Source organism: Camelus bactrianus, chromosome 31 (genome assembly GCF_048773025.1).
Source record: "Camelus bactrianus isolate YW-2024 breed Bactrian camel chromosome 31, ASM4877302v1, whole genome shotgun sequence".
In the NCBI taxonomy this organism is placed as follows: domain Eukaryota; kingdom Metazoa; phylum Chordata; class Mammalia; order Artiodactyla; family Camelidae; genus Camelus; species Camelus bactrianus.
In genome coordinates this window covers 4,583,781-4,727,959 of record NC_133569.1, presented here as the reverse complement: position 1 = coordinate 4,727,959, position 144,179 = coordinate 4,583,781, and positions in this window count along the sequence as shown.

Sequence of the window (144,179 nt, the reverse complement as noted above, 5' to 3'; positions counted from 1 at the left end):
TGAGCATGTGGAGAGTCGTTCGTTCATCTAGCACAAAAGAAACGGGTTGCAGGAGAAACTTTTACTCTGGTTTCTCAGTCTGTTTCCTAGTGCCGGTTTGAATTTCCTGCAGTTTTCACTGTAAAACCGAGTTGGAGCTAGTACCTCCCCATATATTTATATCGAGTGGAGTTTGCAACTGAAGAGAAACTTTGTGTTCCCAACAAGCTATGTGAAGGATGGCATTCACACACAATTATCTCTCAGAACTGAGCATGTAGAGAGACTTTCGTTCATCTAGCACAAAGGGAACGGGTTGCAGGAGAACCTTTTACTCTGGTTTCTAAGTCTGTTTCCTAGTGCTGGTTTGAAGTTCCTGCAGTTTTCACTGTAAAACCGAGTTGGAGCTAGTACCTCCCCATGTATATGTATGGAGTGGAGTTTTCAACTGAAGAGAAACTTTGTGTTCACAACAAGCTATGTGAAGGACGGCTTTCACACACACTTATCTCTCAGAACTGAGCATGTGGAGAGACGTTCGTTCATCTAGCACAAAGGGAACGGGTTGCAGGAGAAACTTTTCTCTGGTTTCTCAGTCTGTTTCCTAGTGCCGGTTTGAAGTTCCTGTAGTTTTCACTATAAAACCGAGTTGGGGCTAATACCTCCGCATATATATGTATGGAGTGGAGTTTGCAACTGAAGAGAAACTTTGTATTCCTAACAAGCTAGGTGAAGGACGGCTTTCACAGACACTTATCTCTCAGAACTGAGCATGTGGAGAGACGTTCGTTCATCTAGCACAAAGGGAACGGGTGGCAGGAGAAATTTTACTCTGGTTTCTCAGTCTGATTCCTAGTGCCGGTTTGAAGTTCCTGCAGTTTTCACTGTAAAACCGAGTTGGAGCCAATACCTCCCCATATATATGTATTTAGTGGAGTTTGCAACTGAAGAAAAACTTTGTGTTCCCAACAAGCTAGGTTAAGGACGGCTTTCACACACACTTATCTCTCAGTACTGAGCAAGTGCAGAGACGTTCGTTCATCTAGCACAAAGGGAACGGGTTGCAGAAGAAACTTTTACTCTGGTTTCTCAGTCTGTTTCCTAGTGCCTGTTTGAAGTTCCTGCAGTTTTCACTGTAAAACCGAGTTGGAGCTAGTAAAAAGCCATATATATGTATGGAGTGGAGATTGCAACTGAAGAGAAACTTTGTATTCCCAACAACCTAGGTGAAGGACGGCTTTCACACACGCTTATCTCTCAGAACTGAGCATGTGGAGAGACGTTCGTTCATCTAGCACAAAGGGAACGGGTTGCAGGAGAAACTTTTACTCTGGTTTCTCAGTCTGTTTCCTAGTGCCGGTTTGAAGTTCCTGCAGTTTTCACTGTAAAACCGAGTTGGAGCTTGTACCTCCCCATAAATAAGTATCGAGTGGAGTTTGCAACTGAAGAGAAACTTTGTGTTCCCAACAAGCTAGGTGAAGGACGGCTTTCACACACACTTATCTCTCTGAACTGAGCATGTGGAGAGACGTTCGTTCATCTAGCACAAAGGGAACGGGTTGCAGGAGAAACTTTTACTCTGGTTTCTCAGTCTGTTTCCTAGTGCCGGTTTGAAGTTCCTGCAGTTTTCAATGTAAAACCGTGTTGGAGCTAGTTCATCCCCATATATATGTATGGAGTGGAGTTTGCAACTGAAGAGAACTTTGTGTTCCAAACATGCTAGGTGAAGGACGGCTTTCACACACACTTATCTCTCAGAACTGAGCATGTGGAGAGACGTTCGTTCATCTAGCACAAAGGGAACGGGTTGCAGGAAAAACTTTTACTCTGGTTTCTCAGTCTGTTTCCTAGTGCCGGTTTGATGTTCCTGCAGTTTTCACTGTAAACCGAGTTGGAGCTAGTACCTACCCATATATATGTATCGAGTGGAGTTTGCAACTGAAGAGAAACTTTGTGTTCCCAACAAGCTAGGTGAAGGACGGCTTTCACACACACTTACCTCTCAGAACTGAGCATGTGGTGAGACGTTCGTTCATCAATCACAAAGGGAACGGGTTGCAGGAGAAACTTTTACTCTGGTTTCTCTGTCTGTTTCCTAGTGCCGGTTTGATGTTCCTGATGTTTTCACTGTAAAACAGAGTTGGAGCTAGAAACTAGCCATATATATGGATGGAGTGGAGTTTGCAACTGAAGAGAAACTTTGTATTCCCAACAAGCTAGGTGAAGGACGGCTTTCACACACACTTATCTCTCAGAACTGAGCATGTGGAGAGACGTTCGTTCATCTAGCACAAATGGAACGGGTTGCAGGAGAAACTTTTCTCTGGTTTCTCAGTCTGTTTCCAAGTGCCGGTTTGAAGTTCCTGCACTTTTCACTGTAAAACCGAGTTGGAGCTAGTACCTCCGCATATATATGTATGGAGTGGAGTTTGCAACTGAAGAGAAACTTTGTGTTCCCAACAAGCTAGGTGAAGGACGGCTTTCACACAAAATTTTCTCTCAGAACTGAGCATGTGGAGAGACGTTCGTTCATCTAGCACAAAGGGAACGGTTTGCAGGAGAAACTTTTACTCTGGTTTCTCAGTCTGTTTCCTAGTGCCGGTTTGAAGTTCCTGCAGTTTCCACTGTAAAACCGAGTTGGAGCTAGTTCCTCCCCATATATAAGTATGGAGTGGAGTTTGCAACTGAAGAGAAACTTTGTGTTCCCAACAAGCTAGGTGAAGGACGGCTTTCACACACACTTATCTCTCAGAACTGAGCATGAGGAGAGACGTTCGTTCATCTAGCACAAAGGGAACGGGTTGCAGGGGAAACTTTTACTCTGGTTTCTCAGTCTGTTTCCTAGTGCCGGTTTGAAGTTCCTGCAGTTTTCACTGTAAAACCGAGTTGGAGCTAGTACCTCCCCATAAATATGTATGGAGTGGAGTTTGCAACTGAAGAGAAACTTTGTGTTCCCAACATGCTAGCTGAAGTGCGGCATTCACACACACTTATCTCTCAGAACTTAGCATGTGGTGAGACGTTCGTTCATCTAGCACAAAGGGAACGGGTTGCAGGAGAAAATTTTACTCTGGTTTCTCTGTCTGTTTCCTAGTGCCGGTTTGAAGTTCCTGCAGTTTTCACTATAAAACCGATTTGGAGCTAGTACCTCCGCATATATATTTATGGAGTGGAGTTTGCAACTGAAGAGAAACTTTGTGTTCCCAACAAGCTAGGTGAAGGACGGCTTTCACACACACTTATCTCACAGAATTGAGCATGTGGAGAGTCGTTCGTTCATCTAGCACAAAAGAAACGGGTTGCAGGAGAAACTTTTACTCTGGTTTCTCAGTCTGTTTCCTAGTGCCGGTTTGAATTTCCTGCAGTTTTCACTGTAAAACCGAGTTGGAGCTAGTCCCTCCCCATATATATATATCGAGTGGAGTTTGCAACTGAAGAGAAACTTTGTGTTCCCAACAAGCTAGGTGAAGGACGGCTTTCACACACACTTATCTCTCAGAACTGAGCATGTGGAGAGACGTTCGTTCATCTAGCACAAAGGGAACGGGTGGCAGGAGAATCTTTTACTTTGGTTTGTCAGTCTGTTTCCTAGTGCCGGTTTGAAGTTCCTGCAGTTTTCACTGTAAAACCGAGTTGGAGCTAGTTCCTCCCCATATATATGTAAGGAGTGGAGTTTGCAACTGAAGAGAACTTTGTGTTCCCAACATGCTAGGTGAAGTACGGCATTCACACACACTTATCTCTCAGAACTGAGCATGTGGAGAGACGTTCGTTCATCTAGCACAAAGGGAACGGGTTGCAGGAGAAACTTTAACTCTGGTTTCTCAGTCTGTTTCCTAGTGTCGGTTTGAAGTTCCTGCAGTTTTCACTGTAAAACCAAGTTGGAGCTACTACCTCCTCATATATATGTATGGAGTGGAGTTTGCAACCTAAGAGAAACTTTGTGTTCTCAACAAGCTAGGTGAAGGACGGCTTTCACACACACTTATCTCTCAGAACTGAGCATGTGGAGAGACGTTCGTTCATCTAGCACAAAGGGAACGGTTTTCAGAAGAAGCTTTTTCTCTGGTTTCTCAGTGTGTTTCATAGTGCCGGTTTGAAGTTCCTGCAGTTTTCACTGTAAAACCGAGTTGGAGCTAGTACCTCCCCATATATATGTATCGAGTGGAGTTTGCAACTGAAGAGAAACTTTGTGTTCCCAACAAGCTAGGTGAAGGACGGCTTTCACACACACTTATCTCTCAGAACTTAGCATGCGGAGAGACATTCGTTCGTCTAGCACAAAGGGAACGTGTTGCAGGAGAAACTTTTACTCTGGTTTCTCAGTCTGTTTCCTAGTGCCGGTTTGAAGTTCCTGCAGTTTTCACTGTAAAACCGAGTTGGAGCTAGTAACTCCCCATATATATATGTATGGAGTGGAGTTTGCAAATGAAGAGAAACTTTGTGTTCCCAACAAGCTAGGTGAAGGACTGCTTTCACACACACTTATCTCTCAGAACTGAGCATGTGGAGAGACGTTCGTTCATCTAGCACAAGTGGAACGGGTTGCAGGATAAACTTTAACTCTGTTTTCTCAGTCTGTTTCCTAGTGCCGGTTTGAAGTTCCTGCAGTTTTCACTGTAAAACCGAGTTGGAGCTAGTACTTCCCCATATATATGTATGGATTGGAGTTTGCAACTGAAGAGAAACTTTGTGTTCCCAACAAGCTAGGTTAAGGACGGCTTTCACACTCACTTATCTCTCAGAACTGAGCATGTGGAGAGACGTTCGTTCATCTAGCACAAAGGGAACGGGTTGCTGTAGAAACTTTTACTCTGGTTTCTCAGTCTGTTTCCTAGTGCCTGTTTGAAGTTCCTGCAGTTTTCACTGTAAAACCGAGTTGAAGCTAGTACCTCCCCATATATATGTATGGAGTGGAGTTTGCAACTGAAAAAAACTTTGTGTTCCCTTCAAGCAGGTTGAAGGACGGCTTTCACACACACTTATCTCTCAGAACTGAGCATGTGGAGAGACGTTCGTTCATCTAGCACCAAGGGAGCGGGTTGCAGGAGAAACTTTTACTCTGGTTTCTTAATCTGTATCCTAGTGCCGGTTTGAAGTTCCTGCATTTTTCACTTTAAAACCGAGTTGGAGCTAGTACTTCCCCGTATATATGTATGGAGTGGAGTTTGCAACTGATAAGAATTTTTGGGTTCCCTTCAAGCTAGCTGCAGGACGGCTTTCACACACACTTATCTCTCAGAACTGAGCATGTGGAGAGACTTTCGTTCATCTAGCACAAAGGGAACGAGTTGCAGGAGGAACTTTTACTCTGGTTTCTCAGTCTGTTTCCAAGTGCCTGTTTGAAGTTCCTGCAGTTTTCACTGTAAAACCGAGTTGGATCTAGTAACTACCCATATATATGTATGGAGTGGAGTTTGCAACTGAAGAGAAACTTTGTATTCCCAACAAGCTATGTGAAGGAGAGCTTTCACACACACTTGTCTCTCAGAACTGAGCATGTGGAGAGACGTTCGTTCATACATCACCAAAGGAACGGGTTGCAGGAGAAACTTTTACTATGGTTTCTCAGTCTGTTTCCTAGTGCCGGTTGGAAGTTCATGCAGTTTTCACTGTAAAACCGAGTTGGAACTAGTACCTCCACATATATATGTGTGGAGTGGAGATTGCACCTGAAAAGAAACTTTGTGTTCCCAAAAAGCTAGGTGAAGTACGGCTTTCACACACACTTGTCTCTCAGAACTGAGCATGTGGAGAGACCTTCATTCATATAGCACCAAGGGAACGGGTTGCAGGAGAAACTTTTACTATGGTTTCTCAGTCTTTTTCCTAGTGCCGGTTGGAAGTTCATGCAGTTTTATCTGTAAAACCGAGTTGGAACTAGTACTTCCCCATATATATGTATGGAGTGGGGTTTGCAACTGAAAGGAAACTTTGTGTTCCAAACAAGCTTGCTGAAGGACGGCTTTCACACACACTTATCTCTCAGAACTGAGCATTTGGAGAGACGTTCGTTCATCTAGCACCAAGGGAACGGGTTGCAGGGGAAACTTATACTCTGGTTTCTCAGTCTGTTTCCTAGTGCCGGTTATGAGTTTATGCAGTTTTCACTGTAAAACCGAGTTGGAACTAGTTACCTCCCCATGTATATGTATGGAGTGGAGTTTGAACCTGAAAATATACTTTGTATTCCCAACAAGCTAGCTGAAGGACGGCTTTCACACACAATTATCAATCAGAACTGAGCATGTGGAGAGATGTTCGTTCATCTAGCACCAAGGGAACGGGTTGCAGGAGATACTTTTACTCTGGTTTCTCAGCCTGTTTCCTAGTGCCAGTTTGAAGTTCCTGCATTTTTCACTGTAAAACCTAGTTGGAACAAGTACTTCCCCATATATATGTATGGAGTGGAGTTTGCAAGTTAAAAGAAACTTTGTGTTCCAAACAAGCTAGCTGAAGGACGGCTTTCACACACACTTATCTCTCTGAACTGAGCATGTGGAGAGACGTTCGTTCATCTAGCACCAAGGACACGTGATGCAGGAGAAACTTTTACTCTGGTTTCTCAGTCTGTTTCCTACTGCCGGTTTGAAGATCCTGCAGTTTTCACTGTGTAAACGAGTTTCAGCTAGTAACTCCCCTTATATATGTATGGAGTGGAGATTGCACCTGAAAAGAAACTTTGTATTCCCAACAAGCTAGGTGAACGAGGGCTTTCACACACACTTGTCTCTCAGAACTGAGCATGGGGAGAGACTTTCGTTCATCTAGCACAAAGGGAACGGGTTGCATGGGAAACTTTAACTCTGGTTTCTCAGTCTGTTTCCTAGTGTCGGTTTGAAGTTCCTGCAGTTTTCACTGTAAAACCGTGTTGGAGCTAGTACCTCCCCATATATATGTTTCGAGTGGAGTTTGCAACTGAAGAGAATCTTTGTTTTCTCAACAAGCTAGGTGAAGGACGGCTTTCACACACACTTATCTCTCAGAACTGAGCATGTGGAGAGACGTTCGTTCATCTAGCACAAAGGGAACGGGTTGCAGAAGAAACTTTTACTCTGGTTTCTCAGTCTGTTTCCTAGTGCCGGTTTGAAGTTCCTGCAGTTTTCACTGTAAAACAGAGTTGGAGCTAGTACCTCCCCATATATATGTATCGAGTGGAGTTTGCAACTGAAGAGAAACTTTGTGTTCCCAGCAAGCTAGGTGAAGGACGGCTTTCACACACACTTATCTCTCAGAACTGAGCATGTGGAGAGACGTTCGTTCATCTAGCACAAAGGGAACGGGTGGCAGGAGAATCTTTTACTTTGGTTTGTCAGTCTGTTTCCTAGTGCCGGTTTGAAGTTCCTGCAGTTTTCACTGTAAAACCGAGTTGGAGCTAGTTCCTCCCCATATATATGTAAGGAGTGGAGTTTGCAACTGAAGAGAACTTTGTGTTCCCAACATGCTAGGTGAAGTACGGCATTCACACACACTTATCTCTCAGAACTGAGCATGTGGAGAGACGTTCGTTCATCTAGCACAAAGGGAACGGGTTGCAGGAGAAACTTTAACTCTGGTTTCTCAGTCTGTTTCCTAGTGTCGGTTTGAAGTTCCTGCAGTTTTCACTGTAAAACCAAGTTGGAGCTACTACCTCCCCATATATATGTATGGATTGGAGTTTGCAACCTAAGAGAAACTTTGTGTTCTCAACAAGCTAGGTGAAGGACGGCTTTCACACACACTTATCTCTCAGAACTGAGCATGTGGAGAGACGTTCGTTCATCTAGCACAAAGGGAACGGTTTTCAGAAGAAACTTTTACTCTGGTTTCTCAGTCTGTTTCCTAGTGCCGGTTTGAAGTTCCTGCAGTTTTCACTGTAAAACAGAGTTGGAGCTAGTACCTCCCCATATATATGTATCGAGTGGAGTTTGCAACTGAAGAGAAACTTTGTGTTCCCAGCAAGCTAGGTGAAGGACGGCTTTCACACACACTTATCTCTCAGAACTGAGCATGTGGAGAGACGTTCGTTCATCTAGCACAAAGGGAACGGGTGGCAGGAGAATCTTTTACTTTGGTTTGTCAGTCTGTTTCCTAGTGCCGGTTTGAAGTTCCTGCAGTTTTCACTGTAAAACCGAGTTGGAGCTAGTTCCTCCCCATATATATGTAAGGAGTGGAGTTTGCAACTGAAGAGAACTTTGTGTTCCCAACATGCTAGGTGAAGTACGGCATTCACACACACTTATCTCTCAGAACTGAGCATGTGGAGAGACGTTCGTTCATCTAGCACAAAGGGAACGGGTTGCAGGAGAAACTTTAACTCTGGTTTCTCAGTCTGTTTCCTAGTGTCGGTTTGAAGTTCCTGCAGTTTTCACTGTAAAACCAAGTTGGAGCTACTACCTCCCCATATATATGTATGGATTGGAGTTTGCAACCTAAGAGAAACTTTGTGTTCTCAACAAGCTAGGTGAAGGACGGCTTTCACACACACTTATCTCTCAGAACTGAGCATGTGGAGAGACGTTCGTTCATCTAGCACAAAGGGAACGGTTTTCAGAAGAAGCTTTTACTCTGGTTTCTCAGTCTGTTTCCTAGTGCCGGTTTGAAGTTCCTGCAGTTTTCACTGTAAAACCGAGTTGGAGCTAGTACCTCCCCATATATATGTATCGAGTGGAGTTTGCAACTGAAGAGAATCTTTGTGTTCCCAACAAGCTAGGTGAAGGACGGCTTTCACACACACTTATCTCTCAGAACTGAGCATGTGGAGAGACGTTCGTTCATCTAGCACAAAGGGAACGGTTGGCAGGAGAAACTTTTACTCTGGTTTCTCAGTCTGTTTCCTAGTGCCGGTTTGAAGTTCCTGTAGTTTTCACTGTAAAACCGAGTTGGAGCTAGTTCCTCCCCATATATATGTATGGAGTGGAGTTTGCAACTGAAGAGAACTTTGTTTTCCCAACATGCTAGGTGAAGGACGGCATTCACACACACTTATCTCTCAGAACTGAGCATGTGGAGAGACGTTCGTTCATCTAGCAAAAAGGGAACGGTTTGCAGGAAAAACTTTTACTCTGGTTCCCAGTCTGTTTCCTAGTGCCGGTATGATGTTCCTGCACTTTTCACTGTAAAACTGAGTTGGAGCTGGTACCTCCCCATAAATATGTATGGAGTGGATTTTGCAACAGAAAAAACTTTGTGTTCCCAACAAGCTAGGTGAAGGAAGGCTTTCACACACACATATCTCTCAGAACTGAGCATGTGGAGAGACGTTCGTTCATCTAGCACAAAGGGAAGGGGTTGCAGGAGAAACTTTTACTCTGGTTTCTCGGTCTGTTTCCTAGTGCCGGTTTGAAGTTCCTGCAGTTTTCACTGTAAAACCGAGTTGGAGCTAGTACCTACCCATATATATGTATCGAGTGGAGTTTGCAACTGAAGAGAAACTTTGTGTTCCCAACAAGCTAGGTGAAGGACGGCTTTCACACACACTTATCTCTCAGAACTGAGCATGCGGAGAGACATTCGTTCGTCTAGCACAAAGGGAACGAGTTGCAGGAGAAACTTTTACTCAGGTTTCTCAGTCTGTTTCCTAGTGCCGGTTTGAAGTTCCTGCAGTTTTCACTGTAAAACCGATTTGGAGTTAGTACCTCCCCATATATATGTATGGAGTGGAGTTTGCAACTGAAGAGAAACTTTTTGTTCCCAACAAGCTGGGTGAAGGACGGCTTTCACACTCACTTATCTCTCAGAACTGAGCATGTGGAGAGACGTTCGTTCATCTAGCACAAAGGGAACGGGTGGCAGGAGAAACTTTTACTCTGGTTTCTCAGTCTGTTTCCTAGTGCCGGTTTGAAGTTCCTGCAGTTTTCACTGTAAAACCGAGTTGGAGCTAGTACCTCCCCATATAAATGTATCGAGTGGAGTTTGCAACTGAAGAGAAACTTTGTGTTCCCAACAAGCTAGGTGAAGGACGGCTTTCACACACACTTATCTCTCAGAACTGAGCATGTGGAGAGACGTTCGTTCATCTAGCACAAAGGGAACGGGTGGCAGGAGAAACTTTTACTCTGTTTTCTCAGTCTGTTTCCTAGTGCCGGTTTGAAGTTCCTGCAGTTTTCACTGTAAAACCGAGTTGGAGATTGTTCCTCCCCATATATATGTATGGAGTGGAGTTTGCAACTGAAGAGAATTTTGTGTTCCCAACATGCTAGGTGAAGGACGGCATTCACACACACTTATCTCTCAGAACTGAGCATGTGGAGAGACGTTCGTTCATCTAGCAAAAAGGGAACGGGTTGCAGGAAAAACTTTTACTCTGGTTCCCAGTCTGTTTCCTAGTGCCGGTATGATGTTCCTGCACTTTTCACTGTAAAACCGAGTTGGAACTGGTACCTCCCCATAAATATGTATGGAGTGGATTTTGCAACTGAAGAAAAACTTTGTGTTCCCAACAAGCTAGGTGAAGGAAGGCTTTCACACACACATATCTCTCAGAACTGAGCATGTGGAGAGACGTTCGTTCATCTAGCACAAAGGGAACGGGTTGCAGGAGAAACTTTTACTCTGGTTTCTCGGTCTGTTTCCTAGTGCCGGTTTGAAGTTCCTGCAGTTTTCACTGTAAAACCGAGTTGGAGCTAGTACCTCCCCATATATATGTATCGAGTGGGGTTTGCAACTGAAGAGAAACTTTGTGTTCCCAACAAGCTAGGTGAAGGACGGCTTTCACACACACTTATCTCTCAGAACTGAGCATGCGGAGAGACATTCGTTCGTCTAGCACAAAGGGAACGAGTTGCAGGAGAAACTTTTACTCTGGTTTCTCAGTCTGTTTCCTAGTGCCGGTTTGAAGTTCCTGCAGTTTTCACTGTAAAACCGAGTTGGAGTTAGTACCTCCCCATATATATGTATGGAGTGGAGTTTGCAACTGAAGAGAAACTTTTTGTTCCCAACAAGCTAGGTGAAGGACGGCTTTCACACTCACTTATCTCTCAGAACTGAGCATGTGGAGAGACGTTCGTTCATCTAGCACAAATGGAACGAGTTGCAGGAGAAACTTTTACTCTGGTTTCTCGGTTTGTTTCCTAGTGCCTGTTTGAAGTTCCTGCAGTTTTCACTGTAAAACCGAGTTGGAGCTAGTAACTCCCCATATATATATGTATGGAGTGGAGTTTGCAACTGAAGAGAAACTTTGTGTTCCCAACAAGCTAGGTGAAGGACGGCTTTCACACACACTTATCTCTCAGAACTGAGCATGTGGAGAGTCGTTCGTTCATCTAGCACAAAGGGATCGGGTTGCAGGAGAAACATTTACTCTGGTTTCTCAGTCTGTTTCGTAGTGCCGGTTTGAAGTTCCTACAGTTTTCACTGTAAAACCGAGTTGGAACTAGTACCTCCCCATATATATGTATGGAGTGCAGTTTGCAACTGAAGAGAAACTTTGTGTTCCCAACAAGCTAGGTGAAGGACGGCTTTCACACACACTTATCTCTCAGAACTGCGCATGTGGAGAGACGTTCTTTCATCTAGCACAATGGGATCGGGTTGCAGAAGAAACTTTTACTCTGGTTTCTCGGTCTGTTTCCTAGTGCCGGTTTGAAGTTCCTGCAGTTTTCACTGTAAAACCGAGTTGGAGCTAGTACCAAGCCATATATATGTATCGAGTGGAGTTTGCAACTGAAGAGAAACTTTGTGTTCCCAACAAGCTAGGTGAAGGAAAGCATTCACACTCACTTATCTCTCAGAACTGAGCATGTGGAGAGACGTTCGTTCATCTAGCACAAAGGGAACGAGTTGCAGTAGAAACTTTTACTCTGGTTTCTCAGTCTGTTTCCTAGTGCCGGTTTGATGTTCCTGCATTTTTCACTGTAAAACCGAGTTGGAGCTAGTAACTCCCCATATATATGTATGGAGTGGAGTTTGCAACTGAAGAGAATCTTTGTGTTCCCAACAAGCTAGGTGAAGGACGGCTTTCACACACACTTATATCTCAGAACTGAGCATTTGGAGAGACGTTCGTTCATCTTGCACAAAGGGAACGGGTTGCAGGGGAAACTTTTACTCTGGATTCTCAGTCTGTTTCCTAGTGCAGGTTTGAATTTCCTGCAGTTTTCACTGTAAAACCGATTTGGAGTTAGTACCTCCCCATAAATATGTATGGAGTGGAGTTTGCAACTGAAGAGAAACTTTGTGTTCCCAACAAGCTAGGTGAAGGACGGCTTTCACACTTACTTATCTCTCAGAACTGAGCATGTGGAGAGACGTTCGTTCATCTAGCACAAATGGAACTTGTTGCAGGAGAAACTTTTACTCTTGTTTCTCGGTTTGTTTCCTAGTGCCTGTTTCAAGTTCCTGCAGTTTTCACTGAAAAACCCTGTTGGAGCTAGTAACTAGCCATATATATGTATGGAGTGGAGTTTGCAACTGAAGAGAAACTTTGTGTTCCCAACCAGCTAGGTGAAGGACGGCTTTCACACACACATATCTCTCAGAACTGAGCATGTGGAGAGACGTTCGTTCATCTAGCACAAAGGGAACGGGTTGCAGGAGAAACTTTAACTCTGGTTTCTCAGTCTGTTTCCTAGTGCCGGTTTGAAGTTCCTGCAGTTTTCACTGTAAAACCGAGTTGGAGCTAGTACCTACCCATATATATGTATGGAGTGGAGTTTGCAACTGAAGAGAAACTTAGTGTTCCCAACAAGCTAGGTGAAGGACGGCTTTCACACACAATTATCTCTCTGAACTGAGCATGTGGAGAGACGTTCGTTCATCTAGCACAAAGGGAACGGGTTGCAGGAGAACCATTTACTCTGGTTTCTCAGTCTGTTTCCTAGTGCCGGTTTGAAGTTCCTGCAGTTTTCACTGTAAAACCGTGTTGGAGCTAGTACCTCCCCATATATATATATCTAGTGGAGTTTGCAACTGAAGAGAAAATTTGTGTTCCCAACAAGCTAGGTGAAGGACGGCTTTCTCACACACACTTATCTCTCAGAACTGAGCATGTGGAGAGACGTTCGTTCATCTAGCAGAAAAGGAACGGGTTGCAGGAGAAAATTTAACTCTGTTTTCTCAGTCTGTTTCCAAGTGCCGGTTTGAAGTTCCTGCAGTTTTCACTGTAAAACCGAGTTGGAGCTAGTACCTCCCCATATATATGTAGGGAGTGGAGTTTGCAACTGAAGAGAAAGTTTGTGTTCCCAACAAGCTAGGTGAAGAACGGCTTTCACACACACTTATCTCTCAGAACTGAGCATGTGGAGAGACGTTCGTTCATCTAGCACAAATGGAACGGGTTGCAGGAGAAAATTTACTCTGGTTTCTCAGTCTGTTTCCTAGTGCCGGTTTGAAGTTCCTGCAGTTTTCACTGTAAAACCGAGTTGGAGCTAGTACCTCCCCATATATATGTATCGAGTGGTGTTGGCAACTGAAGAAAAACTTTGTGTTCCCAACAAGCTAGGTGAAGGACGGCTTTCACACACACATATCTCTCAGAACTGAGCATGTGGAGAGACGTTCGTTCATCTAGGACAAACGGAACGGGTTGCAGGAGAAACTTTTACCCTGGTTTCTCAGTCTGTTTCCTAGTGCCGGTTTGATGTTCCTGCAGTTTTCACTGTAAAACCGAGTTGGAGCTAGTTCCTCCCCATATATATGTATGGAGTGGAGTTTGCAACTGAAGAGAAACTTTGTGTTTCCAACAAGCTAGGTGAAGGACGGCTTTCACACACACTTATCTCTCAGAACTGAGCATGAGGAGAGACGTTCGTTCATCTAGCACAAAGGGAACGGGTTGCAGGGGAAACTTTTACTCTGGTTTCTCAGTCTGTTTCCTAGTGCCGGTTTGAAGTTCCTGCAGTTTTCACTGTAAAACCGAGTTGGAGCTAGTACCTCCCCATATATATGTATCGAGTGGAGTTTGCAACTGAAGAGAAACTTTGTGTTCCCAATAAGCTAGGTGAAGGACGGCTTTTACACACACTTATCTCTCAGAACTGAGCATGTGGAGAGACGTTCGTTCATCTAGCACAAAGGGAACGGGTTGCAGGAGAAAATTTTACTCCGGTTTCTCAGTCGGTTTCCTTGTGCTTTTTTGAAGTTCCTACCGTTTTCACTGTAAAACCGAGTTGGAGCTAGTTCCTCCCCATATATATGTATTTAGTGGAGTTTGCAACTGAAGAAAACTTTGTGTTCCCAACAAGCTAGGTTAAGGACGGCTTTCACACACACTTATCTCTCAGAACTGAGCATGTGGAGAGACGTTCGTTCATCTAGCACAAAGGGAACGGGTTGCAGGAAAAACTTTAACTCTGGTTTCTCAGTCTGTTTCCTAGTGCAGGTTTGATGTTCCTGCAGTTTTCACTGTAAAACCGAGTTGGAGCTAGTACCTCCCCATAAATATGTATGGAGTGGAGTTTGCAACTGAAGAGAAACTTTGTGTTCCCAACCTGCTAGCTGAAGGGCGGCATTCACACACACTTATCTCTCAGAACTTAGCATGTGGTGAGACTTTCGTTCATCTAGCACAAAGGGAACGGTTTGCAGGAGAAAATTTTACTCTGGTTTCTCTGTCTGTTTCCTAGTGCCGGTTTGAAGTTCCTGCAGTTTTCACTATAAAACCGATTTGGAGCTAGTACCTCCGCATATATATTTATGGAGTGGAGTTTGCAACTGAAGAGAAACTTTGTGTTCCCAACAAGCTAGGTGAAGGACGGCTTTCACACACACTTATCTCACAGAATTGAGCATGTGGAGAGTCGTTCGTTCATCTAGCACAAAAGAAACGGGTTGCAGGAGAAACTTTTACTCTGGTTTCTCAGTCTGTTTCCTAGTGCCGGTTTGAATTTCCTGCAGTTTTCACTGTAAAACCGAGTTGGAGCTAGTACCTCCCCATATATATATATCGAGTGGAGTTTGCAACTGAAGAGAAACTTTGTGTTCCCAACAAGCTATGTGAAGGATGGCATTCACACACAATTATCTCTCAGAACTGAGCATGTAGAGAGACTTTCGTTCATCTAGCACAAAGGGAACGGGTTGCAGGAGAACCTTTTACTCTGGTTTCTAAGTCTGTTTCCTAGTGCTGGTTTGAAGTTCCTGCAGTTTTCACTGTAAAACCGAGTTGGAGCTAGTACCTCCCCATGTATATGTATGGAGTGGAGTTTTCAACTGAAGAGAAACTTTGTGTTCCCAACAAGCTATGTGAAGGACGGCTTTCTCACACACTTATCTCTCAGAACTGAGCATGTGGAGAGACGTTCGTTCATCTAGCACAAAGGGAACGGGTTGCAGGAGAAACTTTTCTCTGGTTTCTCAGTCTGTTTCCTAGTGCCGTTTTGAAGTTCCTGTAGTTTTCACTATAAAACCGAGTTGGGGCTAATACCTCCGCATATATATGTATGGAGTGGAGTTTGCAACTGAAGAGAAACTTTGTATTCCTAACAAGCTAGGTGAAGGACGGCTTTCACAGACACTTATCTCTCAGAACTGAGCATGTGGAGAGACGTTCGTTCATCTAGCACAAAGGGAACGGGTGGCAGGAGAAATTTTACTCTGGTTTCTCAGTCTGATTCCTAGTGCCGGTTTGAAGTTCCTGCAGTTTTCACTGTAAAACCGAGTTGGAGCCAATACCTCCCCATATATATGTATTTAGTGGAGTTTGCAACTGAAGAAAAACTTTGTGTTCCCAACAAGCTAGGTTAAGGACGGCTTTCACACACACTTATCTCTCAGTACTGAGCAAGTGCAGAGACGTTCGTTCATCTAGCACAAAGGGAACGGGTTGCAGAAGAAACTTTTACTCTGGTTTCTCAGTCTGTTTCCTAGTGCCTGTTTGAAGTTCCTGCAGTTTTCACTGTAAAACCGAGTTGGAGCTAGTAAATAGCCATATATATGTATGGAGTGGAGATTGCAACTGAAGAGAAACTTTGTATTCCCAACAACCTAGGTGAAGGACGGCTTTCACACACGCTTATCTCTCAGAACTGAGCATGTGGAGAGACGTTCGTTCATCTAGCACAAAGGGAACGGGTTGCAGGAGAAACTTTTACTCTGGTTTCTCAGTCTGTTTCCTAGTGCCGGTTTGAAGTTCCTGCAGTTTTCACTGTAAAACCGAGTTGGAGCTTGTACCTCCCCATAAATAAGTATCGAGTGGAGTTTGCAACTGAAGAGAAACTTTGTGTTCCCAACAAGCTAGGTGAAGGACGGCTTTCACACACACTTATCTCTCTGAACTGAGCATGTGGAGAGACGTTCGTTCATCTAGCACAAAGGGAACGGGTTGCAGGAGAAACTTTTACTCTGGTTTCTCAGTCTGTTTCCTAGTGCCGGTTTGAAGTTCCTGCAGTTTTCAATGTAAAACCGTGTTGGAGCTAGTTCATCCCCATATATATGTATGGAGTGGAGTTTGCAACTGAAGAGAACTTTGTGTTCCAAACATGCTAGGTGAAGGACGGCTTTCACACACACTTATCTCTCAGAACTGAGCATGTGGAGAGACGTTCGTTCATCTAGCACAAAGGGAACGGGTTGCAGGAAAAACTTTTACTCTGGTTTCTCAGTCTGTTTCCTAGTGCCGGTTTGATGTTCCTGCAGTTTTCACTGTAAACCGAGTTGGAGCTAGTACCTACCCATATATATGTATCGAGTGGAGTTTGCAACTGAAGAGAAACTTTGTGTTCCCAACAAGCTAGGTGAAGGACGGCTTTCACACACACTTACCTCTCAGAACTGAGCATGTGGTGAGACGTTCATTCATCAATCACAAAGGGAACGGGTTGCAGGAGAAACTTTTACTCTGGTTTCTCTGTCTGTTTCCTAGGGCCGGTTTGATGTTCCTGATGTTTTCACTGTAAAACAGAGTTGGAGCTAGAAACTAGCCATATATATGGATGGAGTGGAGTTTGCAACTGAAGAGAAACTTTGTATTCCCAACAAGCTAGGTGAAGGACGGCTTTCACACACACTTATCTCTCAGAACTGAGCATGTGGAGAGACGTTCGTTCATCTAGCACAAATGGAACGGGTTGCAGGAGAAACTTTTCTCTGGTTTCTCAGTCTGTTTCCAAGTGCCGGTTTGAAGTTCCTGCACTTTTCACTGTAAAACCGAGTTGGAGCTAGTACCTCCGCATATATATGTATGGAGTGGAGTTTGCAACTGAAGAGAAACTTTGTGTTCCCAACAAGCTAGGTGAAGGACGGCTTTCACACAAAATTTTCTCTCAGAACTGAGCATGTGGAGAGACGTTCGTTCATCTAGCACAAAGGGAACGGTTTGCAGGAGAAACTTTTACTCTGGTTTCTCAGTCTGTTTCCTAGTGCCGGTTTGAAGTTCCTGCAGTTTTCACTGTAAAACCGAGTTGGAGCTAGTTCCTCCCCATATATAAGTATGGAGTGGAGTTTGCAACTGAAGAGAAACTTTGTGTTCCCAACAAGCTAGGTGAAGGACGGCTTTCACACACACTTATCTCTCAGAACTGAGCATGAGGAGAGACGTTCGTTCATCTAGCACAAAGGGAACGGGTTGCAGGGGAAACTTTTACTCTGGTTTCTCAGTCTGTTTCCTAGTGCCGGTTTGAAGTTCCTGCAGTTTTCACTGTAAAACCGAGTTGGAGCTAGTACCTCCCCATAAATATGTATGGAGTGGAGTTTGCAACTGAAGAGAAACTTTGTGTTCCCAACATGCTAGCTGAAGGGCGGCATTCACACACACTTATCTCTCAGAACTTAGCATGTGATGAGACGTTCGTTCATCTAGCACAAAGGGAACGGGTTGCAGGAGAAAATTTTACTCTGGTTTCTCTGTCTGTTTCCTAGTGCCGGTTTGAAGTTCCTGCAGTTTTCACTATAAAACCGATTTGGAGCTAGTACCTCTGCATATATATTTATGGAGTGGAGTTTGCAACTGAAGAGAAACTTTGTGTTCCCAACAAGCTAGGTGAAGGACGGCTTTCACACACACTTATCTCACAGAATTGAGCATGTGGAGAGTCGTTCGTTCATCTAGCACAAAAGAAACGGGTTGCAGGAGAAACTTTTACTCTGGTTTCTCAGTCTGTTTCCTAGTGCCGGTTTGAATTTCCTGCAGTTTTCACTGTAAAACCGAGTTGGAGCTAGTCCCTCCCCATATATATATATCGAGTGGAGTTTGCAACTAAAGAGAAACTTTGTGTTCCCAACAAGCTATGTGAAGGATGGCATTCACACACAATTATCTCTCAGAACTGAGCATGTAGAGAGACTTTCGTTCATCTAGCACAAAGGGAACGGGTTGCAGGAGAACCTTTTACTCTGGTTTCTCAGTCTGTTTCCTAGTGCCGGTTTGAAGTTCCTGCAGTTTTCACTGTAAAACCGAGTTGGAGCTAGTACCTCCCCATATATATGTATGGAGTGGAGTTTGCAACTGAAGAGAAACTTTGTGTTCCCAACAAGCTATGTGAAGGACGGCTTTCACACACACTTATCTCTCAGAACTGAGCATGTGGAGAGACGTTCGTTCATCTAGCACAAAGGGATCGGGTGGCAGGAGAAACTTTTACTCTGGTTTCTCAGTCTGATTCCTAGTGCCGGTTTGAAGTTCCTGCAGTTTTCACTGTAAAACCGAGTTGGAGCCAATACCTCCCCATATATATGTATTTAGTGGAGTTTGCAACTGAAGAAAAACTTTGTGTTCCCAACAAGCTAGGTTAAGGACGGCTTTCACACACACTTATCTCTCAGAACTGAGCAAGTGCAGAGACGTTCGTTCATCTAGCACAAAGGGAACGGGTTGCAGAAGAAACTTTTACTCTGGTTTCTCAGTCTGTTTCCTAGTGCCTGTTTGAAGTTCCTGCAGTTTTCACTGTAAAACCGAGTTGGAGCTAGTAAATAGCCTTATATATGTATGGAGTGGAGATTGCAACTGAAGAGAAACTTTGTATTCCCAACAACCTAGGTGAAGGACGGCTTTCACACACACTTATCTCTCAGAACTGAGCATGTGGAGAGACGTTCGTTCATCTAGCACAAAGGGAACGGGTTGCAGGGGAAACTTTTACTCTGATTTCTCAATCTGTTTCCTAGTGCCGGTTTGAAGTTCCTGCAGTTTTCACTGTAAAACCGAGTTGGAGCTTGTACCTCCCCATAAATATGTATCGAGTGGAGTTTGCAACTGAAGAGAAACTTTGTGTTCCCAACAAGCTAGGTGAAGGACGGCTTTCACACACACTTATCTCTCTGAACTGAGCATGTGGAGAGACGTTCGTTCATCTAGCACAAAGGGAACGGGTTGCAGGAGAAACTTTTACTCTGGTTTCTCAATCTGTTTCCTAGTGCCGGTTTGAAGTTCCTGCAGTTTTCAATGTAAAACCGAGTTGGAGCTAGTACATCCCCATATATATGTATGGAGTGGAGTTTGCAACTGAAGAGAACTTTGTGTTCCAAACATGCTAGGTGAAGGACGGCTTTCACACACACTTATCTCTCAGAACTGAGCATGTGGAGAGACGTTCGTTCATCTAGCACAAATGGAACGGGTTGCAGGAAAAACTTTTACTCTGGTTTCTCAGTCTGTTTCCTAGTGCCGGTTTGATGTTCCTGCAGTTTTCACTGTAAACCGAGTTGGAGCTAGTACCTACCCATATATATGTATCGAGTGGAGTTTGCAACTGAAGAGAAACTTTGTGTTCCCAACAAGCTAGGTGAAGGACGGCTTTCACACACACTTACCTCTCAGAACTGAGCATGTGGAGAGACGTTCGTTCATCAATCACAAAGGGAACGGGTTGCAGGAGAAACTTTTACTCTGGTTTCTCTGTCTGTTTCCTAGTGCCGGTTTGATGTTCCTGATGTTTTCACTGTAAAACAGAGTTGGAGCTAGTAACTAGCCATATATATGTATGGGTGGAGTTTGCAACTGAAGAGAAACTTTGTATTCCAAACAAGCTAGGTGAAGGACGGCTTTCACACACACTTATCTCTCAGAACTGAGCATGTGGAGAGACGTTCGTTCATCTAGCACAAATGGAACGGGTTGCAGGAGAAACTTTTCTCTGGTTTCTCAGTCTGTTTCCTAGTGCCGGTTTGAAGTTCCTGCACTTTTCACTGTAAAACCGAGTTGGAGCTAGTACCTCCGCATATATATGTATTGAATGGAGTTTGCAACTGAAGAGAAACTTTGTGTTCCCAAGAAGCTAGGTGAAGGACGGCTTTCACACACACTTATCTCTCAGAACTGAGCATTTGGAAAGACGTTCGTTCATCTGGCACAAAGGGAACGAGTTGCAGGAGAAACTTTTACTCTGGTTTCTCAGTCTTTTTCCTAGTGCTTGTATGAATTCCTGCAGTTTTCATTGTAAAACCGAGTTGGAGCTAGTAACTAGCCACATATATGTATGGAGTGGAGTTTGCAACTGAAGAGAAACTTTGTATTCCCAACAAGCTAGGTGAAGGACGGCTTTCACACACACTTATCTCTCAGAACTGAGCATGTGGAGAGACGTTCGTTCATCTAGCACAAAGGGAAAGATTTGCAGGAGAAACTTTTACTCAGGTTTCTCAGTCTGTTTCCTAGTGCCGGTTTGAAGTTCCTGCAGTTTTCACTGTAAAACCGAGTTGGAGCTAGTACCACCCCATATATATGTATCGAGTGGAGTTTGCAACTGAAGAGAAACTTTGTGTTCCCAACAAGCTAGGTGAAGGACGGCTTTCACACACACTTATCTCTCAGAACTGAGCATGTGGAGAGACGTTCGTTCATCTAGCACAAAGGGAACGGTTTGCAGGGGAAACTTTTACTCTGGTTTCTCAGTCTGTTTCCTAGTGCCGGTTTTAAGTTCCTGCAGTTTTCACTGTAAAACCGAGTTGGAGGTAGTTCATCCCCATACATATGTATGGATTGGAGTTTGCAACTGAAGAGAACTTTGTGTTCCCAACATGCTAGGTGAAGGACGGCTTTCACACACACTTTTCTCTCAGAACTTAGCATGTGGAGAGACGTTCGTTCATCTAGCACAATGGGAACGGGTTGCAGGAGAAACTTTTACTCTGGTTTCTCAGTCTGTTTCCTAGTGCCGGTTTGATGTTCCTGCAGTTTTCACTGTAAAATCGAGTTGGAGCTAGTACCTCCCCATATATATGTATGGAGTGGAGTTTTCAACTGAAGAGAAACTTTGTATTCCCAACAAGCTAGGTGAAGGACGGCTTTCACACACACTTATCTCTCAGAACTGAGCATGTGGAGAGACGTTCGTTCATCTAGCACAAATGGAACGGGTTGCAGGAGAAACTTTTCTCTGGTTTCTCAGTCTGTTTCCTTGTGCCGGTTTGAAGTTCCTGCAATTTTCACTGTAAAACCGAGTTGGAGCTAGTACCTCCGCATATATATGTATGGAGTGGAGTTTGCAACTGAAGAGAAACTTTGTGTTCCCAACAAGCTAGGTGAAGGACGGCTTTCACACAAAATTTTCTCTCAGAACTGAGCATGTGGAGAGACGTTCATTCATCAATCACAAAGGGAACGGGTTGCAGGAGAAACTTTTACTCTGGTTTCTCTGTCTGTTTCCTAGTGCCGGTTTGATGTTCCTGATGTTTTCACTGTAAAACAGAGTTGGAGCTAGAAACTAGCCATATATATGGATGGAGTGGAGTTTGCAACTGAAGAGAAACTTTGTATTCCCAACAAGCTAGGTGAAGGACGGCTTTCACACACACTTATCTCTCAGAACTGAGCATGTGGAGAGACGTTCGTTCATCTAGCACAAATGGAACGGGTTGCAGGAGAAACTTTTCTCTGGTTTCTCAGTCTGTTTCCAAGTGCCGGTTTGAAGTTCCTGCACTTTTCACTGTAAAACCGAGTTGGAGCTAGTACCTCCGCATATATATGTATGGAGTGGAGTTTGCAACTGAAGAGAAACTTTGTGTTCCCAACAAGCTAGGTGAAGGACGGCTTTCACACAAAATTTTCTCTCAGAACTGAGCATGTGGAGAGACGTTCGTTCATCTAGCACAAAGGGAACGGTTTGCAGGAGAAACTTTTACTCTGGTTTCTCAGTCTGTTTCCTAGTGCCGGTTTGAAGTTCCTGCAGTTTTCACTGTAAAACCGAGTTGGAGCTAGTTCCTCCCCATATATAAGTATGGAGTGGAGTTTGCAACTGAAGAGAAACTTTGTGTTCCCAACAAGCTAGGTGAAGGACGGCTTTCACACACACTTATCTCTCAGAACTGAGCATGAGGAGAGACGTTCGTTCATCTAGCACAAAGGGAACGGGTTGCAGGGGAAACTTTTACTCTGGTTTCTCAGTCTGTTTCCTAGTGCCGGTTTGAAGTTCCTGCAGTTTTCACTGTAAAACCGAGTTGGAGCTAGTACCTCCCCATAAATATGTATGGAGTGGAGTTTGCAACTGAAGAGAAACTTTGTGTTCCCAACATGCTAGCTGAAGGGCGGCATTCACACACACTTATCTCTCAGAACTTAGCATGTGATGAGACGTTCGTTCATCTAGCACAAAGGGAACGGGTTGCAGGAGAAAATTTTACTCTGGTTTCTCTGTCTGTTTCCTAGTGCCGGTTTGAAGTTCCTGCAGTTTTCACTATAAAACCGATTTGGAGCTAGTACCTCTGCATATATATTTATGGAGTGGAGTTTGCAACTGAAGAGAAACTTTGTGTTCCCAACAAGCTAGGTGAAGGACGGCTTTCACACACACTTATCTCACAGAATTGAGCATGTGGAGAGTCGTTCGTTCATCTAGCACAAAAGAAACGGGTTGCAGGAGAAACTTTTACTCTGGTTTCTCAGTCTGTTTCCTAGTGCCGGTTTGAATTTCCTGCAGTTTTCACTGTAAAACCGAGTTGGAGCTAGTCCCTCCCCATATATATATATCGAGTGGAGTTTGCAACTAAAGAGAAACTTTGTGTTCCCAACAAGCTATGTGAAGGATGGCATTCACACACAATTATCTCTCAGAACTGAGCATGTAGAGAGACTTTCGTTCATCTAGCACAAAGGGAACGGGTTGCAGGAGAACCTTTTACTCTGGTTTCTCAGTCTGTTTCCTAGTGCCGGTTTGAAGTTCCTGCAGTTTTCACTGTAAAACCGAGTTGGAGCTAGTACCTCCCCATATATATGTATGGAGTGGAGTTTGCAACTGAAGAGAAACTTTGTGTTCCCAACAAGCTATGTGAAGGACGGCTTTCACACACACTTATCTCTCAGAACTGAGCATGTGGAGAGACGTTCGTTCATCTAGCACAAAGGGATCGGGTGGCAGGAGAAACTTTTACTCTGGTTTCTCAGTCTGATTCCTAGTGCCGGTTTGAAGTTCCTGCAGTTTTCACTGTAAAACCGAGTTGGAGCCAATACCTCCCCATATATATGTATTTAGTGGAGTTTGCAACTGAAGAAAAACTTTGTGTTCCCAACAAGCTAGGTTAAGGACGGCTTTCACACACACTTATCTCTCAGAACTGAGCAAGTGCAGAGACGTTCGTTCATCTAGCACAAAGGGAACGGGTTGCAGAAGAAACTTTTACTCTGGTTTCTCAGTCTGTTTCCTAGTGCCTGTTTGAAGTTCCTGCAGTTTTCACTGTAAAACCGAGTTGGAGCTAGTAAATAGCCTTATATATGTATGGAGTGGAGATTGCAACTGAAGAGAAACTTTGTATTCCCAACAACCTAGGTGAAGGACGGCTTTCACACACACTTATCTCTCAGAACTGAGCATGTGGAGAGACGTTCGTTCATCTAGCACAAAGGGAACGGGTTGCAGGGGAAACTTTTACTCTGATTTCTCAATCTGTTTCCTAGTGCCGGTTTGAAGTTCCTGCAGTTTTCACTGTAAAACCGAGTTGGAGCTTGTACCTCCCCATAAATATGTATCGAGTGGAGTTTGCAACTGAAGAGAAACTTTGTGTTCCCAACAAGCTAGGTGAAGGACGGCTTTCACACACACTTATCTCTCTGAACTGAGCATGTGGAGAGACGTTCGTTCATCTAGCACAAAGGGAACGGGTTGCAGGAGAAACTTTTACTCTGGTTTCTCAATCTGTTTCCTAGTGCCGGTTTGAAGTTCCTGCAGTTTTCAATGTAAAACCGAGTTGGAGCTAGTACATCCCCATATATATGTATGGAGTGGAGTTTGCAACTGAAGAGAACTTTGTGTTCCAAACATGCTAGGTGAAGGACGGCTTTCACACACACTTATCTCTCAGAACTGAGCATGTGGAGAGACGTTCGTTCATCTAGCACAAATGGAACGGGTTGCAGGAAAAACTTTTACTCTGGTTTCTCAGTCTGTTTCCTAGTGCCGGTTTGATGTTCCTGCAGTTTTCACTGTAAACCGAGTTGGAGCTAGTACCTACCCATATATATGTATCGAGTGGAGTTTGCAACTGAAGAGAAACTTTGTGTTCCCAACAAGCTAGGTGAAGGACGGCTTTCACACACACTTACCTCTCAGAACTGAGCATGTGGAGAGACGTTCGTTCATCAATCACAAAGGGAACGGGTTGCAGGAGAAACTTTTACTCTGGTTTCTCTGTCTGTTTCCTAGTGCCGGTTTGATGTTCCTGATGTTTTCACTGTAAAACAGAGTTGGAGCTAGTAACTAGCCATATATATGTATGGGTGGAGTTTGCAACTGAAGAGAAACTTTGTATTCCAAACAAGCTAGGTGAAGGACGGCTTTCACACACACTTATCTCTCAGAACTGAGCATGTGGAGAGACGTTCGTTCATCTAGCACAAATGGAACGGGTTGCAGGAGAAACTTTTCTCTGGTTTCTCAGTCTGTTTCCTAGTGCCGGTTTGAAGTTCCTGCACTTTTCACTGTAAAACCGAGTTGGAGCTAGTACCTCCGCATATATATGTATTGAATGGAGTTTGCAACTGAAGAGAAACTTTGTGTTCCCAAGAAGCTAGGTGAAGGACGGCTTTCACACACACTTATCTCTCAGAACTGAGCATTTGGAAAGACGTTCGTTCATCTGGCACAAAGGGAACGAGTTGCAGGAGAAACTTTTACTCTGGTTTCTCAGTCTTTTTCCTAGTGCCTGTATGAATTCCTGCAGTTTTCATTGTAAAACCGAGTTGGAGCTAGTAACTAGCCACATATATGTATGGAGTGGAGTTTGCAACTGAAGAGAAACTTTGTATTCCAAACAAGCTAGGTGAAGGACGGCTTTCACACACACTTATCTCTCAGAACTGAGCATGTGGAGAGACGTTCGTTCATCTAGCACAAAGGGAACGGGTTGCAGGGGAAACTTTTACTCTGATTTCTCAATCTGTTTCCTAGTGCCGGTTTGAAGTTCCTGCAGTTTTCACTGTAAAACCGAGTTGGAGCTTGTACCTCCCCATAAATATGTATCGAGTGGAGTTTGCAACTGAAGAGAAACTTTGTGTTCCCAACAAGCTAGGTGAAGGACGGCTTTCACACACACTTATCTCTCTGAACTGAGCATGTGGAGAGACGTTCGTTCATCTAGCACAAAGGGAACGGGTTGCAGAAGAAACTTTTACTCTGGTTTCTCAGTCTGTTTCCTAGTGCCTGTTTGAAGTTCCTGCAGTTTTCACTGTAAAACCGAGTTGGAGCTAGTAAATAGCCTTATATATGTATGGAGTGGAGTTTGCAACTGAAGAGAAACTTTGTATTCCTAACAAGCTAGGTGAAGGACGGCTTTCACAGACACTTATCTCTCAGAACTGAGCATGTGGAGAGACGTTCGTTCATCTAGCACAAAGGGATCGGGTGGCAGGAGAAACTTTTACTCTGGTTTCTCAGTCTGATTCCTAGTGCCGGTTTGAAGTTCCTGCAGTTTTCACTGTAAAACCGAGTTGGAGCCAATACCTCCCCATATATATGTATTTAGTGGAGTTTGCAACTGAAGAAAAACTTTGTGTTCCCAACAAGCTAGGTTAAGGACGGCTTTCACACACACTTATCTCTCAGAACTGAGCAAGTGCAGAGACGTTCGTTCATCTAGCACAAAGGGAACGGGTTGCAGAAGAAACTTTTACTCTGGTTTCTCAGTCTGTTTCCTAGTGCCTGTTTGAAGTTCCTGCAGTTTTCACTGTAAAACCGAGTTGGAGCTAGTAAATAGCCTTATATATGTATGGAGTGGAGATTGCAACTGAAGAGAAACTTTGTATTCCCAACAACCTAGGTGAAGGACGGCTTTCACACACACTTATCTCTCAGAACTGAGCATGTGGAGAGACGTTCGTTCATCTAGCACAAAGGGAACGGGTTGCAGGGGAAACTTTTACTCTGATTTCTCAATCTGTTTCCTAGTGCCGGTTTGAAGTTCCTGCAGTTTTCACTGTAAAACCGAGTTGGAGCTTGTACCTCCCCATAAATATGTATCGAGTGGAGTTTGCAACTGAAGAGAAACTTTGTGTTCCCAACAAGCTAGGTGAAGGACGGCTTTCACACACACTTATCTCTCTGAACTGAGCATGTGGAGAGACGTTCGTTCATCTAGCACAAAGGGAACGGGTTGCAGGAGAAACTTTTACTCTGGTTTCTCAATCTGTTTCCTAGTGCCGGTTTGAAGTTCCTGCAGTTTTCAATGTAAAACCGAGTTGGAGCTAGTACATCCCCATATATATGTATGGAGTGGAGTTTGCAACTGAAGAGAACTTTGTGTTCCAAACATGCTAGGTGAAGGACGGCTTTCACACACACTTATCTCTCAGAACTGAGCATGTGGAGAGACGTTCGTTCATCTAGCACAAATGGAACGGGTTGCAGGAAAAACTTTTACTCTGGTTTCTCAGTCTGTTTCCTAGTGCCGGTTTGATGTTCCTGCAGTTTTCACTGTAAACCGAGTTGGAGCTAGTACCTACCCATATATATGTATCGAGTGGAGTTTGCAACTGAAGAGAAACTTTGTGTTCCCAACAAGCTAGGTGAAGGACGGCTTTCACACACACTTACCTCTCAGAACTGAGCATGTGGAGAGACGTTCGTTCATCAATCACAAAGGGAACGGGTTGCAGGAGAAACTTTTACTCTGGTTTCTCTGTCTGTTTCCTAGTGCCGGTTTGATGTTCCTGATGTTTTCACTGTAAAACAGAGTTGGAGCTAGTAACTAGCCATATATATGTATGGGTGGAGTTTGCAACTGAAGAGAAACTTTGTATTCCAAACAAGCTAGGTGAAGGACGGCTTTCACACACACTTATCTCTCAGAACTGAGCATGTGGAGAGACGTTCGTTCATCTAGCACAAATGGAACGGGTTGCAGGAGAAACTTTTCTCTGGTTTCTCAGTCTGTTTCCTAGTGCCGGTTTGAAGTTCCTGCACTTTTCACTGTAAAACCGAGTTGGAGCTAGTACCTCCGCATATATATGTATTGAATGGAGTTTGCAACTGAAGAGAAACTTTGTGTTCCCAAGAAGCTAGGTGAAGGACGGCTTTCACACACACTTATCTCTCAGAACTGAGCATTTGGAAAGACGTTCGTTCATCTGGCACAAAGGGAACGAGTTGCAGGAGAAACTTTTACTCTGGTTTCTCAGTCTTTTTCCTAGTGCCTGTATGAATTCCTGCAGTTTTCATTGTAAAACCGAGTTGGAGCTAGTAACTAGCCACATATATGTATGGAGTGGAGTTTGCAACTGAAGAGAAACTTTGTATTCCCAACAAGCTAGGTGAAGGACGGCTTTCACACACACTTATCTCTCAGAACTGAGCATGTGGAGAGACGTTCGTTCATCTAGCACAAATGGAACGGGTTGCAGGAGAAACTTTTCTCTGGTTTCTCAGTCTGTTTCCTAGTGCCGGTTTGAAGTTCCTGCACTTTTCACTGTAAAACCGAGTTGGAGCTAGTACCTCCGCATATATATGTATTGAATGGAGTTTGCAACTGAAGAGAAACTTTGTGTTCCCAAGAAGCTAGGTGAAGGACGGCTTTCACACACACTTATCTCTCAGAACTGAGCATTTGGAAAGACGTTCGTTCATCTGGCACAAAGGGAACGAGTTGCAGGAGAAACTTTTACTCTGGTTTCTCAGTCTTTTTCCTAGTGCTTGTATGAATTCCTGCAGTTTTCATTGTAAAACCGAGTTGGAGCTAGTAACTAGCCACATATATGTATGGAGTGGAGTTTGCAACTGAAGAGAAACTTTGTATTCCCAACAAGCTAGGTGAAGGACGGCTTTCACACACACTTATCTCTCAGAACTGAGCATGTGGAGAGACGTTCGTTCATCTAGCACAAAGGGAAAGATTTGCAGGAGAAACTTTTACTCAGGTTTCTCAGTCTGTTTCCTAGTGCCGGTTTGAAGTTCCTGCAGTTTTCACTGTAAAACCGAGTTGGAGCTAGTACCACCCCATATATATGTATCGAGTGGAGTTTGCAACTGAAGAGAAACTTTGTGTTCCCAACAAGCTAGGTGAAGGACGGCTTTCACACACACTTATCTCTCAGAACTGAGCATGTGGAGAGACGTTCGTTCATCTAGCACAAAGGGAACGGTTTGCAGGGGAAACTTTTACTCTGGTTTCTCAGTCTGTTTCCTAGTGCCGGTTTTAAGTTCCTGCAGTTTTCACTGTAAAACCGAGTTGGAGGTAGTTCATCCCCATACATATGTATGGATTGGAGTTTGCAACTGAAGAGAACTTTGTGTTCCCAACATGCTAGGTGAAGGACGGCTTTCACACACACTTTTCTCTCAGAACTTAGCATGTGGAGATACGTTCGTTCATCTAGCACAATGGGAACGGGTTGCAGGAGAAACTTTTACTCTGGTTTCTCAGTCTGTTTCCTAGTGCCGGTTTGATGTTCCTGCAGTTTTCACTGTAAAATCGAGTTGGAGCTAGTACCTCCCCATATATATGTATGGAGTGGAGTTTTCAACTGAAGAGAAACTTTGTATTCCCAACAAGCTAGGTGAAGGACGGCTTTCACACACACTTATCTCTCAGAACTGAGCATGTGGAGAGACGTTCGTTCATCTAGCACAAATGGAACGGGTTGCAGGAGAAACTTTTCTCTGGTTTCTCAGTCTGTTTCCTAGTGCCGGTTTGAAGTTCCTGCAATTTTCACTGTAAAACCGAGTTGGAGCTAGTACCTCCGCATATATATGTATGGAGTGGAGTTTGCAACTGAAGAGAAACTTTGTGTTCCCAACAAGCTCGGTGAAGGACGGCTTTCACACAAAATTTTCTCTCAGAACTGAGCATGTGGAGAGACGTTCGTTCATCTAGCACAAAGGGAACGGTTTGCAGGAGAAACTTTTACTCTGGTTTCTCAGTCTGTTTCCTAGTGCCGGTTTGAAGTTCCTGCAGTTTTCACTGTAAAACCGAGTTGGAGCTAGTTCCTCCCCATATATATGTATGGAGTGGAGTTTGCAACTGAAGAGAAACTTTGTGTTCCCAACAAGCTAGGTGAAGGACGGCTTTCACACACACTTATCTCTCAGAACTGAGCATGTGGAGAGACGATCGTTCATCTAGCACAAAGGGAACGGGTTGCAGGAGAAACATTTACTCTTTTTTCTCATTCTGTTTCCTAGTGCCGGTTTGAAGTTCCTGCAGTTTTCACTGCAAAACCGAGTTGGAGCTAGTACCTCCCCATATATATGTATCGAATGGAGTTTGCAACTGAAGAGAAACTTTGTGTTCCCAACAAGCTAGGTGAAGGACGGCTTTCACACCCACTTTTCTCTCAGAACTGAGCATGTGGAGAGTCGTTCGATCATCTAGCACAAATGGAACGACTTGCAGGAGAAACTTTTCCTCTGGTTTCTCAGTCTGTTTCCTAGTGCCAGTTTGAAGTTCCTGCAGTTTTCACTGCAAAACCGAGTTGGAGCTAGTACCTCCCCATATATATGTATGGAGTGGAGTTTTCAACTGAAGAGAAACTTTGTGTTCCCAACAAGCTAGGTGAAGGACGGCTTTCACACACACTTATCTCTCAGAACTGAGCATGTGGAGAGACGTTCGTTCATCTAGCACAAAGGGAACGGGTTGCAGGGGAAACTTTTACTCTGGTTTCTCAGTCTGTTTCCTAGTGCCGGTTTTAAGTTCCTGCAGTTTTCACTGTAAAATCGAGTTGGAACTAGTTCATCCCCATATATATGTATGGATTGGAGTTTGCAACTGAAGAGAACTTTGTGTTCCCAACATGCTAGGTGAAGGACGGCTTTCACACACACTTATCTCTCAGAACTTAGCATGTGGAGAGACGTTCGTTCATCTAGCACAAAGGGAACGGGTTGCAGGAGAAACTTTTACTCTGGTTTCTCAGTCTGTTTCCTAGTGCCGGTTTGATGTTCCTGCAGTTTTCACTGTAAAATCGAGTTGGAGCTAGTACCTCCCCATATATATGTATGGAGTGGAGTTTGCAACTGAAGAGAAACTTTGTGTTCCCAACAAGCTAGGTGAAGGATGGCTTTCACAAACACTTATCTCTCAGAACTGAGCATGTGGAGAGACGTTCGTTCATCTAGCACAAAGGGAACGGGTTGCAGGGGAAACTTTTACTCTGGTTTCTCAGTCTGTTTCCTAGTGCCGGTTTGAAGTTCCTGCAGTTTTCACTGTAAAACCGAGTTGGAGCTAGTAACTAGCCATATATATGTATGGAGTGGAGTTTGCAACTGAAGAGAAACTTTGTATTCCCAACAAGCTAGGTGAAGGACGGCTTTCAAACACACTTATCTCTCAGAACTGAGCACGAGGAGAGACGTTCGTTCATCTAGCACAAATGGAACGGGTTGCAGGAGAAAGTTTTCTCTGGTTTCTCAGTCTGTTTCCTAGTGCCGGTTTGAAGTTCCTGCACTTTTCACTGTAAAACCGAGTTGGAGCTAGTACCTCCGCATATATATTTATGGAGTGGAGTTTGCAACTGAAGAGAAAATTTGTGTTCCCAACAAGCTAGGTGAAGGACGGCTTTCACACAAAATTTTCTCTCAGAACTGAACATGTGGAGAGACGTTCGTTCATCTAGCACAAAGGGAACGGTTTGCAGGAGAAACTTTTATTTTGATTTCTCAGTCTGTTTCCTAGTGCCGGTTTGAAGTTCCTGCAGTTTTCACTGTAAAACCGAGTTGGAGCTAGTTACTCCCCATATATATGTATGGAGTGGATTTTGCAACTGAAGAGAAACTTTGTTTTCCAAACAAGCTAAGTGAAGGACGGCTTTCACACACACTTATCTCTCAGAACTGAGCATGTGGGGAGACGTTCGTTCATCTAGCACAAAGGGAACGGTTTGCAGAAGAAACATTTACTCTGGTTTCTCAGTCTGTTTCCTAGTGCCGGTTTGAATTTCCTGTAGTTTTCACTATAAAACCGAGTTGGAGCTAGTACCTCCGCATATATATGTATGGAGTGGAGTTTGCAACTGAAGAGAAACTTTGTATTCCTAACAAGCTAGTTGAAGGAGGGCTTTTACACACACTTATCTCTCAGAACTGAGCTTGTGGAGAGTCGTTCGTTCATCTAGCACAAAGGGAACGGGTTGCAGGAGAAACTTTTACTCTGGTTTCTCTGTCTGTTTCCTAGTGCCGGTATGAAGTTCCTGCAATTTTCACTGTAAAACCGAGTTGGAGCTAGTACCTCCCCAAATATATGTATTGGGTGGAGTTTGCAAATGAAGAGAAACTTTCTGTTCCCAACAAGCTAGATGAAGGACGGCTTTCAAACACACTTATCTCTCAGAACTGAGCATGTGGAGAGACGTTCGTTCATCTAGCACAAATGGAACGACTTGCAGGAGAAACTTTTTCTCTGGTTTCTCAGTCTGTTTCCTAGTGCCGGTTTGAAGTTCCTGCAGTTTTCACTGTAAAACCGAGTTGGAGCTATTTCCTCCCCATATATATGTATGGAATGGAGTTTGCAACTGAAGAGAAACTTTGTGTTCCCAACAAGCTAGATGAAGGACGGCTTTCACACACACTTATCTCTCAGAACTGAGCATGTGGAGAGACGTTCGTTCATCTAGCACAAAGGAAAAGGGTTGAAGGAGAACCTTTTACTCTGGTTTCTCAGTCTGTTTCCTAGTGCCGGTTTGAAGTTCCTGCAGTTTTCACTGTAAAACCGAGTTGGAGCTAGTACCTCCCCATATATATGTATCGAATGGAGTTTGCAACTGAAGAGAATCTTTGTGTTCCCAACAAGCTAGGTGAAGGACGGCTTTCACACCCACTTATCTCTCAGAACTGAGCATGTGGAGAATCGTTCGATCATCTAGCACAAATGGAACGACTTGCAGGAGAAACTTTTTCTCTGGTTTCTCAGTCTGTTTCCTAGTGCCTGTTTGAAGTTCCTGCAGTTTTCACTGCAAAACCGAGTTGGAGCTAGTACCTCCCCATATATATGTATCGAATGGAGTTTGCAACTGAAGAGAAACTTTGTGTTCCCAACAAGCTAGGTGAAGGAAGGCTTTCACACACACTTATCTCTCAGAACTGAGCATTTGGAGAGACGTTCGTTCATCTGGCACAAAGGGAACGAGTTGCACGAGAAACTTTTACTCTGGTTTCTCAGTCTTTTTCCTAGTGCCTGTTAGAAGTTCCTGCAGTTTTCACTGTAAAACCGAGTTGGAGCTAGTAACTAGCCATATATATGTATGGAGTGGAGTTTGCAACTGAAGAGAAACTTTGTATTCCCAACAAGCTAGGTGAAGGACGGCTTTCACACACACTTATCTCTCAGAACTGAGCATGTGGAGAGACGTTCATTCATCAAGCACAAAGGGAACGGGTTGCAGGGGAAACTTTTACTCTCGTTTCTCACTCTGTTTCCTAGTGCCGGTTTGAAGTTCCTGCAGTTTTCACTGTAAAACAGAGTTGGAGCTAGTTATTCCCCATATATATGTATGGAGTGGAGTTTGCAACTGAAGAGAAACTTTGTGTTCCCAACAAGCTAGGTGAAGGACGGATTTCACACACACTTATCTCTCAGAACTGAGCATGTGGAGAGACTTTCGTTCATCTAGCACAAAGGGAACGGGTTGCAGGAGAAACTTTTACTCTGGTTTCTCAGTCTGTTTCCTAGTGCCGGTTTGAAGTTCCTGCAGTTTTCACTGTAAAACCGAGTTGGAGCTAGTTCATCCCCATATATATGTATGGAGTGGAGTTTGCAACTGAAGAGAACTTTGTGTTCCCAACATGCTAGGTGAAGGACGGCTTTCACACACACTTATCTCTCAGAACTGAGCATGTGGAGAGACGTTCGTTCATCTAGCACAAAGGGAACGGGTTGCAGGAAAAACTGTACTCTGGATTCTCAGTCTGTTTCCTAGTGCCGGTTTGAAGTTCCTGCAATTTTCACTGTAAAACCGAGTTGGAGCTAGTACCTACCCATATATATGTATGGAGTGGAGTTTGCAACTGAAGAGAAACTTTGTGTTCCCAACAAGCTAGGTGAAGAACGGCTTTCACACACAATTATCTCTCAGAACTGAGCATGTGTAGAGACGTTCGTTCATCTAGAACAAAGGGAACGGGTTGCAGGGAAACTTTTACTCTGGTTTCTCAGTCTGTTTCCTAGTGCCGGTTTGAAGTTCCTGCAGTTTTCATTGTAAAACCGAGTTGGAGCTAGTACCTCCCCATATATATATATCGAGTGGAGTTTGCAACTGAAGAGAAACTTTGTGTTCCCAACAAGCTAGGTGAAGGACGGCTTTCTCACAAACACTTATCTCTCAGAACTGAGCATGTGGAGAGACGTTCGTTCATGTAGCACAAAGGGAACGGGTTGCAGGAGAAACTTTAACTCTGGTTTCTCAGTCTGTTTCCTAGTGCCGGTTTGAAGTTCCTGCAGTTTTCACTGTAAAACCGAGTTGGAGCTAGTTCCTCCCCATATATATGTATGGAGTGGAGTTTGCAACTGAAGAGAAACTTTGTGTTCCCAACAAGCTAGTTGAAGGACGGCTTTCACACACACATATCTCTCAGAACTGAGTATGTGGAGAGACGTTCGTTCATCTAGCACTAATTTAACGGGTTGCAGGAGAAACATTTACTCTGGTTTCTCAGACTGTTTCCTAGTGCCGGTTTGAAGTTCCTGCAGTTTTCACTGTAAAACCGAGTTGGAGCTAGTAACTCCCCATATATATGTATGGAGTGGAATTTGCAACTGAAGAGAAACTTTGTGTTCCCAACAAGCTAGGTGAAGGACGGCTTTTACACACACTTATCTCTCAGAACTGAGCATGTGGAGAGACGTTCTTTCATCTAGCACAAAGGGAACGGGTTGAAGGAGAAACTTTTACTCTGGTTTCTCAGTCTGTTTCCTAGTGCTGGTTTGAAGTTCCTGCCGTTTTCACTGTAAAACCGAGTTGCAGCTAGTTCCTCCCCATATATATGTATTTAGTGGAGTTTGCAACTGAAGAAAAACTTTGTGTTCCCAACAAGCTAGGTGAAGGACGGCTTTCACACACACTTATCTCTCAGAACTGAGCATGTGGAGAGACGTTCGTTCATCTAGCACAAAGGGAACTGGTTGCAGGAAAAACTTTTACTCTGGTTTCTCAGTCTGTTTCCTAGTGCCGGTTTGATGTTCCTGCAGTTTTCACTGTAAAACAGAGTTTGAGCTAGTACCTCCCCATAAATATGTATGGAGTGGAGTTTGCAACTGAAGAGAAACTTTGTGTTCCCAACATGCTAGGTGAAGGGCGGCTTTCACACACACTTATCTCTCAGAACTTAGCATGTGGTGAGACGTTCGTTCATCTAGCCAAAGGGAACGGGTTGCAGGAGAAACTTTTACTCTGGTTTCTCGGTCTGTTTCCTAGTGCCGGTTTGACGTTCCTGCAGTTTTCACTATAATACCGAGTTGGAGCTAGTACCTCCGCATATATATTTATGGAGTGGAGTTTGCAACTGAAGAGAAACTTTGTGTTCCCAACAAGCTAGGTGAAGGACGGCTTTCACACACACTTATCTCTCAGAACTGAGCATGTGGAGAGTCGTTCGTTCATCTAGCACAAAAGGAACGGGTTGCAGGAGAAACTTTTACTCTGGTTTCTCAGTCTGTTTCCTAGTGCCGGTTTGAAGTTCCTGCAGTTTTCACTGTAAAACCGAGTTGGAGCTAGTACCTCCCCATATATATATATCGAGTGGAGTTTGCAACTGAAGAGAAACTTTGTGTTCCCAACAAGTTATGTGAAGGATGGCTTTCACACACAATTATCTCTCAGAACTGAGCATGTGGAGAGACGTTCGTTCATCTAGCACAAAGGGAACGGGTTGCAGGAGAAACTTTTACTCTGGTTTCTCAGTCTGTTTCCTAGTGCCGGTTTGAAGTTCCTGCATTTTTCACTGTAAAACCGAGTTGGAGCTAGTACCTCCCCATATATATGTATGGAGTGGAGTTTGCAACTGAAGAGAAACTTTGTGTTCCCAACAAGTTATGTGAAGGACGGCTTTCACACACACTTATCTCTCAGAACTGAGCATGTGGAGAGACGTTCGTTCATCTAGCACAAAGGGAACGGGTTGCAGGAGAAACTTTTCTCTGGTTTCTCAGTCTGTTTCCTAGTGCCGGTTTGAAGTTCCTGTAGTTTTCACTATAAAACAGAGTTGGGGCTAGTACCTCCGCATATATATGTACGGAGTGGAGTTTGCAACTGAAGAGAAACTTTGTGTTCCCAACAAGCTAGGTGAAGGACGGCTTTCACAGACACTTATCTCTCAGAACTGAGCATGTGGAGAGGCGTTCGTTCATCTAGCAAAAAGGGAACGGGTTGCAGGAGAAACTTTTACTCTGGTTTCTCAGTCTGTTTCCTAGTGCCGGTATGAAGTTCCTGCAGTTTTCACTGTAAAACCGAGTTGGAGCTTGTTCCTCCCCATATATATATATGGAGTGGAGTTTGCAACTGAAGAGAAACTTTGTGTTCCCAACAAGCTAGGTGAAGGACGGCTTTCACACACAATTATCTCTCTGAACTGAGCATGTGGAGAGACGTTCGTTCATCTTGCACAAAGGGAAAGTGTTGAAGGAGAACCTTTTACTCTGGTTCTCAGTCTGTTTCCTAGTGCCGGTATGAAGTTCCTGCAGTTTTCACTGCAAAACCGAGTTGGAGCTAGTACCTCCCCATATATATGTATCGAATGGAGTTTGCAACTGAAGGGAAACTTTGTGTTCCCAAAAAGCTAGGTGAAGTACGGCTTTCACACACACTTATCTCTCAGAACTGAGCATGTGGAGAGACGTTCGTTCATCTGGCACAAAGGGAACGAGTTGCAGGAGAAACTTTTACTCTGGTTTCTCAGTCTGTTTCCTAGTGCCTGTTTGAATTTCCTGCAGTTTTCACTGTAAAACCGAGTTGGAGCTAGTAACTAGCCATATATATGTATGGAGTGGAGTTTGCAACTGAAGTGAAACTTTGTATTCCCAACAAGCTAGGTGAAGGACGGCTTTCACACACACTTATCTCTCAGAACTGAGCATGTGGAGAGACGTTCGTTCATCTAGCACAAAGGGAACGGGTTGCAGGAGAAACTTTTACTCTGGTTTCTCAGTCTGTTTCCTAGTGCCGGTTTGAAGTTCCTGCAGTTTTCACTGTAAAACCGAGTTGGAGCTAATACCTCCCCATATATATATATCGAGTGGAGTTTGCAACTGAAGAGAAACTTTGTGTTCCCAACAAGCTAGGTGAAGGACGGCTTTCACACACACTTATCTCTCAGTACGGAGCATGTGGAGAGACGTTCGTTCATCTAGCACAAATTGAACGGGTTGCAGGAGAAACTTTTCTCTGGTTTCTCAGTCTGTTTCCTAGTGCCGGTTTGAAGTTCCTGCACTTTTCACTGTAAAACCGAGTTGGAGCTAGTACCTCCGCATATATAAGTATGGAGTGGATTTTGCAACTGAAGAGAAACTTTGTGTTCCCAACAAGCTAGGTGAAGGACGGCTTTCACACAAAAATATTCTCTCAGAACTGAGCATGTGGAGAGACGTTCGTTCATCTAGCACAAAGGGAACGGTTTGCAGGAGAAACTTTACTCTGGTTTCTCAGTCTGTTTCCTAGTGCCGGTTTGAAGTTCCTGCAGTTTTCACTGTAAAACCGAGTTGGAGCTAGTTCATCCCCATATATATGTATGGAGTGGAATTTGCAACTGAAGAGAAACTTTGTGTTCCCAACAAGCTAGTTGAAGGACGGCTTTCACACACACTTATCTCTCAGAACTGAGCATGTGGAGAGACGTTCGTTCATCTAGCACAAAGGGAGCGGGTTGCAGGAGAAACATTTACTCTTTTTTCTCAGTCTGTTTCCTAGTGCCGGTTTGAAGTTCCTGCAGTTTTCACTGCAAAACCGAGTTGGAGCTAGTACCTCCCCATATATATGTATCGAATGGAGTTTGCAACTGAAGAGAAACTTTGTGTTCCCAACAAGCTAGGTGAAGGACGGCTTTCACACCCAATTATCTCTCAGAACTGAGCATGTGGAGAGTCGTTCGATCATCTAGCACAAATGGAACGACTTGCAGGAGAAACTTTTTCTCTGGTTTCTCAGTCTGTTTCCTAGTGCCGGTTTGAAGTTCCTGCAGTTTTCACTGCAAAACCGAGTTGGAGCTAGTACCTCCCCATATATATGTATCGAATGGAGTTTGCAACTGAAGAAAAACTTTGTGTTCCGAACAAGCTAGGTAAAGGACGGATTTCACACACACTTATCTCTCAGAACTGAGCATTTGGAGAGACGTTCGTTCATCTGGCACAAAGGGAACGAGTTGCAGGAGAAACTTATACTCTGGTTTCTCAGTCTTTTTCCTAGTTCTTGTTTGAAGTTCCTGCAGTTTTCACTGTAAAACCGAGTTGGAGCTAGTAACTAGCCATATATATGTATGGATTGGAGTTTGCAACTGAAGAGAAACTTTGTATTCCCAACAAGCTAGGTGAAGGACGGCTTTCATACACACTTATCTCTCAGAACTGAGCATGTGGAGAGACGTTCGTTCATCTAGCAAAAAGTTAACGGTTTGCAGGAGAAACTTTTACTCTGGTTTCTCAGTCTGTTTCCTAGTGCCGGTTTGAAGTTCCTGCAGTTTTCACTGTAAAAAAGAGTTGGAGCTAGTACCTCCCCATATATATGTATCGAGTGGAGTTTGCAACTGAAGAGAAACTTTGTGTTCCCAACAAGCTAGGTGAAGTACGGCTTTCACACACACTTATCTCTCAGAACTGAGCATGTGGAGAGACGTTCGTTCATCTAGCACAAAGGGAACGGGTTGCAGGAGAAACTTTTACTCTGGTTTCTCAGTCTGTTTCCTAGTGCCGGTTTGAAGTTCCTGCAGTTTTCACTGTAAAACCGAGTTGGAGCTAGTTCATCCCCATATATATGTATGGAGTGGAGTTTGCAACTGAAGAGAATTTTGTGTTCCCAACATGCTAGGTGAAGGACGGCTTTCACACACACTTATCTCTCAGAACTTACCATGTGGAGAGACGTTCGTTCATCTAGCACAAAGGGAACGGGTTGCAGGAGAAACTTTTACTCTGGTCTCTCAGTCTGTTTCCTAGTGCCGGTTTGATGTTCCTGCAGTTTTCACTGTAAAACCGAGTTGGAGCTAGTGCCTACCCATATATATGTATCGAGTGGAGTTTGCAACTGAAGAGAAACTTTGTGTTCCCAACAAGCTAGGTGAAGGACGGCTTTCACACACACTTATCTCTCAGAACTGAGCATGTGGTGAGACGTTCGTTCATCTATCACAAAGGGAACGGGTTGCAGGAGAAATTTTACTCTGGTTTCTCTGTCTGTTTCCTAGTGCCGGTTTGATGTTCCTGATGTTTTCACTGTAAAACAGAGTTGGAGCTAGTAACTAGCCATATATATGTATTGAGTGGAGTTTGCAACTGAAGAGAAACTTTGTATTCCCAACAAGCTAGGGGAAGGACGGCTTTCACACACACTTATCTCTCAGAACTGAGCATGTGGAGAGACGTTCGTTCATCTAGCACAAATGGAACGTGTTGCAGGAGAAAATTTTCTCTGGTTTCTCAGTCTGTTTCCTAGTGCCGGTTTGAAGTTCCTGCACTTTTCACTATAAAACCGAGTTGGAGCTAGTACCACCGCAAATATATGTATGGAGTGGAGTTTGCAACTGAAGAGAAACATTGTATTCCTAACAAGCTAGTTGAAGGAGGGCTTTTACACACACTTATCTCTCAGAACTGAGCTTGTGGAGAGTCGTTCGTTCATCTAGCACAAAGGGAACGGTTTGCAGGAGAAACTTTTACTCTGGTTTCTTTGTCTGTTTCCTAGTGCCGGTATGAAGTTCCTGCAGTTTTCACTGCAAAACAGAGTTGGAGCTAGTTCCTCCCCATATATATGTATGGAGTGGAGTTTGCAACTGAATAGAAACTTTGTGTTTTCAACAAGCTAGGTGTAGGACGGCTTTCACACACCCTTATCTCTCAGAAATGAGCATGTGGAGAGACGTTCGTTCATCTAGCACAAAGGGAACGGGTTGCAGAGGAAACTTTTACTCTGGTATCTCAGTCTCTTTCCTAGTGCCGGTTTGAAGTTCCTGCAGTTTTCACTGTAAAACCGATTTGGAGCTAGTACCTCCCCATATATATGTATGGGGTGGAGTTTGCAACTGAAGAGAAACTTTGTGTTCCCAACAAGCTAGATGAAGGACGGCTTTCACACACAATTATCTCTCAGAATTGAGCATGTGGAGAGACTTTCGTTCATCTACCACAAAGGGAACTGGTTGCAGGGGAAAATTTTACTCTGGTTTCTCAGTCTGTTTCCTAGTGCCGGTTTGAAGTTCCTGCAGTTTTCACTGTAAAACCGAGTTGGAGCTTGTACCTCCCCATATATATGTATGGGGTGGAGTTTGCAACTGAAGAGAAACTTTGTGTTCCCAACAAGATAGATGAAGGACGGCTTTCACACACAATTATCTCTCAGAACTGAGCATGTGGAGAGACGTTCGTTCATCTAGCAAAAAGGAACGGGTTGCAGGAGAAACTTTTACTCTGGTTTCTCAGTCTGTTTCCTAGTGCCGTTTTGAATTTCCTGCAGTTTTCACTATAAACCCCAGTTGGAGCTAGTACCTCCGCATATATATGTATGGAGTGGAGTTTGCAACTGAAGAGAAACTTTGTATTCCTAACAAGCTAGTTGAAGGAGGGCTTTTACACACACTTAGCTCTCAGAACTGAGCTTGTGGAGAGTCGTTCGTTCATCTAGCACAAAGGGAACGGGTTGCAGGAGAAACTTTTACTCTGGTTTCTCTGTCTGTTTCCTAGTGCTGGTATGAAGTTCCTGCAGTTTTCACTGTAAAACCGAGTTGGAGCTAGTACCACACCATATATATATATGGGGTGGAGTTTGCAACTGAAGAGAAACTTTGTGTTCCCAGCAAGATAGATGAAGTACGGCTTTCACACACAATTATCTCTCAGAACTGAGCATGTGGAGAGACGTTCGTTCATCTAGCACAAAGGGAACGGGTTGCAGTAGAAACTTTTACTCTGGTTTCTCAGTCTGTTTCCTAGTGCCGGTTTGAAGTTCCTGGAGTTTTCACTATAAAACCGAGTTGGAGCTAGTACTTCCGCATATATATGTATGGAGTGGAGTTTGCAACTGAAGAGAAACTTTGTATTCCTAACAAGCTAATTGAAGGACGGCTTTCACACACACTTATCTCTCAGAACTGAGCATGTGGAGAGACGTTCGTTCATCTAGCTCTAAGGGAACTGGTTGCAGGAGAAACTTTTTCTCTGGTTTCTCAGTCTGTTTCCTAGTGCCGGTTTGAAGTTCCTGCAGTTTTCACTGTAAAACCGAGTTGGAGCTAGTTCCTCCCCATATATATGTATGGATTGGAGTTTGCAACTGAAGAGAAACTTTGTGTTTCCAACAAGCTAGGTGAAGGGAGGCTTTCACACACACTTATCTCTCAGAACTGAGCATGTGGAGAGACGTTCGTTCATCTAGCACAAAGGGAACGGGTTGCATGAGAACCTATTACTCTGGTTTCTCAGTCTGTTTCCTAGTGCCGGTTTGAAGTTCCTGCATTTTTCACAGTAAAACCGGGTTGGAGCTAGTTCCTCCCCATATATATGTATGGAGTGGAGTTTGCAACTGAAGAGAAACTTTGTGTTTTCAACAAGCTAAGTGTAGGACGGCTTTCACACACACTTATCTCTCAGAAATGAGCATGTGGAGAGACGTTCGTTCATCTAGCAAAAGGGAACGGGTTGAAGGAGAAACTTTTACTCTGGTTTCTCAGTCTGTTTCCTAGTGCCGGTTTGAAGTTCCTGCAGTTTTCACTATAAAACCGAGTTGGAGCTAGTACCTCCACATATATATGTATGGAGTGGAGTTTGCAACTGAAGAGAAACTTTGTATTCCTAACAAGCTAGGTGAAGGACGGCTTTCACACACACTTATCCCTCAGAAGTGAGCATGTGTTGAGTCGTTCGTTCATCTAGCAAAAAGGGAACGGGTTGCAGGAGAAAATTTTACTCTGGTTTCTCAGTACATTTCCTAGTGCCGGTAGAAAGTTCCTGCAGTTTTCTCTGAAAAACCGAGTTGGAGCTAGTTCCTCCCCATATATATGTATGGATTGGTGTTTGCAACTGAAGAGAAACTTTGTGTTCCCAACAAGCTAGGTGAAGGACGGCTTTCACACACAATTATCTCTCAGAACTGAGCATGTGGAGAGACGTTCGTTCATCTAGCACAAAGGGAACTGTTTGCAGGAGAAATTTTAACTCTGGTTTCTCAATCTGTTTCCTAGTGCCGGTTTGAAGTTCCTGCAGTTTTCACTGTAAAACCGATTTGGAGCTAGTACCTCCCCATATATATGTATGGAGTGGAGTTTGCAACTGAAGAGAAACTTTGCGTTCCCAACAAGCTAGGTGAAGGACGGTTTTCACACACAATTATCCCTCAGAACTGAGCATGTGGAGAGACGTTCGTTCATCTATCACAAAGGGAACGGGTTGCAGGAGAAACTTTTACTCTGGTTTCTCTGTCTGTTTCCTAGTGCCGGTTTGATGTTCCTGATGTTTTCACTGTAAAACCGAGTTGGAGCTAGTTCCTCCCCATATATATGTATGGATTGGAGTTTGCAACTGAAGAGAAACTTTGTGTTCCCAACAAGCTAGGTGAAGGACGGCTTTCACACACACATATCTCTCAGAACTGAGCATGTGGAGAGACGTTCATTCTTCTAGCACAAAGGGAACGAGTTGCAGGATAAACTTTTACTCTGGTTTCTCAGTCTGTTTCCTAGTGCCGGTTTGAAGTTCCTGCTTTTTTCACTGTAAAACCGAGTTGGAGCTAGTACCTCCGCATATATATGTATGGAGTGGAATTTGCAACTGAAGAGAAACTTTGTATTCCCAACAAGCGAGGTGAAGGACGGCTTTCACACACACTTATCTCTCAGAACTGAGCATGTGGAGAGACGTTCGTTCATCTAGCACAAAGGGAACGGGTTGCAGGAGAACCTTTTACTCTGGATTCTCAGTCTGTTTCCTAGTGCCGGCTTGAAGTTCCTGCAGTTTTCACTGTAAAACCGAGTTGGAGCTAGTACCTCCCCATATATATGTATGGACTTCAGGTTGCAACTGAAGAGAAACTTTGTGTTCCCAACATGCTAGGTGAAGGACGGCTTTAACACGCACTTACGTCTCAGAACTGAGCATGTGGAGAGACGTTCGTTCATCTAGCAAAAAGGGAACGAGTTGCAGGAGAAACTTTTACTCTGGTTTCTCTCTCTGTTTCCTAGTGCCGGTTTGAAGTTCCTGCAGTTTTCACTGTAAAACCGAGTTGGAGCTAGTACCTCCCCATATATATGTATGGAGTGGAGTTTGCAACTGAAGATAAAGTTTGTGTTCCCAACAAGCTAGGTGCAGGAGGGCATTCACACACAATTATCTCTCAGAACTGAGCATGTGGAGAGACGTTCGTTCATCTAGCACAAAGGGAACGGGTTGCAGGAGAAACTTTAACTCTGGTTTCTCAGTCTGTTTCCTAGTGCCGGTTTGAAGTTCCAGCAGTTTTCACTGTAAAACCGATTTGGAGCTAGTACCTCCCCATATATATGTATGGAGTGGAATTTGCAACTGAAGAGAAACTTTGTATTCCTAACAAGCTAGGTGAAGGACGGCTTTCACACACACTTATCTCTCAGAACTGAGCATGTGGAGAGACGTTCGTTCATCTAGCACAAAGGGAAAGGGTTGCAGGAGAAACTTTTACTCTGGTTTCTCAGTCTGTTTCCTAGTGCCGGTATGAAGTTCCTGCAGTTTTCTCTGTAAAACCGAGTTGGAGCTAGTTCCTCCCCATATATATGTATGGAGTGGAGTTTGCAACTGAAGAGAAACTTTGTGTTCCCAACAAGCTAGGTGAAGGACGGCTTTCACACACAATTATCTCTCAGAACTGAGCATGTGGAGAGACGTTCGTTCATCTAGCACAAAGGGAACGGTTTGCATGAGAAACTTTAACTCTGGTTTCTCAGTCTGTTTCCTAGTGCCGGTTTGAAGTTCCTGCAGTTTTCACTGTAAAACCGATTTGGAGCTAGTACCTCCCCATATATATGTATGGAGTGGAGTTTGCAACTGAAGAGAAACTTTGCGTTCCCAACAAGCTAGGTGAAGGACGGCTTTCACACACACTTATCCCTCAGAAATGAGCATGTGGAGAGACGTTCGTTCATCTATCACAAAGGGAACGAGTTGCAGGATAAACTTTTACTCTGGTTCCTCAGTCTGTTTCCTAGTGCCGGTTTGAAGTTCCTGCTTTTTTCACTGTAAAACCGAGTTGGAGCTAGTACCTCTGCATATATATGTATGGAGTGGAGTTTGCAACTGAAGAGAAACTTTGTATTCCCAACAAGCTAGGTGAAGGACGGCTTTCACACACACTTATCTCTCAGAACTGAGCATGTGGAGAGACGTTCGTTCATCTAGCACAAAGGGAACGGGTTGCAGGAGAACCTTTTACTCTGGATTCTCAGTCTGTTTCCTAGTGCCGGCTTGAAGTTCCTGCAGTTTTCACTGTAAAACCGAGTTGGAGCTAGTACCTCCCCATATATATGTATGGACTGGAGTTTGCAACTGAAGAGAAAGTTTGTGTTCCCAACAAGCTAGATGCAGGACGGCATTCACACACAATTATCTCTCAGAACTGAGCATGTGGAGAGACGATCGTTCATCTAGCACAAAGGGAACGGGTTGCAGGAGAAACTTTTACTCTGGTTTCTCAGTCTGTTTCCTAGTGCCGGTTTGAAGTTCCTGCAGTTTTCACTGTAAAACCGAGTTGGAGCTAGTACCTCCCCATATATATGTATGGTGTGGAGTTTGCAACTGAAGAGAAACTTTGTGTTCCCAACAAGTTAGGTGAAGGACGGCTTTCACACACACTTATATCTCAGAACTGAGCATGTGGAGAGACGTTCGTTCATCTAGCACAAAGGGAACGGGTTGCAGGAGAAACTTTTACTGTGGTTCTCAGTCTGTTTCCTAGTGCCGGTTTGAAGTTCCTAAAGTTTTCACTGTAAAATCGAGTTGGAGCTAGTACCTCCCCATATATATGTATGGAGTGGAGTTTGCAACTGAAGAGAAACTTTGTGTTCCCAACAAGCTAGGTGAAGGACGGCATTCACACACACTTGTCTCTCAGAACTGAGCATGTGGAGAGACGTTCGTTCATCTAGCACAAAGGGAACGGGTTGCAGGAAAAACTTTTACTCTGGTTTCTCAGTCTGTTTCCTAGTGTCGGTTTGAAGTACCTGCAGTTTTCACTATAAAACCGAGCTGGAGCTAGTACCTCCGCATATATATATATGGAGAGGAGTTTTCAACTGAAGAGAAACTTTGTATTCCTAACAAGCTAGGTGAAGGACGGCTTTCACACACACTTATCTCTCAGAACTGAGCATGTGGAGAGACGTTCATTCATCTAGCACAAATGGAACGGGTTGCAGATGAAACTTTTAATCTGGTTTCTCGGTCTGTTTCCTAGTGCCGTTTTGAAGTTCCTGCAGTTTTCACTGCAAAACCGAGTTGGAGCTAGTACCTCCCCATATATATGTATGGAGTGGAGTTTGCAACTGAAGAGAAACTTTGTGTTCCCAACAAGCTAGGTGAAGGACGGCTTTCACACACATTTATCTCTCAGAACTGAGCATGTGGAGAGACGTTCGTTCATCTAGCACAAAGGGAACGAGTTGCAGGAGAAACTTTTACTCTGGTTTCTCAGTCTGTTTCCTAGTGCAGGTTGGAAGTTCCTGCAGTTTTCACTATAAACCCGAGTTGGAGCTAGTACCTCCGCATATATATGTATGGAGTGGAGTTTGCAACTGAAGAGAAACTTTGTATTCCCAACAAGCTAGGTGAAGGACGGCTTTAACACACACTTATCTCTCAGAACTGAGCATGTGGAGAGACGTTCGTTCATCTAGCAGAAAGGGAACGGGTTGCAGGAGAAACTTTTACTCTGGTTTCCCAGTCTGTTTCCTAGTGCCGGTTTGAAGTTCCTGCAGTTTTCACTGTAAAACCGAGTTGGAGCTAGTACCTCCCCATATATATGTATCGAGTGGAGTTTGCAACTGTAGAGAAACTTTGTGTTCCCAACAAGCTAGTTGAAGGACGGCTTTCACACACAATTATCTCTCAGAACTGAGCATGTGGAGAGACGTTCGTTCATCTAGCACAAAGGGAACGGGTTGCAGGAGAACCTTTTACTCTGGTTTCTCAGTCTGTTTCCTAGTGCCGGTTTGAATTTCCTGCCGTTTTCACTGTAAAACGGAGTTGGAGCTAGTACCTCCAAATATATATGTATGGATTGGAGTTTGCAACTGAAGAGAAACTTTGTGTTCCCAACAAGCTAGGTGAAGGACGGCTTTCACACACACTTATCTCTCAGAACTGAGCATGTGGAGAGACGTTCGTTCATCTAGCACAAAGGGAACATTTTGCAAGAGAAACTTTTACTGTGGTTTCTCAGTCTTTTTCCTAGTGCCGGTTTGAAGTTCCTGCAGTTTTCACTATAAAACCGAGCTGGAGCTAGTACCTCCGCATATATATGTAAAGAGGGCAGTTTGCAACTGAAGAGAACTTTGTATTCCCAACAAGCTAGGTGAAGGACGGCTTTCACACACACTTATCTCTCAGAACTGAGCATTGGAGAGTCGTTCGTTCATCTAGCACAAAGGGAACGGGTTGCAGGAGAAACTTTTACTCTGGTTTCTCTGTCTGTTTCCTAGTGCCTGTTTGAAGTTCCTGCAGTTTTCACTGTAAAACCGAGTTGGAGCTACTAACTCCCCATATATATGTATGGAGTGGAGTTTGCAACTGAAGAGAAACTTTGTGTTCCCAACAAGCTAGGTGAAGGACGGCTTTCAAACACACTTATCTCTCAGAACTGAGCATGTGGAGAGACGTTCTTTCGTCTAGCACAAAGGGAACGAGTTGCAGGAGAAACTTTTACTCTGGTATCTCAGTTTGTTTCCTAGTGCCCGTTTGAAGTTCCTGCAGTTTTCACTGTAAAACCGAGTTGGAGCTAGTAACTCCCCATATATATGTATCGAGTGTAGTTTGCAACTGAAGAGAAACTTTGTGTTCCCAACAAGCTAGGTGAAAGACGGCTTTCACACACACTTATCTCTCAGATCTGAGCATGTGGAGAGACGTTCGTTCATCTAGCACAAAGGGAACGGTTTGCAGGAGAAACTTTAACACTGGTTTCTCAGTCTGTTTCCTAGTGCCGGTTTGAAGTTCCTGCAGTTTTCACTGTAAAACCGATTTGGAGCTAGTACCTCCCAATATATATGTATGGAGTGGAGTTTGCAACTGAATAGAAACTTTCTATTCCTAACAAGCTAGGTGAAGGACGCCTTTCACACACACTTATCTCTCAGAACTGAGCATGTGGAGAGACGTTCGTTCATCTAGCACAAAGGGAACAGGTTGCAGGAGAAATTTACTCTGGTTTCTCAGTCTGTTTCCTAGTGCCGGTATGAAGTTCCTGCAGTTTTCTCTGTAAAACCGAGTTGGAGCTAGTTCCTTCCCATATATATGTATGGATTGGAGTTTGCAACTGAAGAGAAACTTTGTGTTCCCAACAAGCTAGGTGAAGGACGGCTTTCACACACAATTATCTCTCAGAACTGAGCATGTGGAGAGACGTTCGTTCATCTAGCAAAAAGGGAACGGTTTGCAGGAGAAATTTTAACTCTGGTTTCTCAATCTGTTTCCTAGTGCCGGTTTGAAGTTCCTGCAGTTTTCACTGTAAAACCGATTTGGAGCTAGTACCTCCCCATATATATGTATGGAGTGGAGTTTGCAACTGAAGAGAAACTTTGCGTTCCCAACAAGCTAGGTGAAGGACGGTTTTCACACACAATTATCCCTCAGAACTGAGCATGTGGAGAGACGTTCGTTCATCTATCACAAAGGGAACGGGTTGCAGGAGAATCTTTTACTCTGGTTTCTCTGTCTGTTTCCTAGTGCCGGTTTGATGTTCCTGATGTTTTCACTGTAAAACCGAGTTGGAGCTAGTTCCTCCCCATATATATGTATGGATTGGAGTTTGCAACTGAAGAGAAACTTTGTGTTCCCAACAAGCTAGGTGAAGGACGGCTTTCACACACACATATCTCTCAGAACTGAGCATGTGGAGAGACGTTCATTCTTCTAGCACAAAGGGAACGAGTTGCAGGATAAACTTTTACTCTGGTTTCTCAGTCTGTTTCCTAGTGCCGGTTTGAAGTTCCTGCTTTTTTCACTGTAAAACCGAGTTGGAGCTAGTACCTCCGCATATATATGTATGGAGTGGAGTTTGCAACTGAAGAGAAACTTTGTATTCCCAACAAGCTAGGTGAAGGACGGCTTTCACACACACTTATCTCTCAGAACTGAGCATGTGGAGAGACGTTCGTTCATCTAGCACAAAGGGAACGGGTTGCAGGAGAACCTTTTACTCTGGATTCTCAGTCTGTTTCCTAGTGCCGGCTTGAAGTTCCTGCAGTTTTCACTGTAAAACCGAGTTGGAGCTAGTACCTCCCCATATATATGTATGGACTTGAGGTTGCAACTGAAGAGAAACTTTGTGTTCCCAACATGCTAGGTGAAGGACGGCTTTAACACGCACTTACCTCTCAGAACTGAGCATGTGGAGAGACGTTCGTTCATCTAGCAAAAAGGGAACGAGTTGCAGGAGAAACTTTTACTGTGGTTTCTCTCTCTGTTTCCTAGTGCCGGTTTGAAGTTCCTGCAGTTTTCACTGTAAAACCGAGTTGGAGCTAGTACCTCCCCATATATATGTATGGAGTGGAGTTTGCAACTGAAGATAAAGTTTGTGTTCCCAACAAGCTAGGTGCAGGAGGGCATTCACACACAATTATCTCTCAGAACTGAGCATGTGGAGAGACGTTCGTTCATCTAGCACAAAGGAAACGGGTTGCAGGAGAAACTTTAACTCTGGTTTCTCAGTCTGTTTCCTAGTGCCGGTTTGAAGTTCCAGCAGTTTTCACTGTAAAACCGATTTGGAGCTAGTACCTCCCCATATATATGTATGGAGTGGAATTTGCAACTGAAGAGAAACTTTGTATTCCTAACAAGCTAGGTGAAGGACGGCTTTCACACACACTTATCTCTCAGAACTGAGCATGTGGAGAGACGTTCGTTCATCTAGCACAAAGGGAAAGGGTTGCAGGAGAAACTTTTACTCTGGTTTCTCAGTCTGTTTCCTAGTGCCGGTATGAAGTTCCTGCAGTTTTCTCTGTAAAACCGAGTTGGAGCTAGTACTTCCCCATATATATGTATGGAGTGGAGTTTGCAACTGAAGAGAAACTTTGTGTTCCCAACAAGCTAGGTGAAGGACGGCTTTCACACACAAATATCTCTCAGAACTGAGCATGTGGAGAGACGTTCGTTCATCTAGCACAAAGGGAACGGTTTGCATGAGAAACTTTAACTCTGGTTTCTCAGTCTGTTTCCTAGTGCCGGTTTGAAGTTCCTGCAGTTTTCACTGTAAAACCGATTTGGAGCTAGTACCTCCCCATATATATGTATGGAGTGGAGCTTGCAACTGAAGAGAAACTTTGCGTTCCCAACAAGCTAGGTGAAGGACGGCTTTCACACAAACTTATCCCTCAGAACTGAGCATGTGGAGAGACGTTCGTTCATCTATCACAAAGGGAACGAGTTGCAGGATAAACTTTTACTCTGGTTCCTCAGTCTGTTTCCTAGTGCCGGTTTGAAGTTCCTGCTTTTTTCACTGTAAAACCGAGTTGGAGCTAGTACCTCTGCATATATATGTATGGAGTGGAGTTTGCAACTGAAGAGAAACTTTGTATTCCCAACAAGCTAGGTGAAGGACGGCTTTCACACACACTTATCTCTCAGAACTGAGCATGTGGAGAGACGTTCGTTCATCTAGCACAAAGGGAACGGGTTGCAGGAGAACCTTTTACTCTGGATTCTCAGTCTGTTTCCTAGTGCCGGCTTGAAGTTCCTGCAGTTTTCACTGTAAAACCGAGTTGGAGCTAGTACCTCCCCATATATATGTATGGACTGGAGTTTGCAACTGAAGAGAAACTTTGTGTTCCCAACAAGCTAGGTGCAGGACGGCATTCACACACAATTATCTCTCAGAACTGAGCATGTGGAGAGACGATCGTTCATCTAGCACAAAGGGAACGGGTTGCAGGAGAAACTTTTACTCTGGTTTCTCAGTCTGTTTCCTAGTGCCGGTTTGAAGTTCCTGCAGTTTTCACTGTAAAACCGAGTTGGAGCTAGTACCTCCCCATATATATGTATGGCGTGGAGTTTGCAACTGAAGAGAAACTTTGTGTTCCCAATAAGTTAGGTGAAGGACGGCTTTCACACACACTTATATCTCAGAACTGAGCATGTGGAGAGACGTTCGTTCATCTAGCACAAAGGGAACGGGTTGCAGGAGAAACTTTTACTCTGGTTCTCAGTCTGTTTCCTAGTGCCGGTTTGAAGTTCCTGAAGTTTTCACTGTAAAATCGAGTTGGAGCTAGTACCTCCCCATATATATGTATGGAGTGGAGTTTGCAACTGAAGAGAAACTTTGTGTTCCCAACAAGCTAGGTGAAGGACGGCATTCACACACAATTATCTCTCAGAACTGAGCATGTGGAGAGACGATCGTTCATCTAGCACAAAGGGAACGGGTTGCAGGAGAAACTTTTACTCTGGTTTCTCAGTCTGTTTCCTAGTGCCGGTTTGAAGTTCCTGCAGTTTTCACTGTAAAACCGAGTTGGAGCTAGTACCTCCCCATATATATGTATGGCGTGGAGTTTGCAACTGAAGAGAAACTTTGTGTTCCCAATAAGTTAGGTGAAGGACGGCTTTCACACACACTTATATCTCAGAACTGAGCATGTGGAGAGACGTTCGTTCATCTAGCACAAAGGGAACGGGTTGCAGGAGAAACTTTTACTCTGGTTCTCAGTCTGTTTCCTAGTGCCGGTTTGAAGTTCCTGAAGTTTTCACTGTAAAATCGAGTTGGAGCTAGTACCTCCCCATATATATGTATGGAGTGGAGTTTGCAACTGAAGAGAAACTTTGTGTTCCCAACAAGCTAGGTGAAGGACGGCATTCACACACACTTGTCTCTCAGAACTGAGCATGTGGAGAGACGTTCGTTCATCTAGCACAAAGGGAACGGGTTGCAGGAAAAACTTTTACTCTGGTTTCTCAGTCTGTTTCCTAGTGTCGGTTTGAAGTACCTGCAGTTTTCACTATAAAACCGAGCTGGAGCTAGTACCTCCGCATATATATGTATGGAGAGGAGTTTTCAACTGAAGAGAAACTTTGTATTCCTAACAAGCTAGGTGAAGGACGGCTTTCACACACACTTATCTCTCAGAACTGAGCATGTGGAGAGACGTTCATTCATCTAGCACAAAGGGAACGGGTTGCAGATGAAACTTTTAATCTGGTTTCTCGGTCTGTTTCCTAGTGCCGTTTTGAAGTTCCTGCAGTTTTCACTGCAAAACCGAGTTGGAGCTAGTACCTCCCCATATATATGTATGGAGTGGAGTTTGCAACTGAAGAGAAACTTTGTGTTCCCAACAAGCTAGGTGAAGGACGGCTTTCACACACATTTATCTCTCAGAACTGAGCATGTGGAGAGACGTTCGTTCATCTAGCACAAAGGGAACGAGTTGCAGGAGAAACTTTTACTCTGGTTTCTCAGTCTGTTTCCTAGTGCCGGTTTGAAGTTCCTGCAGTTTTCACTATAAACCCGAGTTGGAGCTAGTACCTCCGCATATATATGTATGGAGTGGAGTTTGCAACTGAAGAGAAACTTTGTATTCCCAACAAGCTAGGTGAAGGACGGCTTTAACACACACTTATCTCTCAGAACTGAGCATGTGGAGAGACGTTCGTTCATCTAGCAGAAAGGGAACGGGTTGCAGGAGAAACTTTTACTCTGGTTTCTCAGTCTGTTTCCTAGTGCCGGTTTGAAGTTCCTGCAGTTTTCACTGTAAAACCGAGTTGGAGCTAGTACCTCCCCATATATATGTATCGAGTGGAGTTTGCATCTGTAGAGAAACTTTGTGTTCCCAACAAGCTAGTTGAAGTACGGCTTTCACACACAATTATCTCTCAGAACTGAGCATGTGGAGAGACGTTCGTTCATCTAGCACAAAGGGAACGGGTTGCAGGAGAACCTTTTACTCTGGTTTCTCAGTCTGTTTCCTAGTGCCGGTTTGAATTTCCTGCCGTTTTCACTGTAAAACGGAGTTGGAGCTAGTACCTCCAAATATATATGTATGGATTGGAGTTTGCAACTGAAGAGAAACTTTGTGTTCCCAACAAGCTAGGTGAAGGACGGCTTTCACACACACTTATCTCTCAGAACTGAGCATGTGGAGAGACGTTCGTTCATCTAGCACAAAGGGAACATTTTGCAAGAGAAACTTTTACTGTGGTTTCTCAGTCTTTTTCCTAGTGCCGGTTTGAAGTTCCTGCAGTTTTCACTATAAAACCGAGCTGGAGCTAGTACCTCCGCATATATATGTAAAGAGGGCAGTTTGCAACTGAAGAGAACTTTGTATTCCCAACAAGCTAGGTGAAGGACGGCTTTCACACACACTTATCTCTCAGAACTGAGCATTGGAGAGTCGTTCGTTCATCTAGCACAAAGGGAACGGGTTGCAGGAGAAACTTTTACTCTGGTTTCTCGGTCTGTTTCCTAGTGCCGGTTTGAAGTTCCTGCAGTTTTCACTGCAAAACCGAGTTGGAGCTTGTACCTTCCCATATATATGTATCGAGTGGAGTTTGCAACTGAAGAGAAACTTTGTGTTCCCAACATGCTAGATGAAGGACGGCTTTCACACACACTTATCTCTCAGAACTGAGCATGTGGAGAGACGTTCGTTCATCTAGCAAAAAGGGAACGGTTTGCAGGAGTAACTTTTACTCTGGTTTCTCTGTCTGTTTCCTAGTGCCTGTTTGAAGTTCCTGCAGTTTTCACTGTAAAACCGAGTTGGAGCTACTAACTCCCCATATATATGTATGGAGTGGAGTTTGCAACTGAAGAGAAACTTTGTGTTCCCAACAAGCTAGGTGAAGGACGGCTTTCACACACACTTATCTCTCAGAACTGAGCATGTGGAGAGACGATCGTTCATCTAGCACAAAGGGAACGGGTTGCAGGAGAAACTTTAACTCTGGTTTCTCAGTCTGTTTCCTAGTGTCGGTTTGAATTTCCTGCAGGTTTCACTATAAAACCGAGCTGGAGCTAGTACCTCCGCATATATATGTATGGAGAGGAGTTTTCAACTGAAGAGAAAATTTGTGTTCCCAACAAGCTAGGTGAAGGACGGCTTTCACACACACTTATCTCTCAGAACTGAGCATGTGGAGAGACGTTCGTTCATCTAGCACAAAGGGAACGTGTTGCAGGAGAAACTTTTTCTCTGGTTTCTCAGTCTGTTTCCTAGTGCCGGTTTGAAGTTCCTGCCGTTTTCACTGTAAAACCGAGTTGGAGCTATTACCACCCCATATATATTTATGGAGTGGAGTTTGCAACTGAAGAGAAACTTTGTGTTCCCAACAAGCTAGGTGAAGGACGGCTTTCACACACATTTATCTCTCAGATCTGAGCATGTGGAGAAACGTTCGTTCATCTAGCACAAAGGGAACGGGTTGCAGTAGAAACTTTTACTCTGGTTTCTCAGTCTGTTTCCTAGTGCCGGTTTGAAGTTCCTGCAGTTTTCACTGTAAAACCGAGTTGGAGCTAGTACCTCCCCATATATATGTATGTTGTGGAATTTTCAACTGAAGAGAAACTTTGTGTTCCCAACAAGTTAGGTGAAGGACGGCTTTCACACACACTTATATCTCAGAACTGAGCATGTGGAGAGACGTTCGTTCATCTAGCACAAAGGGAACGGGTTGCAGGAGAAACTTTTACTCTGGTTCTCAGTCTGTTTCCTAGTGCCGGTTTGAAGTTCCTGAAGTTTTCACTGTAAAATCGAGTTGGAGCTAGTACCTCCCCATATATATGTATGGAGTGGAGTTTGCAACTGAAGAGAAACTTTGTGTTCCCAACAAGCTAGGTGAAGGACGGCATTCACACACACTTGTCTCTCAGAACTGAGCATGTGGAGAGACGTTCGTTCATCTAGCACAAAGGGAACGGGTTGCAGGAGAAACTTTAACTCTGGTTTCTCAGTCTGTTTCCTAGTGTCGGTTTGAATTTCCTGCATGTTTCACTATAAAACCGAGCTGGAGCTAGTACCTCCGCATATATATGTATGGAGAGGAGTTTTCAACTGAAGAGAAAATTTGTGTTCCCAACAAGCTAGGTGAAGGACGGCTTTCACACACACTTATCTCTCAGAACTGAGCATGTGGAGAGACGTTCGTTCATCTAGCACAAAGGGAACGGGTTGCAGGAGAAACTTTTACTCTGGTTTCTCGGTCTGTTTCCTAGTGCCGGTTTGAAGTTCCTGCAGTTTTCACTGCAAAACCGAGTTGGAGCTAGTACCTCCCCATATATATGTATCGATTGGAGTTTGCAAATGAAGAGAAATTTTGTGTTCCCAACAAGCTAGGTGAAGGACGGCTTTCACACACACTTATTTCTCAGAACTGAGCATGTGGATAGACGTTCGTTCATCTAGCACAAAGGGAACGAGATGCAGGAGAAACTTTTACTCTGGTTTCTCTGTCTGTTTCCTAGTGCCGGTTTGAAGTTCCTGCAGTTTTCTCTATAAAACCAAGTTGGAGCTAGTACCTCCGCATATATATGTATGGAGTGGAGTTTGCAACTGAAGAGAAACTTTGTATTCCCAACAAGCTAGGTGAAGGACGGCTTTCATACACACTTATCTCTCAGAACTGAGCATGTGGAGAGACGTTCGTTCATCTAGCACAAAGGGAACGTGTTGCAGGAGAAACTTTTTCTCTGGTTTCTCAGTCTGTTTCCTAGTGCCGGTTTGAAGTTCCTGCCGTTTTCACTGTAAAACCGAGTTGGAGCTAGTACCACCCCATATATATGTATGGAGTGGAGTTTGCAACTGAAGAGAAACTTTGTGTTCCCAACAAGCTAGGTGAAGGACGGCTTTCACACACATTTATCTCTCAGATCTGAGCATGTGGAGAGACGTTCGTTCATCTAGCACAAAGGGAACGGGTTGCAGGGGAAACTTTTACTCTGGTTTCTCAGTCTGTTTCCTAGTGCCGGTTTGAAGTTCCTGCAGTTTTCACTGTAAAACCGAGTTGAAGCTAGTACCTCCCCATATATATGTATGGTGTGGAGTTTGCAACTGAAGAGAAACTTTGTGTTCCCAACAAGTTAGGTGAAGGACGGCTTTCACACACACTTATATCTCAGAACTGAGCATGTGGAGAGACGTTCGTTCATCTAGCACAAAGGGAACGGGTTGCAGGAGAAACTTTTACTCTGGTTCTCAGTCTGTTTCCTAGTGCCTGTTTGAAGTTCCTGAAGTTTTCACTGTAAAATCGAGTTGGAGATAGTACCTCCCCATATATATGTATGGAGTGGAGTTTGCAACTGAAGAGAAACTTTGTGTTCCCAACAAGCAAGGTGAAGGACGGCATTCACACACACTTGTCTCTCAGAATTGAGCATGTGGAGAGACGTTCGTTCATCTAGCACAAAGGGAACGGTTTGCAGGAAAAACTTTTACTCTGGTTTCTCAGTCTGTTTCCTAGTGTCGGTTTGAAGTACCTGCAGTTTTCACTATAAAACCGAGCTGGAGCTAGTACCTCCGCATATATATGTATGGAGAGGAGTTTTCAACAGAAGAGAAACTTTGTATTCCTAACAAGCTAGGTGAAGGACGGCTTTCACACACACTTATCTCTCAGAACTGAGCATGTGGAGAGACGTTCATTCATCTAGCACAAAGGGAACTGGTTGCAGATGAAACTTTTAATCTGGTTTCTTGGTCTGTTTCCTAGTGCCGTTTTGAAGTTCCTGCAGTTTTCACTGCAAAACCGAGTTGGAGCTAGTACCTCCCCATATATATGTATGGAGTGGAGTTTGCAACTGAAGAGAAACTTTGTGTTCCCAACAAGCTAGGTGAAGGACGGCTTTCACACACACTTATCTCTCAGAACTGAGCATGTGGAGAGACGTTCGTTCATCTAGCACAAAGGGAACGAGTTGCAGGAGAAACTTTTACTCTGGTTTCTCAGTCTGTTTCCTAGTGCCGGTTTGAAGTTCCTGCAGTTTTCACTATAAAACCGAGTTGGAGCTAGTACCTCCGCATATATATGTATGGAGTGGAGTTTGCAACTGAAGAGAAACTTTGTATTCCCAACAAGCTAGGTGAAGGACGGCTTTAACACACACTTATCTCTCAGAACTGAGCATGTGGAGAGACGTTCGTTCATCTAGCAGAAAGGGAACGGGTTGCAGGAGAACCTTTTACTCTGGTTTCCCAGTCTGTTTCCTAGTGCCGGTTTGAAGTTCCTGCAGTTTTCACTGTAAAACCGATTTGGAGCTAGTACCTCCCCATATATATGTATCGATTGGAGTTTGCAACTGTAGAGAAACTTTGTGTTCCCAACAAGCTAGTTGAAGGACGGCTTTCACACACAATTATCTCTCAGAACTGAGCATGTGGAGAGACGTTCGTTCATCTAGCACAAAGGGAACGGGTTGCAGGAGAAACTTTTACTCTGGTTCTCAGTCTGTTTCCTAGTGCCTGTTTGAAGTTCCTGAAGTTTTCACTGTAAAATCGAGTTGGAGATAGTACCTCCCCATATATATGTATGGAGTGGAGTTTGCAACTGAAGAGAAACTTTGTGTTCCCAACAAGCAAGGTGAAGGACGGCATTCACACACACTTGTCTCTCAGAATTGAGCATGTGGAGAGACGTTCGTTCATCTAGCACAAAGGGAACGGTTTGCAGGAAAAACTTTTACTCTGGTTTCTCAGTCTGTTTCCTAGTGTCGGTTTGAAGTACCTGCAGTTTTCACTATAAAACCGAGCTGGAGCTAGTACCTCCGCATATATATGTATGGAGAGGAGTTTTCAACAGAAGAGAAACTTTGTATTCCTAACAAGCTAGGTGAAGGACGGCTTTCACACACATTTATCTCTCAGAACTGAGCATGTGGAGAGACGTTCATTCATCTAGCACAAAGGGAACTGGTTGCAGATGAAACTTTTAATCTGGTTTCTTGGTCTGTTTCCTAGTGCCGTTTTGAAGTTCCTGCAGTTTTCACTGCAAAACCGAGTTGGAGCTAGTACCTCCCCATATATATGTATGGAGTGGAGTTTGCAACTGAAGAGAAACTTTGTGTTCCCAACAAGCTAGGTGAAGGACGGCTTTCACACACACTTATCTCTCAGAACTGAGCATGTGGAGAGACGTTCGTTCATCTAGCACAAAGGGAACGAGTTGCAGGAGAAACTTTTACTCTGGTTTCTCAGTCTGTTTCCTAGTGCCGGTTTGAAGTTCCTGCAGTTTTCACTATAAAACCGAGTTGGAGCTAGTACCTCCGCATATATATGTATGGAGTGGAGTTTGCAACTGAAGAGAAACTTTGTATTCCCAACAAGCTAGGTGAAGGACGGCTTTAACACACACTTATCTCTCAGAACTGAGCATGTGGAGAGACGTTCGTTCATCTAGCAGAAAGGGAACGGGTTGCAGGAGAACCTTTTACTCTGGTTTCCCAGTCTGTTTCCTAGTGCCGGTTTGAAGTTCCTGCAGTTTTCACTGTAAAACCGATTTGGAGCTAGTACCTCCCCATATATATGTATCGATTGGAGTTTGCAACTGTAGAGAAACTTTGTGTTCCCAACAAGCTAGTTGAAGGACGGCTTTCACACACAATTATCTCTCAGAACTGAGCATGTGGAGAGACGTTCGTTCATCTAGCACAAAGGGAACGGGTTGCAGGAGAACCTTTTACTCTGGTTTCTCAGTCTGTTTCCTAGTGCCGGTTTGAATTTCCTGCAGTTTTCACTGTAAAACGGAGTTGGAGCTAGTACCTCCCCATATATATGTATGGATTGGAGTTTGCAACTGAAGAGAAACTTTGTGTTCCCAACAAGCTAGGTGAAGGACGGCTTTCACACACACTTATCTCTCAGAACTGAGCATGTGGAGAGACGTTCGTTCATCTAGCACAAAGGGAACATTTTGCAAGAGAAACTTTTACTCTGGTTTCTCAGTCTTTTTCCTAGTGCCGGTTTGAAGTTCCTGCAGTTTTCACTATAAAACCGAGCTGGAGCTAGTACCTCCGCATATATATGTAAAGAGGGCAGTTTGCAACTGAAGAGAACTTTGTATTCCCAACAAGCTAGGTGAAGGACGGCTTTCACACACACTTATCTCTTAGAACTGAGCATTGGAGAGTCGTTCGTTCATCTAGCACAGAGGGAACGGGTTGCAGGAGAAACTTTTACTCTGGTTTCTCGGTCTGTTTCCTAGTGCCGGTTTGAAGTTCCTGCAGTTTTCACTGCAAAACCGAGTTGGAGCTTGTACCTTCCCATATATATGTATCGAGTGGAGTTTGCAACTGAAGAGAAACTTTGTGTTCCCAACATGCTAGATGAAGGACGGCTTTCACACACACTTATCTCTCAGAACTGAGCATGTGGAGAGACGTTCGTTCATCTAGCAAAAAGGGAACGGGTTGCAGGAGAAACTTTTACTCTGGTTTCTCTGTCTGTTTCCTAGTGCCTGTTTGAAGTTCCTGCAGTTTTCACTGTAAAACCGAGTTGGAGCTACAAACTCCCCATATATATGTATGGAGTGGAGTTTGCAACTGAAGAGAAACTTTGTGTTCCCAACAAGCTAGGTGAAGGACGGCTTTCACACACACTTATCTCTCAGAACTGAGCATGTGGAGAGACGTTCGTTCATCTAGCACAAAGGGAACGGGTTGCAGGAGAAACTTTAACTCTGGTTTCTCAGTCTGTTTCCTAGTGTCGGTTTGAATTTCCTGCAGGTTTCACTATAAAACCGAGCTGGAGCTAGTACCTCCGCATATATATGTATGGAGAGGAGTTTTCAACTGAAGAGAAAATTTGTGTTCCCAACAAGCTAGGTGAAGGACGGCTTTCACACACACATATCTCTCAGAACTGAGCATGTGGAGAGACGTTCGTTCATCTAGCACAAAGGGAACGGGTTGCAGGGGAAACTTTTACTCTGGTTTCTCGGTCTGTTTCCTAGTGCCGGTTTGAAGTTCCTGCAGTTTTCACTGCAAAACCGAGTTGGAGCTAGTACCTCCCCATATATATGTATCGAGTGGAGTTTGCAACTGAAGAGAAATTTTGTGATCCCAACAAGCTAGGTGAAGGACGGCTTTCACACACACTTATTTCTCAGAACTGAGCATGTGGATAGACGTTCGTTCATCTAGCACAAAGGGAACGATATGCAGGAGAAACTTTTACTCTGGTTTCTCAGTCTGTTTCCTAGTGCCGGTTTGAAGTTCCTGCAGTTTTCACTATAAAACCTAGTTGGAGCTAGTACCTCCGCATATATTTGTATGGAGTGGAGTTTGCAACTCAAGAGAAACTTTGTATTCCCAACAAGCTAGGTGAAGGACGGCTTTCACACACACTTATCTATCAGAACTGAGCATGTGGAGAGACGTTCGTTCATCTAGCACAAAGGAACGGGTTGCAGGAGAAACTTTTTCTCTGGTTTCTCAGTCTGTTTCCTAGTGCCGGTGTGAAGTTCCTGCAGTTTTCACTGTAAAACCGAGTTGGAGCTAGTACCACCCCATATATATGTATGGAGTGGAGTTTGCAACTGAAGAGAAACTTTGTGTTCCCAACAAGCTAGGTGAAGGACGGCTTTCACACACATTTATCTCTCAGATCTGAGCATGTGGAGAGACGTTCGTTCATCTAGCACAAAGGGAACGGTTTGCAGGAGAACCTTTTACTCTGGTTTCTCAGTATGTTTCCTAGTGCCGGTTTGAAGTTCCTGCAGTTTTCACTGTAAAACCGAGTTGGAGCTAGTACCTCCCCATATATATGTATGGAGTGGAGTTTGCAACTGAAGAGAAACTTTGTGTTCCCAACAAGCTAGGTGAAGGACGGCTTTCACACACACTTATCTCTCAGAACTGAGCATGTGGAGAGACGTTCGTTCATCTAGCACAAAGGGAACGGGTTGCAGGAGAAACTTTTACTGTGGTTTCTCAGTCTGTTTCCTAGTGCCGGTTTGAAGTTCCTGCAGTTTTCACTGTAAATCCGAGTTGGAGCTATTACCTTCACATATATATGTATGGAATGGGGTTTGCAACGGAGGAGAAAGTTTGTGTTCCCAAAAAGCTAGGTGAAGGACGGCTTTCACACACACTTATCTCTCAGAACTGAGCATGTGGAGAGACGTTCGTTCATCTAGCACAAAGGGAACGGGTTGCAGGAGAAACTTTTACTCTGGTATCTCAGTCTGTTTCCTATTGCCGGTTTGAAGTTCCTGTAGTTTTCACTGTAAAACCGAGCTGGAGCTAGAACCTCCCCATATAAATGTATCGAGTGGAGTTTGCAACTGAAGAGAAACTTTGTGTTCCCAAAAAGCTAGTTGAAGGACGGCTTTCACACATACTTATCTCTCAGAACTGAGCATGTGGAGAGACGTTCGTTCATCTAGCACAAAGGGAACGGGTTGCAGGAGAAACTTTTACTCTGGTTTCTCTGTCTGTTTCCTAGGGCTGGTTTGAAGTTCCTGCAGTTTTCACTGTAAAACCGAGTTGGAGCTAGTACCTCCCCATATATATGTATGGAGTGGAGTTGGCAACTGAAGAGAAACTTTGTGTTCCCAACAAGCTAGGTGAAGGACGGCTTTCACACACAATTATCTCTCAGAACTGAGCATGTGGAGAGTCGTTCGTTCATCTAACACAAAGGGAACGGGTTGCAGGAGAAACTTTTACTCTGGTTTCTTGGTCTGTTTCCTAGTGCCGGTTTGAAGTTCCTGCAGTTTTCTCTATAAAACCTAGTTGGAGCTAGTACCTCCGCATATATATGTATGGAGTGGAGTTTGCAACTGAAGAGAAACTTTGTATTCCCAACAAGCTAGGTGAAGGACGGCTTTCATACACACTTATCTCTCAGAACTGAGCATGTGGAGAGACGTTCGTTCATCTAGCACAAAGGGAACGTGTTGCAGGAGAAACTTTTTCTCTGGTTTCTCAGTCTGTTTCCTAGTGCCGGTTTGAAGTTCCTGCCGTTTTCACTGTAAAACCGAGTTGGAGCTAGTACCACCCCATATATATGTATGGAGTGGAGTTTGCAACTGAAGAGAAACTTTGTGTTCCCAACAAGCTAGGTGAAGGACGGCTTTCACACACATTTATCTCTCAGATCTGAGCATGTGGAGAGACGTTCATTCATCTAGCACAAAGGGAACGGGTTGCAGGAGAAACTTTAACTCTGGTTTCTCAGTCTGTTTCCTAGTGCCGGTTTGAAGTTCCTGCAGTTTTCACTGTAAAACCGAGTTGGAGCTAGTACCTCCCCATATATATGTATGGTGTGGAGTTTGCAACTGAAGAGAAACTTTGTGTTCCCAACAAGTTAGGTGAAGGACGGCTTTCACACACACTTATATCTCAGAACTGAGCATGTGGAGAGACGTTCGTTCATCTAGCACAAAGGGAACGGGTTGCAGGAGAAACTTTTACTCTGGTTCTCAGTCTGTTTCCTAGTGCCGGTTTGAAGTTCCTGAAATTTTCACTGTAAAATCGAGTTGGAGCTAGTACCTCCCCATATATATGTATGGAGTGGAGTTTGCAACTGAAGAGAAACTTTGTGTTCCCAACAAGCTAGGTGAAGGACGGCATTCACACACACTTGTCTCTCAGAATTGAGCATGTGGAGAGACGTTCGTTCATCTAGCACAAAGGGAACGGTTTGCAGGAAAAACTTTTACTCTGGTTTCTCAGTCTGTTTCCTAGTGTCGGTTTGAAGTACCTGCAGTTTTCACTATAAAACCGAGCTGGAGCTAGTACCTCCGCATATATATGTATGGAGAGGAGTTTTCAACAGAAGAGAAACTTTGTATTCCTAACAAGCTAGGTGAAGGACGGCTTTCACACACACTTATCTCTCAGAACTGAGCATGTGGAGAGACGTTCATTCATCTAGCACAAAGGGAACTGGTTGCAGATGAAACTTTTAATCTGGTTTCTCGGTCTGTTTCCTAGTGCCGTTTTGAAGTTCCTGCAGTTTTCACTGCAAAACCGAGTTGGAGCTAGTACCTCCCCATATATATGTATGGAGTGGAGTTTGCAACTGAAGAGAAACTTTGTGTTCCCAACAAGCTAGGTGAAGGACGGCTTTCACACACACTTATCTCTCAGAACTGAGCATGTGGAGAGACGTTCGTTCATCTAGCACAAAGGGAACGAGTTGCAGGAGAAACTTTTACTCTGGTTTCTCAGTCTGTTTCCTAGTGCCGGTTTGAAGTTCCTGCAGTTTTCACTATAAAACCGAGTTGGAGCTAGTACCTCCGCATATATATGTATGGAGTGGAGTTTGCAACTGAAGAGAAACTTTGTATTCCCAACAAGCTAGGTGAAGGACGGCTTTAACACACACTTATCTCTCAGAACTGAGCATGTGGAGAGACGTTCGTTCATCTAGCAGAAAGGGAACGGGTTGCAGGAGAACCTTTTACTCTGGTTTCCCAGTCTGTTTCCTAGTGCCGGTTTGAAGTTCCTGCAGTTTTCACTGTAAATCCGATTTGGAGCTAGTACCTCCCCATATATATGTATCGATTGGAGTTTGCAACTGTAGAGAAACTTTGTGATCCCAACAAGCTAGTTGAAGGACGGCTTTCACACACAATTATCTCTCAGAACTGAGCATGTGGAGAGACGTTCGTTCATCTAGCACAAAGGGAACGGGTTGCAGGAGAACCTTTTACTCTGGTTTCTCAGTCTGTTTCCTAGTGCCGGTTTGAATTTCCTGCAGTTTTCACTGTAAAACGGAGTTGGAGCTAGTACCTCCCCATATATATGTATGGATTGGAGTTTGCAACTGAAGAGAAACTTTGTGTTCCCAACAAGCTAGGTGAAGGACGGCTTTCACACACACTTATCTCTCAGAACTGAGCATGTGTAGAGACGTTCGTTCATCTAGCACAAAGGGAACATTTTGCAAGAGAAACTTTTACTCTGGTTTCTCAGTCTTTTTCCTAGTGCCGGTTTGAAGTTCCTGCAGTTTTCACTATAAAACCGAGCTGGAGCTAGTACCTCCGCATATATATGTAAAGAGGGCAGTTTGCAACTGAAGAGAACTTTGTATTCCCAACAAGCTAGGTGAAGGACGGCTTTCACACACACTTATCTCTCAGAACTGAGCATTGGAGAGTCGTTCGTTCATCTAGCACAAAGGGAACGGGTTGCAGGAGAAACTTTTACTCTGGTTTCTCGGTCTGTTTCCTAGTGCCGGTTTGAAGTTCCTGCAGTTTTCACTGCAAAACCGAGTTGGAGCTTGTACCTTCCCATATATATGTATCGAGTGGAGTTTGCAACTGAAGAGAAACTTTGTGTTCCCAACATGCTAGATGAAGGACGGCTTTCACACACACTTATCTCTCAGAACTGAGCATGTGGAGAGACGTTCGTTCATCTAGCAAAAAGGGAACGGGTTGCAGGAGAAACTTTTACTCTGGTTTCTCTGTCTGTTTCCTAGTGCCTGTTTGAAGTTCCTGCAGTTTTCACTGTAAAACCGAGTTGGAGCTACTAACTCCCCATATATATGTATGGAGTGGAGTTTGCAACTGAAGAGAAACTTTGTGTTCCCAACAAGCTAGGTGAAGGACGGCTTTCACACACACTTATCTCTCAGAACTGAGCATGTGGAGAGACGTTCGTTCATCTAGCACAAAGGGAACGGGTTGCAGGAGAAACTTTAACTCTGGTTTCTCAGTCTGTTTCCTAGTGTCGGTTTGAATTTCCTGCAGGTTTCACTATAAAACCGAGCTGGAGCTAGTACCTCCGCATATATATGTATGGAGAGGAGTTTTCAACTGAAGAGAAAATTTGTGTTCCCAACAAGCTAGGTGAAGGACGGCTTTCACACACACTTATCTCTCAGAACTGAGCATGTGGAGAGACGTTCGTTCATCTAGCACAAAGGGAACGGGTTGCAGGGGAAACTTTTACCCTGGTTTCTCGGTCTGTTTCCTAGTGCCGGTTTGAAGTTCCTGCAGTTTTCACTGCAAAACCGAGTTGGAGCTAGTACCTCCCCATATATATGTATCGAGTGGAGTTTGCAACTGAAGAGAAATTTTGTGTTCCCAACAAGCTAGGTGAAGGACGGCTTTCACACACACTTATTTCTCAGAACTGAGCATGTGGATAGACGTTCGTTCATCTAGCACAAAGGGAACGATATGCAGGAGAAACTTTTACTCTGGTTTCTCAGTCTGTTTCCTAGTGCCGGTTTGAAGTTCCTGCAGTTTTCACTATAAAAACTAGTTGGAGCTAGTACCTCCGCATATATTTGTATGGAGTGGAGTTTGCAACTGAAGAGAAACTTTGTATTCCCAACAAGCTAGGTGAAGTACGGCTTTCACACACACTTATCTCTCAGAACTGAGCATGTGGAGAGACGTTCGTTCATCTAGCACAAAGGAACGGGTTGCAGGAGAAACTTTTTCTCTGGTTTCTCAGTCTGTTTCCTAGTGCCGGTGTGAAGTTCCTGCAGTTTTCACTGTAAAACCGAGTTGGAGCTAGTACCACCCCATATATATGTATGGAGTGGAGTTTGCAACTGAAGAGAAACTTTGTGTTCCCAACAAGCTATGTGAAGGACGGCTTTCACACACATTTATCTCTCAGATCTGAGCATGTGGAGAGACGTTCGTTCATCTAGCACAAAGGGAACGGTTTGCAGGAGAACCTTTTACTCTGGTTTCTCAGTATGTTTCCTAGTGCCGGTTTGAAGTTCCTGCAGTTTTCACTGTAAAACCGAGTTGGAGCTAGTACCTCCCCATATATATGTATGGAGTGGAGTTTGCAACTGAAGAGAAACTTTGTGTTCCCAACAAGCTAGGTGAAGGACGGCTTTCACACACACTTATCTCTCAGAACTGAGCATGTGGAGAGACGTTCGTTCATCTAGCACAAAGGGAACGGGTTGCAGGAGAAACTTTTACTGTGGTTTCTCAGTCTGATTCCTAGTGCCGGTTTGAAGTTCATGCAGTTTTCACTGTAAATCCGAGTTGGAGCTATTACCTTCACATATATATATATGGAATGGAGTTTGCAATGGAGGAGAAAGTTTGTGTTCCCAAAAAGCTAGGTGAAGGACGGCTTTCACACACACTTATCTCTCAGAACTGAGCATGTGGAGAGACGTTCGTTCATCTAGCACAAAGGGAACGGGTTGCAGGAGAAACTTTTACTCTGGTATCTCAGTCTGTTTCCTATTGCCGGTTTGAAGTTCCTGCAGTTTTCACTGTAAAACCGAGCTGGAGCTAGAACATTCCCATATAAATGTATCGAGTGTAGTTTGCAACTGAAGAGAAACTTTGTGTTCCCAAAAAGCTAGTTGAAGGACGGCTTTCACACATACTTATCTCTCAGAACTGAGCATGTGGAGAGACGTTCGTTCATCTAGCACAAAGGGAACGGGTTGCAGGAGAAACTTTTACTCTGGTTTCTCTGTCTGTTTCCTAGGGCTGGTTTGAAGTTCCTGCAGTTTTCACTGTAAAACCGAGTTGGAGCTAGTACCTCCCCATATATATGTATGGAGTGGAGTTGGCAACTGAAGAGAAACTTTGTGTTCCCAACAAGCTAGGTGAAGGACGGCTTTCACACACAATTATCTCTCAGAACTTAGCATGTGGAGAGTCGTTCGTTCATCTAACACAAAGGGAACGGGTTGCAGGAGAAACTTTTACTCTGGTTTCTCGGTCTGTTTCCTAGTGCCGGTTTGAAGTTCCTGCAGTTTTCACTGCAAAACCGAGTTGGAGCTAGTACCTCCCCATATATATGTATAGAGTGGAGTTTGCAACTGAAGAGAAACTTTGTGTTCCCAACATGCTAGATGAAGGACGGCTTTCACACAGACTTATCTCTCAGAACTGAGCATGTGGAGAGACGTTCGTTCATCTAGCACAAATGGAACGAGTTGCAGGGGAAACTTTTACTCTGGTTTCTCTGTCTGTTTCCTAGTGCCTGTTTGAAATTCCTGCAGTTTTCACTGTAAAACCGAGTTGGAGCTAGTAACTCCCCATATATATGTATGGAGTGGAGTTTGCAACTGATGAGAATCTTTGTGTTCCCAACAAGCTAGGTGAAGGACGGCTTTCACACACAATTATCTCTCAGAACTGAGCATGTGGAGAGACGTTCGTTCATCTAGCACAAAGGGAACTGGTTGCAGGAGAAACTTTAACTCTGGTTTCTCAGTCTGTTTCCTAGTGCCGTTTTGAAGTTCCTGCAGTTTTCACTATAAAACCTAGTTGGAGCTAGTACCTCCGCATATATATGTATGGAGTGGATTTTGCAACTGAAGAGAAACTTTGTATTCCCAACAAGCTAGGTGAAGGACGGCTTTCACACACACTTATCTCTCAGAACTGAGCATGTGGAGAGACGTTCGTTCATCTAGCACAAAGGGAACGTGTTGCAGGAGAAACATTTACTCTGGTTTCTCAGTCTGTTTCCTAGTGCCGGTTTGAAGTTCCTGCAGTTTTCACTGTAAAAACGAGATGGAGCTAGTACCTCCCCATATATATGTATGGAGTGGAGTTTGCAACTGAAGAGACACTTTGTGTTCCCAACAAGCTAGGTGAAGGACGGCTTTCACACACATTTTTCTCTCAGAACTGAGCATGTGGAGAGACGTTCGTTCATCTAGCACAAAGGGAACGGGTTGCAGGAGAAACTTTTACTCTGGTTTCTCAGTATGTTTACTACTGCCGGTATGAAGTTCCTGCAGTTTTCACTGTAAAACCGAGTTGGAGTTAGTACCTCCGCATATATATATATGTATTGAGTGGAGTTTGCAACTGAAGAGAAACTTTGTGTTCCCAACAAGCTAGGTGAAGTACGGCTTTCACACACACTTATCTCTCAGAACTGAGCATGTGGAGAGACGTTCGTTCATCTAGCACAAAGGGAACGGGTTGCAGGAGAAACTTTTACTCTGGTTTCTCAGTCTGTTTCCTAGTGCCGGTTTGAAGTTCCTGCAGTTTTCACTGTAAAACCGAGTTGGAGCTAGTACCTCCCCATATATATGTATGGAATAGAGTTTGCAACGGAAGAGAAAGTTTGTGTTCCCAACAAGCTAGGTGAAGGACGGCTTTCACACACACTTATCTCTCAGAAATGAGCATGTGGAGAGACGTTCGTTCATCTAGCACAAAGGGAACGGGTTGCATGAGAAACTTTACTCTGGTTTCTCAGTCTGATTACTACTGCCGGTTTGAAGTGCCTGCAGTTTTCACTGTAAAACCGAGCTGGAGCTAGAACCTCCCCATATATATGTATCGAGTGGAGTTTGCAACTGAAGAGAAACTTTGTGTTCCCAACAAGCTAGGTGAAGGACGGCTTTCACACACACTTATCTCTCAGAACTGAGCATGTGGAGAGACTTTCGTTCATATAGCACAAAGGGAACGAGTTGCAGGAGAAACTTTTACTCTGGTTTCTCAGCCTGTTTCCTAGTGCCGGTTTGAAGTTTCTGCAGTTTTCACTATAAAACCGAGTTGGAGCTAGTACCTCCGCATATATATGTATGGAGTGGAGTTTGCAACTGAAGAGAAACTTTGTATTCCCAACAAGCTAGGTGAAGGACGGCTTTCACACACACTTATCTTTCAGAACTGAGCATGTGGAGAGACGTTCGTTCATCTAGCACAAAGGGAACGGGTTGCAGGGGAAACTTTTACTCTGGTTTCTCAGTCTGTTTCCTAGTGCCGGTTTGATGTTCCTGCAGTTTTCACTGTAAAACCGAGTTGGAGCTAGTACCTCCCCATATATATGTATGGATTGGAGTTTGCAACCTAAGAGAAACTTTGTGTTCCCAACAAACTAGGTGAAGGACGGCTTTCACACACAATTATCTCTCAGAACTGAGCATGTGGAGAGACGTTCGTTCATCTAGCACAAAAGGAACGGGTTGCAGGAGAACCTTTTACTCTGGTTTCTCAGTCTGTTTCCTAGTGCCGTTTTGAAGTTCCTGCAGTTTTCACTGTAAAACCGAGTTGGAGCTAGTACCTCCCCATATATATGTATGGAGTGGAGTTTGCAACTGAAGAGAAACTTTGTGTTCCCAACAAGCTAGGTGAAGGACGGCTTTCACACACACTTATCTCTCAGAACTGAGCATGTGGAGAGACGTTCGTTCATCTAGCACAAAGGGAACGGGTTGCAGGGAAACTTTTACTCTGGTTTCTCGGTTTGTTTCCTAGTGCCGGTTTGAAGTTCCTGCAGTTTTCACTGCAAAACAGAGTTGGAGCTAGTACCTCCCCATATATATGTATCGAGTGGAGTTTGCAACTGAAGAGAAACTTTGTGTTCCCAACAAACTAGGTGAAGGACGGCTTTCACACACACATATCTCTCAGAACTGAGCATGTGGAGAGACGTTCGTTCATCTAGCACAAAGGGAACGAGTTGCAGGGGAAACTTTTCCTCTGGTTTCTCTGTCTGTTTCCTAGTGCCTGTTTGAAGTTCCTGCAGTTTTCACTGTAAAACCGAGTTGGAGCTAGTAACTCCCCATATATATGTATGGAGTGGAGTTTTCAACTGAAGTGAAACTTTGTGTTCCCAACAAGCTAGGTGAAGGACGGCTTTCACCCACACTTATCTCTCAGAACTGAGCATGTGGTGAGACGTTCGTTCATCTAGCACAAAGGGAACGGTTTGAAGGAGAACCTTTAACTCTGGTTTCTCAGTCTGTTTCCTAGTGCCGGTTTGAAGTTCCTGCAGTTTTCACTGTAAAACCGAGTTGGAGCTAGTACCTTCACATATATATATATATCGACTGGAGTTTGCAACTGAAGAGAAACTTTGTGTTCCCAACAAGCTAGTTGAAGGACGGCTTTCACACACACTTATCTCTCAGAACTGAGCATGTGGAGAGGCGTTCGTTCATCTAGCACAAATGGAACGGGTTGCAGGAAAAACTTTTACTCTGGTTTCTCAGTCTGTTTCCTAGTGCCGGTTTGAAGTTCCTGCAGTTTTCACTGTAAAACCGAGTTGGAGCTAGTACCTCCCCATTTATATGTATGGAGTGGAGTTTGCAACTGAAGAGAAACTTTGTGTTCCCAACAAGCTAGGTGAAGTACGGCTTCCACACACACTTATCTCTCAGAACTGAGCATGTGGAGAGACGTTCGTTCATCTAGCACAAAGGGAACGGGTTGCAGGAGAACCTTTTACTCTGGTTTCTCAGTCTGTTTCCAAGTGCCGGTTTGTAGTTCCTGCAGTTTTCACTGTAAAACCGAGTTGGAGCTAGTTCCTCCCCATATATATGTATGGAGTGGAGTTTGCAACTGAAGAGAAACTTTGTGTTCCCAACAAGCTAGGTGAAGGACGGCTTTCACACACACTTATCTCTCAGAACTGAGCATGTGGAGAGACTTTCGTTCATCTAGCACACAGGGAACGGGTTGCAGAAGAAACTTTAACTCCGGTTTCTCAGTCTGTTTCCTAGTGCCGGTTTGAAGTTCCTGCAGTTTTCACTATAAAACCGAGTTGGAGCTAGTACCTCCGCATATATGTGTATGGAGTGGAGTTTGCAAATGAAGAGAAACTTTGTGTTCCCAACAAGCTAGGTGAAGGACGGCTTTCACACACACTTATCTCTCAGAACTGAGCATGTGGAGAGTCGTTCGTTCATCTAGCACAAAGGGAACGGGTTGCAGGAGAAACTATTACTCTGGTTTCTCAGTCTGTTTCCTAGTGCCGGTTTGAAGTTCCTGCAGTTTTCACTGTAAAACCGAGTTGGAGCTAGTACCTCCCCATATATATGTATCGAGTGGAGTTTGCAACTGAAGAGAAACTTTGTGTTCCCAACAAGCTAGGTGAAGGACGGCGTTCACACACACTTATCTCTCAGAACTGAGCATGTGGAGAGACTTTCGTTCATCTAGCACAAAGGGAACGGGTTGCAGGAGAACCTTTTACTCTGGTTTCTCGGTCTGTTTCCTAGTGCCGGTTTGAAGTTCCTGCAGTTTTCACTATAAAACCGAGTTGGAGCTAGTACCTCCGCATATATATTTATGGAGTGGAGTTTGCAACTGAAGAGAAACTTTGTATTCCTAACAAGCTAGGTGAAGGACGGCTTTCACACACAATTATATCTCAGAACTGAGCATGTGGAGAGGCTTTCGTTCATCTAGCACAAAGGGAACGGGTTGCAGGAGAAACTTTAACACTGGTTTCTCAGTCTGATTCCTAGTGCCGGTTTGATGTTCCTGCAGTTTTCACTGTAAAACCGAGTTGGAGCTAGTTCCTCCCCATATATATGTATGGAGTGGAGTTTGCAACTGAAGAGAAACTTTGTGTTCCCAACAAGCTAGGTGAAGGACGGCTTTCACACACACTTATCTCTCAGAACTGAGCATGTGGAGAGACTTTCGTTCATCTAGCACACAGGGAACGGGTTGCAGAAGAAACTTTAACTCCGGTTTCTCAGTCTGTTTCCTAGTGCCGGTTTGAAGTTCCTGCAGTTTTCACTATAAAACCGAGTTGGAGCTAGTACCTCCGCATATATGTGTATGGAGTGGAGTTTGCAAATGAAGAGAAACTTTGTGTTCCCAACAAGCTAGGTGAAGGACGGCTTTCACACACACTTATCTCTCAGAACTGAGCATGTGGAGAGTCGTTCGTTCATCTAGCACAAAGGGAACGGGTTGCAGGAGAAACTATTACTCTGGTTTCTCAGTCTGTTTCCTAGTGCCGGTTTGAAGTTCCTGCAGTTTTCACTGTAAAACCGAGTTGGAGCTAGTACCTCCCCATATATATGTATCGAGTGGAGTTTGCAACTGAAGAGAAACTTTGTGTTCCCAACAAGCTAGGTGAAGGACGGCGTTCACACACACTTATCTCTCAGAACTGAGCATGTGGAGAGACTTTCGTTCATCTAGCACAAAGGGAACGGGTTGCAGGAGAACCTTTTACTCTGGTTTCTCGGTCTGTTTCCTAGTGCCGGTTTGAAGTTCCTGCAGTTTTCACTATAAAACCGAGTTGGAGCTAGTACCTCCGCATATATATTTATGGAGTGGAGTTTGCAACTGAAGAGAAACTTTGTATTCCTAACAAGCTAGGTGAAGGACGGCTTTCACACACAATTATATCTCAGAACTGAGCATGTGGAGAGGCTTTCGTTCATCTAGCACAAAGGGAACGTGTTGCAGGAGAAACTTTAACACTGGTTTCTCAGTCTGATTCCTAGTGCCGGTTTGATGTTCCTGCAGTTTTCACTGTAAAACCGAGTTGGAGTTAGTACCTCCCCATATATATGTATGGAGTGGAATTTGCAACTGAAGGGAAACTTTGTGTTCCCAAAAAGCTAGGTGAAGTTCGGCTTTCACACACACTTACCTCTCAGAACTGAGCATGTGGAGAGACGTTCGTTCATCTAGAACAAAGGGAACGGGTTGCAGGAGAAACTTTTACTCCGGTTTCTCAGTCTGTTTCCTAGTGCCGGTTTGAAGTTCCTGCAGTTTTCACTATAATACTGAGCTGGAGCTAGTACCTCCGCATATATTTGTATGGAGTGGAGTTGGCAACTGAAGAGAAACTTTGTATTCCTAACAAGCTAGGTGAAGTACGGCTTTCACACACAATTATCTCTCAGAACTGAGCATGTGGAGAGTCGTTCGTTCATCTAGCACAAAAGGAACGGGTTGTAGGAGAAACTTTTTCGCTGGTTTCTCGGTCTGTTTCCTAGTGCCTGTTTGAAGTTCCTGCAGTTTTCACTGCAAAACCGAGTTGGAGCTCGTACCTCCCCATATATATGTATCGAGTGGAGTTTGCAACTGAATAGAAACTTTGTGTTCCCAACAAGCTAGGTGAAGGACGGCTTTCACACACACTTATCTCTCAGAACTGAGCATGTGGAGAGACGTTCTTTCATCTAGCACAAAGGGAACTAGTTGCAGGAGAAACTTTTACTCTGGTTTCTCGGTCTGTTTCCTAGTGCCGGTTTGAAGTTCCTGCAGTTTTCACTATAAAACCGAGTTGGAGCTAGTACCTCCGCATATATATTTATGGAATGGAGTTTGAAACTGAAGAGAAACTTTGTATTCCTAACAAGCTAGGTGAAGGACGGCTTTCACACACACTTATCTCTCAGAACTGAGCATGTGGAGAGACTTTCGTTCATCTAGCACAAAGGGAACGGTTAGCAGGAGAACCTTTTTCTCTGGTTTCTCAGTCTGTTTCCTAGTGCCGGTTTGCAGTTCCTGCAGTTTTCACCATAAAACCGAGTTGGAGCTAGTACCTCCGCATATATATTTATGGAGTGGAGTTTGCAACTGAAGAGAAACTTTGTATTCCTAACAAGCTAGGTGAAAGACGGCTTTCACACACAATTATCTCTCAGAACTGAGCATGTGGAGAGACGTTCGTTCATCTAGCACAAAGGGAACGGGTTGTAGGAGAAACTTTTTCGCTGGTTTCTCGGTCTGTTTCCTAGTGCCGGTTTCAAGTTCCTGCAGTTTTCACTGCAAAACCGAGTTGGAGCTAGTACCTCCCCATATATATGTATGGAGTGGAGTTGGCATCTGAAGAGAAACTTTGTGTTCCCAACAAGCTAGATGAAGGACGGCTTTCTCACACAATTTTCTCTCAGAACTGAGCATGTGGAGAGACGTTCGTTCATCTAGCACAAAGGGAACGGTTTGCAGGAGAACTTTTACTCTGGTTTCTCGGTCTGTTTCCTAGTGCCGGTTTGAAGTTCCTGCAGTTTTCACTATAAAACCGAGTTGGAGCTAGTACCTCCGCATATATATTTATGGAGTGGAGTTTGAAACTGAAGAGAAACTTTGTATTCCTAACAAGCTATGTGAAAGACGGCTTTCACACACAATTATATCTCAGAACTGAGCATGTGGAGAGACGTTCGTTCATCTAGCAAAAAGGGAACTGTTTGCAGGAGAAACTTTTACTCCGGTTTCTCAGTCTGTTTCCTAGGGCCGGTTTGAAGTTCCTGCAGTTTTCACTATAAAACCGAGCTGGAGCTAGTACCTCCGCATATATTTGTATGGAGTGGAGTTGGCAACTGAAGAGAAACTTTGTATTCCTAACAAGCTAGGTGAAGTACGGCTTTCACACACAATTATCTCTCAGAACTGAGCATGTGGAGAGTCGTTCGTTCATCTAGCACAAAGGGAACTGGTTGTAGGAGAAACTTTTTCGCTGGTTTCTCGGTCTGTTTCCTAGTGCCGGTTTGAAGTTCCTGCAGTTTTCACTGCAAAACCGAGTTGGAGCTAGTACCTCCCCATATAGATGTATCGAGTGGAGTTTGCAACTGAAGAGAAACTTTGTGTTCCCAACAAGCTAGGTGAAGGACGGCTTTCACACACACTTATCTCTCAGAACTGAGCATGTGGAGAGACGTTCTTTCATCTAGCACAAAGGGAACTAGTTGCAGGAGAAACTTTTACTCTGGTTTCTCGGTCTGTTTCCTAGTGCCGGTTTGAAGTTCCTGCAGTTTTCACTGTAAAACCGAGTTGGAGCTAGTACCTCCCCATTTATATGTATCGAGTGGAGTTTGCAACTGAAGAGAATATTTGTGTTCCCAACAAGCTAGGTGAAGGACGGCTTTCACACACACTTATCTCTCAGAACTGAGCATGTGGAGAGACGTTCGTTCATCTAGCACAAAGGGAACGGTTTGCAGGAGAACCTTTTTCTCTGGTTTCTCAGTCTGTTTCCTAGTGCCGGTTTGCAGTTCCTGCAGTTTTCACTGTAAAACCGAGTTCGAGCTAGTACCTCCCCATATATATGTATGGAGTGGAGTTGGCATCTGAAGAGAAACTTTGTGTTCCCAACAAGCTAGATGAAGGACGGCTTTCTCACACATTTTTCTCTCAGAACTGAGCATGTGGAGAGACTTTCGTTCATCTAGCACAAAGGGAACGGGTTGCAGGGGAACCTTTTACTCTGGTTTCTCGGTCTGTTTCCTAGTGCCGGTTTGAAGTTCCTGCAGTTTTCACTATAAAACCGAGTTGGAGCTAGTACCTCCGCATATATATTTATGGAGTGGAGTTTGCATCTGAAGAGAAACTTTGTATTCCTAACAAGATAGGTGAAAGACGGCTTTCACACACAATTATATCTCAGAACTGAGCATGTGGAGAGACTTTCGTTCATCTAGCACAAAGGGAACGGGTTGCAGGAGTAACTTTAACTCTGGTTTCTCAGTCTGTTTCCTAGTGCCGGTTTGAAGTTCCTGCAGTTTTCACTGTAAAACCGAGTTGGAGTTGGTGCCTCCCCATATATATGTATGGAGTGTAGTTTGCAACTGAAGAGACAGTTTGTGTTCCCAACAGGCTAGTTGAAGGACGGCTTTCACAAACACTTATCTCTCAGAACTGAGCATGTGGAGAGACGTTCGTTCATGTAGAACAAAAGGAACGGGTTGCAGGAGAAACTTTTAATCTGGTTTCTCAGTCTGTTTCCTAGTGCCGGTTAGAAGTTCCTGCAGTTTTCACTGTAAAACCGAGTTGGAGTTAGTACCTCCCCATATATATGTATGGAGTGGAATTTGCAACTGAAGGGAAACTTTGTGTTCCCAAAAAGCTAGGTGAAGGTCGGCTTTCACACACACTTACCTCTCAGAACTGAGCATGTGGAGAGACGTTCGTTCATCTAGCACAAAGGGAACGGGTTGCAGGAGAAACTTTTACTCCGGTTTCTCAGTCTGTTTCCTAGTGCCTGTTTGAAGTTCCTGCAGTTTTCACTGTAAAACCGAGTTGGAGATAGTACCTCCCCATATATATGTATGGAGTGGAGTTTTCAACTGAAGAGAAACTTTGTGTTCCCAACAAGCTTGGTGAAGGACGGCTTTCACACACACTTATCTCTCAGAACTGAGCATGTGGAGAGACGTTCGTTCATCTAGCACAAAAGGAACTAGTTGCAGGAGAAACTTTTACTCTGGTTTCTCGGTCTGTTTCCTAGTGCCGGTTTGAAGTTCCTGCAGTTTTCACTGGAAAATCGAGTTGGAGCTAGTACCTCCCCATTTATATGTATCGAGTGGAGTTTGCAACTGAAGAGAAACTTTGTGTTCATAACAAGCTAGGTGAAGGACGGCTTTCACACACACTTATCTCTCAGAACAGAGCATGTGGAGAGGCGTTCGTTCATCTAGCACAAAGGGAACGGGTTGCAGGAGAAACTTTTACTCTGGTTTCTCAGTCTTTTTCCACGTGCCGGTTTGAAGTTCCTGCAGTTTTCACTGTAAAACCGAGTTGGAGCTAGTACCTCCCCATATATATGTATCGAGTGTAGTTTGCAACTGAAGAGAAACTTTGTGTTCCCAACAAGCTAGGTGAAGGACGGCTTCCACACACATTTATCTCTCAGAACTGAGCATGTGGAGAGACTTTCGTTCATCTAGCACAAAGGGAACGGTTTGCAGGAGAACCTTTTTCTCTGGTTTCTCAGCCTGTTTCCTAGTGCCGGTTTGAAGTTCCTGCAGTTTTCACTGTAAAACCGAGTTGGAGCTAGTACCTCCCCATATATATTTATGGAGTGTAGTTGGCATCTGAATAGAAACTTTGTGTTTCCAACAAGCTAGGTGAAGGACGGCTTTCACACACACTTATCTCTCAGAACTGAGCATGTGGAGAGACTTTCGTTCATCTAGCACAAAGGGAACGGGTTGCAGGAGAACCTTTTACTCTGGTTTCTCGGTCTGTTTCCTAGTGCCGGTTTGAAGTTCCTGCAGTTTTCACTATAAAACCGAGTTGGAGCTAGTACCTCCGCATATATATTTATGGTGTGGAGTTTGCAACTGAAGAGAAACTTTGTATTCCTAACAAGATAGGTGAAGGACGACTTTCACACACAAATATATCTCAGAACTGAGCATGTGTAGAGACTTTCGTTCATCTAGCACAAAGGGAACGGGTTGCAGGAGAAACTTTAACTCTGGTTTCTCAGTCTGTTTCCTAGTGCCGGTTTGAAGTTCCTGCAGTTTTCACTGTAAAACCGAGTTGGAGTTGGTGCCACCCCATATATATGTATGGAGTTTAGTTTGCAACTGAAGAGACAGTTTGTGTTCCCAACAAGCTAGTTGAAGGACGGCTTTCACACACACTTATCTCTCAGAACTGAGCATGTGGAGAGACGTTCGTTCATGTAGCACAAAATGAACGGGTTGCAGGAGAAACTTTAATCTGTTTTCTCATTCTGTTTCCTAGTGCCGGTTTGAAGTTCCTGCAGTTTTCACTGTAAAACCGAGTTGGAGTTAGTACCTCCCCATATATATGTATGGAGTGGAATTTGCAACTGAAGGGAAACTTTGTGTTCCCAAAAAGCTAGGTGAAAGTCGGCTTTCACACACACTTATCTCTCAGAACTGAGCATGTGGAGAGACGTTCGTTCATCTAGCACAAAGGGAACGGGTTGCAGGAGAAACTTTTACTCTGGTTTCTCGGTCTGTTTCCTAGTGCCGGTTTGAAGTTCCTGCAGTTTTCACTGGAAAACCTAGTTGGAGCTAGTACCTCCCCATTTATATGTATCGAGTGGAGTTTGCAACTGAAGAGAAACTTTGTGTTCCCAACAAGCTAGGTGAAGGACGGCTTTCACACACACTTATCTCTCAGAACTGAGCATGTGGAGAGACGTTCGTTCATCTAGCACAAAGGGAACGGTTTGCAGGAGAAACTTTTTCTCTGGTTTCTCAGTCTGTTTCCTAGTGCCGGTTTGAAGTTCCTGCAGTTTTCACTGTAAAACCGTGTTGGAGCTAGTTCCTCCCCATATATATGTATGGAGTGGAGTTTGCAACTGAAGAGAAACTTTGTGTTCCCAACAAGCTAGATGAAGGACGGCTTTCTCACACATTATCTCTCAGAACTTAGCATGTGGAGAGACGTTCGTTCATCTAGCACAAAGGGAACGGGTTGCAGGAGAAACAATTACTCTGGTTTCTCAGTCTGTTTCCTAGTGCCGGTTTGAAGTTCCTGCAGTTTTCACTGTAAAACGGAGTTGGAGCTAGTACCTCCGCATATATATGTATGGAGTGGAGTTTGCAACTGAAGAGAAACTTTGTATTCATAACAAGCTAGGTGAAGTACGGCTTTCACACACACTTATCCCTCAGAACAGAGCATGTGGAGAGGCGTTCGTTCATATAGCACAAAGGGAACGGGTTGCAGGAGAAACTTTTACTCTGGTTTCTCAGTCTTTTTCCACGTGCCGGTTTGAAGTTCCTGCAGTTTTCACTGTAAAACCGAGTTGGAGCTAGTACCTCCCCATATATATGTATCGAGTGGAGTTTGCAACTGAAGAGAAACTTTGTGTTCCCAACAAGCTAGGTGAAGGACGGCTTACACACACATTTATCTCTCAGAACTGAGCATGTGGAGAGACGTTCGTTCATCTAGCACAAAGGGAACGTGTTGCAGGAGAAACTTTTACTCTCGTTTCTCAGTCTGTTTCCTAGTGCCGGTTTGATGTTCCTGCAGTTTTCACTGTAAAACCGAGTTGGAGCTAGTACCTCCGCATATATATGTATGGAGTGGAGTTTGCAACTGAAGAGAAACTTTGTGTTCCCAACAAGCTAGGTGAAGGACGGCTTTCACACACACTTATCTCTCAGAAATGAGCTTGCGGAGAGACGTTCGTTCATCTAGCACAAAGGGAACGGGTTGCAGGGGAAAATCTTACTCTGGTTTCTCAGTCTGTTTCCTAGTGCCGGTTTGAAGTTCCTGCAGTTTTCACTGTAAAACCGAGTTGGAGCTAGTTCCTCCCCATATATATGTATGGAGTGGGGTTTGCAACTGAAGAGAAACTATGTGTTCCCAACAAGCTAGGTGAAGGACGGCTTTCACACACACTTATCTCTCAGAACTGAGCATGTGGAGAGGCGTTCGTTCATCTAGCAAAAAGGGAACGGGTTGCAGGAGAAACTATTACTCTGGTTTCTCAGTCTGTCTCCTAGTGCCGGTTTGAAGTTCCTGCAGTTTTCAATGTAAAACCGAGTTGGAGCTAGTTCCTCCCCATATATATGTATCGAGTGGAGTTTGCAACTGAAGAGAAACTTTTTGTTCCCAACAAGCTAGGTGAAGTACGGCTTTCACACACACTTATCTCTCAGATCTGGGCATGTGGAGAGACGTTCGTTTACCTTGCACAAATGCAACGGGTTGCAGGAGAAACTTTTACTCTGGTTTCTCAGTCTGTTTCGTAGTGCTGGTTTGAAGTTCCTACAGTTTCCACTGTAAAACCGAGTTGGAGCTAGTACCTCCCCATATATATATAAGGAGTGGAGTTTGCAACTGAAGAGAATCTTTGTGTTCCCAACAAGCAGGTGAAGGACGGCTTTCACACACATTTATCTCTCAGAACTGCGCATGTGGAGAGACGTTCGTTCATTTAGCACAAATGGAACGGGTTGCAGGAGAATCATGTACTCTGGTTTTTCGGTCTCTTTCCTAGTGCCGGTTTGAAGTTCCTGCAGTTTTCACTGTAAAACCGAGTTGGAGCTAGTACCTCCCCATATATATGTATGGAGTGGAGTTTGCTACTGAAGAGAAACTTTGTGTTCCCAACAAGCTAGGTGAAGGACGGCTTTCACACACACTTATATCTCAGAACTGAGCATGTGGAGAGACGTTCGTTCATCTAGTAAAAAGGGAACGGGTTGCAGGAGAAACATGTACTCTGGTTTCTCGGTCTCTTTCCTAGTGCTGGTTTGAAGTTCCTGCAGTTTTCACTGTAAAAACGAGTTGGAGCTAGTACCTCCCCATATATATGTATGGAGTGGAGTTTGCTACTGAAGAGAAACTTTGTGTTCTCAACAAGCTAGGTGAAGCACGGCTTTCACACACACTTATCTCTCAGAACTGAGCATGTGGAGAGACGTTCGTTCATCTAGCACAAAGGGAACGGTTTGCAGGAGAAACTTTTACTCTGGTTTCTCAGTCTGTTTCCTAGTGCCGGTTTGAAGTTCCTGCAGTTTTCACTATAAAACCGAGTTGGAGCTAGTACCTCCGCATATATATGTATGGAGTGGAGTTTGCAACTGAAGAGAAACTTAGTATTCCTAACAAGCTAGTTGAAGGACGGCTTTCACACACACTTATCTCTCAGAACTGAGCATGTGGAGAGACGTTCGTTCATCTAGCACAAAGGGAACGGGTTGCATGAGAACCTTTTACTCTGGTTTCTCAGTCTGTTTCCTAGTGCCGGTTTGAAATTCCTGCAGTTTTCACAGTAAAACCGTGTTGGAGCTAGTTCCTCCCCATATATATGTATGGATTGGAGTTTGCAACTGAAGAGAAACTTTGTGTTTTCAACAAGCTAGGTGTAGGACGGCTTTCACACACACTTATCTCTCAGAAATGAGCATGTGGAGAGACGTTCGTTCATCTAGCACAAAGGGAAAGGGTTGCAGGAGAAACTTTTACTCTGGTTTCTCAGTCTGTTTAATAGTGCCGGTGTGAAGTTCCTGCAGTTTTCACTATAAAACCGAGTTGGAGCTAGTACCTCCACATATATATGTTTGGAGTGGAGTTTGCAACTGAAGAGAAACTTTGTGTTCCCAACAAGCTAGGTGAAGGACGGCTTTCACATACACTTATCCCTCAGAAATGAGCATTTGTAGAGTCGTTCGTTCATCTAGCACAAAGGGAACGGGTTGCAGGAGAAAATTTTACTCTGGTTTCTCAGTCTGTTTCCTAGTGCCGGTTTGAATTTCCTGCAGTTTTCACTGTAAAACCGAGTTGGAGCTAGTACCTCCCCATATATATGTATCGAGTGGAGTTTGCAACTGAAGAGAAACTTTGTGTTCCCAACAAGCTAGGTGAAGGACGGCTTTCACACACACATATCTCTCAGAACTGATCATGTGGAGAGACGTTCGTTCGTCTAGCACAAAGGGAACGAGTTGCAGGAGAAACTTTTACTCTGGTTTCTCAGTTTGTTTCCTAGTGCCCGTTTGAAGTTCCTGCAGTTTTCACTGTAAAACCGAGTTGGAGCTAGTACCACCCCATATATATGTATCGAGTGTAGTTTGCAACTGAAGAGAAACTTTGCGTTCCCAACAAGCTAGGTGAAGGACGGCTTTCACACACACTTATCCCTCAGAACTGAGCATGTGGAGAGACGTTCGTTCATCTATCACAAAGGGAACGGGTTGCAGGAGAAACTTTTACTCTGGTTTCTCTGTCTGTTTCCTAGTGCCGGTTTGATGTTCCTGATGTTTTCACTGTAAAACCGATTTGGAGCCTGTAAATCCCCATATATATGTATGGAGTGGAATTTGCAACTGAAGAGAAACTTTGTGTTCCCAACAAGCTAGGTGAAGGACGGCTTTCACACACACTTATCTCTCAGAACTGAGCATGTGGAGAGACGTTCATTCATCTAGCACAAAGGGAACGATTTGCAGGATAAACTTTTACTCTGGTTTCTCAGTCTGTTTCCTAGTGCCGGTTTGAAGTTCCTGCTTTTTTCACTGTAAAACCGAGTTGGAGCTAGTACCTCCGCATATATATGTATGGAGTGGAGTTTGCAACTGAAGGGAAACTTTGTATTCCCAACAAGCTAGGTGAAGGACGGCTTTCACACACACTTATCTCTCAGAACTGAGCATGTGGAGAGACGTTCGTTCATCTAGCACAAAGGGAACGGGTTGCAGGAGAAACTTTACTCTGGATTCTCAGTCTGTTTCCTAGTGCCGCCTTGAAGTTCCTGCAGTTTTCACTGTAAAACCGAGTTGGAGCTAGTACCTCCCCATATATATGTATGGAGTGGAGTTTGCAACTGAAAAGAAACTTTGTGTTCCCAACATGCTAGGTGAAGAACGGCTTTCACACGCACTTACCTCTCAGAACTGAGCATGTGGAGAGACGTTCGTTCATCTAGCACAAAGGGAATGAGTTGCAGGAGAAACTTTTACTCTGGTTTCTCTCTCTGTTTCCTAGTGCCGGTTTGAAGTTCCTGCAGTTTTCACTGTAAAACCGAGTTGGAGCTAATACCTCCCCATATATATGTATGGAGTGGATTTTGCAACTGAAGAGAAAGTTTGTGTTCCCAACAAGCTAGGTGCAGGACGGCATTCACACACAATTATCTCTCAGAACTGAGCATGTGGAGAGACGTTCGTTCATCTAGCACAAAGGGAACGGGTTGCAGGAGAAACTTTATCTCTGGTTTCTCAGTCTGTTTCCTAGTGACAGTTTGAAGTTCCTGCAGTTTTCACTGTAAAACCGATTTGGAGCTAGTACCTCCCCATATATATGTATGGAGTGGAGTTTGCAACTGAAGAGAAACTTTGTATTCCTAACAAGCTAGGTGAAGGGCGGCTTTCACACACACTTATCTCTCAGAACTGAGCATGTGGAGAGACGTTCGTTCATCTAGCACAAAGGGAACGGGTTGCAGGAGAAACTTTTACTCTGGTTTCTCAGTCTGTTTCCTAGTGCCGGTATGAAGTTCCTGCAGTTTTCTCTGTAAAACCGAGTTGGAGCTAGTTCCTCCCCATATATATGTATGGAGTGGAGTTAGCAACTGAAGAGAAACTTTGTGTTGCAGCAAGCTAGGTGAAGGACGGCTTTCACACACAATTATCTCTCAGAACTGAGCATGTGGAGAGACGTTCGTTCATCTAGCACAAAGGGAACGGTTTGCAGGATAAACTTTAACTCTGGTTTCTCAGTCTGTTTCCTAGTGCCGGTTTGAAGTTCCTGCAATTTTCACTGTAAAACCGATTTGGAGCTTGTACCTCCCCATATATATGTATGGAGTGGAGTTTGCAACTGAAGAGAAACTTTGCGTTCCCAACAAGCTAGGTGAAGGACGGCTTTCACACACACTTAACCCTCAGAACTGAGCATGTGGAGAGACGTTCGTTCATCTATCACAAAGGGAACAGTTTGCAGGTGAAACTTTTACTCTGGTTTCTCTGTCTGTTTCCTAGTGCCGGTTTGATGTTCCTGATGTTTTCACTGTAAAACCGATTTGGAGCTTGTACCTCCCCATATATATGTATGGAGTGGAGTTTGCAACTGAAGAGAACCTTTGTGTTCCCAACAAGCTAGGTGAAGTACGGCTTTCACACACACTTATCTCTCAGAACTGAGCATGCCGAGAGACGTTCATTCATCTAGCACAAAGGGAACGAGTTGCAGGATAAAATTTTACTCTGGTTTCTCAGTCTGTTTCCTAGTGCCGGTTTGAAGTTCCTGCTTTTTTCACTGTAAAACCGAGTTGGAGCTAGTACCTCCGCATATATATGTATGGAGTGGAGTTTGCAACTGAAGAGAAACTTTGTATTCCCAACAAGCTAGGTGAAGGACGGCTTTCACACACACTTATCTCTCAGAACTGAGCATGTGGAGAGACTTACGTTCATCTAGCACAAAGGGAACGGGTTGCAGGAGAACCTTTTACTCTGGATTCTCAGTCTGTTTCCTAGTGCCGGCTTGAATTTCCTGCAGTTTTCACTGTAAAACCGAGTTGGAGCTAGTACCTCCCCATATATATGTATCGAGTGGAGTTTGCAACTGAAGAGAAACTTTGTGTTCCCAACATGCTAGGTGAAGGACGGCTTTCACACGCACTTACCTCTCAGAACTGAGCATGTGGAGAGACGTTCGTTCATCTATCACAAAGGGAACAGGTTGCAGGTGAAACTTTTACTCTGGTTTCTCTGTCTGTTTCCTAGTGCCGGTTTGATGTTCCTGATGTTTTCACTGTAAAACCGAGTTGGAGCTAGTACCTCCCCATATATATGTATGGACTGGAGTCTGCAAGTGAAGAGAAAGTTTGTGTTCCCAACAGCTAGGTGCAGGACGGCATTCACACACACTTATCTCTCAGAACTGAGCATGTGGAGAGACGTTCGTTCATCTAGCACAAAGGTAACGGGTTGCAGGAGAAACTTTTACTCTGGTTTCTCAGTCTGTTTCCTAGTGCCGGTTTGAAGTTCCTGCAGTTTTCACTGTAAAACCGAGTTGGAGCTAGTACCTCCCCATATATATGTATGGAGTGGAGTTTGCAACTGAAGAGAAACTTTGTGTTCCCAACAAGTTAGGTGAAGGACGGCTTTCACACACACTTATATCTCAGAACTGAGCATGTGGAGAGACGTTCGTTCATCTAGCACAAAGGGAACGTGTTGCAGGAGAAACTTTTACTCTCGTTTCTCAGTCTGTTTCCTAGTGCCGGTTTGATGTTCCTGCAGTTTTCACTGTAAAACCGAGTTGGAGCTAGTACCTCCGCATATATATGTATGGAGTGGAGTTTGCAACTGAAGAGAAACTTTGTGTTCCCAACAAGCTAGGTGAAGGACGGCTTTCACACACACTTATCTCTCAGAAATGAGCTTGCGGAGAGACGTTCGTTCATCTAGCACAAAGGGAACGGGTTGCAGGGGAAAATCTTACTCTGGTTTCTCAGTCTGTTTCCTAGTGCCGGTTTGAAGTTCCTGCAGTTTTCACTGTAAAACCGAGTTGGAGCTAGTTCCTCCCCATATATATGTATGGAGTGGGGTTTGCAACTGAAGAGAAACTATGTGTTCCCAACAAGCTAGGTGAAGGACGGCTTTCACACACACTTATCTCTCAGAACTGAGCATGTGGAGAGGCGTTCGTTCATCTAGCAAAAAGGGAACGGGTTGCAGGAGAAACTATTACTCTGGTTTCTCAGTCTGTCTCCTAGTGCCGGTTTGAAGTTCCTGCAGTTTTCAATGTAAAACCGAGTTGGAGCTAGTTCCTCCCCATATATATGTATCGAGTGGAGTTTGCAACTGAAGAGAAACTTTTTGTTCCCAACAAGCTAGGTGAAGTACGGCTTTCACACACACTTATCTCTCAGATCTGGGCATGTGGAGAGACGTTCGTTTACCTTGCACAAATGCAACGGGTTGCAGGAGAAACTTTTACTCTGGTTTCTCAGTCTGTTTCGTAGTGCTGGTTTGAAGTTCCTACAGTTTCCACTGTAAAACCGAGTTGGAGCTAGTACCTCCCCATATATATATAAGGAGTGGAGTTTGCAACTGAAGAGAATCTTTGTGTTCCCAACAAGCAGGTGAAGGACGGCTTTCACACACATTTATCTCTCAGAACTGCGCATGTGGAGAGACGTTCGTTCATTTAGCACAAATGGAACGGGTTGCAGGAGAATCATGTACTCTGGTTTTTCGGTCTCTTTCCTAGTGCCGGTTTGAAGTTCCTGCAGTTTTCACTGTAAAACCGAGTTGGAGCTAGTACCTCCCCATATATATGTATGGAGTGGAGTTTGCTACTGAAGAGAAACTTTGTGTTCCCAACAAGCTAGGTGAAGGACGGCTTTCACACACACTTATATCTCAGAACTGAGCATGTGGAGAGACGTTCGTTCATCTAGTAAAAAGGGAACGGGTTGCAGGAGAAACATGTACTCTGGTTTCTCGGTCTCTTTCCTAGTGCTGGTTTGAAGTTCCTGCAGTTTTCACTGTAAAAACGAGTTGGAGCTAGTACCTCCCCATATATATGTATGGAGTGGAGTTTGCTACTGAAGAGAAACTTTGTGTTCTCAACAAGCTAGGTGAAGCACGGCTTTCACACACACTTATCTCTCAGAACTGAGCATGTGGAGAGACGTTCGTTCATCTAGCACAAAGGGAACGGTTTGCAGGAGAAACTTTTACTCTGGTTTCTCAGTCTGTTTCCTAGTGCCGGTTTGAAGTTCCTGCAGTTTTCACTATAAAACCGAGTTGGAGCTAGTACCTCCGCATATATATGTATGGAGTGGAGTTTGCAACTGAAGAGAAACTTAGTATTCCTAACAAGCTAGTTGAAGGACGGCTTTCACACACACTTATCTCTCAGAACTGAGCATGTGGAGAGACGTTCGTTCATCTAGCACAAAGGGAACGGGTTGCATGAGAACCTTTTACTCTGGTTTCTCAGTCTGTTTCCTAGTGCCGGTTTGAAATTCCTGCAGTTTTCACAGTAAAACCGTGTTGGAGCTAGTTCCTCCCCATATATATGTATGGATTGGAGTTTGCAACTGAAGAGAAACTTTGTGTTTTCAACAAGCTAGGTGTAGGACGGCTTTCACACACACTTATCTCTCAGAAATGAGCATGTGGAGAGACGTTCGTTCATCTAGCACAAAGGGAAAGGGTTGCAGGAGAAACTTTTACTCTGGTTTCTCAGTCTGTTTAATAGTGCCGGTGTGAAGTTCCTGCAGTTTTCACTATAAAACCGAGTTGGAGCTAGTACCTCCACATATATATGTTTGGAGTGGAGTTTGCAACTGAAGAGAAACTTTGTGTTCCCAACAAGCTAGGTGAAGGACGGCTTTCACATACACTTATCCCTCAGAAATGAGCATTTGTAGAGTCGTTCGTTCATCTAGCACAAAGGGAACGGGTTGCAGGAGAAAATTTTACTCTGGTTTCTCAGTCTGTTTCCTAGTGCCGGTTTGAATTTCCTGCAGTTTTCACTGTAAAACCGAGTTGGAGCTAGTACCTCCCCATATATATGTATCGAGTGGAGTTTGCAACTGAAGAGAAACTTTGTGTTCCCAACAAGCTAGGTGAAGGACGGCTTTCACACACACATATCTCTCAGAACTGATCATGTGGAGAGACGTTCGTTCGTCTAGCACAAAGGGAACGAGTTGCAGGAGAAACTTTTACTCTGGTTTCTCAGTTTGTTTCCTAGTGCCCGTTTGAAGTTCCTGCAGTTTTCACTGTAAAACCGAGTTGGAGCTAGTACCACCCCATATATATGTATCGAGTGTAGTTTGCAACTGAAGAGAAACTTTGCGTTCCCAACAAGCTAGGTGAAGGACGGCTTTCACACACACTTATCCCTCAGAACTGAGCATGTGGAGAGACGTTCGTTCATCTATCACAAAGGGAACGGGTTGCAGGAGAAACTTTTACTCTGGTTTCTCTGTCTGTTTCCTAGTGCCGGTTTGATGTTCCTGATGTTTTCACTGTAAAACCGATTTGGAGCCTGTAAATCCCCATATATATGTATGGAGTGGAATTTGCAACTGAAGAGAAACTTTGTGTTCCCAACAAGCTAGGTGAAGGACGGCTTTCACACACACTTATCTCTCAGAACTGAGCATGTGGAGAGACGTTCATTCATCTAGCACAAAGGGAACGATTTGCAGGATAAACTTTTACTCTGGTTTCTCAGTCTGTTTCCTAGTGCCGGTTTGAAGTTCCTGCTTTTTTCACTGTAAAACCGAGTTGGAGCTAGTACCTCCGCATATATATGTATGGAGTGGAGTTTGCAACTGAAGGGAAACTTTGTATTCCCAACAAGCTAGGTGAAGGACGGCTTTCACACACACTTATCTCTCAGAACTGAGCGTGTGGAGAGACGTTCGTTCATCTAGCACAAAGGGAACGGGTTGCAGGAGAAACTTTACTCTGGATTCTCAGTCTGTTTCCTAGTGCCGCCTTGAAGTTCCTGCAGTTTTCACTGTAAAACCGAGTTGGAGCTAGTACCTCCCCATATATATGTATGGAGTGGAGTTTGCAACTGAAAAGAAACTTTGTGTTCCCAACATGCTAGGTGAAGAACGGCTTTCACACGCACTTACCTCTCAGAACTGAGCATGTGGAGAGACGTTCGTTCATCTAGCACAAAGGGAATGAGTTGCAGGAGAAACTTTTACTCTGGTTTCTCTCTCTGTTTCCTAGTGCCGGTTTGAAGTTCCTGCAGTTTTCACTGTAAAACCGAGTTGGAGCTAATACCTCCCCATATATATGTATGGAGTGGATTTTGCAACTGAAGAGAAAGTTTGTGTTCCCAACAAGCTAGGTGCAGGACGGCATTCACACACAATTATCTCTCAGAACTGAGCATGTGGAGAGACGTTCGTTCATCTAGCACAAAGGGAACGGGTTGCAGGAGAAACTTTATCTCTGGTTTCTCAGTCTGTTTCCTAGTGACAGTTTGAAGTTCCTGCAGTTTTCACTGTAAAACCGATTTGGAGCTAGTACCTCCCCATATATATGTATGGAGTGGAGTTTGCAACTGAAGAGAAACTTTGTATTCCTAACAAGCTAGGTGAAGGGCGGCTTTCACACACACTTATCTCTCAGAACTGAGCATGTGGAGAGACGTTCGTTCATCTAGCACAAAGGGAACGGGTTGCAGGAGAAACTTTTACTCTGGTTTCTCAGTCTGTTTCCTAGTGCCGGTATGAAGTTCCTGCAGTTTTCTCTGTAAAACCGAGTTGGAGCTAGTTCCTCCCCATATATATGTATGGAGTGGAGTTAGCAACTGAAGAGAAACTTTGTGTTGCAGCAAGCTAGGTGAAGGACGGCTTTCACACACAATTATCTCTCAGAACTGAGCATGTGGAGAGACGTTCGTTCATCTAGCACAAAGGGAACGGTTTGCAGGATAAACTTTAACTCTGGTTTCTCAGTCTGTTTCCTAGTGCCGGTTTGAAGTTCCTGCAATTTTCACTGTAAAACCGATTTGGAGCTTGTACCTCCCCATATATATGTATGGAGTGGAGTTTGCAACTGAAGAGAAACTTTGCGTTCCCAACAAGCTAGGTGAAGGACGGCTTTCACACACACTTAACCCTCAGAACTGAGCATGTGGAGAGACGTTCGTTCATCTATCACAAAGGGAACAGTTTGCAGGTGAAACTTTTACTCTGGTTTCTCTGTCTGTTTCCTAGTGCCGGTTTGATGTTCCTGATGTTTTCACTGTAAAACCGATTTGGAGCTTGTACCTCCCCATATATATGTATGGAGTGGAGTTTGCAACTGAAGAGAACCTTTGTGTTCCCAACAAGCTAGGTGAAGTACGGCTTTCACACACACTTATCTCTCAGAACTGAGCATGCGGAGAGACGTTCATTCATCTAGCACAAAGGGAACGAGTTGCAGGATAAAATTTTACTCTGGTTTCTCAGTCTGTTTCCTAGTGCCGGTTTGAAGTTCCTGCTTTTTTCACTGTAAAACCGAGTTGGAGCTAGTACCTCCGCATATATATGTATGGAGTGGAGTTTGCAACTGAAGAGAAACTTTGTATTCCCAACAAGCTAGGTGAAGGACGGCTTTCACACACACTTATCTCTCAGAACTGAGCATGTGGAGAGACTTACGTTCATCTAGCACAAAGGGAACGGGTTGCAGGAGAACCTTTTACTCTGGATTCTCAGTCTGTTTCCTAGTGCCGGCTTGAATTTCCTGCAGTTTTCACTGTAAAACCGAGTTGGAGCTAGTACCTCCCCATATATATGTATCGAGTGGAGTTTGCAACTGAAGAGAAACTTTGTGTTCCCAACATGCTAGGTGAAGGACGGCTTTCACACGCACTTACCTCTCAGAACTGAGCATGTGGAGAGACGTTCGTTCATCTATCACAAAGGGAACAGGTTGCAGGTGAAACTTTTACTCTGGTTTCTCTGTCTGTTTCCTAGTGCCGGTTTGATGTTCCTGATGTTTTCACTGTAAAACCGAGTTGGAGCTAGTACCTCCCCATATATATGTATGGACTGGAGTCTGCAAGTGAAGAGAAAGTTTGTGTTCCCAACAGCTAGGTGCAGGACGGCATTCACACACACTTATCTCTCAGAACTGAGCATGTGGAGAGACGTTCGTTCATCTAGCACAAAGGTAACGGGTTGCAGGAGAAACTTTTACTCTGGTTTCTCAGTCTGTTTCCTAGTGCCGGTTTGAAGTTCCTGCAGTTTTCACTGTAAAACCGAGTTGGAGCTAGTACCTCCCCATATATATGTATGGAGTGGAGTTTGCAACTGAAGAGAAACTTTGTGTTCCCAACAAGTTAGGTGAAGGACGGCTTTCACACACACTTATATCTCAGAACTGAGCATGTGGAGAGACGTTCGTTCATCTAGCACAAAGGGAACGAGTTGCAGGAGAAACTTTTACTCTGGTTCTCAGTCTGTTTCCTAGTGCCGGTTTGAAGTTCCTGCAGTTTTCACTGTAAAACCGAGTTGGAGCTAGTACCTCCCCATATATATGTATGGAGTGGAGTTTGCAACTGAAGAGAAACTTTGTATTCCTAACAAGCTAGGTGAAGGACGGCTTTCACACACACTTATCCCTCAGAAATGAGCATGTGTAGAGTCGTTCGTTCATCTAGCACAAAGGGAACGGGTTGCAGGAGAAACTTTTACTCTGGTTTCTCAGTCTGTTTCCTAGTGCCGGTTTGAAGTTCCTGCAGTTTTTCCTGTAAAACAGAGTTGGAGTTAGTACCTACCCATATATATGTATGGAGTGGAGTTTGCAACTGAAGAGAAACTTTGTATTCCCAACAAGCTAGGGGAAGGACGGCTTTCACACACAATTATCTCTCAGAACTGAGCATGTGGAGAGACGTTCGTTCATCTAGCACAAAGGGAACGGTTTGCAGGATAAACTTTAACTCTGGTTTCTCAGTCTGTTTCCTAGTGCCGGTTTGAAGTTCCTGCAATTTTCACTGTAAAACCGATTTGGAGCTTGTACCTCCCCATATATATGTATGGAGTGGAGTTTGCAACTGAAGAGAAACTTTGCGTTCCCAACAAGCTAGGTGAAGGACGGCTTTCACACACACTTATACCTCAGAACTGAGCATGTGGAGAGACGTTCGTTCATCTATCACAAAGGGAACAGTTTGCAGGTGAAACTTTTACTCTGGTTTCTCTGTCTGTTTCCTAGTGCCGGTTTGATGTTCCTGATGTTTTCACTGTAAAACCGATTTGGAGCTTGTACCTCCCCATATATATGTATGGAGTGGAGTTTGCAACTGAAGAGAACCTTTGTGTTCCCAACAAGCTAGGTGAAGTACGGCTTTCACACACACTTATCTCTCAGAACTGAGCATGCGGAGAGACGTTCATTCATCTAGCACAAAGGGAACGAGTTGCAGGATAAAATTTTACTCTGGTTTCTCAGTCTGTTTCCTAGTGCCGGTTTGAAGTTCCTGCTTTTTTCACTGTAAAACCGAGTTGGAGCTAGTACCTCCGCATATATATGTATGGAGTGGAGTTTGCAACTGAAGAGAAACTTTGTATTCCCAACAAGCTAGGTGAAGGACGGCTTTCACACACACTTATCTCTCAGAACTGAGCATGTGGAGAGACTTTCGTTCATCTAGCACAAAGGGAACGGGTTGCAGGAGAACCTTTTACTCTGGATTCTCAGTCTGTTTCCTAGTGCCGGCTTGAATTTCCTGCAGTTTTCACTGTAAAACCGAGTTGGAGCTAGTACCTCCCCATATATATGTATCGAGTGGAGTTTGCAACTGAAGAGAAACTTTGTGTTCCCAACATGCTAGGTGAAGGACGGCTTTCACACGCACTTACCTCTCAGAACTGAGCATGTGGAGAGACGTTCGTTCATCTATCACAAAGGGAACAGGTTGCAGGTGAAACTTTTACTCTGGTTTCTCTGTCTGTTTCCTAGTGCCGGTTTGATGTTCCTGATGTTTTCACTGTAAAACCGAGTTGGGGCTAGTACCTCCCCATATATATGTATGGACTGGAGTCTGCAACTGAAGAGAAAGTTTGTGTTCCCAACAGCTAGGTGCAGGACGGCATTCACACACAATTATCTCTCAGAACTGAGCATGTGGAGAGACGTTCGTTCATCTAGCACAAAGGTAACGGGTTGCAGGAGAAACTTTTACTCTGGTTTCTCAGTCTGTTTCCTAGTGCCGGTTTGAAGTTCCTGCAGTTTTCACTGTAAAACCGAGTTGGAGCTAGTACCTCCCCATATATATGTATGGAGTGGAGTTTGCAACTGAAGAGAAACTTTGTGTTCCCAACAAGTTAGGTGAAGGACGGCTTTCACACACACTTATATCTCAGAACTGAGCATGTGGAGAGACGTTCGTTCATCTAGCACAAAGGGAATGAGTTGCAGGAGAAACTTTTACTCTGGTTCTCAGTCTGTTTCCTAGTGCCGGTTTGAAGTTCCTGCAGTTTTCACTGTAAAACCGAGTTGGAGCTAGTACCTCCCCATATATATGTATGGAGTGGAGTTTGCAACTGAAGAGAAACTTTGTATTCCTAACAAGCTAGGTGAAGGACGGCTTTCACACACACTTATCCCTCAGAAATGAGCATGTGTAGAGTCGTTCGTTCATCTAGCACAAAGGGAACGGGTTGCAGGAGAAACTTTTACTCTGGTTTCTCAGTCTGTTTCCTAGTGCCGGTTTGAAGTTCCTGCAGTTTTTCCTGTAAAACAGAGTTGGAGTTAGTACCTACCCATATATATGTATGGAGTGGAGTTTGCAACTGAAGAGAAACTTTGTGTTCCCAACAAGCTAGGGGAAGGACGGCTTTCACACACACTTATCTCTCAGAACTGAGCATGTGGAGAGACGTTCATTCATCTAGCACAAAGGGAACGAGTTGCAGGATAAACTTTTACTCTGGTTTCTCAGTCTGTTTCCTAGTGCCGGTTTGAAGTTCCTGCTTTTTTCACTGTAAAACCGAGTTGGAGCTAGTACCTCCGCATATATATGTATGGAGTGGAGTTTGCAACTGAAGAGAAACTTTGTATTCCCAACAAGCTAGGTGAAGGACGGCTTTCACACACACTTATCTCTCAGAAATGAGCATGTGGAGAGACGTTCTTTCATCTAGCACAAAGGGAAAGGGTTGCAGGAGAACCTTTTACTCTGGATTCTCAGTCTGTTTCCTAGTGCCGCCTTGAAGTTCCTGCAGTTTTCACTGTAAAACCGAGTTGAAGCTAGTACCTCCCCATATATATGTATGGAGTGGAGTTTGCAACTGAAGAGAAACTTTGTGTTCCCAACATGCTAGGTGAAGGACGGCTTTCACACGCACTTTCCTCTCAGAACTGAGCATGTGGAGAGACGTTCGTTCATCTAGCACAAAGGGAACGAGTTGCAGGTGAAACTTTTACTCTGGTTTCTCTCTCTGTTTCCTAGTGCCGGTTTGAATTTCCTGCAGTTTTCACTGCAAAACCGAGTTGGAGCTAGTACCTCCCCATATATATGTATGGAGTGGAGTTTGCAACTGAAGAGAAAGTTTGTGTTCCCAACAAGCTAGGTGCAGGACGGCATTCACACACAATTATCTCTCAGAACTGAGCATGTGGAGAGACGTTCGTTCATCTAGCACAAAGGGAACGGGTTGAAGGGGAAACTTTAACTCTGGTTTCTCAGTCTGTTTCCTAGTGACGGTTTGAAGTTCCTGCAGTTTTCACTGTAAAACCGATTTGGAGCTTGTACCTCCCCATATATATGTATGGAGTGGAGTTTGCAACTGAAGAGAACCTTTGTGTTCCCAACAAGCTAGGTGAAGTACGGCTTTCACACACACTTATCTCTCAGAACTGAGCATGTGGAGAGACGTTCATTCATCTAGCACAAACGGAACGAGTTGCAGGATAAAATTTTACTCTGGTTTCTCAGTCTGTTTCCTAGTGCCGGTTTGAAGTTCCTGCTTTTTTCACTGTAAAACCGAGTTGGAGCTAGTACCTCCGCATATATATGTATGGAGTGGAGTTTGCAACTGAAGAGAAACTTTGTATTCCCAACAAGCTAGGTGAAGGACGGCGTTCACACACACTTATCTCTCAGAACTGAGCATATGGAGAGACTTTCGTTCATCTAGCACAAAGGGAACGGGTTGCAGGAGAACCTTTTACTCTGGATTCTCAGTCTGTTTCCTAGTGCCGGCTTGAATTTCCTGCAGTTTTCACTGTAAAACCGAGTTGGATCTAGTACCTCCCCATATATATGTATGGAGTGGAGTTTGCAACTGAAGAGAGACTTTGTGTTCCCAACAAGCTAGGTGAAGGGCGGCATTCACACACACTTGACTCTCAGAACTGAGCATGTGGAGAGACGTTCGTTCATCTAGCACAAATGGAACGGGTTGCAGGAAAAACTTTTACTCTGGTTTCTCAGTCTGTTTCCTAGTGTCGGTTTGAAGTACCTGCAGTTTTCACTATAAAACCGAGCTGGAGCTAGTACATCCGCATATATATGTATGGAGAGGAGTTTTCAACTGAAGAGAAACTTTGTATTCCTAACAAGCTAGGTGAAGGACGGCTTTCACACACACTTATCTCTCAGAACTGAGCATGTGGAGAGACGTTCATTCATCTAGCACAAAGGGAACGGGTTGCAGGAGAAACTTTTACTCTGGTTTCTCGGTCTGTTTCCTAGTGCCGGTTTGAAGTTCCTGCAGTTTTCACTGCAAAACCGAGTTGGAGCTAGTACCTCCCCATATATATGTATGGAGTGGAGTTTGCAACTGAAGAGAAACTTTGTGTTCCCAACAAGCTAGGTGAAGGACGGCTTTCACACACACATATCTCTCAGAACTGAGCATGTGGAGAGACGTTCGTTCATCTAGCACAAAGGGAACGGGTTGCAGGAGAAACATTTACTCTGGTTTCTCGGTCTGTTTCCTAGTGCCGGTTTGAAGTTCCTGCAGTTTTCACTGCAAAACCGAGTTGGAGCTAGTACCTCCCCATATATATGTATCGAGTGGAGTTTGCAACTGAAGAGAAACTTTGTGTTCCCAACATGCTAGATGAAGGACGGCTTTCACACACACTTATCTCTCAGAACTGAGCATGTGGAGAGTCGTTCGTTCATCTAGCACAAAGGGAACGAGTTCCAGGAGAAACTTTTACTCTGGTTTCTCTGTCTGTTTCCTAGTGCCTGTTTGAAGTTCCTGCAGTTTTCACTGTAAAACCGAGTTGGAGCTAGTAACTCCCCATATATATGTATGGAGTGGAGTTTGCAACTGAAGAGAAACTTTGTGTTCCCAACAAGCTAGGTGAAGGACGGCTTTCATACACACTTATCTCTCAGAACTGAGCATGTGGAGAGACGTTCGTTCATCTAGCACAAAGGGAACGGGTTGCAGGAGAAACTTTAACTCTGGTTTCTCAGTCTGTTTCCTAGTGTCGGTTTGAAATTCCTGCAGGATTCACTATAAAACAGAGCTGGAGCTAGTACCTCCGCATATATATGTATGGAGAGGAGTTTTCAACTGAAGAGAAAATTTGTGTTCCCAACAAGCTAGGTGAAGGACGGCTTTCACACACACTTATCTCTCAGAACTGAGCATGTGGAGAGACGTTCGTTCATCTAGCACAAAGGGAACGGGTTGCAGGAGAAACTTTTACTCTGGTTTCTCGGTCTGTTTCCTAGTGCCGGTTTGATGTTCCTGCAGTTTTCACTGCAAAACCGAGTTGGAGCTAGTACCTCCCCATATATATGTATCGAGTGGAGTTTGCAACTGAAGAGAAATTTTGTGTTCCCAACAAGCTAGGTGAAGGACGGCTTTCACACACACTTATTTCTCAGAACTGAGCATGTGGATAGACGTTCGTTCATCCAGCACAAAGGGAACGAGATGCAGGAGAAACTTTTACTCTGGTTTCTCAGTCTGTTTCCTAGTGCCGGTTTGAAGTTCCTGCAGTTTTCACTATAAAACCTAGTTGGAGCTAGTAACTCCGCATATATATGTATTGAGTGGAGTTTGCAACTGAAGAGAAACTTTGTATTCCCAACAAGCTAGGTGAAGGACGGCTTTCACACACACTTATCTCTCAGAACTGAGCATGTGGAGAGACGTTCGTTCATCTAGCACAAAGGGAACGGGTTGCAGGTGAAACTTTTGCTCTGGTTTCTCAGTCTGTTTCCTAGTGCCGGTTTGAAGTTCCTGCAGTTTTCACTGTAAATCCGAGTTGGAGCTAGTACCTCCCCATATATATGTATGGAATGGAGTTTTCAACGGAAGAGAAAGTTTGTGTTCCCAAAAAGCTAGCTGAAGGACGGCTTTCACACACACTTATCTCTCAGAACTGAGCATGTGGAGAGACGTTCGTTCATCTAGAACAAAGGGAACGGGTTGCAGGAGAAACTTTTACTCTGGTATCTCAGTCTGTTTCATATTGCCGGTTTGAAGTTCCTGCAGTTTTCACTGTAAAACCGAGCTGGAGCTAGAACCTCCCCATATATATGTATCGAGTGGAGTTTGCAACTGAAGAGAAACTTTGTGTTCCCAACAAGCTAGTTGAAGGAAGGCTTTCACACACACTTAACTCTCAGAACTGAGCATGTGGATAGACGTTCGTTCATCTAGCACAAAGGGAACGGGTTGCAGGAGAAACTTTTACTCTGGTTTCTCAGTCTGTTTCCTAGGGCTGGTTTGAAGTTCCTGCAGTTTTCACTGCAAAACCGAGTTGGAGCTAGTACCTCCCCATATATATTTATCGAGTGGAGTTTGCAACTGAAGAGAAACTTTGTGTTCCCAACAAGCTAGGTGAAGGACGGCTTTCACACACACTTATCTCTCAGAACTGAGCATGTGGAGAGACGTTCGTTCACCTAGCACAAAGGGAACGAGTTGCAGGAGAAACTTTTACTCTGGTTTCTCTGTCTGTTTCCTAGTGCCTGTTTGAAGTTCCTGCAGTTTTCACTGTAAAACCGAGTTGGAGCTAGTAACTCCCCATATATATGTATGGAGTGGAGTTTTCAACTGAAGAGAAACTTTGTGTTCCCAACAAGCTAGGTGAAGAATGGCTTTCACACACACTTATCTCTCAGAACTGAGCATGTGGTGAGACGTTCGTTCATCTAGCACAAAGGGAACGGTTTGAAGGAGAACCTTTAACTCTGGTTTCTCAGTCTGTTTCCTAGTGCCGGTTTCAACTTCCTGCAGTTTTCACTGTAAAACCGAGTTGGAGCTAGTTCCTCCCCATATATATGTATGGAGTGGAGTTTGCAACTGAAGAGAAACTTTGTGTTCCCAACAAGCTAGATGAAGGAAGGCTTTCACACACACTTACCTCTCAGTACTGAACATGTGGAGAGACGTTCGTTCGTCTAGCACAAATGGAACGAGTTGCAGGAGAAACTTTTACTCTGGTTTCTCAGTTTGTTTCCTAGTGCCCGTTTGAAGTTCCTGCAGTTTTCACTGTAAAACCGAGTTGGAGCTAGTAACTCCCCATATATATGTATCGAGTGTAGTTTGCAACTGAAGAGAAACTTTGCGTTCCCAACAAGCTAGGTGAAGGACGGCTTTCACACACATTTATCCCTCAGAACTGAGCATGTGGAGAGACGTTCGTTCATCTATCACAAAGGGAACGGGTTGCAGGAGAAACTTTTACTCTGGTTTCTCTGTCTGTTTCCTAGTGCCAGTTTGATGTTCCTGATGTTTTCACTGTAAAACCGATTTGGAGCTTGTACCTCCCCATATATATGTATGGAGTGGAGTTTGCAACTGAAGAGAAACTTTGTGTTCCCAACAAGCTAGGTGAAGGACGGCTTTCACACACACTTATCTCTCAGAACTTAGCATGTGGAGAGACGTTCATTCATCTAGCACAAAGGGAACGAGTTGCAGGATAAACTTTTACTCTGGTTTCTCAGTCTGTTTCCTAGTGCCGGTTTGATGTTCCTGCTTTTTTCACTGTAAAACCGAGTTGGAGCTAGTACCTCCGCATATATATGTATGGAGTGGAGTTTGCAACTGAAGAGAAACTTTGTATTCCCAACAAGCTAGGTGAAGGACGGCTTTCACACACACTTATCTCTCAGAACTGAGCATGTGGAGAGACGTTCGTTCATCTAGCACAAAGGGAACGGGTTGCAGGAGAACCTTTTACTCTGGATTCTCAGTCTGTTTCCTAGTGCCCCCTTGAAGTTCCTGCAGTTTTCACTGTAAAACCGAGTTGGAGCTAGTACCTACCCATATATATGTATGGAGTGGAGTTTGCAACTGAAGAGAAACTTTGTGTTCCCAACATGCTAGGTGAAGGACGGCTTTCACACGCACTTACCTCTCAGAACTGAGCATGTGGAGAGACGTTCGTTCATCTAGCACAAAGGGAACGAGTTGCAGGAGAAACTTTAACTCTGGTTTCTCTCTCTGTTTCCTAGTGCCGGTTTGAAGTTCCTGCAGTTTTCACTGCAAAACCGAGTTGGTGCTAGTACCTCCCCATATATATGTATGGAGTGGAGTTTGCAACTGAAGAGAACCTTTGTGTTCCCATCAAGCTAGGTGAAGTACGGGTTTCACACACACTTATCTCTCAGAACTGAGCATGTGGAGAGAAGTTCATTCATCTAGCACAAAGGGAACGAGTTGCAGGATAAAATTTTACTCTGGTTTCTCAGTCTGTTTCCTAGTGCCGGTTTGAAGTTCCTGCTTTTTTCACTGTAAAACCGAGTTGGAGCTTGTACCTCCGCATATATATGTATGGAGTGGAGTTTGCAACTGAAGAGAAACTTTGTATTCCCAACAAGCTAGGTGAAGGACGGCTTTCACACACAATTATCTCTCAGAACTGAGCATGTGGAGAGACTTTCGTTCATCTAGCACAAAGGGAACCGGTTGCAGGAGAACCTTCTACTCTGGATTCTCAGTCTGTTTCCTAGTGCCGGATTGAATTTCCTGCAGTTTTCACTGTAAACCCGAGTTGGAGCTAGTACCTCCCCATATATATGTATGGAGTGGAGTTTGCAACTGAAGAGAAACTTTGTGTTCCCAACATGCTAGGTGAAGGACGGCTTTCACACGCACTTACCTCTCAGAACTGAGCATGTGGAGAGACGTTCGTTCATCTAGCACAAAGGGAACGAGTTGCAGGAGAAACTTTTACTCTGGTTTCTCTCTCTGTTTCCTAGTGCCGGTTTGAATTTCCTGCAGTTTTCACTGTAAAACCGAGTTGGAGCTAGTACCTCCCCATATATATGTATGGACTGGAGTCTGCAACTGAAGAGAAAGTTTGTGTTCCCAACAGCTAGGTGCAGGACGGCATTCACACACAATTATCTCTCAGAACTGAGCATGTGGAGAGACGTTCGTTCATCTAGCACAAAGGTAACGGGTTGCAGGAGAAACTTTTACTCTGGTTTCTCAGTCTGTTTCCTAGTGCCGGTTTGAAGTTCCTGCAGTTTTCACTGTAAAACCGAGTTGGAGCTAGTACCTCCCCATATAAATGTATGGAGTGGAGTTTGCAGCTGAAGAGAACCTTTGTGTTCCCATCAAGCTAGGTGAAGTACGGCTTTCACACACACTTATCTCTCAGAACTGAGCATGTGGAGAGACGTTCATTCATCTAGCACAAAGGGAACGAGTTGCAGGATAAAATTTTACTCTGGTTTCTCAGTCTGTTTCCTAGTGCCGGTTTGAAGTTCCTGCTTTTTTCACTGTAAAACAGATTTGGAGCTAGTACCTACGCATATATATATATGGAGAGGAGTTTTCAACTGAAGAGAAAATTTGTGTTCCCAACAAGCTAGGTGAAGGACGGCTTTCACACACACTTATCTCTCAGATCTGAGCATGTGGAGAGACGTTCGTTCATCTAGCACAAAGGGAACGGGTTGCAGGAGAAACTTTTACTCTGGTTTCTCGGTCTGTTTCCTAGTGCAGGTTTGAAGTTCCTGCAGTTTTCACTGCAAAACCGAGTTGGAGCTAGTACCTCCCCATATATATGTATCGAGTGGAGTTTGCAACTGAAGAGAAATTTTGTGTTCCCAACAAGCTAGGTGAAGGACGGCTTTCACACACACTTATTTCTCAGAACTGAGCATGTGGATAGACGTTCGTTCATCTAGCACAAAGGGAACGAGATGCAGGAGAAACTTTTACTCTGGTTTCTCTGTCTGTTTCCTAGTGCCGGTTTGAAGTTCCTGCAGTTTTCACTATAAAACCTAGTTGGAGCTAGTAACTCCACATATATATGTATGGAGTGGAGTTTGCAACTGAAGAGAAACTTTGTATTCCCAACAAGCTAGGTGAAGGACGGCTTTCACACACACTTATCTCTCAGAACTGAGCATGTGGAGAGACGTTCGTTCATCTAGCACAAAGGGAACGGGTTGCAGGAGAAACTTTTACTCTGGTTTCTCAGTCTGTTTCCTAGTGCCGGTTTGAAGTTCCTGCAGTTTTCACTGTAAATCCGAGTTGGAGCTAGTACCTCCCCATATATATGTATGGAATGGAGTTTGCAACGGAAGAGAAAGTTTGTGTTCCCAAAAAGCTAGCTGAAGGACGGCTTTCACACACACTATCTCTCAGAACTGAGCATGTGGTGAGACGTTCGTTCATCTAGAACAAAGGGAACGGGTTGCAGGAGAAACTTTTACTCTGGTATCTCAGTCTGTTTCCTATTGCCGGTTTGAAGTTCCTGCAGTTTTCACTGTAAAACCGAGCTGGAGCTAGAACCTCCCCATATATATGTATGGAGTGGAGTTTGCAACTGAAGAGAAACTTTGTGTTCCCAAAAAGCTAGTTGAAGGACGGCTTTCACACACACTTATCTCTCAGAACTGAGCATGTGGAGAGACGTTCGTTCATCAAGCACAAAGGGAACGGGTTGCAGGAGAAACTTTTACTCTGGTTTCTCAGTCTGTTTCCTAGGGCTGGTTTGAAGTTCCTGCAGTTTTCACTGTAAAACCGAGTTGGAGCTAGTACATCCCCATATATATGTATGGAGTGGAGTTGGCAACTGAAGAGAAACTTTGTGTTCCCAACAAGCTAGGTGAAGGACGGCTTTCACACACACTTATCTCTCAGAACTGAGCATGTGGAGAGTCGTTCGTTCATCTAGCACAAAAGGAACGGGTTGCAGGAGAAACTTTTACTCTGGTTTCTCGGTCTGTTTCCTAGTGCCTGTTTGAAGTTCCTGCAGTTTTCACTGCAAAACCGAGTTGGAGCTAGTACCTCCCCATATATATTTATCGAGTGAAGTTTGCAACTGAAGAGAAACTTTGTGTTCCCAACAAGCTAGGTGAAGGACGGCTTTCACACACACTTATCTCTCAGAACTGAGCATGTGGAGAGACGTTCGTTCACCTAGCACAAAGGGAAAGAGTTGCAGGATAAACTTTTACTCTGGTTTCTCTGTCTGTTTCCTAGTGCCTGTTTGAAGTTCCTGCAGTTTTCAGTGTAAAACCGAGTTGGAGCTAGTAACTCCCCATATATATGTATGGAGTGGAGTTTTCAACTGAAGAGAAACTTTGTGTTCCCAACAAGCTAGGTGAAGGACGGCTTTCACACACACTTATCTCTCAGAACTGAGCATGTGGTGAGACGTTCGTTCATCTAGCACAAAGGGAACGGTTTGAAGGAGAATCTTTAACTCTGGTTTCTCAGTCTGTTTCCTAGTGCCGGTTTGAAGTTCCTGCAGTTTTCACTGTAAAACCGAGTTGGAGCTAGTTCCTCCCCATATATATGTATGGAGTGGAGTTTGCAACTGAAGAGAAACTTTGTGTTCCCAACAAGCTAGATGAAGGAAGGCTTTCACACACACTTACCTCTCAGAACTGAACATGTGGAGAGACGTTCGTTCATCTAGCACAAAGGGAACGGGTTGCAGGAGCAACTTTTACTCTGGTTTCTCATTCTGTTTCCAAGTTCCGGTTTGAAGTTCCTGCAGTTTTCACTATAAAACCGAGTTGAAGCTTGTACCTCCGCATATATTTGTATGGAATGGAGTTTGCAACTGAAGAGAAACTTTGTATTCATAACAAGCTAGGTGAAGGACGGCTTTCACACACACTTATCTCTCAGAACTGAGCATGTGGAGAGACGTTCGTTCATCTAGCACAAAGGTAACGGGTTGCAGGAGAAACTTTTACTCTGGTTTCTCAGTCTGTTTCCTAGTGCCGGTTTGAATTTCCTGCAGTTTTCACTGTAAAACCGTGTTGGAGCTAGTACCTACCCATATATATGTATGGAGTGGAGTTTGCAACTGAAGAGAAACTTTGTGTTCCCAACAAGCTAGGTGAAGGACGGCTTTCACACACACTTATCTCTCAGAACTGAGCATGTGGAGAGACGTTCGTTCATCTAGCACAAAGGGAACGGGTTGCAGGAGAAACTTTTACTCTGGTTTCTCAGTCTGTTTCCTAGTGCCGGTTTGAAGTTCCTGCAGTATTCACTATAAAACCGAGTTGCAGCTAGTACCTCCCCATATATATGTATGGAGTGGAGTTTGCAACTGAAGAGAAACTTTGTGTTCCCATCAAGCTAGGTGAAGGACGGCTTTCACACCCACTTATGTCTCAGAACTGAGCATGTGGAGAGACGTTCGTTCATCTAGCACAAAGGGAACGGGTTGCAGGAAAAACTTTTACTCTGGTTTCTTAGTCTGTTTCCTAGTGCCGGTTTGAAGTTCCTGCAGTATTCACTATAAAACCGAGTTGGAGCTTGTACCTCCCCATATATATGTATGGAGTGGAGTTTGCAACTGAAGAGAAACTTTGTGTTCCCAACAAGCTAGGTGAAGGACGGCTTTCACACACACTTATCTCTCAGAACTGAGCATGTGGAGAGACGTTCATTCATCTAGCACAAAGGGAACGAGTTGCAGGATAAACTTTTACTCTGGTTTCTCAGTCTGTTTCCTAGTGCCGGTTTGATGTTCCTGCTTTTTTCACTGTAAAACCGAGTTGGAGCTAGTACCTCCGCATATATATGTATGGAGTGGAGTTTGCAACTGAAGAGAAACTTTGTATTCCCAACAAGCTAGGTGAAGGACGGCTTTCACACACACTTATCTCTCAGAACTGAGCATGTGGAGAGACGTTCGTTCATCTAGCACAAAGGGAACGGGTTGCAGGAGAACCTTTTACTCTGGATTCTCAGTCTGTTTCCTAGTGCCCCCTTGAAGTTCCTGCAGTTTTCACTGTAAAACCGAGTTGGAGCTAGTACCTCCCCATATATATGTATGGAGTGGAGTTTGCAACTGAAAAGAAACTTTGTGTTCCCAACATGCTAGGTGAAGGACGGCTTTCACACGCACTTACCTCTCAGAACTGAGCATGTGGAGAGACGTTCGTTCATCTAGCACAAAGGGAACGGGTTGCAGTAGAAACTTTTACTCTGGTTTCTCTCTCTGTTTCCTAGTGCCGGTTTGAAGTTCCTGCAGTTTTCACTGCAAAACCGAGTTGGAGCTAGTACCTCCCCATATATATGTATGGAGTGGAGTTTGCAACTGAAGAGAAAGTTTGTGTTCCCAACAAGCTAGGTGCAGGACGGCATTCACACACAATTATTTCTCAGAACTGAGCATGTGGAGAGACGTTCGTTCATCTAGCACAAAGGGAACGGGTTGAAGAGGAAACTTTAACTCTGGTTTCTCAGTCTGTTTCCTAGTGACGGTTTGAAGTTCCTGCAGTTTTCACTGTAAAACAGATTTGGAGCTAGTACCTCCCCATATATATGTATGGAGTGGAGTTTTCAACTGAAGAGAAACTTTGCGTTCCCAACAAGCTAGGTGAAGGACGGCTTTCACACACAATTATCCCTCAGAACTGAGCATGTGGAGAGACGTTCATTCATCTATCACAAAGGGAACGGGTTGCAGGTTAAACTTTTACTCTGGTTTCTCTGTCTGTTTCCTAGTGCCGGTTTGATGATCCTGATGTTTTCACTGTAAAACCGATTTGGAGCTTGTACCTCCCCATATATATGTATGGAGTGGAGTTTGCAACTGAAGAGAACCTTTGTGTTCCCATCAAGCTAGGTGAAGTACGGGTTTCACACACACTTATCTCTCAGAACTGAGCATGTGGAGAGACGTTCATTCATCTAGCACAAAGGTAACGGGTTGCAGGAGAAACTTTTACTCTGGTTTCTCAGTCTGTTTCCTAGTGCCGGTTTGAAGTTCCTGCAGTTTTCACTGTAAAACCGAGTTGGAGCTAGTACCTCCCCATATATATGTATGGAGTGGAGTTTGCAACTGAAGAGAAACTTTGTGTTCCCAACAAGTTAGGTGAAGGACGGCTTTCACACACACTTATATCTCAGAACTGAGCATGTGGAGAGACGTTCGTTCATCTAGCACAAAGGGAATGGGTTGCAGGAGAAACTTTTACTCTGGTTCTCAGTCTGTTTCCTAGTGCCGGTTTGAAGTTCCTGCAGTTTTCACTGTAAAACCGAGTTGGAGCAAGTACCTCCCCATATATATGTATGGAGTGGAGTTTGCAACTGAAGAGAAACTTTGTGTTCCCAACAAGCTAGGTGAAGGACGGCATTCACACACACTTGTCTCTCAGAACTGAGCATGTGGTGAGACGTTCGTTCATCTAGCACAAAGGGAACGGGTTGCAGGAAAAACTTTTACTCTGGTTTCTCAGTCTGTTTCCTAGTGTCGGTTTGAAGTACCTGCAGTTTTCACTATAAAACCGAGCTGGAGCTAGTACATCCGCATATATATGTATGGAGAGGAGTTTTCAACTGAAGAGAAACTTTGTATTCCTAACAAGCTAGGTGAAGGACGGCTTTCACACACACTTATCTCTCAGAACTGAGCATGTGGAGAGACGTTCATTCATCTAGCACAAAGGGAACGGGTTGCAGATGAAACTTTTACTCTGGATTCTCGGTCTGTTTCCTAGTGCCGGTTTGAAGTACCTGCAGTTTTCACTGCAAAACCGAGTTGGAGCTAGTACCTCCCCATATATATGTATGGAGTGGAGTTTGCAACTGAAGAGAAAGTTTGTGTTCCCAACAAGCTAGGTGCAGGACGGCATTCACACACAATTATCTCTCAGAACTGAGCATGTGGAGAGACGTTCGTTCATCTAGCACAAAGGGAACGGGTTGAAGGGGAAACTTTAACTCTGGTTTCTCAGTCTGTTTCCTAGTGACGGTTTGAAGTTCCTGCAGTTTTCACTGTAAAACAGATTTGGAGCTAGTACCTCCCCATATATATGTATGGAGTGGAGTTTTCAACTGAAGAGAAACTTTGCGTTCCCAACAAGATAGGTGAAGGACGGCTTTCACACACACTTATCCCTCAGAACTGAGCATGTGGAGAGACGTTCATTCATCTATCACAAAGGGAACGGGTTGCAGGTTAAACTTTTACTCTGGTTTCTCTGTCTGTTTCCTAGTGCCGGTTTGATGTTCCTGATGTTTTCACTGTAAAACCGATTTGGAGCTTGTACCTCCCCATATATATGTATGGAGTGGAGTTTGCAGCTGAAGAGAACCTTTGTGTTCCCATCAAGCTAGGTGAAGTACGGCTTTCACACACACTTATCTCTCAGAACTGAGCATGTGGAGAGGCGTTCATTCATCTAGCACAAAGGGAACGAGTTGCAGGATAAAATTTTACTCTGGTTTCTCAGTCTGTTTCCTAGTGCCGGTTTGAAGTTCCTGCTTTTTTCACTGTAAAACAGATTTGGAGCTAGTACCTCCGCATATATATATATGGAGAGGAGTTTTCAACTGAAGAGAAAATTTGTGTTCCCAACAAGCTAGGTGAAGGACGGCTTTCACACACACTTATCTCTAAGAACTGAGCATGTGGAGAGACGTTCGTTCATCTAGCACAAAGGGAACGGGTTGCAGGAGAAACTTTTACTCTGGTTTCTCGGTCTGTTTCCTAGTGCAGGTTTGAAGTTCCTGCAGTTTTCACTGCAAAACCGAGTTGGAGCTAGTACCTCCCCATATATATGTATCGAGTGGAGTTTGCAACTGAAGAGAAATTTTGTGTTCCCAACAAGCTAGGTGAAGGACGGCTTTCACACACACTTATTTCTCAGAACTGAGCATGTGGATAGACGTTCGTTCATCTAGCACAAAGGGAACGAGATGCAGGAGAAACTTTTACTCTGGTTTCTCAGTCTGTTTCCTAGTGCCGGTTTGAAGTTCCTGCAGTTTTCACTATAAAACCTAGTTGGAGCTAGTAACTCCACATATATATGTATGGAGTGGAGTTTGCAACTGAAGAGAAACTTTGTATTCCCAACAAGCTAGGTGAAGGACGGCTTTCACACACACTTATCTCTCAGAACTGAGCATGTGGAGAGACGTTCGTTCATCTAGCACAAAGGGAACGGGTTGCAGGAGAAACTTTTACTCTGGTTTCTCAGTCTGTTTCCTAGTGCCGGTTTGAAGTTCCTGCAGTTTTCACTGTAAATCCGAGTTGGAGCTAGTACCTCCCCATATATATGTATGGAATGGAGTTTGCAACGGAAGAGAAAGTTTGTGTTCCCAAAAAGCTAGCTGAAGGACGGCTTTCACACACACTATCTCTCAGAACTGAGCATGTGGTGAGACGTTCGTTCATCTAGAACAAAGGGAACGGGTTGCAGGAGAAACTTTTACTCTGGTATCTCAGTCTGTTTCCTATTGCCGGTTTGAAGTTCCTGCAGTTTTCACTGTAAAACCGAGCTGGAGCTAGAACCTCCCCATATATATGTATGGAGTGGAGTTTGCAACTGAAGAGAAACTTTGTGTTCCCAAAAAGCTAGTTGAAGGACGGCTTTCACACACACTTATCTCTCAGAACTGAGCATGTGGAGAGACGTTCGTTCATCAAGCACAAAGGGAACGGGTTGCAGGAGAAACTTTTACTCTGGTTTCTCAGTCTGTTTCCTAGGGCTGGTTTGAAGTTCCTGCAGTTTTCACTGTAAAACCGAGTTGGAGCTAGTACATCCCCATATATATGTATGGAGTGGAGTTGGCAACTGAAGAGAAACTTTGTGTTCCCAACAAGCTAGGTGAAGGACGGCTTTCACACACACTTATCTCTCAGAACTGAGCATGTGGAGAGTCGTTCGTTCATCTAGCACAAAAGGAACGGGTTGCAGGAGAAACTTTTACTCTGGTTTCTCGGTCTGTTTCCTAGTGCCTGTTTGAAGTTCCTGCAGTTTTCACTGCAAAACCGAATTGGAGCGAGTACCTCCCCATATATATTTATCGAGTGGAGTTTGCAACTGAAGAGAAACTTTGTGTTCCCAACAAGCTAGGTGAAGGACGGCTTTCACACACACTTATCTCTCAGAACTGAGCATGTGGAGAGACGTTCGTTCACCTAGCACAAAGGGAAAGAGTTGCAGGATAAACTTTTACTCTGGTTTCTCTGTCTGTTTCCTAGTGCCTGTTTGAAGTTCCTGCAGTTTTCACTGTAAAACCGAGTTGGAGCTAGTAACTCCCAATATATATGTATGGAGTGGAGTTTTCAACTGAAGAGAAACTTTGTGTTCCCAACAAGCTAGGTGAAGGACGGCTTTCACACACACTTATCTCTCAGAACTGAGCATGTGGTGAGACGTTCGTTCATCTAGCACAAAGGGAACGGTTTGAAGGAGAATCTTTAACTCTGGTTTCTCAGTCTGTTTCCTAGTGCCGGTTTCAAGTTCCTGCAGTTTTCACTGTAAAACCGAGTTGGAGCTAGTTCCTCCCCATATATATGTATGGAGTGGAGTTTGCAACTGAAGAGAAACTTTGTGTTCCCAACAAGCTAGATGAAGGAAGGCTTTCACACACACTTACCACTCAGAACTGAACATGTGGAGAGACGTTCGTTCATCTAGCACAAAGGGAACGGGTTGCAGGAGCAACTTTTACTCTGGTTTCTCATTCTGTTTCCAAGTTCCGGTTTGAAGTTCCTGCAGTTTTCACTATAAAACCGAGTTGAAGCTTGTACCTCCGCATATATTTGTATGGAATGGAGTTTGCAACTGAAGAGAAACTTTGTATTCATAACAAGCTAGGTGAAGGACGGCTTTCACACACACTTATCTCTCAGAACTGAGCATGTGGAGAGACGTTCGTTCATCTAGCACAAAGGTAACGGGTTGCAGGAGAAACTTTTACTCTGGTTTCTCAGTCTGTTTCCTAGTGCCGGTTTGAATTTCCTGCAGTTTTCACTGTAAAACCGAGTTGGAGCTAGTACCTACCCATATATATGTATGGAGTGGAGTTTGCAACTGAAGAGAAACTTTGTGTTCCCAACAAGCTAGGTGAAGGACGGCTTTCACACACACTTATCTCTCAGAACTGAGCATGTGGAGAGACGTTCGTTCATCTAGCACAAAGGGAACGGGTTGCAGGTGAAACTTTTACTCTGGTTTCTCAGTCTGTTTCCTAGTGCCGGTTTGAAGTTCCTGCAGTATTCACTATAAAAACGAGTTGGAGCTAGTACCTCCCCATATATATGTATGGAGTGGAGTTTGCAACTGAAGAGAAACTTTGTGTTCCCATCAAGCTAGGTGAAGGACGGCTTTCACACACAATTATGTCTCAGAACTGAGCATGTGGAGAGACGTTCGTTCATCTAGCACAAAGGGAACGGGTTGCAGGAAAAACTTTTACTCTGGTTTCTCAGTCTGTTTCCTAGTGCCGGTTTGAAGTTCCTGCAGTTTTCACTATACATCCGAGCTTGAGCTAGTACCTTCGCATATATATGTATGGAGTGGAGTTTGCAACTGAAGAGAAACTTTGCATTCCTAAAAAGCTAGGTGAAGGACGGCTTTCACACACAATTATCTCTCAGAACTGAGCATGTGGAGAGTCGTTCGTTCATCTAGCACAAATGAAACGGGTTGCAGGAGAAACTTTTACTCTGGTTTCTCGGTCTGTTTCCTAGTGCCGGTTTGAAGTTCCTGCAGTTTTCACTGCAAAACCGAGTTGGAGCTAGTACCTCCCCATATATATGTATGTAGTGGAGTTTGCAACTGAAGAGAAACTTTGTGTTCCCAACAAGCTAGGTGAAGGACGGCTTACACACACACTTTTCTCTCAGAACTGAGCATGTGGAGAGAAGTTCTTTCATCTAGCACAAAGGGAACGAGTTGCAGGAGAAACTTTTACTCTGGTTTCTCAGTCTGTTTCCTAGTGCCAGTTTGAATTTCCTGCAGTTTTCACTGTAAAACCGAGTTGGAGCTAGTACCTCCCATATATATGTATGGAGTGGAGTTTGCAACTGAAGAGAAACTTTGTGTTCCCAACAAGCTAGGTGAAGGACGGCTTTCACACACAATTATCTCTCAGAACTGAGCATGTGGAGAGACGTTCGTTCATCTAGCACAAAGGGAACGGGTTGCAGGGAAAACTTTTACTCTGGTTTCTCAGTCTGTTTCCTAGTGCCGGTTTGAATTTCCTGCAGTTTTCACTATAAATCCGAGCTGGAGCTAGTACCTCCCCATATATATGTATGGAGTGGAGTTTGCAAATGAAGAGAAACTTTGTATTCCTAACAAGCTAGGTGAAGGACGGCTTTCACACACACATATCTCTCAGAACTGAGTATGTGTTGAGGCGTTCGTTCATCTAGCACAAAGGGAACGGTTTGCAGGAGAAACTTTTTCTCTGGTTTCTGTGTCTGCTTCCTAGTGCCGGTTTGATGTTCCTGCAGTTTTCACTGTAAAACCGAGTTGGAGCTAGTACTTTCCCATAAATATGTATGGAGTGGAGTTTGCAACTGAAGAGAAACTGTGTGTTCCCAAGAAGCTAGGTGAAGGACGGCTTTCACACACACTTATCTCTCAGAACTGAGCATGTGGAGAGACGTTCGTTCATCTAGCACAAAGGGAACGGGTTGCAGGAGAAACATTTTCTGGTTTCTCAGTCTGTTTCCTAGTGCCGTTTTGAAGTTCCTGAAGTTTTCACTGTAAAACCGAGTTGGAGCTTGTACCTCCCCATATATATGTATCGACTGGAGTTTGCAACTGAAGAGAAACTTTGTGTTCCCAACAAGCTAGGTGAAGGATGGCTTTCACACACACTTATCTCTCAGAACTGAGCATGTGGAGATACGTCCGTTCATCTAGCACAAAGGGAACGGGTTGCAGGAAAAACTTTTACTCTGGTTTCTCAGTCTGTTTCCTAGTGCCGGTTTGAAGTTCCTGCAGTTTTCACTGTAAAACCGAGTTGGAGCTAGTACCTCCCCATATATATGTATGGAGTGGAGTTTGCAACTGAAGAGAAACTTTGTGTTCCCAACAAGATAGGTGAAGTACGGCTTCCACACACACTTACCTCTCAGAACTGAGCATGTGGAGAGACGTTCGTTCATCTAGCACAAAGGGAACGGGTTGCAGGAGAACCTTTTACTCTGGTTTCTCAGTCTGTTTCCTAGTGCCGGTTTGAAGTTCCTGCAGTTTTCACTGCAAAACCGAGTTGGAGCTAGTACCTCCCCATATATATGTATGTAGTGGAGTTTGCAACTGAAGAGAAACTTTGTGTTCCCAACAAGCTAGGTGAAGGACGGCTTACACACACACTTTTCTCTCCGAACTGAGCATGTGGAGAGACGTTCGTTCATCTAGCACAAAGGGAACGGGTTGCAGGAGAACCTTTTACTCTGGATTCTCAGTCTGTTTCCTAGTGCCCCCTTGAAGTTCCTGCAGTTTTCACTGTAAAACCGAGTTGGAGCTAGTACCTCCCCATTTATATGTATGGAGTGGAGTTTGCAACTGAAAAGAAACTTTGTGTTCCCAACATGCTAGGTGAAGGACGGCTTTCACACGCACTTACCTCTCAGAACTGAGCATGTGGAGAGACGTTCGTTCATCTAGCACAAAGGGAACGGGTTGCAGTAGAAACTTTTACTCTGGTTTCTCTCTCTGTTTCCTAGTGCCGGTTTGAAGTTCCTGCAGTTTTCACTGCAAAACCGAGTTGGAGCTAGTACCTCCCCATATATATGTATGGAGTGGAGTTTGCAACTGAAGAGAAAGTTTGTGTTCCCAACAAGCTAGGTGCAGGACGGCATTCACACACAATTATTTCTCAGAACTGAGCATGTGGAGAGACGTTCGTTCATCTAGCACAAAGGGAACGGGTTGAAGGGGAAACTTTAACTCTGGTTTCTCAGTCTGTTTCCTAGTGACGGTTTGAAGTTCCTGCAGTTTTCACTGTAAAACAGATTTGGAGCTAGTACCTCCCCATATATATGTATGGAGTGGAGTTTTCAACTGAAGAGAAACTTTGCGTTCCCAACAAGCTAGGTGAAGGACGGCTTTCACACACAATTATCCCTCAGAACTGAGCATGTGGAGAGACGTTCATTCATCTATCACAAAGGGAACGGGTTGCAGGTTAAACTTTTACTCTGGTTTCTCTGTCTGTTTCCTAGTGCCGGTTTGATGATCCTGATGTTTTCACTGTAAAACCGATTTGGAGCTTGTACCTCCCCATATATATGTATGGAGTGGAGTTTGCAACTGAAGAGAACCTTTGTGTTCCCATCAAGCTAGGTGAAGTACGGGTTTCACACACACTTATCTCTCAGAACTGAGCATGTGGAGAGACGTTCATTCATCTAGCACAAAGGTAACGGGTTGCAGGAGAAACTTTTACTCTGGTTTCTCAGTCTGTTTCCTAGTGCCGGTTTGAAGTTCCTGCAGTTTTCACTGTAAAACCGAGTTGGAGCTAGTACCTCCCCATATATATGTATGGAGTGGAGTTTGCAACTGAAGAGAAACTTTGTGTTCCCAACAAGTTAGGTGAAGGACGGCTTTCACACACACTTATATCTCAGAACTGAGCATGTGGAGAGACGTTCGTTCATCTAGCACAAAGGGAATGGGTTGCAGGAGAAACTTTTACTCTGGTTCTCAGTCTGTTTCCTAGTGCCGGTTTGAAGTTCCTGCAGTTTTCACTGTAAAACCGAGTTGGAGCAAGTACCTCCCCATATATATGTATGGAGTGGAGTTTGCAACTGAAGAGAAACTTTGTGTTCCCAACAAGCTAGGTGAAGGACGGCATTCACACACACTTGTCTCTCAGAACTGAGCATGTGGTGAGACGTTCGTTCATCTAGCACAAAGGGAACGGGTTGCATGAAAAACTTTTACTCTGGTTTCTCAGTCTGTTTCCTAGTGTCGGTTTGAAGTACCTGCAGTTTTCACTATAAAACCGAGCTGGAGCTAGTACATCCGCATATATATGTATGGAGAGGAGTTTTCAACTGAAGAGAAACTTTGTATTCCTAACAAGCTAGGTGAAGGACGGCTTTCACACACACTTATCTCTCAGAACTGAGCATGTGGAGAGACGTTCATTCATCTAGCACAAAGGGAACGGGTTGCAGATGAAACTTTTACTCTGGATTCTCGGTCTGTTTCCTAGTGCCGGTTTGAAGTACCTGCAGTTTTCACTGCAAAACCGAGTTGGAGCTAGTACCTCCCCATATATATGTATGGAGTGGAGTTTGCAACTGAAGAGAAAGTTTGTGTTCCCAACAAGCTAGGTGCAGGACGGCATTCACACACAATTATCTCTCAGAACTGAGCATGTGGAGAGACGTTCGTTCATCTAGCACAAAGGGAACGGGTTGAAGGGGAAACTTTAACTCTGGTTTCTCAGTCTGTTTCCTAGTGACGGTTTGAAGTTCCTGCAGTTTTCACTGTAAAACAGATTTGGAGCTAGTACCTCCCCATATATATGTATGGAGTGGAGTTTTCAACTGAAGAGAAACTTTGCGTTCCCAACAAGATAGGTGAAGGACGGCTTTCACACACACTTATCCCTCAGAACTGAGCATGTGGAGAGACGTTCATTCATCTATCACAAAGGGAACGGGTTGCAGGTTAAACTTTTACTCTGGTTTCTCTGTCTGTTTCCTAGTGCCGGTTTGATGTTCCTGATGTTTTCACTGTAAAACCGATTTGGAGCTTGTACCTCCCCATATATATGTATGGAGTGGAGTTTGCAGCTGAAGAGAACCTTTGTGTTCCCATCAAGCTAGGTGAAGTACGGCTTTCACACACACTTATCTCTCAGAACTGAGCATGTGGAGAGGCGTTCATTCATCTAGCACAAAGGGAACGAGTTGCAGGATAAAATTTTACTCTGGTTTCTCAGTCTGTTTCCTAGTGCCGGTTTGAAGTTCCTGCTTTTTTCACTGTAAAACAGATTTGGAGCTAGTACCTCCGCATATATATATATGGAGAGGAGTTTTCAACTGAAGAGAAAATTTGTGTTCCCAACAAGCTAGGTGAAGGACGGCTTTCACACACACTTATCTCTAAGAACTGAGCATGTGGAGAGACGTTCGTTCATCTAGCACAAAGGGAACGGGTTGCAGGAGAAACTTTTACTCTGGTTTCTCGGTCTGTTTCCTAGTGCAGGTTTGAAGTTCCTGCAGTTTTCACTGCAAAACCGAGTTGGAGCTAGTACCTCCCCATATATATGTATCGAGTGGAGTTTGCAACTGAAGAGAAATTTTGTGTTCCCAACAAGGTAGGTGAAGGACGGCTTTCACACACACTTATTTCTCAGAACTGAGCATGTGGATAGACGTTCGTTCATCTAGCACAAAGGGAACGAGATGCAGGAGAAACTTTTACTCTGGTTTCTCAGTCTGTTTCCTAGTGCCGGTTTGAAGTTCCTGCAGTTTTCACTATAAAACCTAGTTGGAGCTAGTAACTCCACATATATATGTATGGAGTGGAGTTTGCAACTGAAGAGAAACTTTGTATTCCCAACAAGCTAGGTGAAGGACGGCTTTCACACACACTTATCTCTCAGAACTGAGCATGTGGAGAGACGTTCGTTCATCTAGCACAAAGGGAACGGGTTGCAGGAGAAACTTTTACTCTGGTTTCTCAGTCTGTTTCCTAGTGCCGGTTTGAAGTTCCTGCAGTTTTCACTGTAAATCCGAGTTGGAGCTAGTACCTCCCCATATATATGTATGGAATGGAGTTTGCAACGGAAGAGAAAGTTTGTGTTCCCAAAAAGCTAGCTGAAGGACGGCTTTCACACACACTATCTCTCAGAACTGAGCATGTGGTGAGACGTTCGTTCATCTAGAACAAAGGGAACGGGTTGCAGGAGAAACTTTTACTCTGGTATCTCAGTCTGTTTCCTATTGCCGGTTTGAAGTTCCTGCAGTTTTCACTGTAAAACCGAGCTGGAGCTAGAACCTCCCCATATATATGTATGGAGTGGAGTTTGCAACTGAAGAGAAACTTTGTGTTCCCAAAAAGCTAGTTGAAGGACGGCTTTCACACACACTTATCTCTCAGAACTGAGCATGTGGAGAGACGTTCGTTCATCAAGCACAAAGGGAACGGGTTGCAGGAGAAACTTTTACTCTGGTTTCTCAGTCTGTTTCCTAGGGCTGGTTTGAAGTTCCTGCAGTTTTCACTGTAAAACCGAGTTGGAGCTAGTACATCCCCATATATATGTATGGAGTGGAGTTGGCAACTGAAGAGAAACTTTGTGTTCCCAACAAGCTAGGTGAAGGACGGCTTTCACACACACTTATCTCTCAGAACTGAGCATGTGGAGAGTCGTTCGTTCATCTAGCACAAAAGGAACGGGTTGCAGGAGAAACTTTTACTCTGGTTTCTCGGTCTGTTTCCTAGTGCCTGTTTGAAGTTCCTGCAGTTTTCACTGCAAAACCGAATTGGAGCGAGTACCTCCCCATATATATTTATCGAGTGGAGTTTGCAACTGAAGAGAAACTTTGTGTTCCCAACAAGCTAGGTGAAGGACGGCTTTCACACACACTTATCTCTCAGAACTGAGCATGTGGAGAGACGTTCGTTCACCTAGCACAAAGGGAAAGAGTTGCAGGATAAACTTTTACTCTGGTTTCTCTGTCTGTTTCCTAGTGCCTGTTTGAAGTTCCTGCAGTTTTCACTGTAAAACCGAGTTGGAGCTAGTAACTCCCAATATATATGTATGGAGTGGAGTTTTCAACTGAAGAGAAACTTTGTGTTCCCAACAAGCTAGGTGAAGGACGGCTTTCACACACACTTATCTCTCAGAACTGAGCATGTGGTGAGACGTTCGTTCATCTAGCACAAAGGGAACGGTTTGAAGGAGAATCTTTAACTCTGGTTTCTCAGTCTGTTTCCTAGTGCCGGTTTCAAGTTCCTGCAGTTTTCACTGTAAAACCGAGTTGGAGCTAGTTCCTCCCCATATATATGTATGGAGTGGAGTTTGCAACTGAAGAGAAACTTTGTGTTCCCAACAAGCTAGATGAAGGAAGGCTTTCACACACACTTACCACTCAGAACTGAACATGTGGAGAGACGTTCGTTCATCTAGCACAAAGGGAACGGGTTGCAGGAGCAACTTTTACTCTGGTTTCTCATTCTGTTTCCAAGTTCCGGTTTGAAGTTCCTGCAGTTTTCACTATAAAACCGAGTTGAAGCTTGTACCTCCGCATATATTTGTATGGAATGGAGTTTGCAACTGAAGAGAAACTTTGTATTCATAACAAGCTAGGTGAAGGACGGCTTTCACACACACTTATCTCTCAGAACTGAGCATGTGGAGAGACGTTCGTTCATCTAGCACAAAGGTAACGGGTTGCAGGAGAAACTTTTACTCTGGTTTCTCAGTCTGTTTCCTAGTGCCGGTTTGAATTTCCTGCAGTTTTCACTGTAAAACCGAGTTGGAGCTAGTACCTACCCATATATATGTATGGAGTGGAGTTTGCAACTGAAGAGAAACTTTGTGTTCCCAACAAGCTAGGTGAAGGACGGCTTTCACACACACTTATCTCTCAGAACTGAGCATGTGGAGAGACGTTCGTTCATCTAGCACAAAGGGAACGGGTTGCAGGAGAAACTTTTACTCTGGTTTCTCAGTCTGTTTCCTAGTGCCGGTTTGAAGTTCCTGCAGTATTCACTATAAAAACGAGTTGGAGCTAGTACCTCCCCATATATATGTATGGAGTGGAGTTTGCAACTGAAGAGAAACTTTGTGTTCCCATCAAGCTAGGTGAAGGACGGCTTTCACACACAATTATGTCTCAGAACTGAGCATGTGGAGAGACGTTCGTTCATCTAGCACAAAGGGAACGGGTTGCAGGAAAAACTTTACTCTGGTTTCTCAGTCTGTTTCCTAGTGCCGGTTTGAAGTTCCTGCAGTTTTCACTATACATCCGAGCTTGAGCTAGTACCTTCGCATATATATGTATGGAGTGGAGTTTGCAACTGAAGAGAAACTTTGCATTCCTAAAAAGCTAGGTGAAGGACGGCTTTCACACACAATTATCTCTCAGAACTGAGCATGTGGAGAGTCGTTCGTTCATCTAGCACAAATGAAACGGGTTGCAGGAGAAACTTTTACTCTGGTTTCTCGGTCTGTTTCCTAGTGCCGGTTTGAAGTTCCTGCAGTTTTCACTGCAAAACCGAGTTGGAGCTAGTACCTCCCCATATATATGTATGTAGTGGAGTTTGCAACTGAAGAGAAACTTTGTGTTCCCAACAAGCTAGGTGAAGGACGGCTTACACACACACTTTTCTCTCAGAACTGAGCATGTGGAGAGAAGTTCTTTCATCTAGCACAAAGGGAACGAGTTGCAGGAGAAACTTTTACTCTGGTTTCTCAGTCTGTTTCCTAGTGCCAGTTTGAATTTCCTGCAGTTTTCACTGTAAAACCGAGTTGGAGCTAGTACCTCCCATATATATGTATGGAGTGGAGTTTGCAACTGAAGAGAAACTTTGTGTTCCCAACAAGCTAGGTGAAGGACGGCTTTCACACACAATTATCTCTCAGAACTGAGCATGTGGAGAGACGTTCGTTCATCTAGCACAAAGGGAACGGGTTGCAGGGAAAACTTTTACTCTGGTTTCTCAGTCTGTTTCCTAGTGCCGGTCTGAATTTCCTGCAGTTTTCACTATAAATCCGAGCTGGAGCTAGTACCTTCCCATATATATGTATGGAGTGGAGTTTGCAAATGAAGAGAAACTTTGTATTCCTAACAAGCTAGGTGAAGGACGGCTTTCACACACACATATCTCTCAGAACTGAGTATGTGTTGAGGCGTTCGTTCATCTAGCACAAAGGGAACGGTTTGCAGGAGAAACTTTTTCTCTGGTTTCTGTGTCTGCTTCCTAGTGCCGGTTTGATGTTCCTGCAGTTTTCACTGTAAAACCGAGTTGGAGCTAGTACTTTCCCATAAATATGTATGGAGTGGAGTTTGCAACTGAAGAGAAACTGTGTGTTCCCAAGAAGCTAGGTGAAGGACGGCTTTCACACACACTTATCTCTCAGAACTGAGCATGTGGAGAGACGTTCGTTCATCTAGCACAAAGGGAACGGGTTGCAGGAGAAACATTTTCTGGTTTCTCAGTCTGTTTCCTAGTGCCGTTTTGAAGTTCCTGAAGTTTTCACTGTAAAACCGAGTTGGAGCTTGTACCTCCCCATATATATGTATCGACTGGAGTTTGCAACTGAAGAGAAACTTTGTGTTCCCAACAAGCTAGGTGAAGGATGGCTTTCACACACACTTATCTCTCAGAACTGAGCATGTGGAGATACGTCCGTTCATCTAGCACAAAGGGAACGGGTTGCAGGAAAAACTTTTACTCTGGTTTCTCAGTCTGTTTCCTAGTGCCGGTTTGAAGTTCCTGCAGTTTTCACTGTAAAACCGAGTTGGAGCTAGTACCTCCCCATATATATGTATGGAGTGGAGTTTGCAACTGAAGAGAAACTTTGTGTTCCCAACAAGATAGGTGAAGTACGGCTTCCACACACACTTACCTCTCAGAACTGAGCATGTGGAGAGACGTTCGTTCATCTAGCACAAAGGGAACGGGTTGCAGGAGAACCTTTTACTCTGGTTTCTCAGTCTGTTTCCTAGTGCCGGTTTGAAGTTCCTGCAGTTTTCACTGCAAAACCGAGTTGGAGCTAGTACCTCCCCATATATATGTATGTAGTGGAGTTTGCAACTGAAGAGAAACTTTGTGTTCCCAACAAGCTAGGTGAAGGACGGCTTACACACACACTTTTCTCTCCGAACTGAGCATGTGGAGAGAAGTTCTTTCATCTAGCACAAAGGGAACGAGTTGCAGGAGAAACTTTTACTCTGGTTTCTCAGTCTGTTTCCTAGTGCCGGTTTGAATTTCCTGCAGTTTTCACTGTAAAACCGAGTTGGAGCTAGTACCTCCCATATATATGTATGGAGTGGAGTTTGCAACTGAAGAGAAACTTTGTGTTCCCAACAAGCTAGGTGAAGGACGGCTTTCACACACACTTATCTCTCAGAACTGAGCATGTGGAGAGACATTCGTTCATCTAGCACAAAGGGAACGGGTTGCAGGGAAAACTTTTACTCTGGTTTCTCAGTCTGTTTCCTAGTGCCGGTTTGAAGTTCCTGCAGTTTTCACTATAAATCCGAGCTGGAGCTAGTACCTCCCCATATATATGTATGGAGTGGAGTTTGCAACTGAAGAGAAACTTTGTATTCCGAACAAGCTAGGTGAAGGACGGCTTTCACACACACATATCTCTCAGAACTGAGTATGTGTTGAGGCGTTCGTTCATCTAGCACAAAGGGAACGGTTTGCAGGAGAAACTTTTTCTCTGGTTTCTGTGTCTGCTTCCTAGTGCCGGTTTGATGTTCCTGCAGTTTTCACTGTAAAACCGAGTTGGAGCTAGTACTTTCCCATAAATATGTATGGAGTGGAGTTTGCAACTGAAGAGAAACTGTGTGTTCCCAAGAAGCTAGGTGAAGGACGGCTTTCACACACACTTATCTCTCAGAACTGAGCATGTGGAGAGACGTTCGTTCATCTAGCACAAAGGGAACGGGTTGCAGGAGAAACATTTTCTGGTTTCTCAGTCTGTTTCCTAGTGCCGTTTTGAAGTTCCTGAAGTTTTCACTGTAAAACCGAGTTGGAGCTTGTACCTCCCCATATATATGTATCGACTGGAGTTTGCAACTGAAGAGAAACTTTGTGTTCCCAACAAGCTAGGTGAAGGATGGCTTTCACACACACTTATCTCTCAGAACTGAGCATGTGGAGATACGTCCGTTCATCTAGCACAAAGGGAACGGGTTGCAGGAAAAACTTTTACTCTGGTTTCTCAGTCTGTTTCCTAGTGCCGGTTTGAAGTTCCTGCAGTTTTCACTGTAAAACCGAGTTGGAGCTAGTACCTCCCCATATATATGTATGGAGTGGAGTTTGCAACTGAAGAGAAACTTTGTGTTCCCAACAAGATAGGTGAAGTACGGCTTCCACACACACTTACCTCTCAGAACTGAGCATGTGGAGAGACGTTCGTTCATCTAGCACAAAGGGAACGGGTTGCAGGAGAACCTTTTACTCTGGTTTCTCAGTCTGTTTCCAAGTGCCGGTTTGAAGTTCCTGCAGTTTTCACTGTAAAACCGAGTTGGAGCTTGTTCCTCCCCATATATATGTATGGATTGGAGTTTGCAACTGAAGAGAAACTTTGTGTTCCCAACAAGCTAGGTGAAGGACGGCTTTCACACACACGTATCTCTCAGAACTGAGCATGTGGAGAGACTTTCATTCATCTAGCACAAAGGGAACGGGTTGCAGTAGAAACTTTAACTCCGGTTTCTCAGTCTGTTTCCTAGTGCCGGTTTGAAGTTCCTGCAGTTTTCACTATAAAACCGAGTTGGAGCTAGTACCTCCCCATTTATATGTATCGAGTGGAGTTTGCATCTGAAGAGAAACTTTGTGTTCCCAACAAGCTAGGTGAAGGACGGCTTTCACACACACTTATCTCTCAGAACTGAGCATGTGGAGAGACGTTCGTTCATCTAGCACAAAGGGAACGGTTTGCAGGAGAAACTTTTAATCTGGTTTCTCAGTCTGTTTCCTAGTGCCGGTTTGAAGTTCCTGCAGTTTTCACTGCAAAACCGAGTTGGAGCTAGTACCTCCCCATATATATGTATCGAGTGGAGTTTGCAACTGAAGAGAAACTTTGTGTTCCCAACAAGCTAGGTGAAGGATGGCTTTCACACACACTTATCTCTCAGAACTGAGCATGTGGAGAGACGTTCGTTCATCTAGCACAAAGGGAACTATTTGCAGGAGCAACTTTTACTCTGGTTTCTCGGTCTGTTTCCTAGTGCCGGTTTGAAGTTCCTGCAGTTTTCACTGTAAAACCGAGTTGGAGCTAGTACCTCCCCATTTATATGTATCGATTGGATTTTGCAACTGAAGAGAAACTTTGTGTTCCCAACAAGCTAGGTGAAGGACGGCTTTCACACACACTTATCTCTCAGAACTGAGCATGTGGAGAGACGTTCGTTCATCTAGCACAAAGGGAACGGTTTGCAGGAGAACCTTTTTCTCTGGTTTCTCAGTCTGTTTCCCAGTGCCGGTTTGAAGTTCCTGCAGTTTTCACTGTAAAACCGAGTTGGAGCTAGTACCTCCCCATATATATGTATGGAGTGGAGTTGGCATCTGAAGAGAAACTTTGTGTTTCCAACAAGCAAGGTGAAGAACGGCTTTCACACACACTTATCTCTCAGAACTGAGCATGTGGAGAGACTTTCGTTCATCTAGCACAAAGGGAACGGGTTGCAGGGGAACCTTTTACTCTGGTTTCTCGGTCTGTTTCCTAGTGCCTGTTTGAAGTTCCTGCAGTTTTCACTATAAAACCGAGTTGGAGCTAGTACCTCCGCATATATATTTATGGAGTGGAGTTTGCAACTGAAGAGAAACTTTGTATTCCTAACAAGCTAGGTGAAGGACGGCTTTCACACACAATTATATCTCAGAACTGAGCATGTGGAGAGACTTTCGTTCATCTAGCACAAAGGGAACGGGTTGCAGGAGAAATTATAACTCTGGTTTCTCAGTCTGTTTCCTAGTGCCGGTTTGAAGTTCCTGCAGTTTTCACTGTAAAACCGAGTTGGAGTTGGTGCCTCCCCATATATATGTATGGAGTGTAGTTTGCAACTGAAGAGACAGTTTGTGTTCCCAACAAGCTAGTTGAAGGACGGCTTTCACACACACTTATTTCTCAGAACTGAGCATGTGGAGAGACTTTCGTTCATGTAGCACAAATGGAACGGGTTGCAGGAGAAACTTTTAATCTGTTTTCTCAGTCTGTTTCCTAGTGCCGGTTTGAAGTTCCTGCAGTTTTCACTGTAAAACAGAGTTGGAGTTAGTACCTCCCCATATATATGTATGGAGTGGAATTTGCAACTGAAGGGAAACTTTGTGTTCCCAAAAAGCTAGGTGAAAGTCGGCTTTCACACACACTTACCTCTCAGAACTGAGCATGTGGAGAGACGTTCGTTCATCTAGCACAAAGGGAACGGGTTGCAGGACAACCTTTTACTCTGGTTTCTCAGTCTGTTTCCAAGTGCCGGTTTGAAGTTCCTGCAGTTTTCACTGTAAAACCGAGTTGGAGCTAGTTCCTCCCCATATATATGTATGGAGTGGAGTTTGCAACTGAAGAGAAACTTTGTGTTCCCAACAAGCTAGGTGAAGGACGGCTTTCACACACACTTATCTCTCAGAACTGAGCATGTGGAGAGACTTTCATTCATCTAGCACAAAGGGAACGGGTTGCAGGAGAAACTTTAACTCCGGTTTCTCAGTCTGTTTCCTAGTGCCGGTTTGAAGTTCTTGCAGTTTTCACTATAAAACCGAGTTGGAGCTAGTACCTCCCCATTTATATGTATCGAGTGGAGTTTGCATCTGAAGAGAAACTTTGTGTTCCCAACAAGCTAGGTGAAGGACGGCTTTCACACACACTTATCTCTCAGAACTGAGCATGTGGAGAGACGTTCGTTCATCTAGCACAAAGGGAACGGTTTGCAGGAGAACTTTTTCTCTGGTTTCTCAGTCTGTTTCCTAGTGCCGGTTTGCAGTTCTTGCAGTTTTCACTGTAAAACCGAGTTGGAGCTTGTACCTCCCCATATATATGTATGGAGTGGAGTTGGCATCTAAAGAGAAACTTTGTGTTCCCAACAAGCTAGATGAAGGACGGCTTTCTCACACACTTATCTCTCAGAACTGAGCATGTGGAGAGAATTTCGTTCATCTAGCACAAAGGGACCGGATTGCAGGAGAAACTTTTACTCTGGTTTCTCGGTCTGTTTCCTAGTGCCGGTTTGAAGTTCCTGCAGTTTTCACTATAAAACCGAGTTGGAGCTAGTACCTCCGCATATATATTTATGGAGTGGAGTTTGCAACTGAAGAGAAACTTTGTATTCCTAACAAGCTAAGTGAAGGACGGCTTTCACACACAATTATATCTCAGAACTGAGCATGTGGAGAGACTTTCGTTCATCTAGCACAAAGGGAACGGGTTGCAGGAGAAACTTTAACTCTGGTTTCTCAGTCTGTTTCCTAGTGCCGGTTTGATGTTCCTGCAGATTTCACTGTAATACCGAGTTGGAGTTGGTACATCCCCATATATATGTATGGAGTGTAGTTTGCAACTGAAGAGACAGTTTGTGTTCCCAACAAGCTAGTTGAAGGACGGCTTTCACACACACTTATCTCTCAGAACTGAGCATGTGGAGAGACGTTCGTTCATGTAGCACAAAGGGAAAGGGTTGCAGGAGAAACTTTTAATCTGGTTTCTCAGTCTGTTTCCTAGTGCCGGTTTGAAGTTCCTGCAGTTTTCACTGCAAAACCGAGTTGGAGCTAGTACCTCCCCATTTATATGTATCGATTGGATTTTGCAACTGAAAAGAAACTTTGTGTTCCCAACAAGCTAGGTGAAGGACGGCTTTCACACACAATTATCTCTCAGAACTGAGCATGTGGAGAGACGTTCGTTCATCTAGCACAAAGGGAACGGTTTGCAGGAGAACCTTTTTCTCTGGTTTCTCAGTCTGTTTCCTAGTGCCGGTTTGAAGTTCCTGCAGTTTTCACTGTAAAACCGAGTTGGAGCTAGTACCTCCCCATATATATGTATGGAGTGGAGTTGGCATCTGAAGAGAAACTTTGTGTTCCCAACAAGCTAGGTGAAGGACGGCTTTCACACACACTTATCTCTCAGAACTGAGCATGTGGAGAGACTTTCGTTCATCTAGCACAAAGGGAACGGGTTGCAGGAGAACCTTTTACTCTGGTTTCTCAGTCTGTTTCCTAGTGCCGGTTTGAAGTTCCTGCAGTTTTCACTATAAAACCGAGTTGGAGCTAGTACCTCCGCATATATATTTATGGAGTGGAGTTTGCAACTGAAGAGAAACTTTGTATTCCTAACAAGCTAGGTGAAGGACGGCTTTCACACACAATTATATCTCAGAACTGAGCATGTGGAGAGACTTTCGTTCATCTAGCACAAAGGGAACGGGTTGCAGGAGAAAGTATAACTCTGGTTTCTCAGTCTGTTTCCTAGTGCCGGTTTGAAGTTCCTGCAGTTTTCACTGTAAAACCGAGTTGGAGTTGGTGCCTCCCCATATATATGTATGGAGTGTAGTTTGCAACTGAAGAGACAGTTTGTGTTCCCAACAAGCTAGTTGAAGGACGGCTTTCACACACACTTATCTCTCAGAACTGAGCATGTGGAGAGACGTTCGTTCATGTAGCACAAATGGAACGGGTTGCAGGAGAAACTTTTAATCTGTTTTCTCAGTCTGTTTCCTAGTGCCGGTTTGAAGTTCCTGCAGTTTTCACTGTAAAACAGAGTTGGAGTTAGTACCTCCCCATATATATGTATGGAGTGGAATTTGCAACTGAAGGGAAACTTTGTGTTCCCAAAAAGCTAGGTGAAAATCGGGTTTCACACACACTTACCTCTCAGAACTGAGCATGTGGAGAGACGTTCGTTCATCTAGCACAAAGGGAACGGGTTGTAGGAGAAACTTTTTCGCTGGTTTCTCGGTCTGTTTCCTAGTGCCGTTTTGAAGTTCCTGCAGTTTTCACTGCAAAACCGAGTTGGAGCTAGTACCTCCCCATATATATGTATCGAGTGGAGTTTGCAACTGAAGAGAAACTTTGTGTTCCCAACAAGCTAGGTGAAGGACGGCTTTCACACACAATATCTCTCAGAACTGAGCATGTGGAGAGACGTTCGTTCATGTAGCACAAAGGGAAAGGGTTGCAGGAGAAACTTTTAATCTGGTTTCTCAGTCTGTTTCCTAGTGCCGGTTTGAAGTTCCTGCAGTTTTCACTGTAAAACCGAGTTGGAGTTAGTACCTCCCCATATATATGTATGGAGTGGAATTTGCAACTGAAGGGAAACTTTGTATTCCCAAAAAGCTAGGTGAAGTTCGGCTTTCACACACACTTACCTCTCAGAATTGAGCATGTGGAGAGACGTTCGTTCATCTAGCACAAAAGGAACGGGTTGCAGGAGAAACTTTTACTCCGGTTTCTCAGTCTGTTTCCTAGTGCCGGTTTGAATTTCCTGCAGTTTTCACTATAAAACCGAGCTGGAGCTAGTACCTCCGCATATATTTGTATGGAGTGGAGTTGGCAACTGAAGAGAAACTTTGTATTCCTAACAAGCTAGGTGAAGTACGGCTTTCACACACAATTATCTCTCAGAACTGAGCATGTGGAGAGTCGTTCGTTCATCTAGCACAAAGGGAACGGGTTGTAGGAGAAACTTTTTCGCTGGATTCTCGGTCTGTTTCCTAGTGCCAGTTTGAAGTTCCTGCAGTTTTCACTGCAAAACCGAGTTGGAGCTAGTACCTCCCCATATATATGTATCGAGTGGAGTTTGCAACTGAAGAGAAACTTTGTGTTCCCAACAAGCTAGGTGAAGGACGGCTTTCACACACACTTATATCTCAGAACTGAGCATGTGGAGAGACGTTCGTTCATCTAGCACAAAGGGAACTAGTTGCAGGAGAAACTTTTACTCTGGTTTCTCGGTCTGTTTCCTAGTGCCGGTTTGAAGTTCCTGCAGTTTTCACTGTAAAACCGAGTTGGAGCTAGTACCTCCCCATTTATATGTATAGATTGGAGTTTGCAACTGAAGAGAAACTTTGTGTTCCCAACAAGCTAGGTGAAGGACGGCTTTCACACACACTTATCTCTCAGAACTGAGCATGTGGAGAGACGTTCGTTCATCTAGCACAAAGGGAACGGTTTGCAGGAGAACCTTTTTCTCTGGTTTCTCAGTCTGTTTCCTAGTGCCGGTTTGAAGTTCCTGCAGTTTTCACTGTAAAACCGAGTTGGAGCTAGTACCTCCCCATATATATGTATGGAATGGAGTTGGCATCTGAAGAGAAACTTTGTGTTTCCAACAAGCTAGGTGAAGGAAGGCTTTCACACACACTTATCTCTCAGAACTGAGCATGTGGAGAGACTTTCGTTCATCTAGCACAAAGGGAACGGGTTGCAGGAGAAAGTATAACTCTGGTTTCTCAGTCTGTTTCCTAGTGCCGGTTTGAAGTTCCTGCAGTTTTCACTGTAAAACCGAGTTGGAGTTGGTGCCTCCCCATATATATGTATGGAGTGTAGCTTGCAACTGAAGAGACAGTTTGTGTTCCCAACAAGCTAGTTGAAGGATGGCTTTCACACACACTTATCTCTCAGAACTGAGCATGTGGAGAGACGTTCGTTCATGTAGCACAAATGGAACGGGTTGCAGGAGAAACTTTTAATCTGTTTTCTCAGTCTGTTTCCTAGTGCCGGTTTGAAGTTCCTGCAGTTTTCACTGTAAAACCGAGTTGGAGTTAGTACCTCCCCATATATATGTATGGAGTGGAATTTGCAACTGAAGGGAAACTTTGTGTTCCCAAAAAGCTAGGTGAAAGTCGGCTTTCACACACACTTACCTCTCAGAACTGAGCATGTGGAGAGACGTTCGTTCATCTAGCACAAAGGGAACGGGTTGCAGGGAAAACTTTTACTCTTGTTTTCAGTCTGTTTCCTAGTGCCGGTTTGAAGTTCCTGCAGTTTTCACTATAAAACCGAGCTGGAGCTAGTACCTCCGCATATATTTGTATGGAGTGGAGTTGGCAACTGAAGAGAAACTTTGTATTCCTAACAAGCTAGGTGAAGTACGGCTTTCACACACAATTATCTCTCAGAACTGAGCATGTGGAGAGTCGTTCGTTCATCTAGCACAAAGGGAACGGGTTGTAGGAGAAACTTTTTCGCTGGATTCTCGGTCTGTTTCCTAGTGCCAGTTTGAAGTTCCTGCAGTTTTCACTGCAAAACCGAGTTGGAGCTAGTACCTCCCCATATATATGTATCGAGTGGAGTTTGCAACTGAAGAGAAACTTTGTGTTCCCAACAAGCTAGGTGAAGGACGGCTTTCACACACACTTATCTCTCAGAACTGAGCATGTGGAGAGACGTTCGTTCATCTAGCACAAAGGGAACTAGTTGCAGGAGAAACTTTTACTCTGGTTTCTCGGTCTGTTTCCTAGTGCCGGTTTGAAGTTCCTGCAGTTTTCACTGTAAAACCGAGTTGGAGCTAGTACCTCCCCATTTATATGTATCGATTGGAGTTTGCAACTGAAGAGAAACTTTGTGTTCCCAACAAGCTAGGTGAAGGACGGCTTTCACACACACTTATCTCTCAGAAATGAGCATGTGGAGAGACGTTCGTTCATCTAGCACAAAGGGAACGGTTTGCAGGAGAACCTTTTTCTCTGGTTTCTCAGTCTGTTTCCTAGTGCCGGTTTGAAGTTCCTGCAGTTTTCACTGTAAAACCGAGTTGGAGCTAGTACCTCCCCATATATATGTATGGAGTGGAGTTGGCATCTGAAGAGAAACTTTGTGTTTCCAACAAGCTAGGTGAAGGACGGCTTTCACACACACTTATCTCTCAGAACTGAGCATGTGGAGAGACTTTCGTTCATCTAGCACAAAGGGAACGGGTTGCAGGAGAAAGTATAACTCTGGTTTCTCAGCCTGTTTCCTAGTGCCGGTTTGAAGTTCCTGCAGTTTTCACTGTAAAACCGAGTTGGAGTTGGTGCCTCCCCATATATATGTATGGAGTGTAGTTTGCAACTGAAGAGACAGTTTGTGTTCCCAACAAGCTAGTTGAAGGACGGCTTTCACACACACTTATCTCTCAGAACTGAGCATGTGGAGAGACGTTCGTTCATGTAGCACAAATGGAACGGGTTGCAGGAGAAACTTTTAATCTGTTTTCTCAGTCTGTTTCCTAGTGCCGGTTTGAAGTTCCTGCAGTTTTCACTGTAAAACCGAGTTGGAGTTAGTACCTCCCCATATATATGTATGGAGTGGAATTTGCTACTGAAGGGAAACATTGTGTTCCCAAAAAGCTAGGTGAAAGTCGGCTTTCACACACACTTACCTCTCAGAACTGAGCATGTGGAGAGACGTTCGTTCATCTAGCTCAAAGGGAACGGGTTGTAGGAGAAACTTTTTCGCTGGTTTCTTGGTCTGTTTCCTAGTGCCGTTTTGAAGTTCCTGCAATTTTCACTGCAAAACCGAGTTGGAGCTTGTACCTCCCCATATATATGTATCGAGTGGAGTTTGCAACTGAAGAGAAACTTTGTGTTCCCAACAAGCTAGGTGAAGGACGGCTTTCACACACACTTATCTCTCAGAACTGAGCATGTGGAGAGACGTTCGTTCATGTAGCACAAAGGGAAAGGGTTGCAGGAGAAACTTTTACTCCGGTTTCTCAGTCTGTTTCCTAGTGCCGGTTTGAAGTTCCTGCAGTTTTCACTGTAAAACCGAGTTGGAGATTGTACCTCCCCATATATATGTATCGAGTGGAGTTTGCAACTGAAGATAAACTTTGTGTTCCCAACAAGCTAGGTGAAGGACGGCTTTCACACACACTTATCTCTCAGAACTGAGCATGTGGAGAGACGTTCGTTCATCTAGCACAAAGGGAACGGGTTGCAGGGAAAACTTTTACTCTTGTTTTCAGTCTGTTTCCTAGTGCCGGTTTGAATTTCCTGCAGTTTTCACTATAAAACCGAGCTGGAGCTAGTACCTCCGCATATATTTGTATGGAGTGGAGTTGGCAACTGAAGAGAAACTTTGTATTCCTAACAAGCTAGGTGAAGTACGGCTTTCACACACAATTATCTCTCAGAACTGAGCATGTGGAGAGTCGTTCGTTCATCTAGCACAAAGGGAACGGGTTGTAGGAGAAACTTTTTCGCTGGATTCTCGGTCTGTTTCCTAGTGCCAGTTTGAAGTTCCTGCAGTTTTCACTGCAAAACCGAGTTGGAGCTAGTACCTCCCCATATATATGTATCGAGTGGAGTTTGCAACTGAAGAGAAACTTTGTGTTCCCAACAAGCTAGGTGAAGGACGGCTTTCACACACACTTATATCTCAGAACTGAGCATGTGGAGAGACGTTCGTTCATCTAGCACAAAGGGAACTAGTTGCAGGAGAAACTTTTACTCTGGTTTCTCGGTCTGTTTCCTAGTGCCGGTTTGAAGTTCCTGCAGTTTTCACTGTAAAACCGAGTTGGAGCTAGTACCTCCCCATTTATATGTATAGATTGGAGTTTGCAACTGAAGAGAAACTTTGTGTTCCCAACAAGCTAGGTGAAGGACGGCTTTCACACACACTTATCTCTCAGAACTGAGCATGTGGAGAGACGTTCGTTCATCTAGCACAAAGGGAACGGTTTGCAGGAGAACCTTTTTCTCTGGTTTCTCAGTCTGTTTCCTAGTGCCGGTTTGAAGTTCCTGCAGTTTTCACTGTAAAACCGAGTTGGAGCTAGTACCTCCCCATATATATGTATGGAGTGGAGTTGGCATCTGAAGAGAAACTTTGTGTTTCCAACAAGCTAGGTGAAGGAAGGCTTTCACACACACTTATCTCTCAGAACTGAGCATGTGGAGAGACTTTCGTTCATCTAGCACAAAGGGAACGGGTTGCAGGAGAAAGTATAACTCTGGTTTCTCAGTCTGTTTCCTAGTGCCGGTTTGAAGTTCCTGCAGTTTTCACTGTAAAACCGAGTTGGAGTTGGTGCCTCCCCATATATATGTATGGAGTGTAGCTTGCAACTGAAGAGACAGTTTGTGTTCCCAACAAGCTAGTTGAAGGATGGCTTTCACACACACTTATCTCTCAGAACTGAGCATGTGGAGAGACGTTCGTTCATGTAGCACAAATGGAACGGGTTGCAGGAGAAACTTTTAATCTGTTTTCTCAGTCTGTTTCCTAGTGCTGGTTTGAAGTTCCTGCAGTTTTCACTGTAAAACCGAGTTGGAGTTAGTACCTCCCCATATATATGTATGGAGTGGAATTTGCAACTGAAGGGAAACTTTGTGTTCCCAAAAAGCTAGGTGAAAGTCGGCTTTCACACACACTTACCTCTCAGAACTGAGCATGTGGAGAGACGTTCGTTCATCTAGCACAAAGGGAACGGGTTGCAGGGAAAACTTTTACTCTTGTTTTCAGTCTGTTTCCTAGTGCCGGTTTGAAGTTCCTGCAGTTTTCACTATAAAACCGAGCTGGAGCTAGTACCTCCGCATATATTTGTATGGAGTGGAGTTGGCAACTGAAGAGAAACTTTGTATTCCTAACAAGCTAGGTGAAGTACGGCTTTCACACACAATTATCTCTCAGAACTGAGCATGTGGAGAGTCGTTCGTTCATCTAGCACAAAGGGAACGGGTTGTAGGAGAAACTTTTTCGCTGGATTCTCGGTCTGTTTCCTAGTGCCAGTTTGAAGTTCCTGCAGTTTTCACTGCAAAACCGAGTTGGAGCTAGTACCTCCCCATATATATGTATCGAGTGGAGTTTGCAACTGAAGAGAAACTTTGTGTTCCCAACAAGCTAGGTGAAGGACGGCTTTCACACACACTTATCTCTCAGAACTGAGCATGTGGAGAGACGTTCGTTCATCTAGCACAAAGGGAACTAGTTGCAGGAGAAACTTTTACTCTGGTTTCTCGGTCTGTTTCCTAGTGCCGGTTTGAAGTTCCTGCAGTTTTCACTGTAAAACCGAGTTGGAGCTAGTACCTCCCCATTTATATGTATCGATTGGAGTTTGCAACTGAAGAGAAACTTTGTGTTCCCAACAAGCTAGGTGAAGGACGGCTTTCACACACACTTATCTCTCAGAAATGAGCATGTGGAGAGACGTTCGTTCATCTAGCACAAAGGGAACGGTTTGCAGGAGAACCTTTTTCTCTGGTTTCTCAGTCTGTTTCCTAGTGCCGGTTTGAAGTTCCTGCAGTTTTCACTGTAAAACCGAGTTGGAGCTAGTACCTCCCCATATATATGTATGGAGTGGAGTTGGCATCTGAAGAGAAACTTTGTGTTTCCAACAAGCTAGGTGAAGGACGGCTTTCACACACACTTATCTCTCAGAACTGAGCATGTGGAGAGACTTTCGTTCATCTAGCACAAAGGGAACGGGTTGCAGGAGAAAGTATAACTCTGGTTTCTCAGCCTGTTTCCTAGTGCCGGTTTGAAGTTCCTGCAGTTTTCACTGTAAAACCGAGTTGGAGTTGGTGCCTCCCCATATATATGTATGGAGTGTAGTTTGCAACTGAAGAGACAGTTTGTGTTCCCAACAAGCTAGTTGAAGGACGGCTTTCACACACACTTATCTCTCAGAACTGAGCATGTGGAGAGACGTTCGTTCATGTAGCACAAATGGAACGGGTTGCAGGAGAAACTTTTAATCTGTTTTCTCAGTCTGTTTCCTAGTGCCGGTTTGAAGTTCCTGCAGTTTTCACTGTAAAACCGAGTTGGAGTTAGTACCTCCCCATATATATGTATGGAGTGGAATTTGCTACTGAAGGGAAACATTGTGTTCCCAAAAAGCTAGGTGAAAGTCGGCTTTCACACACACTTACCTCTCAGAACTGAGCATGTGGAGAGACGTTCGTTCATCTAGCTCAAAGGGAACGGGTTGTAGGAGAAACTTTTTCGCTGGTTTCTCGGTCTGTTTCCTAGTGCCGTTTTGAAGTTCCTGCAATTTTCACTGCAAAACCGAGTTGGAGCTTGTACCTCCCCATATATATGTATCGAGTGGAGTTTGCAACTGAAGAGAAACTTTGTGTTCCCAACAAGCTAGGTGAAGGACGGCTTTCACACACACTTATCTCTCAGAACTGAGCATGTGGAGAGACGTTCGTTCATGTAGCACAAAGGGAAAGGGTTGCAGGAGAAACTTTTAATCTGGTTTCTCAGTCTGTTTCCTAGTGCCGGTTTGAAGTTCCTGCAGTTTTCACTGGAAAACCGAGTTGGAGTTAGTACCTCCCCATATATATGTATGGAGTGGAATTTGCAACTGAAGGGAAACTTTGTGTTCCCAAAAACTAGGTGAAGTTCGGCTTTCACACACACTTACCTCTCAGATCTGAGCATGTGGAGAGACGTTCGTTCATCTAGCACAAAAGGAACGGGTTGCAGGTGAAACTTTTACTCCGGTTTCTCAGTCTGTTTCCTAGTGCCGGTTTGAAGTTCCTGCAGTTTTCACTGTAAAACCGAGTGGAGATAGTACCTCCCCATATATATGTATCGAGTGGAGTTTGCAACTGAAGAGAAACTTTGTGTTCCCAACAAGCTAGGTGAAGGACGGCTTTCACACACACTTATCTCTCAGAAATGAGCATGTGGAGAGACGTTCGTTCATCTAGCACAAAGGGAACGTGTTGCAGGTAAAACTTTTACTCTTGTTTTCAGTCTGTTTCCTAGTGCCGGTTTGAAGTTCCTGCAGTTTTCATTATAAAACCGAGCTGGAGCTAGTACCTCCGCATATATTTGTATGGAGTGGAGTTGGCAACTGAAGAGAAACTTTGTATTCCTAACAAGCTAGGTGAAGTACGGCTTTCACACACAATTATCTCTCAGAACTGAGCATGTGGAGAGTCGTTCATTCATCTAGCACAAAGGGAAAGGGTTGTAGGAGAAACTTTTACTGTGGTTTCTCGGTCTGTTTCCTAGTGCCGGTTTGAAGTTCCTGCAGTTTTCACTGCAAAACCGAGTTGGAGCTAGTACCTCCCCATATATATTTATCGAGTGGAGTTTGCAACTGAAGAGAAACTTTGTGTTCCCAACAAGCTAGGTGAAGGACGGCTTTCACACACACTTATCTCTCAGAACTGAGCATGTGGAGAGACGTTCGTTCATCTAGCACAAAGGGAACTAGTTGCAGGAGAAACTTTTACTCTGGTTTCTCGGTCTGTTTCCTAGTGCCGGTTTGAAGTTCCTGCAGTTTTCACTGTAAAACCGAGTTGGAGCTAGTACCTCCCCATTTATATGTATCGATTGGAGTTTGCAACTGAAGAGAAACTTTGTGTTCCCAACAAGCTAGGTGAAGGACGGCTTTCACACACACTTATCTCTCAGAACTGAGCATGTGGAGAGACGTTCGTTCATCTAGCACAAAGGGAACGGTTTGCAGGAGAACCTTTTTCTCTGGTTTCTCAGTCTGTTTCCTAGTGCCGGTTTGAAGTTCCTGCAGTTTTCACTGTAAAACCGAGTTGGAGCTAGTACCTCCCCATATATATGTATGGAGTGGAGTTGGCATCTGAAGAGAAACTTTGTGTTTCCAACAAGCTAGGTGAAGGACGGCATTCACACACAATTATCTCTCAGAACTGAGCATGTGGAGAGACTTTAGTTCATCTAGCACAAAGGGAACGGGTTGCAGGAGAACCTTTTACTCTGGTTTCTCGGTCTGTTTCCTAGTGCCGGTTTGAAGTTCCTGCAGTTTTCACTATAAAACCGAGTTGGAGCTAGTACCTCCGCATATATATTTTTGGAGTGGAGTTTGCAACTGAAGAGAAACTTTGTATTCCTAACAAGCTAGGTGAAGGACGGCTTTCACACACAATTATATCTCAGAACTGAGCATGTGGAGAGACTTTCGTTCATCTAGCACAAAGGGAACGGGTTGCAGGAGAAAGTATAACTCTGGTTTCTCAGTCTGTTTCCTAGTGCCGGTTTGAATTTCCTGCAGTTTTCACTGTAAAACCGAGTTGGAGTTGGTGCCTCCCCATATATATGTATGGAGTGTAGTTTGCAACTGAAGAGACAGTTTGTGTTCCCAACAAGCTAGTTGAAGGACGGCTTTCACACACACTTATCTCTCAGAACTGAGCATGTGGAGAGACGTTCGTTCATGTAGCACAAATGGAACGGGTTGCAGGAGAAACTTTTAATCTGTTTTCTCAGTCTGTTTCCTAGTGCCGGTTTGAAGTTCCTGCAGTTTTCACTGTAAAACCGAGTTGGAGTTAGTACCTCCCCATATATATGTATGGAGTGGAATTTGCTACTGAAGGGAAACATTGTGTTCCCAAAAAGCTAGGTGAAAGTCGGCTTTCACACACACTTACCTCTCAGAACTGAGCATGTGGAGAGACGTTCGTTCATCTAGCACAAAGGGAACGGGTTGTAGGAGAAACTTTTTCGCTGGTTTCTCGGTCTCTTTCCTAGTGCCGTTTTGAAGTTCCTGCAGTTTTCACTGCAAAACCGAGTTGGAGCTTGTACCTCCCCATATATATGTATCGAGTGGAGTTTGCAACTGAAGAGAAACTTTGTGTTCCCAACAAGCTAGGTGAAGGACGGCTTTCACACACACTTATCTCTCAGAACTGAGCATGTGGAGAGACGTTCGTTCATGTAGCTCAAAGGGAAAGGGTTGCAGGAGAAACTTTTAATCTGGTTTCTCAGTCTGTTTCCTAGTGCCGGTTTGAAGTTCCTGTAGTTTTCACTGGAAAACGGAGTTGGAGTTAGTACCACCCCATATATATGTATGGAGTGGAATTTGCAACTGAAGGGAAACTTTGTGTTCCCAAAAACTAGGTGAAGTTCGGCTTTCACACACACTTACCTCTCAGAACTGAGCATGTGGAGAGACGTTCGTTCATCTAGCACAAAAGGAACGGGTTGCAGGAGAAACTTTTTCTCCGGTTTCTCAGTCTGTTTCCTAGTGCCGGTTTGAAGTTCCTGCAGTTTTCCCTGTAAAACCGAGTGGAGATAGTACCTCCCCATATATATGTAACGAGTGGAGTTTGCAACTGAAGAGAAACTTTGTGTTCCCAACAAGCTAGGTGAAGGACGGCTTTCACACACACTTATTTCTCAGAACTGAGCATGTGGAGAGACGTTCGTTCATCTAGCACAAAGGGAACGGGTTGCAGGTAAAACTTTTACTCTTGTTTTCAGTCTGTTTCCTAGTGCCGATTTGAAGTTCCTGCAGTTTTCATTATAAAACCGAGCTGGAGCTAGTACCTCCGCATATATTTGTATGGAGTGGAGTTGGCAACTGAAGAGAAACTTTGTATTCCTAACAAGCTAGTTGAAGTACGGCTTTCACACACAATTATCTCTCAGAACTGAGCATGTGGAGAGTCGTTCGTTCATCTAGCACAAAGGGAACGGGTTGTAGGAGAAACTTTTACTGTGGTTTCTCGGTCTGTTTCCTAGTGCCGGTTTGAAGTTCCTGCAGTTTTCACTGCAAAACCGAGTTGGAGCTAGTACCTCCCCATATATATGTATCGAGTGGAGTTTGCAACTGAAGAGAAACTTTGTGTTCCCAACAAGCTAGGTGAAGGACGGCTTTCACACACACTTATCTCTCAGAACTGAGCATGTGGAGAGACGTTCGTTCATCTAGCACAAAGGGAACTAGTTGCAGGAGAAACTTTTACTCTGGTTTCTCGGTCTGTTTCCTAGTGCCGGTTTGAAGTTCCTGCAGTTTTCACTGTAAAACCGAGTTGGAGCTAGTACCTCCCCATTTATATGTATCGATTGGAGTTTGCAACTGAAGAGAAACTTTGTGTTCCCAACAAGCTAGGTGAAGGACGGCTTTCACACACACTTATCTCTCAGAACTGAGCATGTGGAGAGACGTTCGTTCATCTAGCACAAAGGGAACGGTTTGCAGGAGAACCTTTTTCTCTGGTTTCTCAGTCTGTTTCCTAGTGCCGGTTTGAAGTTCCTGCAGTTTTCACTGTAAAACCGAGTTGGAGCTAGTACCTCCCCATATATATGTATGGAGTGGAGTTGGCATCTGAAGAGAAACTTTGTGTTTCCAACAAGCTAGGTGAAGGACGGCATTCACACACACTTATCTCTCAGAACTGAGCATGTGGAGAGACTTTAGTTCATCTAGCACAAAGGGAACGGGTTGCAGGAGAACCTTTTACTCTGGTTTCTCGGTCTGTTTCCTAGTGCCGGTTTGAAGTTCCTGCAGTTTTCACTATAAAACCGAGTTGGAGCTAGTACCTCCGCATATATATTTTTGGAGTGGAGTTTGCAACTGAAGAGAAACTTTGTATTCCTAACAAGCTAGGTGAAGGACGGCTTTCACACACAATTATATCTCAGAACTGAGCATGTGGAGAGACTTTCGTTCATCTAGCACAAAGGGAACGGGTTGCAGGAGAAAGTATAACTCTGGTTTCTCAGTCTGTTTCCTAGTGCCGGTTTGAAGTTCCTGCAGTTTTCACTGTAAAACCGAGTTGGAGTTGGTGCCTCCCCATATATATGTATGGAGTGTAGTTTGCAACTGAAGAGACAGTTTGTGTTCCCAACAAGTTAGTTGAAGGACGGCTTTCACACACACTTATCTCTCAGAACTGAGCATGTGGAGAGACGTTCGTTCATGTAGCACAAATGGAACGGGTTGCAGGAGAAACTTTTAATCTGTTTTCTCAGTCTGTTTCCTAGTGCCGGTTTGAAGTTCCTGCAGTTTTCACTGTAAAACCGAGTTGGAGTTAGTACCTCCCCATATATATGTATGGAGTGGAATTTGAAACTGAAGGGAAACTTTGTGTTCCCAACAAGCTAGGTGAAGGACGGCTTTCACACACACTTACCTCTCAGAACTGAGCATTTGGAGAGACGTTCGTTCATCTAGCACAAAGGGAACGGGTTGTAGGAGAAACTTTTTCGCTGGTTTCTCGGTCTGTTTCCTAGTGCCGTTTTGAAGTTCCTGCAGTTTTCACTGCAAAACCGAGTTGGAGCTAGTACCTCCCCATATATATGTTTCGAGTGGAGTTTGCAACTGAAGAGAAACTTTGTGTTCCCAACAAGCTAGGTGAAGGACGGCTTTCACACACACTTATCTCTCAGAACTGAGCATGTGGAGAGACGTTCGTTCATCTAGCACAAAGGGAACTAGTTGCAGGAGAAACTTTTACTCTGGTTTCTCGGTCTGTTTCCTAGTGCCGGTTTGAAGTTCCTGCAGCCTTCACTGTAAAACCGAGTTGGAGCTAGTACCTCCCCATTTATATGTATCGAGTGGAGTTTGCAACTGAAGAGAAACTTTGTGTTCCCAACAAGCTAGGTGAAGGACGGCTTTCACACACACTTATCTCTCAGAACTGAGCATGTGGAGAGACGTTCGTTCATCTAGCACAAAGGGAACGGTTTGCAGGAGAACCTTTTTCTCTGGTTCCTCAGTCTGTTTCCTAGTTCCGCTTTGAAGTTCCTGCAGTTTTCAATGTAAAACCGAGTTGGAGCTAATTCCTCCCCATATATATGTATGGAGTGGAGTTTGCAACTGAAGAGAAACTTTGTGTTCCCAACAAGCTAGGTGAAGGACGGCTTTCTCACACATTATCTCTCAGAACTGAGCATGTGGAGAGACGTTCGTTCATCTAGCACAAAGGGAACGGGTTGAAGGAGAAACATTTACTCTGGTTTCTCAGTCTGTTTCCTAGTGCCGGTTTGAAGTTCCTGCAGTTTTCACTGTAAAACGGAGTTGGAGCTAGTACCTCCGCATATATATGTATGGAGTGGAGTTTGCAACTGAAGAGAAACTTTGTATTAATAACAAGCCAAGTGAAGGACGGCATTCACACACACTTATCTCTCAGAACTGAGCATGTGGAGAGGCGTTCGTTCATCTTGAACAAAGGGAACGGGTTGCAGGAGAAACTTTTACTCTGGTTTCTCAGTCTTTTTCCACGTGCCGGTTTGAAGTTCCTGCAGTTTTCACTGTAAAACCGAGTTGGAGCTAGTACCTCCCCATATATATGTATCGAGTGGAGTTTGCAACTGAAGAGAAACTTTGTGTTCCCAACAAGCTAGTTGAAGGACGGCTTCCACACACATTTATCTCTCAGAACTGAGCATGTGGAGAGACGTTCATTCATCTAGCACAAAGGGAACGTGTTGTAGGAGAAACTTTTACTCTCGTTTCTCAGTCTGTTTACTAGTGCCGGTTAGAAGTTCCTGCAGTTTTCACTGTAAAACCGAGTTGGAGCTAGTACCTCCGCATATATAAGTATGGAGGGGAGTTTGCAACTGAAGAGAAACTTTGTGTTCCCAACAAGCTAGGTGAAGGACGGCTTTCACACACACTTATCTCTCAGAAATGAGCATGTGGAGAGACGTTCGTTCATCTAGCACAAAGGGAACGGATTGCAGGGGAAAATTTTACTCTGGATTCTCAGTCTGTTTCCTAGTGCCGGTTTGAAGTTCCTGCAGTTTTCACTGTAAAACCGAGTTGGAGCTAGTTCCTCCCCATATATATGTATGGAGTGGGGTTTGCAACTGAAGAGAAACTATGTGTTCCCAACATGCTAGGTGAAGGACGGCTTTCACACACACTTATCTCTCAGAATTGAGCATGTGGAGAGACTTTCGTTCATCTAGCACAAAGGGAACGGGTTGCAGGATAAACTTTTACTCTGGTTTCTCAGTCTGTTTCCTAGTGCCGGTTTTAAGTTCCTGCAGTTTTCACTGTTAAACCGAGTTGTAGCTAGTACCTCCCCAAATATATGTATGGAGTGGAGTTGACTTCTGAAGAGAAATTTTGTATTCCCAACAAGCTAGGTGAAGGACGGCGTTCACACACACTTATCTCTCAAAACTGAGCATGTGGAGAGACTTTCGTTCATCTAGCACAAAGGGAACGGGTTGCAGGAGAACCTTTTACTCTGGTTTCTCGGTCTGTTTCCTAGTGCCGGTTTGAAGTTCCTGCAGTTTTCACTATAAAAGCGAGTTGGAGCTAGTACCTCCGCATATATATTTATGGAGTGGAGTTTGCAACTGAAGAGAAACTTTGTATTCCTAACAAGCTAAGTGAACGACGGCTTTCACACACAATTATATCTCAGAACTGAGCATGTGGAGAGACTTTCGTTCATCTAGCACAAAGGGAACGGGTTGCAGGAGAAACTTTAACTCTGGTTTCTCAGTCTGTTTCCTAGTGCCGGTTTGATGTTCCTGCAGTTTTCACTGTAAAACCGAGTTGGAGTTGGTGCATCCCCATATATATGTATGGAGTGTAGTTTGAAACTGAAGAGACAGTTTGTGTTCCCAACAAGCTAGTTGAAGGACGGCTTTCACTCACACTTATCTCTCAGAACTGAGCATGTGGAGAGACGTTCGTTCATGTAGCACAAATGGAAAGGGTTGCAGGAGAAACTTTTAATCTGGTTTCTCAGTCTGTTTCCTAGTGCCGGTTTGAAGTTCCTGCAGTTTTCACTGTAAAACCGAGTTGGAGTTAGTACCTCCCCATATATATGTATGGAGTGGAATTTGCAACTGAAGGGAAACTTTGTGTTCCCAAAAAGCTAGGTGAAGTTCGGCTTTCACACACACTTACCTCTCAGAACTGAGCATGTGGAGAGACGTTCGTTCATCTAGCACAAAAGGAACGGGTTGCAGGAGAAACTTTTACTCCGGTATCTCAGTCTGTTTCCTAGTGCCGGTTTGAAGTTCCTGCAGTTTTCACTGTAAAACCGAGTTGGAGATAGTACCTCCCCATATATATGTATCAAGTGGAGTTTGCAACTGAAGAGAAACTTTGTGTTCCCAACAAGCTAGGTGAAGGACGGCTTTCACACACACTTATCTCTCAGAAGTGAGCATGTGGAGAGACGTTCGTTCATCTAGCACAAAGGGAACGGGTTGCAGGGAAAACTTTTACTCTTGTTTTCAGTCTGTTTCCTAGTGCCGGTTTGAAGTTCCTGCAGTTTTCACTATAAAACCGAGCTGGAGCTAGTACCTCCGCATATATTTGTATGGAGTGGAGTTGGCAACTGAAGAGAAACTTTGTATTCCCAACAAGCTAGGTGAAGTACGGCTTTCACACACAATTATCTCTCAGAACTGAGCATGTGGAGAGTCGTTCGTTCATCTAGCACAAAGGGAACGGGTAGTAGGAGAAAATTTTTCGATGGTTTCTCGGTCTGTTTCCTAGTGCCGGTTTGAAGTTCCTGCAGTTTTCACTGTAAAAGCGAGTTGGAGTTGGTGCCTCCCCATATATATGTATGGAGTGTAGTTTGCAACTGAAGAGACAGTTTGTGTTCCCAACAAGCTAGTTGAAGGACGGCTTTCACACACACTTATCTCTCAGAACTGAGCATGTGGAGAGACGTTCGTTCATGTAGCACAAATGGAACGGGTTGCAGGAGAAACTTTTAATCTGTTTTCTCAGTCTGTTTCCAAGTGCCGGTTTGATGTTCCTGCAGTTTTCACTGTAAAACCGAGTTGGAATTAGTACCTCCCCATATATATGTATGGAGTGGAATTTGCAACTGAAGGGAAACTTTGTGTTCCCAAAAAGCTAGGTGAAAGTCGGCTTTCACACACACTTACCTCTCAGAACTGAGCATGTGGAGAGACGTTCGTTCATCTAGCACAAAGGGAACGGGATGTAGGAGAAACTTTTTCGCTGGTTTCTCGGTCTGTTTCCTAGTGCCGTTTTGAAGTTCCTGCAGTTTTCACTGCAAAACCGAGTTGGAGCAAGTACCTCCCCATATATATGTATCGAGTGGAGTTTGCAACTGAAGAGAAACTTTGTGTTCCCAACAAGCTAGGTGAAGGACGGCTTCCACACACATTTATCTCTCAGAACTGAGCATGTGGAGAGACGTTCATTCATCTAGCACAAAGGGAACGTGTTGTAGGAGAAAATTTTACTCTCGTTTCTCAGTCTGTTTACTAGTGCCGGTTAGAAGTTCCTGCAGTTTTCACTGTAAAACCGAGTTGGAGCTAGTACCTCCGCATATATATGTATGGAGGGGAGTTTGCAACTGAAGAGAAACTTTGTGTTCCCAACAAGCTAGGTGAAGGACGGCTTTCACACACACTTATCTCACAGAAATGAGCATGTGGAGAGACGTTCGTTCATCTAGCACAAAGGGAACGGATTGCAGGGGAAAATTTTACTCTGGTTTCTCAGTCTGTTTCCTAGTGCCGGTTTGAAGTTCCTGCAGTTTTCACTGTAAAACCGAGTTGGAGCTAGTTCCTCCCCATATATATGTATGGAGTGGGGTTTGCAACTGAAGAGAAACTATGTGTTCCCAACATGCTAGGTGAAGGACGGCTTTCACACACACTTATCTCTCAGAATTGAGCATGTGGAGAGACTTTCGTTCATCTAGCACAAAGGGAACGGGTTGCAGGATAAACTTTTACTCTGGTTTCTCAGTCTGTTTCCTAGTGCCGGTTTTAAGTTCCTGCAGTTTTCACTGTAAAACCGAGTTGTAGCTAGTACCTCTCCATATATATGTATGGAGTGGAGTTGACTTCTGAAGAGAAATTTTGTATTCCCAACAAGCTACGTGAAGGACGGCTTTCACACACACTTATCTCTCAAAACTGAGCATGTGGAGAGACTTTCGTTCATCTAGCACAAAGGAACGGGTTGCAGGAGAACCTTTTACTCTGGTTTCTCGGTCTGTTTCCTAGTGCCGGTTTGAAGTTCCTGCAGTTTTCACTATAAAACCGAGTTGGAGCTAGTACCTCCGCATATATATTTATGGAGTGGAGTTTGCAACTGAAGAGAAACTTTGTATTCCTAACAAGCTAAGTGAAGGACGGCTTTCACACACAATTATATCTCAGAACTGAGCATGTGGAGAGACTTTCGTTCATCTAGCACAAAGGGAACCGGTTGCAGGAGAAACTATAACTCTGGTTTCTCAGTCTGTTTCCTAGTGCCGGTTTGATGTTCCTGCAGTTTTCACTGTAAAACCGAGTTGGAGTTGGTGCATCCCCATATATATGTATGCAGTGTAGTTTGCAACTGAAGAGACAGTTTGTGTTCCCAACAAGCTAGTTGAAGGACGGCTTTCACTCACACTTATCTCTCAGAACTGAGCATGTGGAGAGACGTTCGTTCATGTAGCACAAAGGGAAAGGGTTGCAGGAGAAACTTTTAATCTGTTTTCTCAGTCTGTTTCCTAGTGCCGGTTTGAAGTTCCTGCAGTTTTCACTGTAAAACCGAGTTGGAGTTAGTACCTCCCCATATATATGTATGGAATGAAATTTGCAACTGAAGGGAAACTTTGTGTTCCCAAAAAGCTAGGTGAAGTTCGGCTTTCACACACACTTACCTCTCAGAACTGAGCATGTGGAGAGACGTTCGTTCATCTAGCACAAAAGGAACGGGTTGCAGGAGAAACTTTTACTCCGGTTTCTCAGTCTGTTTCCTAGTGCCGGTTTGAAGTTCCTGCAGTTTTCACTGTAAAACCGAGTTGGAGATAGTACCTCCCCATATATATGTATCGAGTGGAGTTTGCAACTGAAGAGAAACTTTGTGTTCCCAACAAGCTAGGTGAAGGACGGCTTTCACACACACTTATCTCTCAGAAGTGAGCATGTGGAGAGACGTTCGTTCATCTAGCACAAAGGGAACGGGTTGCAGGGAAAACTTTTACTCTTGTTTTCAGTCTGTTTCCTAGTGCCGGTTTGAAGTTCCTGCAGTTTTCACTATAAAACCGAGCTGGAGCTAGTACCTCCGCATATATTAGTATGGAGTGGAGTTGGCAACTGAAGAGAAACTTTGTATTCCCAACAAGCTAGGTGAAGTACGGCTTTCACACACAATTATCTCTCAGAACTGAGCATGTGGAGAGTCGTTCGTTCATCTAGCACAAAGGGAACGGGTAGTAGGAGAAACTTTTTCGCTGGTTTCTCGGTCTGTTTCCTAGTGCCGGTTTGAAGTTCCTGCAGTTTTCACTGTAAAAGCGAGTTGGAGTTGGTGCCTCCCCATATATATGTATGGAGTGTAGTTTGCAACTGAAGAGACAGTTTGTGTTCCCAACAAGCTAGTTGAAGGACGGCTTTCACACACACTTATCTCTCAGAACTGAGCATGTGGAGAGACGTTCGTTCATGTAGCACAAATGGAACGGGTTGCAGGACAAACTTTTAATCTGTTTTCTCAGTCTGTTTCCTAGTGCCGGTTTGAAGTTCCTGCAGGTTTCACTGTAAAACCGATTTGGAATTAGTACCTCCCCATATATATGTATGGAGTGGAATTTGCAACTGAAGGGAAACTTTGTGTTCCCAAAAAGCTAGGTGAAAGTTGGCTTTCACACACACTTACCTCTCAGAACTGAGCATGTGGAGAGACGTTCGTTCATCTAGCACAAAGGGAACGGGTTGTAGGAGAAACTTTTTCGCTGGTTTCTCGGTCTGTTTCCTAGTGCCGTTTTGAAGTTCCTGCAGTTTTCACTGCAAAACCGAGTTGGAGCTAGTACCTCCCCATATATATGTATCGAGTGGAGTTTGCAACTGAAGAGAAACTTTGTGTTCCCAACAAGCTAGGTGAAGGACGGCTTTCACACACACTTATCTCTCAGAACTGAGCATGGGGAGAGACGTTCGTTCATCTAGCACAAAGGGAACTAGTTGCAGGAGAAACTTTTACTCTGGTTTCTCGGTCTGTTTCCTAGTGCCGGTTTGAAGTTCCTGCAGTTTTCACGGTAAAACCGAGTTGGAGCTAGTACCAACCCATTTATATATGTGGAGTGGAGTTTGCAAATGTAGAGAAACTTTGTGTTCCCAACAAGCTAGTTGAAGGACGGCGTTCACACACACATATCTCTCAGATCTCAGCATGTGGAGAGACGTTCGTTCATCTAGCACAAAGGGAACGGGTTGCAGGAGAATCTTTTACTCTGGATTCTCGGTATATTTCCCAGTGCCGGTTTGAAATTCCTGCAGTTTTCACTGTAAAACCGTGTTGGAGCTAGTACCTCCCCATATATATGTATGCAGTGGAGTTTGCAACTGAAGAGAAACTTTGTGTTCCCAACATGCTAGGTGAAGGACGGCTTCCACACACACTTATCTCTCAAAACTGAGCTTGTGGAAAGACGTTCGTTCATCTAGCACAAAGGGAACGGGTTGCAGGAGAAACTTTTACTCTGGTTTCTCGGTCTGTTTCCTAGTGCCGTTTTGAAGTTCCTGCAGTTTTCACTGTAAAACCGAGTTTGAGCTAGTACCTCCGCATATATATGTACGGATTGTAGTTTGCAACTGAAGAGAAACTTTGTGTTCCCAAAAAGCTAGGTGAAGGACGGCTTTCACACACACTTATGTCTCAGAACTGAGCATGTGGAGAGACGTTCGTTCATCTAGCACAAAGGGAACGGGTTGCAGGAGAAACTATTACTCTGGTTTCTCGGTCTGTTTCCTAGTGCCGGTTTGAAGTTCCTGCAGTTTTCACTGTAAAACAGAGTTGGGGCTAGTACCTTCCCATATATATGTATGGAGTGGAGTTTGAAACTGAAGAGAAACTTTGTGTTCCCAACAAGCTATGTGAACGACGGCTTTCAAACACAATTATCTCTCAGAACTGAGCATGTGGAGAGACGTTCGTTCATCTAGCACAAAGGGAACGAGTTGCAGGAGAAACTTTTACTCTGGTTTCTCAGGCTGTTTCCTAGTGCCGGTTTGAAGTTCCTGCAGTTTTCACTGTAAAACCGAGTTGGGGCTAGTACCTCCCCATATATATGTACGGATTGGAGTTTGCAACTGAAGAGAAACTGTGTGTTCCCAGCAAGCAAGGTGAAGGACGGCTTTCACACACACTTTACTCTCAGAACTGAGCATGTGGATAGACGTTCGATCATCTAGCACAAAGGGAACGTTTTGCAGGAGAAACTTTTACTCTGGTTTCTCAGTCTGTTTCCAAGTGCCGGTTTGAAGTTCCTGCAGTTTTCACTGTAAAACCGAGTTGTAGCTAGTATCTCCCCATATATATGTATGGAGTGGAGTTTGCAACAGAAGAGAAACTTTGTGTTCCCAACAAGCTAGGTGAAGGACGGCTTTCACACACACTTATCTCTCAGAACTGAGCATGTGGAGAGACGTTCGTTCATCTAGCACAAAGGGAACGGGTTGCAGGAGAAACTTTTACTCTGGTTACTCGGTCTGTTTCCTAGTCCCGGTTTGAAGTTCCTGCAGTTTTCACTGTAAAACCGAGTTTGAGCTAGTACCTCCCCATATATATGTATGGAGTGGAGTTTGCAACTGAAGAGAAACTTTGTGTTCCCAAAAAGCTAGGTGAAGGAAGTCTTCCACACACACTTATCTCTCAAAACTGAGCTTGTGGAGAGACGTTCGTTCATCTAGCAAAAAGGGAATGGGTTGCAGGAGGATCTTTTACTGTGGTTTCTCAGGCTGTTTCCTAGTGCCGGTTTGAAGTTCCTGCAGTTTTCACTGTAAAACCGAGTTGGAGCTAGTACCTCCCCATATATATGTTTGGAGTGGAGTTTGCAACTGAAGAGAAACTTTGTGTTCCCAACAAGATAGGTGAAGGACGGCTTTCACACACAATAATCTCTCAGAATTGGGCATGTGGAGAGACGTACGTTCATCTAGCACAAAGGGAACGGGTTGCAGGAGAAACTTTTACTCAAGTTTCTCAGTCTTTTTCCTAGTGTCGGTTTGAAGTTCCTGCAGATTTCACTGTAAAACCGAGTTGGAGCTAGTACCAACCCATTTATATATGTGGAGTGGAGTTTGCAAATGTAGAGAAACTTTGTGTTCCCAACAAGCTAGGTGAAGGACGGCGTTCACACACACATATCTCTCAGATCTCAGCATGTGGAGAGACGTTCGTTCATCTAGCAGAAAGGGAACGGGTTGCAGGAGAAACTTTTACTCCGGTTTCTCAGTCTGTTTCCTAGTGCCGGTTTGAAGTTCCTGCAGTTTTCACTGTAAAACCGAGTTGGAGATAGTACCTCCCCATATATATGTATCGAGTGGAGTTTGCAACTGAAGAGAAACTTTGTGTTCCCAACAAGCTAGGTGAAGGACGGCTTTCACACACACTTATCTCTCAGAAGTGAGCATGTGGAGAGACGTTCGTTCATCTAGCACAAAGGGAACGGGTTGCAGGGAAAACTTTTACTCTTGTTTTCAGTCTGTTTCCTAGTGCCGGTTTGAAGTTCCTGCAGTTTTCACTATAAAACCGAGCTGGAGCTAGTACCTCCGCATATATTAGTATGGAGTGGAGTTGGCAACTGAAGAGAAACTTTGTATTCCCAACAAGCTAGGTGAAGTACGGCTTTCACACACAATTATCTCTCAGAACTGAGCATGTGGAGAGTCGTTCGTTCATCTAGCACAAAGGGAACGGGTAGTAGGAGAAACTTTTTCGCTGGTTTCTCGGTCTGTTTCCTAGTGCCGGTTTGAAGTTCCTGCAGTTTTCACTGTAAAAGCGAGTTGGAGTTGGTGCCTCCCCATATATATGTATGGAGTGTAGTTTGCAACTGAAGAGACAGTTTGTGTTCCCAACAAGCTAGTTGAAGGACGGCTTTCACACACACTTATCTCTCAGAACTGAGCATGTGGAGAGACGTTCGTTCATGTAGCACAAATGGAACGGGTTGCAGGACAAACTTTTAATCTGTTTTCTCAGTCTGTTTCCTAGTGCCGGTTTGAAGTTCCTGCAGGTTTCACTGTAAAACCGATTTGGAATTAGTACCTCCCCATATATATGTATGGAGTGGAATTTGCAACTGAAGGGAAACTTTGTGTTCCCAAAAAGCTAGGTGAAAGTCGGCTTTCACACACACTTACCTCTCAGAACTGAGCATGTGGAGAGACGTTCGTTCATCTAGCACAAAGGGAACGGGTTGTAGGAGAAACTTTTTCGCTGGTTTCTCGGTCTGTTTCCTAGTGCCGTTTTGAAGTTCCTGCAGTTTTCACTGCAAAACCGAGTTGGAGCTAGTACCTCCCCATATATATGTATCGAGTGGAGTTTGCAACTGAAGAGAAACTTTGTGTTCCCAACAAGCTAGGTGAAGGACGGCTTTCACACACACTTATCTCTCAGAACTGAGCATGGGGAGAGACGTTCGTTCATCTAGCACAAAGGGAACTAGTTGCAGGAGAAACTTTTACTCTGGTTTCTCGGTCTGTTTCCTAGTGCCGGTTTGAAGTTCCTGCAGTTTTCACGGTAAAACCGAGTTGGAGCTAGTACCAACCCATTTATATATGTGGAGTGGAGTTTGCAAATGTAGAGAAACTTTGTGTTCCCAACAAGCTAGTTGAAGGACGGCGTTCACACACACATATCTCTCAGATCTCAGCATGTGGAGAGACGTTCGTTCATCTAGCACAAAGGGAACGGGTTGCAGGAGAATCTTTTACTCTGGATTCTCGGTTTATTTCCCAGTGCCGGTTTGAAATTCCTGCAGTTTTCA